Source organism: Macrobrachium nipponense, chromosome 49 (assembly GCF_015104395.2).
Source record: "Macrobrachium nipponense isolate FS-2020 chromosome 49, ASM1510439v2, whole genome shotgun sequence".
In the NCBI taxonomy this organism is placed as follows: domain Eukaryota; kingdom Metazoa; phylum Arthropoda; class Malacostraca; order Decapoda; family Palaemonidae; genus Macrobrachium; species Macrobrachium nipponense.
In genome coordinates this window covers 13,778,910-13,916,124 of record NC_087224.1, presented here as the reverse complement: position 1 = coordinate 13,916,124, position 137,215 = coordinate 13,778,910, and the positions used below count along the sequence as shown (strand labels likewise).

Genomic DNA, 137,215 nt, shown 5'->3' with positions numbered 1-137,215 from the left:
GTGAAGACCCACAAGGAAGGCAACCCCTTACGCCCGATCATCAGCCAAACCCCTGCCCCGACTTACGCTCTGGCCAAACGAATTAATAAAATTCTGACCCCCTATATCCCCTCCAGGTACTGCCTCACCTCATCGGTGGAATTTTTGGAGAAGATCCGCGACTCCCCCAGTGCAGGAACCATGGCGTCCTTAGACGTTGAGTCCCTATTCACCAACGTCCCAGTCGACGAGACGATAGGGATCATCATGGAGCGGGTATATAGGAATCCCGATATGAGACCCCCTAACATCCCAGAAGACTCCTTAAGAACCCTGCTGGATATCTGTACAAAGAGAGCCCCTTTCACCACCCACCGAGGACAGATGTACTGCCAAAAGGACGGCGTAGCGATGGGTCCCCTTAGGAGTCCTCTTCGCTAACTTCTACATGGGAGAAGTGGAAGAAAGGTTCTTCTCGCAACACAGATGTCCCCGCACATACGGACGCTATTTCGATGACATCTTCGTGCAAGCCGACTGCGAGGATGGGGTAGAAGCCCTTCGGCAGCAGTTCCTGCAGCACAGCGCACTCAACTTCACTGTCGAGCACAGCAGCAACGATCGGCTCCCTTTCCTCGACGTCCTTGTCACGAAGACGAATCAGAAGTTGGCGACTACAGTTTACACCAAAGCTATGAACCTTGGACTTTGTCTGAATGGTGATAGCGAGTGTCCTGCGCGGTTCAAGACCACCACCGTCAGAGCCTTCGTCAGGACGGCCCTCTCGCACTGTTCGACGTGGCAGGACACACACCTCGAACTCGACCGAGCATCCCAGATGCTAATTAACAATGGGTACTCGAATAAACTTGTTAACCGAGAAACTCGAGCGGCCCTTGACAAGTGGTACATGACGGAGGAAGAGAGAAGGAACATTCCGTTCCTTGAGGATATCAAACTTTTCTATAAAGCCTTCATGCACCACCAATACAAGGAGGAAGAAGCAGCCATGAAGAAAATAATAGAGGAACACGTCCACCCCATGGAGGAAGGAAAGAGAGTGTCCCTCATTATCTACTACAAGAATTGGCGTACGAAGGACCTCCTGATGAAGAACAACCCCTCCCCGCCGGTAGGAGACCCCCTGAAGCAGTCCAACGTCGTCTACCGATACGTATGCCCCGCCCAAGGATGCCCTGGGATTTACATCAGCATGACGACGATGCGCCTGTCAAAAAGAATTTCCTGCCACACCCAGGAGGGCGCCATTAGGCAGCACGCCCTTGTAGTACACAACAGAAACATCACGAGAGACGACATCGTCAGGAATATTAAGATCATCAGGAGAGCACCTGACCCACGACGTCTGCGTCTCCTAGAAGCGCTGCTCATTCTCGAAGAAAAGCCTCCCCTTAATACCACCCAAGAAGCGTTCCTGATACCGACGTGTGTGAGGAGGACCACACCCCTCCCCCCCAACGAAAGTACCAGCGCGCATGAAACGAACACCGGACATGAGAATAATACCAGGGGTGACGTCACTCAGGTAGAAGCCAATCAAGAGGCTCCCGGTGATACCCCCCACCTGAAAAGGTCTGTAAGACTCGTCAACGCCCGCCGTATGAGTCACCTTCCAGGGAACCAATGAAAACCCGACCTGCCAGAGAGGTGCTCTGACCGTACTCAAGAGCTCGCAACACCACGATAAAAGGAGATGGACTCGCCACACGCCATTACGGGCTGCTCTGTAGAACCCAGCCGTGCTGGCAAAAGCCAGCTTAATCTTAAAACAACACAACGCCATGAAAGAAAAAATCACCTCGCTAAGGCAGGGAGCCGTATACCATGCCCTCAGAATTTTCTACATACAGACAATAAGATCAACAGTAGAGTATGCTGCACCCGTCCTCACTGATCTCACAAGCACTGAACAAAAAAGTTTTGAGGTAATCCAAAACAATGCCTTAAGACTCATTACAGGAGCACCAATGTGGACCAACCTATGCATCCTGAGACATGAAACAAAACTACAATCTCTGACTCATAGGATAGATCAGAGAAACACATCCATCCTGCTAAAAACCTTAAAAAATGACAGAGACTGTCCACTCAAAAAGGAGATCAGGAAATGCATTAATCTCCATGAAGAGCTAGACCCTCCCAAAACATATGCTGGGGACCTTCTAGATACACTGAGAAGAGTAGGCATGCAAAATCATGCTGCAGCCATCAGGGAAGACACCCCCTTCAGTGAATACACAGAATCAGCACCCTGGGAACCAGAACCTTTTAACACAAACTACACAATTCTTCCAGCAAGCAAGGAAGCATGCACCACCCAACAGTTAAAGCAAGCAGCACAAGAAGCAATACAGTTGACAACCGCCACAAAATACACTTTACAGATGGATCAGTAGACCTCAGCGTCCCAGCGGCAGCAGCAGGGTCTACTCAACAACACTCAAAGGAAGCTGGAGGCTCTCCGACAATGCCTCCACACTACAGACAGAGCTGATAGCTATCGCCAAAGCACTAGAAGACTCCCAACACAGACTGGGCAACACTACAATACACACCGACTCGAAAGGAGCAATACAAGCCATCACAAAAGGCAAAGCAAAGGAAACATCAACTCCTAACGCGCATATGGGCACTGGCAAAACTCCATCAAAGCAGAAACAGACAAATAACTCTCAACTGGATCCCGAGCCATGTAGGAATACAAGGAAATGAGGAAGCTGATTCCCTGGCAAAAAAGCGGGCTACACATAAAACAATGTCAACATCAAAATAAACCTCTCACTAACCCAACTAAAAAGCAATAGCCGCAGCATACTGCCAAACACAGGAGGAAAGCAAAATCAGGAGAGCCATCTTCGGAGGCTCCAAGACTGCAAAATGGTATGCAGACACCACACAACTTCAACCACACACCATACCGAAGAACATGACACGAGCACTAGCGGTAATAATACACCGTCTAAGGTTCGGATACCAATGCACATGGCAAAAAATAGAAAACAACCCTAAACCATGTAAATACTGCGAAACAAATACAGAAGAACCACTGGAACACTATATATTACACTGCCCAGACAACAACTAAGACAAAGTCATGAAGGAGATCAACAATCAGTCACGTCTAATAACGACAGACATATCCTAACAAACACCCAACCCAGCTTACAGGCTTCCTATGCTCCTACCCACCACCAAGGTAGGTGCAAAAACACTCCTAAATAGCAGAATCTCGGGGACATCAGTCAAGACCCCTCACACCCCCTGCCATCTTATCCCACTCACAATACACATACAAACCACAAAACACAGAATAACAAACAATCCACCCAGTGCATGACTGACACAAAGACAGCCAACATCAACCTACATCACCCAACATCCAAAAGCAAAGCCCCGACTCTGACATCCTTCATCACTACCTCACCTCATGCACAGCATTCCTTCAGCCTCATGCATCAACAACACACACTACCTCCCACTCGGAATTGGAACGGAATAAGGAAATGTTTTGTGGACCTCACAAGCTAACTGACTAGCAATCTTTCTCTCAGACTCATACCCTTCCTTCTTCTCATCTGTTGGCCTCTCTGACTTGCCAACACTCACTACTATTGCACTTTTCCTACCACTGAAGGGCACCTTAGGGTTTAAAAAGGTTGGACAACCTTACCCATCAAAAGTTTCTTTCCAATATCACACTCATCAACTCACGCATTATCACCAAATAAAGGACCATATCCTACCATTACCACCTTCTCACCATCCTGAGTTACGGGCTGCTCTGTGAGCAAGAGCCCGTGCTGACACAAGGTCAGCTAAATCAAAAACAACAACAACAACACTGGAATTCAGTCCCTCAGTAGTTATCGCCTGATAATGTGCTGTCGATCAGGAGGAAACGTCGCGTTAGAGAGAGAGAGAGAGAGAGAGAGAGAGAGAGAGAGAGAGAGAGAGAGAGAGAGAGAATTGTATAAGTAATAATAAATCAAATGATTCAACCGAATTTTACCATGCCCTTTGGTGTGTTGCTCGCCAGTCTAAGCAACAACGAGAAAGCCGTCATCAGAAAGATAAAGAAGACTCTTTACGAGATTAATAGTGCTGAAGCAGCAGTCATTTTTAACAAAATATTATTATTTTTATTACTCTCTCTCTCTCTCTCCCCTTTACCTTGCCGTGAGCGTGTTGATCAAGAACAAGTATAATAGTTTTATCATTACACAAATGAGTTTGAAATCCCGATCAATCAGTCACGTTTCCATAATTAATGAAACACCGACGTCGTTAACCTTTTCAGTATTCAACCAAACGGTGCAATTATAGCCGCATACTTTACTATAATTAGGGCTCCGGAAATTAGTTATAAAATCTGCATTATGAGGGTTTGGCGATCAAGGCTGGAAAGAAAAAAACCAAAGCATATTTTAAAAAAGATTGGAAATTGTATTATGCAATGAAGTATTCTATACATGGACAAGCTCTCCAACAAAGTAACATATTGTTATTAATTTTTTTTATTTAGATGTGTTATCTTCAAAGAATATTCTTAACTCAGTAGGTTTCCGTGGATTGCTAATTGTGTACCGCCTAATTTGGTCTTTGGCCACCACTTGTCCAGGGTTTGGCAAAAAAAAAAAAAAAGGGGGGAGGGGGGCGTCGGTTGTTGGCGTTGGAGAAAATTGGTGAAAACAGAAAAACGCAAATACGAGCAACAAATTTTAGGGTCGTTCAAAAAGTTCTTGGCTTCCATCATTAGGAAAAAAGCAACTAAAGCATTGAGGAGTGACAACCTGTTGACTACCAAACATATTAACTATTCACAAGAACTCAACTGATTGACTAAATTATGATGCAGGCGAGTCCCATGCCAGTTATTGGATGCAAACAGAATCTCTGGATGGACAAAACGGAAGGCCGGACCGCCATAAAGTATAAGCAATAAAGTATGACCCCTTAAGACCTAATCCCCATAGGGGGTTAGTGCTGTCAGTGGACCTCATGCGGTACACTGTACGCATTACTTAAGGTTCTTTGCAGCGTGCCATCAGCCCCTAGCTGCAACCTCTTTCGTTCCTTTTACTGTACCTCCTATCGTATCTTTTCTTTATCTTACATTACCTTACTTTCCACCCTCTCCTAACACTTGACTGATAGTGCAACTGCTTTGAGGTTTTCCTCCTGTTACTCCTTTCAAACCTTTTACTGCCAATTTCCATTTCGGTTGTGAATGACCTCACAGGTCCCAGTGCTTGGCCTTTGGCCTAAATTCTATATCTCAATTCAACTCAAGACATAATGGAGGGCATGGTCTCCACAATAATGAGGAGGCTTCGTCCTGTTTCACCATTCATATAAAAGGGCTACTGAAATCAATCGGGTAGAGAGTTACAGTGCAGATGAGATTCCTAGGTTACAGCATCCGATAACATTTAACTACCAATGAGTGGATATACTTTCATAACAGTGCCGGTCGACGTACGTTCAACTAGTCGGCGAAGACCACCATGGCCTTCTGTTCTTGTTTAAAATGCATTAATTTACTGAGATTTCGAAAATGTGCAGTCTGGATGTTGATCCCAGAACAGAAGCTGACCATAACGGAAACTTTCAGGATTCTTCTCTGTTCCCAGGCTGAACCCGGCAATGTCTACAGGTTTCTGTAACTGGATGAGACATCGGTTCTCCACTTAGAACCCTAATTAAAGATTGAAATAAAGTTATAAACGTAACGTGGGTTTTCACTTACAAAAAAATTCTGTGAAGCGGCCTGTGTCGGCATGGCGATGACCTTTGTCTTTTGGAATTCTTAGGGTGATATCACGGCAGACATTTAGAAAGTGGCCTGACCATTTTTAGAGGACACATTTGAAACGGGACTGATGGAAAAAGTAATCGGGTTAACAGCGGAGGGAGTTGCATTCTAACGAGTTATTGCTCCATAACTACTCCCATGGAATTGGCTGAAACAGCCAGTAGTGTCTTGTCTCATTCCTGAACTGAAATTCCTCCTATTTTGGGATCAGTAACGAAGTCATCCATGTTGTGGAGGAGTGTATGGAGGCCCAGGATTCAACCATCTGTAGGGACGTGGTAGCGGAAATTGAAAATCGATGGACCAAATGCATCGAAGTTTGAGGAGAGTATGTTGGAAATTAACGCAGGAACCACCGTCCTCCTGTGACGCTCTGTGGGTGAGGCAGAGAACTTTGAAAATTAATTTGGCATATCCAACTCATCATAATGATTAGGAATTCAGTCAGTATTTTCGTGTTGTCATTTTCCTTGATTATATTATTGTGGTCGTAATCACGGAATTATGATTACTAAGTGGTCGTGTCTAAAAGGATTGTGTTCTCTGATCGATTTTAGTCTGCATTTTCCATACCCAATACTAACTCAATCTGCTTTTACTTGTATGTTTGTAGCAAAAACATTTTGATCGACGGATAAATAACCAGATAGTGAGAAAACGACAAACAGGAGTGATAAATAGAATCTATGAAAAGTGGAATGTAAGCGAGACTAGACGAGTAACGCTACTTTATGTAGTACCAGGCTAATTTCCCGCTTTATAAACAAGATGAATAATCTTTGCGAATCGTTCCTGACGAGGGAGGATAGGCTTCTTTTCTGGGGGGTGACGGATGCCGGGGGTGAGGGTGGGGGGCTGGGGTGGTGTGAGGGCTTGGGGGAGCCGGGTGTTTGAGGAGAAATGAATGTGGCTGTTTTCCGCTCTCTGTGCGAGGTCTGGGAATTCCTCTGTTGTGGCGTCAAGGATTGTTTTAACCATGTCCATAATTAACCCATAATTATGGGGTTCTTTGAGTTCCATAAAGTTTTGGGCACATTGTTTCTGGTTATTCCTCCCTTGCATTGCCTTTCATCCTAAACTTCGTAGTGGTTGGTGATGTTTAGTATTTTGATCTAAATGAGTTCTTACGAAGCAGGTTTAGTAGATATTCACATTTTTTCAGACGTTTAGTTTTTATGTATAGAATTTATCGTTAAGTTGGTCATTACCAAACTTTTTGTCTCCAATTTCTTTGTGTAAAAATCTTGTAATCATGACCGTAGGTGTTTAATGACTTTCAATTTTGTGTGGTTGGAGTAGGTCAGTGGAAAGTGAATACTACTACTATTCCAACTTTTTTCTTGCCACGTGCCCTTTCGTCTATTCTTAATATCAGTAATGTATCCCTTTGACTTTGTGTAAAGTGGAAAACAAAAGAGACTTGAGAAACAGCCAATTTTATAATATGCAAGTACTATACTGAAGGGAAGTAAGGTAACACAACTCTCCTGACAAACAATTTTATTGTAAATACAAAATTCCATAAGAAAATAATGTAAGCGAGAGACTATGAGTAACGCTACTTTATGTAGTACCAGGCTCATTTCCCGTTTTATAAACAAGATGAATTGTCTTTGCGAATCGTTTCTGACGAGGGAGGAGAGGCTTCTTTTCTGGGGGGGGAAGAAGGGGTGGGAGGTGAGGGGGTTTTGGGTGAGGGGGGGTGGGTGAGGGCTTAGGGGAGCCGGGTGTTTTGAGGAGAAATGTCACTTTACCAAGACCACATCGCCAACAATTAGATTTCTTCTTGGTTCATTCCACTTTTGTCTAGTCTGTAAAGTGCTCAAATACTCCTTTCTAAATCTGGACCAAAACTGGTTGGTCAGATATTGAACGCATCTCCACCTTCTCCTCATAAAAACATCATCCTTTTGAAACAAGCCAGGGGGAGGGATCACATAAGATTTTGGAATCAACAAATAGTTTGGAGTTAGTGGCTCAAGGTCATCTACGCTGTCACTTACAGTGGTTAACGGTCTTGAATTGACGATGCTCTCAACCTCACAAAGCAGAGTCCGTAAACTTTCATCATTTAGCCTTTCACCAAATTCCTTCACAAGTGCAGACAACACTTTTCTAACTGTTCTGATTTGGTGCTCCCAACAACCACCCATGTGGCTTGCTGCAGGTGTATTGAATTTCCATTCAATATGATGATGCGACAAATACTTCTCAATCTTCTTTTCCTCCATCTCATCAAGAGCTGCCTTAAGTTCTCTCTCAGCCCTATGGAAGTTGGTTCCATTATCACATCTGATAACCTTGGGATGACCCCTTCGAGAAACAAATCTTCGCAAAGCATTTATGAAAGAGTCAAGAATTGTGAAAGTGTTGCAGTTTCAATATGAATTGACCTACTAACCAAGCAGGTAAATATCACACCATACCTCTTTAACTCCTTTCTTCCTTCCTTGATGTAATAGGGTCCAAAGAGGTCAATACCAACATTACTGAATGGTGGTGAAGGTTCCAATCTGTCTGCTGGAAGATCAGCCATCTTTTGACTCAAAGCTGGTTCTTTCAACTTCCTGCAAGTAACACAATGAAATAACACATTCCTGACAGTTGCATTAGCATTGATGATCCAATACTTCTGCCTTAGATTTGAGAGAACATGGTTTCTACCTGAATGAGCTAATAATTCATTCTCATGTCGTATCAACAATGTAGTCACATGACGCTTCTTTGGTAACAGTATGGGATGTTTGGCAGACTGTGGAATGTCAGACCTTCTTATCCTACCTCCAACCTTCAATAAGCCATCCTCAGAATCAAGAAAGGGATCAAGCTTATATATTGGACTACTCTTGCCAACTGACAATTCCCTTGATAAAGCCTTCACTTCATCACCAAACACCTCCCGTTCAACATATATTATGATTGCCCTTTCAGCATCAGTGGTTACACAACCTTTCCTTTTACCACTAAGGATTGACTTCAGTTGTTGAAATACAGAAACTGCCTTTTGTAACCTTGACCATGAAGAGAAATATTCAATCAATCTTGTAAACCCATGATGTTCTTCAGAAATTGTGACCGCAGACACATGTTCACTCTTAGCATCAACACAATCTGCACACACATACTCCTGTGAAGGCAAATAATCAGATGCCAATAAATGATGGGCCCATGAAACCATTTGTCATACTGCAAAAACTGATGTACACTAATACCTCTTGATGCCATATCAGCAGGGTTATCACTGGAGTTTACATATCCCCATTGCTCCGGCTGGGAGTAGTCTCTTATAACCCTGACTCTGTTGGCTACAAAAACAGGGAACCTTTTAGTGTTGCTATGATATAGTGAAGGACTGTTGTTGAATCTGTGTAGTACACTACCTTGCCAACAGTAAACTCCAACTCCTTCAGGATGTGTTGAGCAACCTTGACAGACACAGTTGCAGCTGTAAGTTCTAACCTAGGTATAGTCACCACCTTTTTGGGAGATACTCTTGATTTTCCCATGACAAGATTTGACTGAACTTGGTTTCCATCGTGAAGAACAAGATATGCTGCAACACCATAACCAACTGTACTTGCATCGCTGAATAATACAAGACTTGAACCTGTCACATTACCAAAATCCCTTGACTTGAAGCATCTTGGTATTGAAAGCTGCTCCAGTAAATGAAGACCTTGTATCCAATGTTGCCACCTTTCAGCTGGCTCATCTGGAATCCTCTCATCCCAGTCCAACTCTCAACTTGACACAATTCTTGTAACAGCTTCTTGGCTGGTAAGATGATTGGAGAGAGCAACCCAAGGGGATCATATAATGATGAGATAGTTGACAACAATCCTCTTCTGGTGAATGGATTATCCTTGAGCTCAATTGAGAACTTGAATGAGTCTTCTTTAAGGTCCCATAACATTCCTAAGGCTCTTGTCATTAAACTCTCCATGTCAAGATTAAACTTGTCACTTTCAACCGAACAATCTTCAGCAGGCAAAGCTTTAAGGATATCACTTGAATTGCTGACAAATTTAGTTAACCTAAATCCTCCTTCACCAGTTGCAGATACCAAATCCTTCACCAACTTCACTGCTGTAGGAACATCAGCACATGACTTCAAAACAGTCGTCAAACATAGAAAACTTGTGCCTTATGGTGCTGCCAACAGTTGAATCATACTTCTCATCTGCTTTGTCTGCTGTGGCCTTCAATGCAGTATTTGCAATACTCGGTGATGAGATTGCTCCCGAAAATGTGAACAGCCATTCGGAATTCTTCAAGAGGTCGATTGATGTCACCATTAGGCCACCACAAGAATCTAACATAAGTCCCTGATTCTCAGGTGGAATCTTTATTTGAAAGAACATAGCTTCAATATCTCCAATGAATGCATAAACCTCCTGCCGGAATCTAATGAGTACTCCCGTCAATGAATTGGTGAGGTTTGGACCCTGTAGCAGAACATCATTTAATGACACACCTTCAAACTTGGCACTACAGTCAAAAACAATCCTAATCTTCCTTTCTTGGGATGAAAACTGCGTGATGAGGAAGATACCAAACAGGAATCTTATTGACCTCATCATCTGGGATCTTGTAAGCATAGCCTTTTTCAAACAACTTGTCCATAAATGCTGTGTACTGCTGTCTGTAATCTTCACTATTCTTCATCTTCCTCCTTTGCCACTTAGCTCTGCTAACAGCTTGCTTCTTATTGTTAGGAAGATTCACATTGAGATCTCTGAAAGCATGGTAGCTGAAAGTGACCATCTCTAAATTCAATGTCATCCTGGCACCTTTTTTCCATTTTCACAAATCTTATGTCCTCAAAAGATAAGCCACGCTCATCAGGAACTGACCCAAGATCCCTTTCTGAAAAAATCTAACTCAAAGTACTTCCTAATACTTTCAACAGTAATACAGTCAGTAACATGTTGAACATCAGATACAAGTAACCTGTGACATGAAACCCCCATTTGAACTAACCTTAACATGTACAGGCCCCATTAACTGTCCATCCATGCAAATATATCTTACTGCAAAGGGGCCATAAACCTGAAGTGGGTACAACCTCTAAAGGTTGTAAAGCTGTTGGAGAGTTACTACCTATCAAATTCCTATGTCTAACTCTGGCTGATACACTGGAATCTTATTAATAAACACTTGATAAATGAGGCCAATCCTTTAACATTTCATACCTTGGAATTTGATCATGATTAACAGGAATATCCTTTTGTGTGAATACCTTTGGCAATACAAACATCAATTATTACCACCATGTATATCAGCAACAACAAGACCATTTACAATAAAGGTTTTAACCATATCAGTCCCATGCATTGTTTGCAACTTGATAGCTGTTTCAATACCTTACAGTTTAATTGATCCTTGATACTATCTTAATGAAACAACCTGTACTGCCCGTATCATAAAAGGCATAAGTTTGTACTACTTTGTCCACTACCCTTTACACGTAATAGCACAGGCAAGATTGATTGCAACACTGTATCAGAAAATTGTACATGCAGAAGACCTCACATTACTTAGACTTTGAGTATTACCTTGACCTGGATGCGACCTTCACCTTGAGTACCATCTTGACCCTTAGCACAACCTTGACCTGTACTTTCAAACTGTGCACTAGCTTGTGACACAATTGCACTGTTGCTATCAAGCATCCTAAAGTTCTCAATGTGCAGAGTGGTAGGATGCCTTTTATTACAGTCTTGCACTGCCGTCGATTGAGACACTTTTTTGAAGTGTGGTTATTGCCCAAACAACTGAAGCAAAGACGGTTGTCTTTTAACAAATTTTCGTCTTTCATCTACACTCCTGTGCAGAAATTGAAGGCACTCCTCAATGTCATGATGACCACTACAGAGTTGGCATTTCTAGTATACTGGTTGGCAGACTTTGATGTTGCACTGTAACTGCAAACGATTTTTGCTTGTCTGACTTGAGCCATGATTTGCCTTTGCCTTTGAAAAAACACACACTTTACCCAAAGCTTCCCTGCTGAATACAGGATCCATTGCTGCCTCTGCTGCATTCTGCACAAACTAAACTACTAATGTGGTGAAACACACACAAACACCTTGCTTCCTGAGCTTTATCACATGATCCAACCACTTATTTTGAATATACACTGGCAGCTTTGAAATCACCCTCTGAAGGTTTGGCGAATCATTTAAAACCTGCATGTTTGACAATGACTGCAGGTATTGATTACATTTCACAAGATACAAAGCATATTCCTGCAAAGATTCACTGTTATCACCTCTCACTTGTGGCCACTTGGTTAGCTTGTCTATGTATGCCATGGAAACCTTGTATGATCTCCATACACTTTGTCCAGAAGTCTTTTTGCTTCAATGTATCCTTCAGATGCATTCCATAAACATGGCACCCAGCTATGAGTGACTTAGGCTTTCCTTCTAGATGCTGATTTAAGAATACAGCCTGTTGGAGTCTGATGTGGTGTGTGGCACGATGCGGTCATTAAATGCCGACATTTTGAATGATGCATATTCAAGAAGATCACCACAAAACTTGGTCACTTCAGCATGAGGCAGCATCATAGCTGCTGCTAATTGTTGCTGACTTTGGTAGAATGGCTCTGGGGCAGGTGCCATGGGTAGAAAGGCTGTGACATTGGGCTTATTTTGATGCACATTGTGGACTGGGAACAAATGCTGGTGTTTCAGGGTTTAAAACTTTGTCTGTTGATGGAATAACTTCTTCCTGGAACACCTTCTCCCTTGCCCTTGCTTGCTTCAATTTCACCATCCACTTTAACAAATCTTCCTTGGCTTTTAATTCTGCCTGTTGTTGAGCTATTTCTGTCTGTTTCTCAAGCAGTCCCCTCTGTGCAAGCAAACCAGCAAACTTTGCCTTCTCCTGTATTGAAAGCTGACTTTACACTTGATGCTGTGCTTTTAACTGACCTCCTGGATTTATGTGACCTGCTCCGCAGTGAAGATCCGTCCATAGAATCCTGCAAATTTGCTTCTGTTGTGGCTATCCCATTTATTCACTGAAATCTGAATCCTAAGGCAGACAATTCTTGATCTTCAAACCTTTTGATTTCTGGCTGGTGCTCGTTGACAGGTAGTTGAGACAAGTAATCACTGTGGCAGTCTTTGTACTTCTTTAACCCTTTCCTCAAACTCCTCTAAGCCTGTCTTTACTAAATGGAGATTATCAGGCTTCTCCATACACTTGCTGACTTTCATTCCGTTTCTTTGTGAGGCCAAGAGAGCAGCAGCAGTCTGGTTGTTCTTGAGGGTGCGTAACTTCTCCTTAGCGTCACCATTGTCTTCTACGTTGTCCTTCTGATCCGTATTCATGTTAAAGATGAATGACTGTTGTTATGGTCGACACAAACTCAGAAACTCAACTTTAACCTTATTCCGTTAACAGTAGTAGTGTAGTAGTATAGTAGTAGTAGTAGTAGTAGTTAGTAGTAGTTATAGTAGTAGTAGTAGTAGTAGTAGAAGTAGGTTCATTCCTGAAAGGAATTATTGCAAACTTTAAATACATTATTAAATAACCCATAATATTCAATAAGTCATAACGGTGACAATGCACCTTAATACATCTTGCAAATATAATTAAATATACTTTTCTAAACAAGACACTTTCATTGCCACTTTGGACCTCCTTTTGCTATATCACATTTTATCATATTTATAGGACAATCAAATGTTAAATGTCACAAATAAACCAATTTACGCCTTTTAACGCTTAAATGAATAAAACATACAAAGCAAATATATATACGTTCGTCAAAAAACTTACATCTGTGTGCCCAAAATGAATCCTTTGAATTACGAAATATATACAACCGTACTCCTTGAAGACCTTGCTTGAACTGCTAAAGAGACTTCATAATTTTAGGAAGTGAGATGAAATCGTAATTTGTTTACTCCTCTCAACTCTTTAACTACCACTTACAAAAGTAACGACATTGTTTTACCAACTAGATGGGTTTGTGTTTCTGCATTAACATACTCAGCCCCATAAACAGATTAAACCTGTTTATCAAAATATACACCTACTCATGCAGACACAATAAATAACCTTTAAGTTAAAATACAAACTTTGAATTCAAAACACTTTCATGATTCACATATTCACCTAAACAAAATTAAACATCTTCATAACTCAAATAATATATATCAAATGATAGGCGCCATAAGAACAACATAATATCACGTTACATTTAACATGAAAATCCTAGCCTTCAACTAATAACACTAGCTTCTGAATAGGACGGACAATAACCGAAGAAAGTGTCTTAATCTTGGCACTGCGAATTGTTCCTTTGTCATCAGGGTATACTTCTATTACTCGCCCCATTGGCCACTGATTCCTTGGCTCAATGTCACTCTTTACCAAGACCACATCGCCAACAATTAGATTTCTTCTTGGTTCATTCCACTTTTGTCTAGTCTGTAAAGTACTCAAATACTCCTTTCTAAATCTTGACCAAAACTGGTTGGTCAGATATTGAACGCATCTCCACCTTCTCCTCATAAAAACATCATCCTTTTGAAACAAGCCAGGGGGAGGGATCACATAAGATTTTGGAATCAACAAATAGTTTGGAGTTAGTGGCTCAAGGTCATCTACGCTGTCACTTACAGTGGTTAACGGTCTTGAATTGACGATGCTCTCAACCTCACAAAGCAGAGTCCGTAAACTTTCATCATTTAGCCTTTCACCAAATTCCTTCACAAGTGCAGACAACACTTTTCTAACTGTTCTGATTTGGCGCTCCCAACAACCACCCATGTGGCTTGCTGCAGGTGGATTGAATTTCCATTCAATATGATGATGCGACAAATACTTCTCAATCTTCTTTTCCTCCATCTCATCAAGAGCTGCCTTAAGTTCTCTCTCAGCCCATGGAAGTTGGTTCCATTATCACATCTGATAACCTTGGGATGACCCCTTCGAGAAACAAATCTTCGCAAAGCATTTATGAAAGAGTCAGATTGTAAAGTGTTTGCAGTTTCAATATGAATTGACCTACTAACCAAGCAGGTAAATATCACACCATACCTCTTTAACTCCTTTCTTCCTTCCTTGATGTAATAGGGTCCAAAGAGGTCAATACCAACATTACTGAATGGTGGTGAAGGTTCCAATCTGTCTGCTGGAAGATCAGCCATCTTTTGACTCAAAGCTGGTTCTTTCAACTTCCTGCAAGTAACACAATGAAATAACACATTCCTGACAGTTGCATTAGCATTGATGATCCAATACTTCTGCCTTTAGTTAGATTTGAGAGAACATGGTTTCTACCTGAATGAGCTAATTAATTCATTCTCATGTCGTATCAACATGTAGTCCACATGATGCTTCTTTTGGTAACAGTATGGGATGTTTGGCAGACTGTGGAATGTCAGACCTTCTTATCCTACCTCCAACCTTCAATAAGCCATCCTCAGAATCAAGAAAGGGATCAAGCTTATATATTGGACTACTCTTGCCAACTGACAATTCCCTTGATAAAGCCTTCACTTCATCACCAAACACCTCCCGTTCAACATATATTATGATTGCCCTTTCAGCATCAGTGGTTACACAACCTTTCCTTTTACCACTAAGGATTGACTTCAGTTGTTGAAATACAGAAACTGCCTTTTGTAACCTTGACCATGAAGAGAAATATTCAATCAATCTTGTAAACCCATGATGTTCTTCAGAAATTGTGACCGCAGACACATGTTCACTCTTAGCATCAACACAATCTGCACACACATACTCCTGTGAAGGCAAATAATCAGATGCAATAAATGATGGGCCATGAAACCATTTGTCATACTGCAAAAACTGATGTACACTAATACCTCTTGATGCCATATCAGCAGGGTTATCACTGGAGTTTACATATCCCCATTGCTCCGGCTGGGAGTAGTCTCTTATAACCCTGACTCTGTTGGCTACAAAAACAGGGAACCTTTTAGTGTTGCTATGAATATAGTGAAGGACTGTTGTTGAATCTGTGTAGTACACTACCTTGCCAACAGTAAACTCCAACTCCTTCAGGATGGGTTGAGCAACCTTGACAGACACAGTTGCAGCTGTAAGTTCTAACCTAGGTATAGTCACCACCTTTTTGGGAGATACTCTTGATTTTCCCATGACAAGATTTGACTGAACTTGGTTTCCATCGTGAAGAACAAGATATGCTGCAACACCATAACCAACTGTACTTGCATCGCTGAATAATACAAGACTTGAACCTGTCACATTACCAAAATCCCTTGACTTGAAGCATCTTGGTATTGAAAGCTGCTCCAGTAAATGAAGACCTTGTATCCAATGTTGCCACCTTTCAGCTGGCTCATCTGGAATCCTCTCATCCCAGTCCAAACTCTCAACTTGACACAATTCTTGTAACAGCTTCTTGGCTGGTAAGATGATTGGAGAGAGCAACCCAAAGGGGATCATATAATGATGAGATAGTTGACACAATCCTCTTCTGGTGAATGGATTATCCTTGAGCTCAATGAGAACTTGAATGAGTCTTCTTTAAGGTCCCATAACATTCCTAAGGCTCTGTCATTAAACTCTCCATGTCAAGATTAAACTTGTCACTTTCACCGAACAATCTTCAGCAGGCAAAGCTTTAAGGAATAATTCACTTGGAACTTGCTGACAAAAATTTTAGTTAACCTAAATCCTCCTTCACCAGTTGCAGATACCAAATCCTTCACCAACTTCACTGCTGTAGGAACATCAGCACATGACTTCAACAGCGTCAACATAGAAATTGTGCCTTATGGTGCTGCCAACAGTTGAATCATACTTCTCATCTGCTTTGTCTGCTGTGGCCTTCAATGCAGTATTTGCAATACTCGGTGATGAGATTGCTCTGAAAAGTGAACAGCCATTCGGAATTCTTCAAGAGGTCGATTGATGTCACCATTAGGCCACCACAAGAATCTAACATAGTCCTGATTCTCAGGTGGAATCTTTATTGAAAAGAACATAGCTTCAATATCTCCAATGAATGCATAAACCTCCTGCCGAATCTAATGAGTACTCCCGTCAATGAATTGGTGAGGTTTGGACCCTGTAGCAGAACATCATTTAATGACACACCTTCAAACTTGGAGCACTACAGTCAAAAACATCCTATCTTCCCTTTCTTGATGAAAAACTGCGTGATGAGGAAGATACCAAACAGGAATCTTATTGACCTCATCATCTGGGATCTTGTAAGCATAGCCTTTTCAAACAACTTGTCCATAAATGCTGTGTACTGCTGTCTGTAATCTTCACTATTCTTCATTCTTCCTCCTTTGCCACTTAGCTCTGCTAACAGCTTGCTTCTTATTGTTAGGAAGATTCACATTGAGATCTCTGAAAGGCATGGGTAGCTGAAAGTGACCATCTCTAAATTCAATGTCATCCTGGCACCTTTTCACAAATCTTATGTCCTCAAAAGATAAGCCACGCTCATCAGGAACTGACCCAAGATCCCTTTCTGAAAAATCTAACTCAAAGTACTTCCTAATACTTTCAACAGTAATACAGTCAGTAACATGTTGAACATCAGATACAAGTAACCTGTGACATGAAACCCCATTTGAACTAACCTTAACATGTACAGGCCCATTAACTGTCCATCCATGCAAATATCTTACTGCAAAGGGGCCATAACCTGAAGTGGGTACAACCTCTAAAGGTTGTAAAGCTGTTGGAGAGTTACTACCTATCAAAATTCCTATGTCTAACTCTGGCTGATACACTGGAATCTTATTAATAACACTTGATAAATGAGGCCAATCCTTTAACATTTCATACCTTGGAATTTGATCATGATTAACAGGAATATCCTTTTGTGTGAATACCTTTGGCAATACAACATCATTATTACCATGTATATCAGCAACAACAAGACCATTTACAATAAAGGTTTTAACCATATCAGTCCCATGCATTGTTTGCAACTTGATAGCTGTTTCAATACCTTTACAGTTTAATTGATCCTTGATACTATCTTTAATGAAACAACCTGTACTGCCCGTATCATAAAAGGCATAAGTTTGTACTACTTTGTCACTACCCTTTACACGTAATAGCACAGGCAAGATTGATTGCAACACTGTATCAGAAATTGTACATGCAGAAGACCTCACATTACTTAGACTTTGAGTATTACCTTGACCTGGAGTGCGACCTTCACCTTGAGTACCATCTTGACCCTTAGCACAACCTTGACCTGTACTTTCAAACTGTGCACTAGCTTGTGACACAATTGCACTGTTGCTATCAAGCATCCTAAAGTTCTCAATGTGCAGAGTGGTAGGATGCCTTTTATTACATGTCTTGCACTGCCGTCGATTGAGACACTTTTTTGAAGTGTGGTTATTGCCCAAACAACTGAAGCAAAGACGGTTGTCTTTAACAAATTTTCGTCTTTCATCTACACTCCTGTGCAGAAATTGAAGGCACTCCTCAATGTCATGATGACCACTACAGAGTTGGCATTTCCTAGTATACTGGTTGGCAGACTTTGATGGTTGCACTGTAACTGCAAACGATTTTTGCAGTTACAGCCATGATTTGCCTTTGCCTTTGAAAAAACACACACTTTACCCAAAGCTTCCCTGCTGAATACAGGATCCATTGCTGCCTCTGCTGCATTCTGCACAAACTCTACTAATGTGGTGAAACACACACAAACACCTTGCTTCCTGAGCTTTATCACATGATCCAACCACTTATTTTGAATATACACTGGCAGCTTTGAAATCACCCTCTGAAGGTTTGGCGAATCATTTAAAACCTGCATGTTTGACAATGACTGCATGGTATGATTACATTTCACAAGATACAAAAGCATATTCCTGCAACGATTCACTGTTATCACCTCTCACTTGTGGCCACTTGGTTAGCTTGTCTATGTATGCCATGGAAACCTTGTATGGATCTCCATACACTTTGTCCAGAAGTCTTTTTGCTTCAATGTATCCTTCAGATGCATTCATAAACATGCACCCAGCTATGAGTGACTTAGGCTTTCCTTCTAGATGCTGATTTAAGAAATACAGCCTGTTGGAGTCTGATGTGGTGTGTGGCACGATGCGGTCATTAAATGCCAACATGAATGATGCATATTCAAGAAGATCACCACAAAACTTGGTCACTTCAGCATGAGGCAGCATCATAGCCGCTGCTAATTGTTGCCGACTTTGGTAGAATGGCTCTGGGGCAGGTGCCATGGGTAGAAAAGGCACTGTGACATTGGGCTTATTTTGATGCACATTGTGACTGGGAACAAATGCTGGTGTTTCAGGGTTTAAAACTTTGTCTGTTGATGGAATAACTTCTTCCTGGAACACCTTCTCCCTTGCCCTTGCTGCTTCAATTTCACCATCCAACTTTAACAAATCTTCCTTGGCTTTTAATTCTGCCTGTTGTTGAGCTATTTCTGTCTGTTTCTCAAGCAGTGCCCTCTGTGCAAGCAAACCAGCCAACTTTGCCTTCTCCTGTATGAAAGCTGACTTTACACTTGATGCTGTGCTTTTAACTGACCTCCTGGATTTATGTGACCTGCTCCGCAGTGAAGATCCGTCCATAGAATCCTGCAAATTTGCTTCTGTTGTGGCTATCCATTTATTCACCTGAAATCTGAATCCTAAGGCAGACAATTCTTGATCTTCAAACCTTTTGATTTCTGGCTGGTGCTCGTTGACAGGTAGTTGAGACAAGTAATCACTGTGGCAGTCTTTGTACTTCTTTAACCCTTCCTCAAACTCCTCTAAGCCTGTCTTTACTAAATGGAGATTATCAGGCTTCTCCATACACTTGCTGACTTCATTCTGTTTCTTTGTGAGGCCAGAGAGAGCAGCAGTCTGGTTGTTCTTGAGGGTGCGTAACTTCTCCTTAGCGTCACCATTGTCTTCTATGTTGTCCTTCTGATCCGTATTCATGTTAAAGATGAATGAACTGTTGTTATGGGCGACACAAACTCAGAAACTCAACTTTAACCTTTATTCCGTTAACAGTAGTAGTAGTAGTAGTAGTAGTAGTAGTAGTAGTAGTAGTAGTAGTAGTAGTAGTAGTAGGTTCATTCCTGAAAGGAATTATTGCAAACTTTAAATACATTATTAAATAACACATAATATTCAATAAGTCATAACGGTGACATAATGCACCTTAATACATCTTGCAAATATAATTAAATATACTTTTCTAAACAAGACACTTTCATTGCCACTTTGGACCTCCTTTTGCTATATCACATTTTATCATATTTATAGGACAATCAAATGTTAAATGTCACAAATAAACCAATTTACGCCTTTTAACGCTTAAATGAATAAAACATACAAAGCAAATATATATACGTTCGTCAAAAAACTTACATCTGTGTGCCCAAAATGAATCCTTTGAATTACGAAATATATACAACCGTACTCCTTGAAGACCTTGCTTGAACTGCTAAAGAGACTTCATAATTTTAGGAAGTGAAAAATGAATCGTAATTTGTTTACTCCTCTCAACTCTTTAACTACCACTTACAAAAGTAACGACATTGTTTTTACCAACTATGTGTGTTTCTGCATTAACAATATAGATATATATATATATATATATATATATATATATATATATATATATATATATATATGAAAAACATGCACAGATTTTTTAAAATTATGTTTGAAAAATCGATTCTACATTTTATGAAAAGCTATTAAAAATTTTTTTGACGTTTCATAAAAATTATTTAAAGTTGTTTACGTTTGATAAAAGGCCATTGGATTTTTCTACAGGTTTTAAAAGGAAGTTGTAGTTATTTTATGAAATGCTATAAAATGCCAATGAAAATTAAAATTTTATAAAAGGCAAATGAAAAATCCTTAAATTTTATACCAGGACAATGAAAAAGTATTAAAATTTTTAAAAGGCCAACGAGAAATCCTTAAATTTTATTAAAGGTCCACGAGAAATTCTTAAAATTTTATAAGAGGCCAACGAGAAATTCTTAAATTTTATAAAAGGCCAACGAGAAATTCTTACATTTTTTAAAAGGCCAACGAGAAATTCTTAAATTTTTTAAAAGGCCAACGAGGTATTCTTTCATTTTTTTAAAAGGCCAACGAGAAATGCTTAAATTTTATAAAAGGCCAACGAGAAATTCTTAAATTTTTTAAAAGGCCAACGAGAAATTCTTAATTTTTTAAAAAGGCCAACGAGAAATTCTGAAATTTTATAAAAGGCCAACGAGAAATTCTTAAATTTTATTAAAGAACGAGAAATTCTTAAATTTTATAAAAGGCCAACGAGAAATGCTTAAATTTTATGAAAGGCCAACGAGAAATTCCTAAGTTTTATAAAAGGCCAACGAGAAATTCTAAAATTTTTATAAAAGGCCAACGAGAAATTCTTAAATTTTATAAAAGGCCAAACGAGAAATTCTTAAATTTTATTAAAGGCCAACGAAAAGTTCTTACAGTTTATAAAGGCCAATGAAAAATTTTCAAATTTTATAAATCATATATACAAACACACAAATATGAAACACCAACTAGCCATACTAAAAAACGAAGACCCAAAATAAAAGATAAATAACCATATAATATGAACGCAAAAGATATAAAAACATAATATTATATATAATTATATACATACACACACACATATATATATATATATATATATATATATATATATATATATATATCTATATATATATATAAAGATATATAGATGTAAAGATGAACTTTATAATATGAAGTAAAAACAACAAAATGCAATTTGTTCAAATAATATATAAATATATATGAGAACACCTTATATTTGGTCACAAAAGCAAACAATAAAACAACTTACATATAACACCATATAATAACAACCCATAACTTATACTTCAGTTCGTCTCCCTCTCTCTCTCTCTCTCTGTAAACCAACTCTACAATCTTCTCCTTTAGTGTGGGATTGGATCTGTCACGGCTAACGTGATGGATTAGAGAGAGAGAGAGAGAGAGAGAGAGAGAGAGAGAGAGAGGAGGAGGAATTTAGGGCATTGTGGTAAAGCGGCATTTAAGGCCTGTTATTCTTATTGTTATTATTAACGTAAAAAATAACGTAAATTCATAAGATGGTACCGCTAAAATGACGGCAACTCAAGAAAGGGTACCGTTCAAAATTGCGGTAGTACCGCAGGAAAAGGTACCGTCAGGTACCGTCATTTATCGAAAACATGACTGTTAAGATGCCGGCAATTCAGGACACGGTACCTCTTAGAGAGAGAGAGAGAGAGAGAGAGAGAGAGAGAGAGAGAGAGAGGTGGATAGTGAAAGTGACAGTGTAACATCCGTAGATTTTAAGCCTTGTCACATTAATATATTATAATCATTATAATCTTTATCAATGTTTACCTTTATTATATTATATTTTTAGACTCGACGTCGTCCAGCCCTGGGTAGGCATCTCTTCCCCAATCGCTTCGTGGACGGTAACACACACACACACACACACACAGAGAGAGAGAGAAGCGAGAGAGAGAGAGAGAGAGAGAGAGAGAGAGAGAGAGAAATCAAAACATTACCTGTATCGTACATATTCAATTATTAGGCCACCCACAGAAAAAATATCCGAGAGAGAGAGAGAGAGAGAGAGAGAGAGAGAGAGAGAGAGAGAGAGAGAGAAAACACATCCCATTATTGGGCCACCCACTGAAAACCTCGTAACAACAAATAAAGAAAATAATCGCCTCTACTTCCCTCCCGCCCCGCCCCCCCCAAAACAACATCCATTATTTATTGTCTCCATTCAATTCGTGTGTCCTCTGACCTAAGATTATCCCCACCCCCCACCCCCGGTGTCATAAAAGTCCCGAATTGACCGGAATCAGGATTGACCAAATGTCCGGAAGGGGTGGAAGGCATCGATTACTTCCTTCGTGATATTTATTACATGCCCATCCTTTTACGTGCTCATCATAATACGTGTCCATTTGTTTCCGTATCCATCTACTTACGTGCCACTACTTCATGGGCTCTTCTATTTACGTACCAATCTATTTACGGGAGCACCTATTTACGTACCAATCTATTTACGGGAGCATCTATTTTCGTACAATATACGTAACCAACTTTTTATGATCCAGTACTTTCACGTATCCATCTCTTTATGTAGCCATCTTTTTACGCGTCAGTAATTTTACGTATCCATCTCTTTTCGTGCACAACTGCTTACGTATCCGTCTATTTACTTACCCATCTGTTTACGTGCCCAGCTATTTTAGTGGCCATCTTTTTACGCGCCAATAATTTTACGTATCCATCTATTTACGTGCCCAGCGGTTTATGTATCCCCCTATTTACGCCCCCCATCTTTTACATACCCATCTTCTGACGAACGTACGCACGTACCCCCACAAAGAAAAAGCCACCTTCGAATACGCTACGACGCGTGCATCGACGAATGCACGCGGTGGGTACACACGCAAATGCGTACCCTGCCATCTACTCACGGAACCACGCAACATATGCGTAGAGAGCGGAAGGCGGGCCCCCATACGATAACTGGCCCGACAAACAGGCACCGCCGACGAGGGCAGTTCTCTCCGAGGCGCGAAGGAGACTAGTCGTTGCGTGAGTGCGCTGCTGAATCAGGTGTCGTCAGGAAGGAAGAGGGAGGATTGCCTGTCCTACTACAGGAAGGACTCGTTATTCTTTTGGGACCTCCTGAGAAGCGTGACCTGTCCTGAAGGAGAAGGGCTGTCTCCTGAAGGGAAGGAGCTTATCCTCAAGGGAAAAAGTTAAGTTTCTCGAAGGAGGTGGTTAGCTACCCTGAGGTATCAGGTGGTTTTAAGGAATTCCTTCAGGAGTTGAGTACAACCCTGAAGGTGTTGGATAGTATATATCCTGAAGGGAAAGATAGTAGTATCCTGAAGAAGGTGGTTCGCTTATCCTGAAGTACCGGGTGGTTTCAAGGTATCCTTCTTCGGGTGTTGAGTGCCCCAGAGGAAGGCGTCGGCGCTCCTGAGGGAGGAACTTGAGAAGTGAGGAAAATCAAACCTGAAGAAGGACCTCCCCGGAAGTGGCAAGAACACCCGAAAAAAAAAAAAGAGCCACTGAGCCACCCTGAAGGAACGCACACGACTTCAGAGGAACTAACAACTCTCCTGCAGAAGGCACCGAAGGCAAGCATCGAGCGACAATCAAAAAAAGTGTAAAAAAAAAAAGAGGATATTTTAAAAAAAATAAACCCGAAAAAAGAAGAAAAGTGCTACCGACCGTGAGGCGACATCGTGCTGAAATTGGTAGGTGGCCTCTCTCTCTCTCTCTCTCTCTCTCTCTCTCTCTCTCTTTAATTGGAATAGATAGGCAGAAAAGGGATTGTCACTCTTCGATATTAGATTGATTTAAAACGCTTCTTCCTCCCGCCAGAGGCGCCCTTCGCTTCGCTGTTTCTTGCCCTGAAAAGGCTTCGAAGACGTCCTCTTGAGATCTTGAGCGTCTGACTTACTTTTAAAAGTACGTTTAGGCATACTTCTAAAGTACGTTTGCATTGTTACTTCAGTCTACCTTTTTTTTCTTCACGACTGTCAAATCACTCTTATGAACGACTTCAGGAATCCAAATCCCTTTTGCGAATTAATCCAAACGCGTGACTTTGGAATAAGTTACTATTCGATACTGTGACGGAAACCGAATAAAAATCTAGAATTTAGGCCAAAGGCCGAGCGCTGGGACCTATGAGGTCATTCAGCGCTGAAAGGGAAACTCACGGTAGAAAGGTTCGAGAGGTGTAACAGGAGGAAAACCTCTTTAGTTGCGCTACGAATCAATTGTTAGGAGAGGGTGGAAAGTCAGATTGAAGAGAATATGAACGGAGGTACAGTAAAAGGAACGAAAGGGGTTGAAGCTACTAGGGGTGCCGAGGGACGCTGCAAAGAACCTCCAAGTCATGCCTACGGTCCACCGAACGAGGCGCACTGACGGCAGTAACACCCATGCTATAAAAAGTTACTTCATGCCATGTTGAAGGTCCTTCTTCTTCCCAGCTAGAAATTTGAGTATAACTTTATAAGTAGGATACTTTACTAAAGTTACTATAATCTCGAATTATATTCAAATTGGTTACTTGGACACGCTCAACATATCCATTTCCAAACCAAACACTGGAACCCTAATTCTATTCCGCTCCTCCTTGCATTGTCATACATTCTCATCTGTTTATTTATTTATTAAACTATTATTTTTTTAATAAGTGATATCTCTTCTCTCTGTATTTCCCTTAGCCTCCTCTTATCTCTTATTTCTTCTTCATGAAGATCATAATATTCTTTGGAAGCTTAAAGAATTTCAAGTCATTGGCCCCTGTGGTGGGCTTGTTCCATATGAATACGGTTCATCTTCTGAATAATATATCATAATAATCATACTAATAATAATAATAATAATCATAAATAATTATAATAATAATAATAATAATAATAATATACAGGCTATTTTGCAAATAGAATATATTTTGGAAATTATCCTACTAGCTAAAAATTTACTCGAAACAAATATTCGGAAAATTATTACAAAAAATGATTATAAATTAATTCGAAAGTTATAAAAAGATAATGAGAATCAAATCTTATTTTGCAAAGCAATTTACTTAGTTTATTTTAACTTTTTCACAACAACGTAATAATCGGAGTTCATACCTTGACGAAATAAGTGGCGGTACAAATAAAAACGACAGGCTGAATAACAACCTGAAGCAAGCAATGTATAATGTATAAAAAATCATTCACTGATGGCTCAGTGAATGTTAACTAAAAGTTCAACAGAAGGTTTACAAAAGATACTTCTAGAAATATCAAAATATAAAAACTAGTTTCATACGACTGAAAATCCAATATCATGTGGCATACAATAAACAAAATTCAAAATGCTTAGCGAATAAAAAGAATTTTTTTTTTATTTCAAAAACCCCAAGACTTGGAAATAGCAATGAAATCAATTTTAAAAGCTGGAAAAAAAAGTTGACAACTTTCCTGAATGAAAAGCCTTTCAAAATTATAAATTGGAATTATATAGAACTATTTTTTGAAAAATTAAAAATAAAACCTCGAGTAACTCATTTATAAAAAAAAAAAGACACTCTTAAGTCAGTTCTGCAAACCATTTACAAAAACTAATAAAATTACACATTACAAATATTTTAAAGACTTACTATTAAAAACTTAAAAAAAGCTACCATCTTACAGAACAGAAAAATAAAAACATTATTTAAATATCCATTCAATAAAATTTGAATTCTAATTGAATAAAAAATCAACAATCGCCATTTGACATAGAATAAAAAATCATTTGAAATATGTATAAAAATATCAAAACAATAACAAATAATGATATATATATATAAAATATATATATTTATATTATACATATATGTATGTATGTACTTGTAAATATACATTGTAACCGCCAAAGCGGAACCCATCCAACCACTGACCACTCCCACTGCTGTAAAGCCTGTGACCCACACAGACAAAAAACAAAGAAGCGCTCTGCGCAACGAGAGAGAAGAGAGAGAGAGAGAGAGAGAGAGAGAGAGAGGGCTTATCAAAAGGTGAATACAATATATTTGCCTTCCGTAAAAATTCCTAGTTTTCTACCTCATTACAATAACAGCTTGGTTTATATTTAGGAATTTGTGTGTGTGTGTGTGTGTGTGTGTGTGTTGCACACTAACTGGGTAAAAGGAGGTCTGTAAAATGATTTGGTAAAAGGGCGCTTTGTTATTCCTCGTCAAAATGAGTTTTTTTTTCTAGTTTGGTATAATCAGAGTTGAATAAGGGTTCTTTGTTTATCAGTTTAATATATACGTACATACAAACAAACACATACATGATATATACATAATATATATATATACACATACATATATAAATATATATAACTATACATACGAGGCTAAGCTATTTGAGCGTCGACACTTATATAAATGACGGCGATACGATAAAAACTTCATATGTATATGTGTGTATATATGTGAATGTCCCTTTACTGTAACAAAACAGTATAACATGAAGATGAAAGGCCCATAAAACACTCTGTTACCAGTGAACAGGGCACAGCAGGAAGTGTCCGAAATATATGGTTGCTACGATCAAATAAGTGTTATATAGGCCTTTTATATCATACACACACACACACACACACACACACACACACACACACACACACACACACATATATATATATATATAATATATATATATATATATTTAAATCTACTTCCACTGCCTCATTCATACTTGTAAACCCGAAACGAAAAACAAATCCCCAAAACTCTCCAGTCGCCTCATGACGACATCGCCCTTAAATAAATCACCGCTACTTAGAAAAAGTATCAACAATGCCGGTCAAGTAACGCACAGAGACATGATGGAAACAATGAACATTAATTCAACGTATAAAAAAAAAGATCATACTTCTCTATGTGCTTTTGGGACTCTCATATTTATGAATGAATAAACAAGATGAAATTCTGTATTAATCGTATTCAACGTTTTTCGAAAATCCATCTGAGCAGTTTAATTGATTAGGGATTAGAGGGACTTTGCCTCATAATACTTGACTCATGATTCACTCACCACATATGCGGCATTTCGCATAATGAGGAGATAAGCTCATTGATGAGGAGATAAGCTCATTGGTGAGGAGATAAGCTCATTGATGAGGTGAGGAGATAAACCAGGCAATGATTTACGCCACATACCCGTACTTGATAACCAATGATTAAATTCATGTGGCGATATGTGAGTTTTGATGAGCGCCATGAGGCTGATAGAGCAGAACAGGATATAGAATGCAGGCCAAAGGCCAAGCGCGCAGACCTATGAGGTCATTCAGCGCTGAAACTGAAACGGAGTAAAAAAAAAAAAAAAACGAAAAAAAAGTTTGAAAGGATTAATGGAGTAGGAAGGTTGGGAAGGAGAGGGCTGAGGAACGTAAGGAAGAGAATATGAAAGGAGGTACAGTAAAAGGAATGAAAGGGGTTGCAGCTAGGGGGCCTATAGCAGGGACGGTGCCAAAGATTCTTCTTGAACAATGCCTACAGTGCACCGTATGGGGCGCACTGACGTCACTATCCGACGCATTGAAACCAAACTGACCCTATTTATGACCCCCAAATAACAATTCTACCAGTCGGTCAGGTCACCCCCCCCCCATATAAAAATAAACAACCCCCCCCCCCCCCAACCCCCCCCCCCACCCCCCCCCCGTTAGAACCCTACCCACCCAAAACCCACCCACCCACAGAATGACAATTCGCAAAAGATATTTTTTCCCCTTTTTTCTTTTCTTTTGTTTCTTTGCCGACGACAAACAAGGACATAAAGAATTTTGGACACAAAGGATTTTTGGGGCATGATAAGGACCCCTGATCTATCGATACAGAGCAAGTGTTTTTTTTCGTGGTCGTATATATGGTAAATGTTACCCGATCTTTCTGAAAAGCGAAAAGGATGATGTAATGTATACACGCACAAACACACACACACACACACATATATATATATATATATATATATATATATATATATATAGAGAGAGAGAGGAGAGAGAGAGAGAGAGAGAGAGAGGAGAGAGAGAGAGAGAGAGAGAGATAAATTCTTCGTTACGAACAATGAATATTTTCATTATGTGTCTATCCTGAGTGTCATTATCATTATTATTATTACTATTATTATTATTATTATGAAACTTTAATTATTGGCGCTCTATGTTTTCACAGGCATGGTAATGAAAAAAAAAATATTTATATATCATAATCGGAAATATATCAAAAAGGGTGACTTGTTCAAGTAATCCGCGAGAGCCATCTTAAACAAAACGCGACTATAAAATCAATTAAAAAATGATAAAAAATCCATTATAAAATTATCAAAATAATCAGACTTGCTGTGTCATGTAACTGAGTGATCTTACTGCTGTAAAAAAAAAAGTAGTTTTCGAATAAAAAAAAAATAAAAAGGTAAATTATGAATTATACAGCTATACAAACAAGGCCACTAAAAACATATTTTTCGGTGGTCTCGGTATAAATCTGTATGAACTGCGGCCTATGAAACTCTCTTCCGGCCATGGTGGCCAGTGTCTAGCACGATCACGGCTAATTTGAACCTTAAATAGAATAAAAACTGCTGAGGCTAGAGGGCTGCAATCTGGTATGTTTGATGACTGGAGGGTGGATGATCAACATACCAATTTGCAGCACTCTAGCCTCAAGGGTTTTTAAGATCTGAGGGTTGACAGTTTTCTTTTTAGAAAAATAAAACTCAGAAGTTCATCATTTAAACTTGAAAAATTAGAATTGAAACTTATAATAATTCCAACCCGAAATTTTCATCGTGAGACCTTACCTTACCTTACCTTACAGACCTTACAGTTCGTTCGGGTTGCCCCAGGTCCCTCAGTGTGAGGCGCCTCTAATGTCTACCAGAGAGTTGCTAGTACATCTTCCGGTATATTTTGCATCTTCCAATCTTGGATGGTCTGGGATGCAGTTTAGATATTTGTCGAGCTTATTCTTAAACACATCTACGCTCACTCCTGATATATTCCTCAGATGAGCTGGCAACGCATTGAATAGACGCTGCATTATCGATGCTGGTGCGTAGTGGATTAATGTCCTGTGTGCTTTCCTTATTTTTCCTGGTATAGTTTTGGGCACTATTAATCTACCTCTGCTTGCTCTTTCTGATATTTTTAGTTCCATGATATTTTTTCTCTTTATTTCCTTCATCTGTTTCCATGCCTGAATTATCATGTAGCGTTCTCTTCTCCTTTCTAGACTATATAATTTTTTAAGGATTGTAGTTCTTTCCAGTAGTCTAGGTCCTTAACTTCTTCTATTCTAGCTTGTAAAGGACCTTTGTACACTTCTCTATTTGTGCAATATCCTTTTGATAGTGTGGGTACCATATCATATTGCAATATTCAAGTGGACTACGAACATATGTTTTATAAAGCATAATCATGTGTTCAGCTTTTCTTGTTTTGAAGTGCCGTAACAGCATTCCCATTTTTGCTTTACATTTGCCAACAGAATTGCTATTTGATTCATTGCATAACATGTTCTATTCATCATCACACCAAGGTCTTTAACTGCTTCCTTATTTGTGATTGTCTCATTATTAGGTCCCCTATATGCATATAGCTTTCCTTCTCTGTCTCCATAATTTATTGATTCAAAATTTATCAGAGTTAAATACCATCCCTATTTTACCTCTGCCCAATCATATACTTTGTTAAGGTCTCTTTGTAGGAGCGTCCTATCTTCATCACAAGTAATTTCTCTACTTATTCTTGTGTCATCAGCGAAACTACTCACTACCGAATCCTTAACATTACTGTCTATGTCTTCAATCATAATAACAAACAATATTGCAGCTAGCACCGTACCTTGTGGCACACCGGATATTACCTTGGTTTCATCCGATTTCTCATCGTTTGCAATAACTATCTGTTTTCTGTGTGTAAAAATTCTTTTAACCATCTTCCTACTTTATCTACGATATTGTGTTTTCTAATTTTCTTTGCTAATATATTATGGTCTACTTTGTCAAAAGCTTTTGCAAAGTCTAAATAAACCACATCTGTTCATTTCCGCTTTTCATATTTTTGAATATGTTCTCACGGTGGACTAACAGTTGGGTTTGTGTACTTTTTCCGGGTACGAAAAACCGTGTTGTCCTATATTAAACAAATTATTTTTTACTTAAAACTTGTTTCATAATATTTTTCTTCATTACCCTTTCATACACTTTCATAATATGTGATGTTAGACTCACAGGCCTATAATTACTTGCCTCTAGTCTTGATCCACTTTTGAAAGTAGGGGTGATATATGCTAATTTGTGCTCATCATAAATCTTGCCTGTATCTACACTTTGTCTTAATAATATTGCAAGTGCTTTGCGATAGAATGAACTACTTTCTTTAACAAAAAAGCAGGGACTCCATCCGGCCCTGCAGCAGCTCCATTTTTAATTTCATTAATTGCCTGCACAATATCAGCTTCATTAATTTCTATGTCAGCTAAATATTCACTATTTTCTTCCCTTACTTCTATATCATTATCTTCATTATCTATTCTAGGGGTGAATTCTCTCTTTATATCGTTCTGCCAGTATGTTTTTGCAATTTCCTTTTTTTTCAATTCGTTAATCTCCCTTCAATTCTCAGAGGGCCTATTTCTATTCTTCTTTTATTCATCTTCTTCGCATATGAGTATAATAGTTTGGGGTTTTGCTTGATATTTAATAGGTTTTTTCTTCCAAGTCCCGTTTTTTCATTTCTTTTGATTGTATAATCTTTTGTTTTTTCTGCATTTTCTATCTTACTTTTTAGTTCTATAAACTTTCCATGCATTTTTTTTCTTTTGCAAGACCTTTTTTTCCACTTTCTGATTTTTCTGGAACAAGATCCTTCTGTCTCTTGGTATGCATGAATGATGTTTACTTTTCTTCTTCGGTATATATATTTTTCCACTATTTTCTCCAATATATATAATATCTCCGTATTTACCCTTATGTCATCACTTACGAAAAATGTTATCCCAATCTTTGTTTAATTCTTCATTAATTTCTGACCACCATTTTATATTTTTACTGTAGAAGTTTGTATTTTCCATATCCTTCCCACTTTTTCATTTCTTGCTTATCTCTATTTTCACTTTGCTGTTTGGAATGAACTGTTAATTCTATGACATTATGTCTGAAATACTCGCATTATAAACTATTATTTCTTTAACATAATTCATCTCGTTCATAAATACTAGGTCTAAAGTATTTTCCTTTCTTGTTGGCAGGTGATTTATTTGTTGAATGTTGTATTCTAGTAGCATATCTAATAGCTTTTTCAAATTGCCTCTTATCTTCTGCACTACTATTACTCTTTTTTATATAAGTACAACCACAATCTCCTATTCGTTCTTTCCATTCTACGAAAGGAAAGTTGAAGTCACCAGATAGAGAATAGTCCAGTCCTTGTGATTTCTACATATATCATCCAATTTTTCAATTATTAAGTCAAACTTTCTTTTAGTATTAGGAGGGGGGGGGTTCTAATATAATTTTACTATTTGTCTTCCATCCAATTTTTCAGATTCAAATTGCTCACCGCTATTAGTTCACATTCTGAGTTACTATATTTTTCCTTGTTTTTTGTCTTTCCCATATATTGCGGTTCCCCCTTGATTCCTATTTTTTCTATCTGATCTATAAGTTTGGAACCCTTTTATTTGATCATCATTACCCAGTCTCTTGGAATACCAGGTTTCACTTATATTCATTATATCTATTTTCTTTCACTTTGGGTGGTTAGTTCTTCTAAGTACTCTATTTTTCTTTTTTGAGTTACTCGTAACTAAACCCTGCGCATTCATCACTATGATGGTTTGCGTGTTTTCTCCTTCATTTAATACTGGTAGTAATAAGGATTTCCATGTCTCTTCCTGTTCTGGTATGTTGTTCTTTTTTTCATTTCCAGAAATTCTGACATTAAAAAATCCAACTTTTGTTCCATAATATTTGATCTTCCTTCATCATAATTATTCATTTTGTGTCTGAATCTGCAATTTTAAAACCTTTTTTCTCCCGTTTCTGCAATATCCTCTTGCATAATAAATACAGTTATTATCTCTTGAGTAGAATTTCGGAGCTGATGCTTTGAAATTTTTTGCTGACACCTCTGCATATCTCATTGGTGGTTTGCTTTTCTCTTTTACCTGATATTCTTGATTTCTCTCTTTATTTGTTTCTTTCTTATTTTGGATTTTATTAGTTGGTTGGTTATTTATTTGATTATGATTCATGGCTACAGGGTGCATATATTTGCATTTTTTGTCGAACTTTACATCCTTTTCCTTCTTTTAGGTTTTACATATTTTTGGATGCAGATCTCTGCAATCAATCTCCCATATCCATCTAAGTATGCACATTTACCATATATTTCATAGTGTTTGACATATCTTAGGATGTTTGTAGTAACATCTTTCTCCAAATCTGCAATTCCCTCTTTTCAAAAGGTTGCAGATTTTGTCTTTCTTGTCTATTTTTTCCTCTTTCCCGTCATTGTGTAGATCTGGGTAGAGCCTCTTCGGGATTTGCTTTTCTGTTGTCATATCGTAATTTATTTCTTCGTAGGTATGCTGCTTTATTGCCTCATATGTAGTATCAATGAGTATCTCTGCATCCATACTTTTATCTTGAGAGAGAGAGAGAGAGAGAGAGAGAGAGAGAGAGAGAGAGAGAGAGAGGGGGGGACTGCCATCACCTGTAACTGCTCTCTAACATTTTAAGTCCAGGTGACTAATCGTGCCTGGGAGAACTGAATGCCAAAACCTCGTTCCTGATTGATGGCCCCCCACCCCCCACCTGTCATTTTTGGACAGGGGCTTTCTCAATTCGGAAGCTCCGCGTTCGGGGAAAACTCTGTCCCCTTCCTGGTACGAAGGACGCCTGCCATGCCACCCTCTCTCTCTCTCTCCGATTCGCAGACACTAATATAAACAAACCGTGAATATTATTATTATTATTATTATCATCATCATTATTATTACTATTATTATTATTATTATCATTATTATTTTTATTATTATTATTATAGTAATAGTAGAATATTCCCTTCTCTCTACAAGACACAAACTATGATTATTATTATTATTATTATTATTATTATTATTATTATTATTATTATTATTATTATTTACTTACTACTACTACTGAAGAATCTAACCAAGATTATATTGACACTTACTGGTTTCACAGATACCTTTTCTGTTTGTGAATAATAATAATAATAATAATAAAATAATAATAATAATAATAATAATAATAATAATAATAATAATAATAATAATAATAATAATCTCGTGAAAAAACAATGTACGTAATAAAAACCCTCAATTACATAGTAAACTATTACTTTACATAATAATGTAGTTACCTATATAATTGTGAATATTTATTACGCAAATAATAAAAAAAAAATAATAAAATTTGGAGATATTAACTATTATTAGATATTGTAAAATATTCATGTTAAGTAGAAGTAGTAGTAATAATAATAATGATAAAAATAATAATTCCCATTTCACAAAAACAAAAAGATACCTCTACAGTTGTCTAAAAAAAAAAAACCTAAAGCTAAAAAAAAAGAAAGAAAGAAAAAAAACTGTAGAATCATTCCGTACCCAACAATTAGAGTGAATGGCCAAGCTTATAGTTATGTTTGTCAGCTAGTGACGTCCACGGCTATTTAGACAAAACTATTTACGAGCGCAGTCTGGCGTATTTATAAACACGGAGGAATGCAAATACATTCATATATACATACATTTTAATTATTTGTAATTTGGGTTTCAAACATGCGCGACTATGTATGAGAGTATATGACTATGTATGGAAACTATTTACTGCGCAATTTGCGCATTTATAAACACGAAGGACTATGCAAACGTTAACCCGTACTAAGGTTGCTTGCAAGCTACGGTATATCGCTTGCTACTTGCCTTCTTTTGCAATCAAAATGTTGATGTGTTGTGTTTTATATTCATTTATTATAAAAAATACATATGCAAGGCTGTTGTGATGTGGTACAAACGCACACACATACACACATAATTATGTTTATTCATACATAAAATATATATATATACACACACACAAATATATATATATATATATATATATATATATATATATATATATATATATATATATATAAAGTTCCACGTACAATCACAATCTGCATTCACTTACAATGAACAATCATCTCGCGCATAGATCAGCGCCCACAATGAATGTCCATACAACATAATGCTTTTCATACGAAGTACAATGAGTACAAACAAAACTTACACCGAACGAACTTTCCTTCACTTGAAGAAGACGGATGAAAACGCAATAAGCATAAAAGTACAACCTTTCAGCATCCGGGGTTGGAAATAGGTCCCCCAATATAAAAAGTTATTTCCGCCGTGACTAAGACCCGGCTCTGAGACACAGAGAGAGAGAGAGAGAGAGAGAGAGAGAGAGAGAGAGAGAGAGAATAATGGCGGGTTTTTCAAGTCTTTGAATTTTACTTCATGTTTTCAAGTGTGGTAGTTTTTTTTTATATTTATTATTATAATTTTTATTTTTGGTTAAATTGGTTTGAAGTGAGGAAACAACTGCCTCTAAAAGGAAATAATGTAACTTAATGTTTTGTATATATATATATATATATATATATATATATATATATATATATATATATATATATATATATATATATAACATATATGTGAATGTGTGTGTACAAATCACACATGATATTTAAGCTTTAACCTATCTATATTCCCGCAACTATCTGAACACATGTAAATTCACAAATAACCGTGTGCTGTAGGTACAATCGTTTGCAAGTACAACCTACCAAACATAATAACGATTCTCGGCCATTCCATTGAGGAGTGAGAGATGTGTATTTCTGGTGATAGAAGCTCACTCTCGACGTGGTTCGGAAGTCACGTAAAGCCGTTGGTCCCGTTGCTGAATAACCACTGGTTCCATGCAACGTAAAAGCACCATACAAACAAACGAACAATAATTTTGCATATCCTAATAACAGTACGATCCTAATGCTTGAAGAAAATCGTGATTATTATTATTAAATAAATATAGTTTTTAATATTCAAGATATAATTCTTAATGTACGGATGTATGAACATAAATGGTAAAAAAAGTATTAACGGGCAATTGGGGAGATACTGACGAACTTGGGGTGGTTCACTGTATGCATATATATAGATTGTATATATGTATGTATGTGTGTGTATATATATATATATATATATATGAATTTTATCACATCATCATGATTCACATACACGCATTAAGCTACAAGTGTCCTGTAAAATTTAATTCACTCTACCTCGGAATGAATATACTTTCGTATATGTTATCCTAAGTGGAATTATTTAGCTGATAAGAAATTCGTCAGCTCATGGTGGGCTCAAAACACGGAACCAAGAATTCAGGACATACAGTGATGCTCTTTACCCATACTGTGCATATGTACATACATGTTTATGTGTGTGTAACTCCTGGCGTAATATGTGGTGTGTGTGTGTGTATATATATATATAATATATATATTAAATATATATATATATATATATATATATATATAATCACTAGTAAATTCAAAGGCTTTTTATTACATTCTGGTGAGAGATCGGGATATGCAACTAACACTACAGATATCAATCTACAAATCACCAAATACCGCCCTCCTGAAAACTGTGTTGACTGCAATTAAATGTATACAAGGATTTCCTCACAAAATGCTGTCGAGACCAATGCAAGGTCGTCTGCAACATAAAGGCGATAGTATGAGAGAGGCAAAATCACTTAATACCACAGATTTACTTCTACAGTGATAGAAAACAATAATGAAATCGATAATTCATAAACCGTCATATGAGGACTGCGTAAACTGGGAGTTACCTGTATATATATATATATATATAGATATATATATATATATATATATATATATATATATATATATATATATATACACACATATCAAAGGCAGAATAAAACTTTTACATTTAATGATACATACACACATATTTATATACATACATAACATACATATACAATATATATATATATATATATATATATATAGATATATATATATATATATATGTATATTATATTAATATATATATATATGCACAAAAATAATCGAATACAAAGATCTACAGCCAAACCTTGAAGGCCATGAGGAACTTACCCAGTCCAGCCCACTACACAAGAGCAACAACAAGAGCGAAATCTAACACACACACAGACACACACCATCGTAAATACCACCAGAGAACTTGTAGGGTGACATAATAAAATCAATACAAGCACAAAGTGATAATGGAATCGCCAGGGATGAAACATCAAAGGACTCGACCCCCGTGAAAGCGATCGCCACTCTTTTCGAAGCAGGACAAAAGATTATTTCTGTTCTGTGTTGTTCCGTAACCTGCACCCACCAGCAGCAACAGCAGCAGCAGCATCAGGGTTCACTGGCCATGAATGTGATGTGATGGGGTGTAGTAGTCCTCATCTCTCCATCCAATAGAGCTCTTGACTTTTTAATGAGGGGTTTGGGGATGTTATACCTTGAAGGTCGGTGACAGTTACTGACCCTCTAGGATGCTCACTGGCGATTTCCTCACTGACCCTCAGTGATTTCACAGGAGTTTTCCTTACTGACCCTCAGTGATGTCACAGCCATTTCAAATACTGACCCTCAGTGATGTCACAGCCATTTCAAATACTGACCCTCAGTGATGTCACAGCCATTTCAAATACTGACTCTCAGTGATATCACAGGCTTTTCAAATACTGACCCTCAGTGATGTCACAGCCATTTCAAATACTGACCCACAGAGTTGTCACAGGCATTTCAATTACTGACCCACAGAGATATCACAGGCATTTCAATTACTGACCCTCAGTGATGTCACAGGCATTTAAAATACTGACCCTCAGTGATGTCACAGGCCTTTTCACTCACTGACCCTCAGTGATGTCACAGGCATTTCACTCACTGACCCTCAGTGATTTCACAGGAGTTTTCCTTACTGACCCTCAGTAATGTCACAGGTCTTGTCCTCACTGACTTCTAATGTCTCTAGCAGGAGTTACTAACCCGTCAGTGATGTCACACGAGTTTTCCTCACAGAATTTTGACGTCACTCCTTGCCTCTGTTAGTGTGTCCGATGTAATATCAAGATTTATTTATTTATTTATTTTTTTTACACCAAACGATTTTACCCAGTTCCATCTTTAGATCCTTATACTTCAACTCCCCTACTTTCTGGATCTCTTTTTATCTTGCTGTCCAACCGCTCCAACTCCCTCTTTCTATCGTCTTAAGTGCTGAGTGGCTAAAAGTACCAAGGGTTGGGACCTATGAGGTCATTCAGAGATGGAACTGAACTTGAGAGTAAGAAGGTATGAAAGGTGAAACAGGAATCACAGAAAGGTTTGAAAACCTCAAAGCAGCTGCACTATGAATACATTGTTAGGAGAGGGTGGAAAGTAAGGCGAAATAGAGAATATGAAGGGAGGTAAAGCAAAAGGAATGAAATGGGTCACAGCTAGGAGCTTGAGGGACGCTGCAAAGAACATTAGGTAATGTCTACAGTGCACCACGTGAGGTGCACTAAATGCCACAAGGCTCCTTCCTGCTCACTTCACAAATGCTTAATTAGTGATATAACTAAACCCTGGAACTTTAACCTTGACCTTACCAGACACTGGAACGCTTGAACGCCTGGAACCTTACCAGCAACTGGAACCCTGGAACCTTACCAGCAACTGGAACCTTTGAACACCTAGAACCTTACCAGATACTGGCACCCTTGAACGCCTGGAACCTTACCAGATACTGGAACCCTTGAACGCCTGGAACCTTACCAGATACTGGAACCTTTGAACGCCTGGAACCTTACCAGCAACTGGAACCCTTGAGTAACTGGAACCTTACCAGCTACTGGAACCTTACCAGATACTGGAACCCTTGAGTACCTAGAACCTTACCAGCAACTGGAACCCTTGAGCGCCTGGAACCTTACCAGACACTGGAACCGAACGCAGTTTCCTGATAATGAGTGACAGACTGTGGCGTCCCAAATACAAGGGTCACTACCACATTCACATGGGATATTGAATGAAATAATAACCGGTTCATAGAGCAACGATAAAGATCACCCATTAAGCACATGGAGTATTGGAATGAATTATCTGGCGTCACAAAAACACAGGTCATCATTACTTTCATACAGCTGTGGGAAATGATTGATTAGACAATCTGGCTTTAAATACTGAAGGTCACGTGTTATAAATGTTGTATATTGAATGACACAGTTTTCTGGGGTCACGAAACTTATCATAATAATACAATAATATGTAAATGGGTCAGTGGCTCATTAATATATATGCCTCCTTTATAACGTGTGGCCTGAACATCTGTTAATTGAGCGATTGACATTCCTTCTGGCCTTGCAACTACAGCTAGTGACCAAAGAGATTCCCTTTGGGCCTCTGTCGAGCTAAATAGTGATTCGCGGTACCAGTGGTTAGTTGGCTGTAGTGGGTCGCATCCAAGAAGTCAGCAACGTTATACATATATATTATATATATATATATATATATATATCTATATATATATATATATATATATATATATATATATATTATATATATAATACAGAGAGAGAGAGAGAGAGAGAGAGAGAGAGAGAGAGAGAGAGAGAGAGAATGAATCTTAACAACTTCTCTAAAATGAGAGATGTAATTGTGGGTTAACAAAACCCTCAGTACTAAAGACCAATAGGAAGAGAGAGAAGAGACCAGGATGAGAGAGGAGGCGAGAGAGAGAGTGGAAGAGAGAGAGAGAGAGAGAGAGAGATTCCTAGCAGTTGTAACACCCAATTTTTTTTTTTCCTCCAACAATTTGTGTTCATATCAAGTGTCTTAGTCAACAAAGTGTTAACACTCGCACGCACTTTCTTATGCCACTGCTACTACTGAAAGTGTTACTACAACCACCACAGCTTGTCATTCAACTTGACCAAGTGGTGGCTCAAGTTCGCTTTTTTCATTTTTCATTTTTTTAAAAATTTATTATTTTTTTTGTTGGCTAAACGTTCCCAAGAAGACAAAGAATGAATGAACTGTGAAGGATATGGTTAATTAGTTGATCTCTCTCTCTCTCTCTTTAATTTAAAAAACAGTTACTGAACCTAATATATTCTGAAACAGTTACTGAGCATGGTGTATTCTGAAACTGTTACTAAGCATAGTATGTTCTGAAACAGTTACTGAGCATAATATGTTCTGAAACAGTTACTGAGCAGTAGTAGAATATCTAGGACAATTACTGAGCATAGTACATTCTGAAACAGTTACTGAGCATGGTGTATTCTGAAACATTTACTGAGCCTAGTATAATCTGAAACAGTTACTGAGCAGTTTAGGCCAATTACTGAGCAGTGGTACATTCTGAAACAGTTACTGAGCATAGTATATTCTGAAATAGTTTCTGAGAAGTAGAATACTGAAGGCAGTTACTGAGCAGTGGATTCATAGCAGTTACTGAGCATTAACTCAAAAAACAAATATGCTGAGACGCAGATTAAAAACAATAGTTGATTTTATTAAAAAAAAAACAATAAATGAAAACTATTTCGTCTCCTGACAAATTAAAAAATAAAGTTCTTAATTAGGTGAATTTTTTTCGACAAAAAATTCTGGGCGCCATCTTAAGATGTTTTTGGTTTGGTAAACTTTTGAAAATATGGTCTTCAAATCTATTTAACCTTCAGCTTTGAGACAAAATTTTTAGGTCAATTTTTGTTTGGTTTTATCTTCTCCATCGAAAACTACCAAGTCCAATTGGAGAAGCCTTCGGTTTAAAGTGGTTTTGTAAGCATTTTTCGGTGTTTTTGATTTTTGGTTTTAATGTATTACAAATACTTTTGTGAAAATCTTCAGATTTCATGGACAGGGTAGCTACTCTCTCTCTCTCTCTCTCTCAAAAAGAAATAAGGATAAATACCGAGAGAGAGAGAGAGAGAGATCCCCCTTGCAATACGCAAAACAAAAAACAAGGCACATGAACATGTAAAACCATCTCTTACGCTCTCTTTAGAGAAGAAACTGTTTTCATTCATTTGAGTCTCTCTCTCTCTCTCCTCTCTCTCTCTGCCCTAGTGCGAAGCTGCTCACTTGTATTAGCGTGAATTGGCGCGTGGATAAAGGTTAACTCTGGTCGAAAGGTTATGCTCGTAATGACACGTGTGTGTGTGTGAGTGTGTGTGTGTGTGTGTGTGTGTCACTCTACTTAACTTTTTATGCTCACTCTACAACTGCTTATTATTATTATTATTATTATTATTATTATTATTATTATTATTATTGTTATTATTATTATTATCCTACAGCATAAGACAAAGAAAATGGAAAACATTTTAATATTTAAATATATCTATATTTAATCCATTGTATTTCAACTGCATTCTACACGTGGCAGTTACTAAACCACAGCGGGTGAGGTCGAAGACCAAAAATTCGAGAAAGACTATATACTTCCGCGGTGTGGCTACTGAGCAAGAGCCCGCGCTGGCATGAGGGCATCTATAACTCCCGAAACATAATATATATATACCACCCCTTCACGCCCTACAAAAAAAAAAAAAAGAACATCTATCTATCTATTTAGCCACCCATTCATCCACCTACTCCCTACTTCCTCCTCTCTCTCTCTCTCTCTCTCTCTCGATTGGCCCTAATGATCCTGGCCTCTTCAGTTAGGGAGGGGCTTTTGAGATGCCACATATCTCAATACACGACGTTTGTCGCTCGTTGTGTTCAACGGATGAGGAGCAGTGTGGCGTTTTGAGGAGGAGGAGGAGGAGGAGGAGGAGGAAGGGTGGGTGGGTGTAGATGGACGTTTGTGGTTATGAATGAAAATGGAGAGGACGATTTGTGAATGGACTGTTCGCGGATGCTCGTAAATAAACAGAAGGTGTGATATATAAAATATAAGAGAAATTAAATAATCAAACCAACAATTAAATAAATATGTAAATAAACAAATAGATAAATAGCCCGTGAAAGCACACGGAAGAATATATATATATATATATATATATATATATATATATATATATATATATAATATATATATATATACAAGTGGTTCTGTCGCCTGCAGGTATATGAGGATATGAGCCCTGCAACCCCATCCCAAAATGACTGTCCCTATACGGGTTTGGGGGGCGACTATCATATTCCCAAACCACCTCCATTACTGGAAAATTATACATACATAATATATATATATATATATATATATATATATATAATATATATATATATGTATAAAAATATATATATACTTAATACTGATCTTAAATATACTCTTTATCACGTTTTATTGAACAGCAGCTCTCCCAAGTTTTAATAATTTTTACGCCAATTACCAAATAATTCATTAGTTCGAATACTTATGGAAAAACAATTCTTTGCAGCCATCACTCAGCTTCATCTTAGACCTTCATCTGATCTGCCATTTCCAGTGTGTACTACCATTTCATTCAATTTATGATCTTGTGATGGTAATTCATTTTTGATTTCCAAATCCAACTCACTTCCAATCCGGTGGGCTTTTTTTTTAATTTACTTATTTATTTTTACGTAATCAGCCTATTTCCAAGTTGCGTTAATTGCGCAATGAAACTTGTTTTCAAGTTGCAAATAACTTTTTTACTCCCTTTTTCGAATGTGGTTCATTTGAAACAATGTCTTTTTTATGTGTCTTGCTACTTCGATTCAAAAGCTCTCTCTCTCTCTCTCTCTCTGACAGAATATATCAAATATTAGCTTTCTTCTGATAGAATATATTTCATTTCTCTCTCGCTCTCTCTCTCTGATTGAATATACTAACTCTCTCTTTCTCTCTCTCACTGATTAAAATAATAAGATCTTTCACTCTCTCTCTCTCTCTCAGATGGAATATAATAAATATCTCTCTCTGATAGAATATATCAAATATTAACACTCTCTCTCGTACTAAAATTCATCTAAATATGACTAATTTTTATTCGAAATGGATTTTTCAATTCGCAATCCACGTCATCCTGTAGGCTAGGCAATTTCCATACAAATGTTCTATTTCCTCCGACCCTGCTGATTACGCCATAGGTTGACGCGTACCATTAAAGTTACGCTCGATGGAGCCATTCATAATGTTATGGAGTTGATTTCTATTAACTGCACCTATCCCATGCTTCGTTATTTTATCATTTCATAAGGTCTGGTGGTCTGTGCTTGGATGGGTGACCCTTTCTCACTTAAATTTCGGCTCCTTTGAAGAGGGAAGGTTATAGATGGCTGTTTCGGTGACCGAAAAATATTATATACCAGCAGGAGGCTAAAGTCTTCACGCCAGATTGATGTAAACCGCTCAAATCAGTTACCGAAGCAAACAGGAGGCTAACCCCACCGCTTCCTATAAGAGTGAAGGTTATGGTAGGAGAGTATAATACAGAATTTAGGCCAAAGGCCAAGCGCTGGGGCCTATAAGATCATTCAGAGCTGAAAATCGACAGTAAAAAAGTTCGAGAGGTGTAACAGGAGGAAAACCTCAAAGCAGTTGCACTATAGAACAATTGTTAGAGAGGGTGGACAGTAACCCGGAAGAAAGCGAATATGAACGGAGGTACAGTCAAAGGATTGAAAGAGGTTGCAGCTAGGGTACCTTAGGGAGTGACGTTGCAAAGACCCTAAGTCATGCCTACAGTGCGACACGTGAGGTGCACTGTCGGCCCTAACCGCTTACGGAAATGAAGTTCATGGTGCTATGCATAAGAGAAGTGGCTGTGTGACGACAAATGATCGTCCCCGAAGAGCAGAATAGCGACAAGGGGAAGGCGTCATTGGCAGAAGTCGTCCCCAATGGGCTAATGGTTTCTCTCTCTCTCTCTCTCTCTCTCTCTCTCCCTGAAGGGGAACGCGTGCTGCCGACCCATTTTTGGCTTTAATGTTTATATCAGAGTGATTACAGTATTTGACGTCGTTTTGTAATGGCATATTTTTTATGATGATGTTTCTATTTATGGGAAGAGGTGGCGGCGGGGAGGAGGAGGAGGGTGTTTGCTATAACCTTCTGCATTCCGCGAGGTGAGGCGGGGTTTCTTACTGGGGGCTAGGACCCCTTTCAACCCCTCCCAGTTTTTCCTCCAGTAGGCCTGGGCTAAATGAGCAACGATACGATAGGCCTACACAATAAATCATTCACAAAGTGCCAATAGCCGCCTCTATAGCCTTCTGAATTCCACGAGGCTGGGTGGGGTTTCTTTCCCCAACAGGCCTATAGACCTCCACACCAAAGAAATCAATCCTTAAACACCCAAACTCTTGTGTATAAGAAGGACGTACAAACCTCAAAACCTTACAGCCACTTAAGCATGACAACAGTACACTTGTATTAAAGTGCAAATAAGCGCCCCTTCTACTTGCGCACTTAAGAATGTCACGCCAGTCATCTTCGAGCACTTAACTCCTCGTAAGTGCATCTGGATGGGGGGGGACCTTATATGAACGCCAATCTGTCATTAGAAGTAATGATATTGTTTTGATGTTCGTTCGAGAGGGCAATTCTTGAGATTAGCTTTCTACCGAGTTCCTTCTTTCCTTGTTTCCTCAATTATTGGCTCCTTTCTCTGTTCCTTCATTCGTTTACGCTCTTTTTTTTTAATTCGATGTTTAGTTTATACCTTTTTTATCAGCCGTTTTCCCAGTTCCCTCTTTCGTTCATGCATCCGGGTTCCGATTTTCTGATTGAATTATCCATGTTTTCTCTCTCTCTCTCTTCTCTTCTTCTTCTTCTTCAATAATCCTCAACAGGTGTTTATCAACCGCGTCGTTTTTTTTCAATGTGCGTATATTATTCCTTCCTGTTTACTGTTTACTCATACGTATTAACCGAATGTTTTATCAATTCTACAGTTTATCAATTTCCTTATTTCTTTGTTCCGGCATTTGAATGTTTTTTTTTTCTTTTTTTTTATCGTTCGTTATTTATACTCAATGTTTTAAATGTTTTTTATATTTTTTTTATCGTTCGTAATTTTTGTTTTTTGTTTTTATTGTTCGCTATTTATACTTCACTGTTTTAAATGTTTTTCACATATATTTTTTTATCGTTCGTTATTTCTTATATTTTTTTCGTTCATTATTTACACTCAATGTTTTGAATGGTTTTATATATATATATATTTTACCGTTCGTTAGTTATACTCAGAGTTTTAAATGTTTTATATATATTCATATTTTTTTATCGTTCGTTATTTATGATCAGTTTTAAATATTTTTTTTAATAAGTTCCGTCTTCCGTCTAATCGTTCCTTGTAGAAAAAAAGGAAATAAATTGAGATAAAACAGAATAGATTATACAATTTATGTCAAAGGCCAAGCGCTGGGATCTATGAGGTCATTCGGCGCGGAAAGGGGAAGCTGAAACTTTGGAGGGCGTAACAGGAGGAAAACCTCAATCGTCCGAAGAAGGTTTAAAGTAAGATGGGAGAAAGAATAAGAACGGGGGTACAGTAAAAGGAACTAAAGGGGTTGCAGCTCAGGGCCGAAAGGACGCTGCGAAGAACCCCGAGTAATGCCTACAGTGCACCGCGCGTGATGTACGCTTGACGGGGACGGAGCAAATGCAAGACACGAGCAAAAAGAAAATAAAAAATAATGGGCTCCCTCTGACTCTGAAGTCGAACACAAACATAAGGACACCAAGAGAGAGAGAGAGAGAGAGAGAGAGAGAGAGAAGAGAGAGAGAGAGAGAGGGGGGGGGGGGGGGAGGGGGGGGGGGGGGGGGGGGGGGGGGGGGGGGGGAGGGGCACTTCCTGATGATCTCTCGTGACAGACGCGAACCGCTGATCTTTCAAGTGTTGTCATATCACACTCACACGCGGGGGCATTTTTGGCGATCCTTCGCGGCACAAAAGGGCCTGCCGCTGGCCTTCGCGCCCAATTTAGACAAAACATGGGCGTCGAGAACTGGAAGTCACGCGACCCTGGTTCCATCTTCGGCGTCAGTTAGTTTTTGCATTGGTGCGTACACACACACACACACACATGCACACATTACCCATATACACATGTATATTACAGTATATATATAAAAACTGTGTAAATATATATACATGTAATTGCGTGTGTGTGTAATTGTAATTGAATGGAGTCTTATATATATAATATATATATATATATATATATATATATATATATATATATATAGAGAAGAGAGAGATGAGAGAGAGAGAGAGAGAGAGAGAGAGAGAGAGAGAGAGAGAGAGAGAGAGATTACCCCTGAAATATGCAAGACAAACATGACACATACGAATTATATATATATATATATATATACTATATAGATAATATATTATATATTATATAATATAAAAAATAAATAAGACTCCATTCAATTACAATTACACACACACACAAAATGACAAATAAATGCCCTCCTGTGCAACCTTCCCAATTCAAATTTGGTCTAATAGAAAAAAACGCAAAATATTCAGTGTAACTGGTGAGACCAATAAATTTTTTTTTCTTAGATTCTTGCTGACATATTCACTTGACCCCCAAAAAGTTTATCTGTGCTTCCGGTCACTGAAATCCTGCATCGTTAATGGCTGGTTGGATTAGGTCAGTGGAGGTCAAATGTCTCTCTCTCTCTCCTACAGTCTCTCTCTCTCTCTCTCTCTCTCTCTCTCTCTCATTACATTATTACGGCAATTGCCACCTATTTAAATTAATAAAAAATGAGACACGAACCAACTAGTTATAAGATAAACATCACGCCTGGTCAGATACCGTCCGGGATAAGACATGGCTACGACATCCTAAGACATATTAGTGTCACGAAAGAGCCAACAACGCCTCTGGACACATTTACGACTTGCCAAGACATCTATGTAGTTCTAGGACGTAGCTAAGATATGCTAGGATAGAGCGCCTTCACTAGGATATATGACATGCCAAGACATCTATGGAATAGTAGGATATATCACCTTCACTAGGACATATAACATGCAAAGATATCAAGACAACCTACGGAATTCTAGGACATAACAATTATATGCAAGGATATATCTCCTTCACTAGGACATATCTATGACATTAACAGAATCTATGACACCATACAACATCACCAGCAAGGCACATAGAGAATTATGACATACATACGACAAAAATTCAAGAAAACCTTCAATAACACATCCATCACTGACATGACATATTATCTACCCTTTCAAGACAAGGATCTCCTACAATTATCATTAAAACCAATTCAGTTTTATTCAGCGTTGAATTCTTATATCTACTCAGGGACAGAAATGGCTGCCAGCTATCTAGTTAACGCAGAGGAGAGGGTTAATTTATTTTTTGGTAAAAATTTCAGCTATTCAGGAAAGATGTAAGAAAGGGTTAATTTATTTTTCGGTAATAATTCCAGCTATTCGGTAAATGTAGAGGAGAGTTAATTTATTTTTTTGTAATAATTCCTGCTATTTGGATATATGACTTCACGATTTGTATTAAGGCAAATATTTAGCTGTTCTATGTTTTGCAAGAAGTGTTTTCGATTTTAGTATAAATGTTCACTTCCGGATTCTTTCTGAACATGTTGGAATAAATCAATAAATCAATCTATCATTCCGTTCTTTTTGTCTGTTTCAAATAATAATAATAATAATAATAATAATAATAAATAATAATAATAATAATAATAATAATAATAATAATAATAACCCCTTGTTAAGTAGATTTAAAACTACTTTGACATTTTCATGTAATACTTTGAAAGTCAAAGCCCTTCTACAGCATCAATTTTTTTTCCAAAGGAAAATTAAATGTAATATCCTACTCATTAATCTTCGAATTAAACTCACTTTCAACTGCAGAGAGAGAGAGAGAGAGAGAGAGAGAGAGAGAGAGAGAGAGAGAGAGAGAGAGAGAGAGAGAGAGACTAAGTCTTCAAGAAGCAATGAACATCTTTCACCACTGCACACACTAAACACCAGACGGTTGAGAGAGAGAGAGAGAGAGAGAGAGAGAGAGAGCGAGGAGAGAGAGAGAGAGAGAGAGAAAGAGAGAGAGTGCAGCATTCCTACCATACACGAGAGCAATTACCCATTCACGCTCATATTATCAAGGCACATAAAAACAAGGTTCATCTCAGCCAAGTTAACTGGAAGGAGAGACTCTCGACATCTAGAATTTTGACTCATAAGTTGACCTGTGACCCCGAAAAATAGGTCAAGACCTCAATCGAGCCTCTAATTTACAAGAAATCGACCAACTTTTTTTTATTGAATATAAGAAAAATTTCACCACAGTCGTGCAACGACCAGGTACACGATTCATTGGTAATGTCAACAGACATAATGACATTCAATAGAGACCCAAAGTCGATCCCACGGGGAAGGAATGGGCGGGGAAGATGTCTGGTGCACGCTTCCTCAAAATCCTATTGTTTCAATTGATCTAAGCAGTTTATCCGGCACCTAGTTGTTAGTCGACTACGATGGGTCATGATAGTGGTGAAGAATATATAATAGTATATATATAATATATATATATATATATATATATATACACACATATATAGTATATATATAAATGTAGATATAAAACGCCACATATTATGTGAGATTACATCAATCATATCTAACCGTTCCAAAGAGCATCCCAAGACCCCCCCCCCCCTCCCTCTCTCTCTCTCTTCGTCTCTCGTTCATCGTATCATCGTATTATTGAAACACCTGTCGTTGCCTCTCCTACTATACTGCTATGTACTACTGCTGGCTAAATAACGCTCTTGATCTCTTAAATGCTTCTCTCTCTCTCTCTCTCTCTCTCTCTCTCTCTCTCTCTCTCTGTTCTGTTCAAAGTCGGGTAAGTGTTCAAATCTTCCTCGTTATTCATCAAGGATAATCGAGTAAGTTTGAACAGCGGAAGTGGCAGTCAAATTGCAGTGCGTATATTCTGAATGAACGCGCGTGCGCTCTTGTGTGTACGTATGTGTTAGCATGCGTGTACTTCTCACCAATCCTCCCCCTCTCCTCCCCTATCCCCCTCCCAACAGAAAGTGACATTTCCTACGTCTCCCAAATACAAAAAGTTACATTCCTGTGTCTCCCAAATACCAAAAGTGACATTCCTATACGTTTCCCAAATACCAAAAGTTACATTCCTGTCTCTCCCAAATACCAAAAGTGACATTCCTACGTTTCCCAAATACCAAAAGTTACATTCCTGTCTCTCCCAAATACCAAAAGTGACATTCCTACGTCTCCCAAATACCAAAAGTGACATTCCTACGCTTCCCAAATTCCAAGATTATCATTCCTACGTCTCCCAAATTTCAAATCAATGAGCGAGTTTTGGCCAAATCAGCCTCCCTTGTGAGACCGAGAATGGGATCGAGATAAACAATACCACTGGACCACAATAAACTGGAACCCGGCCCCTTATTGTTTGGGGGGGAGGGGGGGGGGGCTATTCTTCACACGCACGTAATCGCGAGAGAGAGAGAGAGAGAGAGAGAGAGATTAAGTGATCAACCTGAGTATTTGGACATTACAATAAACTTATGCAGCTAACGAATTATCCTCTCTCTCTCTCTATATATATATATATAATATATATATACATATACACGAGAGAGAGAGAGAGACAGAGAGATATCAAATTGATTACGCTGGCTGTTTTGACACATTAAACTGATGTGTCACAGAGAGAGAGAGAGAAGAGAGAGAGAGAGAGAGAGAGAGAGAAGAGAGAGAAAAACCCACACCTCATCTAAATATAATGGTGGGCGTAAACCGCTCGCTTTCAATACTAGGCCCCCCCCCAAAAAAAATGCCCTTTTAATTACCACTATTGATGGGTTGGTAGCTGTCAACTGCTTCCTCATTCGATAACTCGTAAAAAAAAAAAAAACCCCCAAAAAAAAAAAAAAAAAAAACAAAAAAAAAAAAAAAAAAAAAGACAGTGCTAAAGGCAGGATATTCGGCCAGGCAGGACTGACCTCAATACAACTGGAAAAAACAGTCCTGGAAAAAACAAAGTCCTGGAATAAAAAAAAACTTGGGTCATTTCCTTTCGCCTTTTTTTTTCCAGCGAGTCTCCTAGATTGTGATTCTGATATTACGATCATAGCATTATTGTTTACCTTTAGGATGCAAACATATTCTCTCTCTCTCTCTCTGCTTTGTTTCTGTCACGATTACCTTGCTATTTATGCAACAGAAAACTTAATTCTCATTCAATGAAAACTAACCCATAAGACTGGAATAAGATTATAATACCACAACACTCACATTTAAATAATTGTCATAAAATGAACTAATTATACAATAATCCAACAACTGAATTATTTAAATATATCTTCTTAAACTACTCTAAGAAAAAATTACAACACTTCCAATTTGCAAATTGCATAACAAGTTTAAATTCATTATATAGTTTCATCAGGAAAACACATTCCACCAACAGGTTTTATTGGCCTTCCTCCTTTTAATGCCAACAATGAAACCACCTGCCAACACCTGCCAACATGCAAATTACACCAGTGAACTAAATCCCATAATAATATTTCAGCAAGACTATACCATATGTTCCGGTAAACATTGCAAATAAGACACCTGGCTCTTCTCCACGTGGATGTCATGAATACACCTGCAAGCAAGCAGACAAACGTACACACCTGTTGCAGCGCTCTTGCAAAAGCAAACACCTGTTTACACACGCCAAACGAGACACGTGAATTTCACGAATAAACTTGCAAGCAAACAGGGAAACGCACACCCGTTTGTGCAGCATTCTTGCAAAAGCAAACGTCTGTCACGATGAGTTTACAGAAACAAACAAAACATTAAGCCAATGAAACTCACAAACACGACCAAACAAACCTCCACTAACCGCAAACGAAGCGGAAAAGAGACCATCTCTAACAAACGCCCATTTTATACAAGATAATTGCTCGGCGCCGGAAAAAAAAAATAAGCAAGCATGCAAGCACGGGCCACCATCATTCGGTCCGGAATCGCGTGCCCGGGCACAATTACCCCCGAAAAAATACCCCAAAGAGTCCCCGAATGCGTTGTTTCATGCCACCCACGCAACACGAACTTCCTTATTAAGGAGGGCCAGATGCTTGGGTCCTCATGCCCCCGTCCGCCAATCCTCGGACCTCTGATGAAAAATATATTCTCCCCCTTGGGGGGACCGAGCTTAGATCATTCCTAGGACGCACCAATCCCTCCATCCAAAAACCCAAGGAGCCCCTACCCCGCTTAAAAACCACCTAGGAAACCCCCCTTTCCCAAAAAAAAATAAATATTCTCGGCCTTCCTCTGGGGACACCACGTTACATGATGCACAAGACACCCTTATCCCACAAAAAATAAATACCTAGGACCCCCAAAAATATTCTCTCCTTGGGGGGCACCAGTTCAGATAGATTCCTAGGACGCAATAACAACCCACTCCCCCCACAACCAAACAAATATTCACCCCCCTGTGGGACACCACCTTCAGATAATGACAACGAAAGGACACTCGGAATTTGGACGTAGTGTCATCAGAGGGTATAGCAAAGGAACCGCTTTTTTGGGGTGGGTGGGACGGGGGACATGAATAATGTTTTAGTTTTTATTTTGGGGTTTAATTATACATTGGTGTTTTCTTACCGATTTATTTACTGTTGGAATATGGACGTCCTGTTTAGTATATGAAGATCAGTCACTTATATTGTCATAATAACAACAATGATGGGTAGAAATCTCAATTACGAGGGCACAAGTAATGTTCTTTGAGGTCCACAATAATATACTATTGGTAGCAGTAGTGAAATTTGATAAAACTATATAAAATCTTTCGAACCCTACCCTGGGTTCATCTTCAGTCGACTGAAGATGAACCCAGGGTAAGGTTCGACAGCTTGTACATAAGTTTTAACAATCTCTTCTCCCTTCAGTATGGCCCCTTCGAACCACCGTGACTCCATTTCCCCATCATTCTCTCCTTCCTGCAGGGTGACCATGAGACTCATCATGGCGATCCTCATCCTGATGGTGGCGTGGACGATGATGATGATGATGACGGCGATGGTGGGCGTGAGGGCTGACCCAACCTGCGCCAGGCCGGAGAAGCTGACGCCCTCCAAGAGGAACGTCTGCAACGGTGAGTCTCTGGATGGGTCGTCAGAATGGGGCTGGATTGGGTTATGGGATCTAAGCCGAAGGCCAAGTGCTAGAACCTATGAGGTCATTCGGCAATGGACAGTAAGGAGGTTTGAAAGACGTTAGGGGAAGAAAACCTCCCAGGTGCACTATGAAACAATCGTTAGAGAGGGTGGAAAGTCAGATGGAAGAGAGAATATGAACGAAGGTACAGCAAAAGAATGAAAGGGGTTGCAGCTAGGGGAACTGCAAAGAGCCTTAAGAAATGCCTACAGTGCACCGCGTGATGTGCACTGACAGCACTACCCCTCAGTAGACTCGTAGCGTTTAGTTAGACGATCTGGGGCTGTGAGTGAGGGCTATATGAGCCTCAGAATATGGTTTGGACGTGTAGCTGGCCCATCTTCTCCAACTCCTGTTGTAATCTGATAAAAGAAAAACTCTTTGCTTTACAGAGATAAAAAAGACCTCAGTATCTCACGTTGTTTTCCTCCCTCAGGACAAAAGCTGCTGAGGAAAACCATGCAGGGAAAGTACGTCGCGATCCAGAAGATCCTGAAGCAGCCCAACACAGCGTATCTCGTCACGTTCACCGACTCCACGGGTGAGTGAAACTCGCAGGATGCAACTTTCCACATAGATCTCTAATACTTTCCCTTTACTGCAAGGATCTAGAATGCTTCAAGTCCTGGCCCCTTCCCGCCCCCACCCCCCTCATCCAGACTTTTCTAAAAGCCTCCTATCTTTCAGTCTACCCTAAGGGTTCATGTCCTAGCAGGAAAGGTGTAGTGTTTCTTAATGTGTTTATACTGGTTGGATTTAATGCTTACTGTATTGAGTGTGTATGAATATATGAAACACAAAGGACAACATATTTGAATGATCTCAGCGATGAATTATATGTACTTGAAAAATTAGCTGACTTTGGCAGGTCCCAACCATGGTGGTGGGGGGCAAGCCTTTTCCCTTGGTGCGTGTGCTAAAAATCTACGGTCAAATAGAGCATTATTTCACCAACGAAAATTAAAAGAAATACGCTATAATTTAATCGAAATAACTGGTCTGTCCTGTTCAACATGCACATTATTATTTTATACATTTTCCTTCAACAAAATAAATAAAAAATATCGTAACCTAAAATTCCTGTGACTTTGACTCGAAGCAAAACACCTTTTTCAGACCTTTTTAGGCTTTCCTAACCCACCACCACCAACAACAAAAGCAAAGTAGTGTGTAGGCTTACTCTCCGAGTAAGCAAAAATACAACTGGGGCCTTATGTCTGCATGGGGCCTTTGCACACATGATGCCCATAAGTGTGGAAAGGGTGAAGAGACCTTGTATGACCATCTGGGTTAGACCACCCATCCAAACCCTAGGCAATATGAGCCAAATTGGGTCTTCTGAGCGACCCATACCTACTCAAGGGCCTTTGAACATAGGACGCCCATAAGCATGGGAAGGTGTGGAAAGGGTTAAGAGACCTAACATGATCATCTGGATTAAGACCAACCACCAAGGATTAAGGTGATACGAGCTAAACTAGACTTTTGAGTAACCCAATACTTTCCCATCTCTTTTCTAGTCTGGAAACGAGGTTACACCGCCCTGCTGTTCGCCGCCGAGAAGAACAACTGCTTCAAGTGCTTCAAGATGCTGCTGGACGCCGGCTCGGTCATCAACCACAAGAGCGACGCCCGTAAGTCCAGAGACGCACGCCACTGGTGGCTGCAACGTCACACACGAGGTTTCTATCCGTCAGTGTGACGTCAAGGTCTTTTGTACGAACTTCTTTGTAGTATTCTCTGATGTCAAAGTTATCTCCCATTTTTCCATCAAGGCAGTCCCCGGTTTACGACAGGTGTTCCGTTCTTGAGACACTTCGTAAGCTGAAAATCGTTGTAAGCCGGAAGACCATCGAAAATCGTCAAAAATCCTAAGATAACCTTACTTTTAATGCTTTGGGTGTATTAAAAACTATGTAAACTGCATTTTTTATGGCATTTTTTATAAAAAAAATTTCAAATATTGATATTTTGCCTTTTTGGAGTCATATTCTTCTCTCAGATCGGTTTCGTAAACCTGGAAATAATTCCTGATGATATAATGGAAAAGCGTCGTAACCTCGGAACTTCGTAAGCCGGGGACTGCTTGTACTGTGGCTGTTTCATGGTACCATTGTCTTACAAATGTCTGTTTTAACTTCTCCACCTTTCTAGGACACATTCTACTAGTAGGTTGACAGGGTATGATAATGGAACCTCTGTGCGTGTTCAAACTTTGCACTTCTAGATATATTCTACGAGATCATACTCTGTTTTACATTCATTACTATAGCGTGATGTATCTAGGTATCAGTGGTCACTTAAATGTCAGTTTTTACGTCATCAATATTCTGACACACTGCTGACTGTTAAGTTAACAGGGCGTGATAATGAAAAATAAATAAATAATGAGTAGATTGAGACAATGCATTTTGAATAATGAGTTTCTTCAGTCTGACTTCAGTCTTCGACGCCACAAGTTTGATCTGATGTCGTCTACGAGGTCTTTGACATCATAGTCTTTAATGAAATCATTATTTTTTTTAGATCATTACATGACAAGACAAATTCTTTGGCGGAGAAATTCTCTCTTTCTCTCTCTCTCTTTCACGGCACACTGTCATCAGATTTGCCGCCAATCAGAATCATTCCTTTAGACAGTCTTTTTGGGCCATAGACAAATTACTTTGCATCGTTGCAATGAAGATGCAACTGGATTAATGCAATGCAACAACCATTATTTGGTCACTTGAGAATCACGTCCATTGCACAACGTCGCGACAAAGTTAAAAACATTAATCCCTATTTAAAGAAAAGTAAAAAAAATACTTCGAAATCTCTTCGGCGCAATCGAGTTTTCTTAGAACTATATTTCGATGGTCTCGGTATAATGCTGAATGAGCCCTGGACCATGACACTTTAACCACGTCCCGGTGGTGGCTGGAGGGCTGCAATTTAGCACGTTTGATGACTGGAGGATGGATGATCAACATACCAATTTGCAGCCCTGTAGCCTCAGCAGTTTTTAAGATCTGGGGACGGATAGAAAAAATTAGTTTTCTTATACAGAGAAATAATAGATAACTTCGTCCTGTTAATTATTATACTCTCTATTTTTATTGTCTCTCTGTTGCAGAAATAACGGCACTGTACTTATTCGCCGAGAACGGAAATGAGAAGGCCATAGACATCCTGCTGGAGAAAGGAGCTAACCCAAACATCAGGACACGAAAAGGTGAGGTTCTCTCTCTCTCTCTCTCTCTCTCTCTCTTACCTGCAAAGCTTCGAAGACGGCTGATAGGGATTTGGGTCAAACTCGAGTTAGGGATTTGGGTCAAAATTGGGATTTAGGGATTCAGATCAACCTTGGGGATTAGGGATTTGGGTCAAATTAGAGATTAGGGATTCAGGTCAACCTTGGGGTTTAGGGAATTGGGTCAAACTTGGGATTTAGGGATTCAAATCAACCTTGGGGATTAGGGATTTGGGTCAAACTTTGGATTTAGGAATTCAGAACCTTGGGGATTAGGGATTTGGGTCAAACTTGGGACTAGGGATTTGGGCCAAACTAGAGATTAGGAATTTGGGTCGAATTTGGAATTAGGGATTCGAGCCAAATTTGGGATTAGGGATTTGGGTCAAACTAGAGATTAAGGGATTCAGGTCTAACTTGGGATTAGTTATTTGGGTCAAACTAGAGATTAGGGATTTCGGTGAAACTAGAGATTAGGGATAAACTTGGGATTAGGGATTTGGGTCAAACTAGAGATTAAGGGATTCAGGTCAAACTTGGGGTTTAGGGACAGGGTCAAACTTGTGATGGGTTGAGGTCAAAATTTAAAGGGTGTCGGGTCACGAAAAAAAAAGGGTCAAACTTAGTAACGGCTATCGATACATATGCATTAAGGATGAATATATATCTGTCAAATTTACTTAAGTATTATTATTATTATTATTAACATTATTATTATTCAAAGAAAACTCATAATCACATGAGTCAATAAATTAAAATGGAAAAGTAAATCCTCAATAATATGTCTGTTTGATCTTGTCATTTAAAATACAAAGCGGAATGCTTTCGATGACCTGCACGGAGGACCGTGCAGGTCATCGAAAGCTTTCTGCTTTGTATTTTAAATAACAAGATCAAAATGACATATTATTGTGGATTTACTTTTCCATTATTGTTATTATTCTAATAAACAGTAATATTCATCATAAACGTGACTTAACCCTTGGTGAACAAACCAAATGTTATGAAAAAATACGAACAGAAAAAGTTCTCAAAATGTAACTTAATTTAAGGAATAAAAAAATATAAAAAAAAACTATCACATAAAAAAACAATACAACTGCTTCATAGAGACAAATTACCCCACAACGAGTTGTCTCATTACACTGTTATTAAACTAAAATTAGCTCCCCCTCTCCCCCCTCACAACAAAAAAAAAAAAACAACTTACATCATTACAGCAAATTACGGAAGCTGTCATTTAATACTTTAAAGAATCGTTATGGCATCTGTAACTTCTTCTTTTTTTTTTTTAAATATCTCTTTCAATGATAAGGTACTCTTCTCTTCAAGGGGAGGGGGGGGGGGATCTGGGTTTTTTTTTTAGAGAGAGAGAGAGAGAGAGAGAGAGAGAGAGAGAGAGAGAGAGGGATGCCAAATATGAAAAATAAAGTGTCTACGTATATATAGCAAAATTTATTGACAAAAATAATAGGCAACTATTCAGTTTACAAGAGAGAGAGAGAGAGAGAGAGAGAGAGAGAGAGAGAGAGAGAGAGAGAGAGAGAGAGAGAGAGAGAGAGAGAGATGATATAACAGATGTAATCAAGATCGGACCAATTACATCCACTTTCTGAGCCTCAAGCAACCAATCAACCACAATCACCTAAAAGAGAGAGAGAGAGAGAGAGAGAGAGAGAGAGAGAGAGAGAGAGATCATACCAAAACAAAAGAGACTTCTGTCACACGACACCAAGGGCTTACGAAGACTGACGGAGACGATAAGAAAGAGACAATTAGATAGATAGAAATAGATAGAGACAGGCAGACAGATTGTGGGAGGGTCACCAGTCCAAGCACAGGCCAGACTCGATTCCTGTCAGCTTGTTGTTGCTCGTTGTGGTCCACTGCCGCTGGCATTGATGTCCTAAAGGTCTGTCAAGGGAGTTAAGGTGCCCTCTGTGACGTCTACCACTCACTGACGGTCAACTACCCAACCAATGAACTTGGCCGACATTGGGGTCCGTCAGTTTTTGGAAGGGTGGCCAAGAAACACAGTGAAAACTGTGGTTGGACAGCAAACATCCTTAAGTAGTGCCTACAGTGCTCCATGCATGTGACCCCCAGGGCAAGTAAGCCGAAGTTAAGTGAACATTACGAAAAAATGAAGATGAATAGGAAAGTCACCGTTAGTAATGCTTACAGTGCACCATGCATGTGATCCACAGTGCAATTAAGCCAAATTTGAGTGAAATATTGCTACAAAAATGAAGGTTAGAGGCCAAACGCCCTTTTAGTAATGCCTACAGTGCACCACGCATATGACCCGCAGTGTAATTCAGTCGAAGTTCAGTGAAGAGTTGCGACAAAAATGAACATTACAGGGGGGTGGGGGGGTTGTGTAAATTAGCAGGTGGGGCATAGGGTATTATGCCAAGACACACACGAAACACCTGGGCAAGTGCATTCAGGGGGCAATGCAGGAATGCAGGAGGGGAATTAGGTCCTACGAATGCAGGGGGAACAAAAAATTCGACTTATTCCAAGCTTAAATGAAAGGGACGGGTTAAGTCCCAACACCTGTGTGGGTATATTTACATGATTACAGAGAGAGAGAGAGAGAGAGAGAGAGAGAGAGAGAGAGAGAGAGAGAGAGAGAGAGAGAGAGAGAGGATAAATACCTCCTAATGAGCAGGAACGATAATTTGGGAGTAAAGGCAATAATGTTAGCAGGGACGGGAGAGCCACCTTCAGATGCCACGTGTGCAACTTTTCATTCCTACTGTGCAATGGCACTTTATATATATATATATATATATATATATATATATATATATATATATATATATATATATATATATATATTCATACATTATCCGTAAATCGACGGTAGAAAGGTGAGTGAAACTAGAGGTTGGAACAAGTACTTTCGTAGTCTATTCTACATTTTCATATATACATATATATGTGCATATATTTTATACAGGCCAAGCACTGGGACCTATGAGGTCATTCAACGCTGAAATGGAAATTGACAGTACAAGGTTTGAAAGGTGTCAAAAGAGGAAAACCTCAAAGCAGTTACACTATGAATCAAGAAAGAGAATATGAAAGGAGGTACAGTAAAAGGAACGAAAGGGATTGCAGCTAGGGGCCTAAGAAAGGCACACTGCAAAGAACCTCAAGTAATGCCTACAGTGCACCGCATGAGGTCCACTGACGGCATACCCTCCTATACGGGGGTCACGTAATGATGTGTTACGCACATATACATTCGTTCTACTTTCTCACTGGACCGTCATAATCACAAACGAATAAACTACCACATAAAAAGGACACTTATAACACGCTCCACTTTCCTGTTTATTCCTCAACAAACAAACTCCACAAACAAACAAACAACGGCCTGAAATCTCCGCAAACGACTAAGCAGTCGATCAATCAGCCCCTTCTCAGAAGAGATATAGATCGCCTTAACAAAAACTCCCACCCTCCAGGAACCTCGTCACAAATCGAGGTATTTCCTCCTGATAGGGTCATAAACGTGCCCCCCCGCAAGTGCCCAGCTGAGTCCTATGGCAATCTAAGGATCTCTCTCTCTCTCTCTCTCTAGCTTTCTAACAAACAGCCAAATATCAAATCTCCACAAAGTGATTCTTCAAAACATGATTACCATTTGTAGAGAGGCTTCGGGAAAGGACGACCTTAATCCTCCTCTCTCTCTCTCTCTCTCTCTCTCTCTCTCTCTCTCTCTCATATATATTATATATATATATATATATATATATATAGATATATAATATATATATATATATAGAGAGAGAGAGAGAGAGGAGAGAGAGAGAGAGAATATGAAGTCTTCCTTACCTAATACCTCAAAATGTTTGAATAGCTTTCGTAGAAAACTGCACTCTCTCTCTCTCTCTCTAACAACCAGATTTAATCTTCAAAACTCTCTCCTCTCTCCTCTCTCTCTCGTAACCAAACCAGATAGAGAGAGAGAGGAGGGGGAGAGGGAGAGAGAGAGAGGGGAGAGAGAGAGGAGACAGAGAGAGAGAGAATATAATAAAGAATATTTCCGAGCACACGACGCCACAGTTCCGTAGAGGACACATCACCAGCAGGCTGACTGACTCACACGGTGAGTTCAGTCGTCGCTCTGGGAATCCATTCACGAGAGGAAGAAGAAGAAGAAGAAGAAGGAGAAGAAGAAGAAGAAGAAGAAGGCAATAATGAATTAGACATCATCAAGAGCAACTCGTCACACAATCATCACCGTCACCGAAGCCACGTGACATACACGCACACGCACACGCGAACACACACACACATACATTAAACCAGAACTTTTGCACACGGTGGGGAAATACTAATATGACTTACCACAGTCTCTTTTTTTTCTTAAGTGTTGCTAATTGCTCGAGAGAGAGGAGAGAGAGAGAGAGAGAGAGAGAGAGAGAGAGAGAGAGAGAGAGGGGGGGGGGGGGGGGGGGGGGGGGGGGGGGGGGGCGCAGGGTGAATACAGTGGAAATTACGGGAATGAATTACACCATAAACATAATAATACTATTGTTATTATTATTATTACTATTATTATTATAATCAAATAAACAGGTATACCAGACTGAGTAAATGAAAAACATTTGAAATAAAAAAATTAAAAAAATACAATTAAATACGTTAAGAAACAAAGGTAGTATTTCGGAATTAAGCTAAAAAAATGCAATTAAAACTAGGCTCGTCACCCCTTAAAATGCAAGATATTTGTGAGTAAAAAAAAATAAAAAGAAATTTGAAGTAAAAATGAAACAAAAAATTCGTTTTACAAAATGACAATTAAGAATACACTCGTAACCCCCCAACAACTTATTAGACCGGGAACACAACAATACACATACACATTCACACACACATATATACACACACAAAACTAGGCTCGTTACCCCTTAGAACCTAAAATGTTTCTGAGCAAAAAAAAAAAAAAAAAAAAAAAACAAACAAACAAACAAACAAAAGGCATTTGAAGTAAAAAAAAAAAAAAAAAAACAACAATTCCAGTTTTAAAAAAGGCCAATTAATCATACGCTCGTAACCCCTTACAACTTATTAGACGGGCAACACAACAATACACAAACACACACATACACACAAACATATTAGACAGCGGCAACACCTGTCACCTGTCATTGTACAAGATGCTGCTCCCACTTATCACCGGCACACCCTTGTTTCACATTCTTGCCTTTAATTACTCGCGTGATCCCCGAGAGAGAGAGAGAGAGAGAGAGAGAGAGAGAGAGAGAGAGAGAGAGAGAGAGGAGAGTCATACAAATATAAAAGATAAGAGAGAGAGAGAGAGAGAGGAAAGAGAATTACAAGGGAGTTTCAGACTTATTAGCCCAACCGAGGGGAGAGAGAGAGATTAGAGAGAGAGAGAGAGAGAGAGAGAGAGAGAGAGAGAGAGGAAAGACAGTTACAAGGATTAGGGTTTCAAAGACTTATTAGCCCATCCGAGGAGAGAGAAGAGAGAGAGAGAGAGAGGGAAAGAGAAGTACAAGGATTAGGGTTTCAAAGACTTATTAGCCCAACCGAGGAAGAGAGAGAGAGAGAGAGAGAGAGAGAGAGAGAGACCTTTTACTTCTTCAAAAAAAAAATACTGTATGTTCATAAAACACACGCCTATAAACATACGCAGTATGACCTAAGAAACTAACGGTGGACGTGGTAGTTAGCTAGCTTTGGTGGGTCATAACCCAGGGGTGGGAGGGGGGACTAGAAAGGTATGGGTCAGCAACCTCATTGCCAAAAAATTCTATCCGTAAGTCATAGTTGTATCAGATAATGATTGTAGCAGTGAAATTTGTATTTTTTTCCTAGGCCCAGTTGTTTTACACACACACACACATATATATATATATATATATATATATATATATATATATATATATATATATATATATATAGATATATATATATATATATATTGTTGCGTCATCATCATCATTGGCAAATGCGTACGACACATTATTCTTCCCAGAACTCGCGGCGTTGATTGAGACAACGAGGCCTAATGAGCATTGACTCACCATTATGGTAAATTGAGATCAATTAGGAACCATGGAGTAATACCTTGGCTTTCGAAATATACCTTCATTTACTCAAATGCCCTAATTGGGCATCTTGGACTGCCTACCCTCTGCTGGTTTCCTTCGGTTAAGACTACCTGGTGAGAGACTGGTTAAGGAGAGATCTTCACCATATTTCTGAGAGTACTGACGGCAGTGAATCTAATAATGATGGAGTGCTTACATTCCCAACCAGACAATGACAAATAAGAGGAAATTATAGAGAATTACGGGGAGACGAGTAATACTCTGCTTGAATGACTCCATAATTAAATGCTTCATGTAACTGTATCCTTAGGTCGAACAAGGGGAGTAATTATGTAATCGTGAATAAGAAAATGTTTTGATAATATTTTTATCATATAAAGTTTGCTTTTCTTGGCAGACTGGAGATACTTCTTGGACGCCTCAGAGCTATATCTCTTTTAGCAATTTACTTTATTTCTATTCCATTTTGCCCTGTACCACTTAGCTGTACAACTCCTTCACCTTGACTTCACTCCAATCTTCGCAAACCCAATTTCTCTTTGCTTCTCAATTTCCTCACACTTTTTGGGGTAATGTTTCTCACTGAATGCCTTGAATTCATAGAGGGAAATAAGGTGAAGCTGTCCCTCTTTGCTACTACCGCTTAAGTTCGAACCCCTCCACGGAAGGCGGAGCCTCCCCACCTGATTCCCCCATCAGATTCGAGGGCTGCAGTAACAAGAATGTCTCCAAAACGGCGACAATCTAACGTCTTTCTTTCTACATTCCTTTAGGCTACACTCCTCTGCTCATAGCGACGTGGAACAGATACCACAGCATTGTGAAGAAGCTGTTGACCCACAAGGCGAACCCAAATGTCTTCACGCCCAGCACAAGTAAGCCTGGTTCTGTGGTGCTGCTGTACTCAAAAATACTGTGACCTAATGTGGCTCATATCTACCAGAATAATTACACAGCGCTGTCATTACTGATGACTAAAGATTTTTTTTTTTTTGTTTTTTTTTTTTTCACTTAACGCAGGATATTCCCCGCTGTACCTGGCTGCAAAGTACGGAGACCTGGAAATCGTCAGGTGGCTGCTGGATTACAAGGCGAACTTCAACGTCCAAACGTCTTGGGGTAAGGTCTTCTTGTGCTCCACTTATCATGAGAATATTGCATTTCGTAACTTGTAACATACAAATGAAAAACCCTCTAAAAATGCTTATACTTGAATACATATTTTAATTGTTTTATCACAAAAAGTGCATTTAGTCATGAAATTGATATGAAAATAGTTATTTGTGAATATTTCTGTGTAAAATGCCGCAAATAGGCAAATTTCCCACGAATAATGGGTGGATATCATCCAATGATAAATCCGTGAATAGGCGAGTCCGCGATTATGGGGATCGAATGCATATTGCGTGAAAGAAGTGCTTGACAGTATTAATATAAGTAGCAGCATTCATATCAATATCATTGTAAGGTGGAAACAAGACACTTTTGTATATTTTTTAAGTATCTTTTTATAATTCTTTAGCTTTCATGAGCTGGTGTCCCGCTTTGTCAGACTGTGATTGTTTCATTGCTGTTTCTTTGTTGCTATTTTGATTAACTTCATATTCCTACCACCATCAATGTTATATGAATACATTTGCCGTAAATCACATCTGCACTCATTAATACATAACGTGAAAAAGTGGTTTAGAGTGGACTCCTCATCTATTCGTGGTTCTGGATTCGCGGCTTTACCCATTCGCTGCTTTTTCTGTGGAACGTACATCCATGTTATGCACAGAAAATTCGCCTATTCGCAGAATTTATTTAGAGAGCAATATTATCTAGTTACTGTATTTTCATCTCATTTTCATGAATACATAAACACATTTTTCATGCAGAAAAACAAATAGTACATATAACAAAACATTGATCTTGGACAGCGGGATATTAACGAGGACTATTTCATTTAAAAGCCAAATAGCTTAATCTGTCGCCCAAATACATTTTCGCTTCTCACCTCTTCTCGCCAGGCGTGACACCTGCCCACGTTGCCACCTGCTGGGGCCACAAGGAAGTAGTAATGACGCTGCTGGAGGCTGGAGCCAACCCAAACATTAAGGAAAAGGATGGTGAGTCTTAAGTCTTTGGTCCGGATGAGTTTGCGTCAGCAATCCTTCGATGAAGCTGAGAACAGGCACATTTTTGGAGGTTTTACTGTACAGGCAGTCCCCGGGTTACGACGGGGGTTCCGTTCTTGAGACGCGTCATAAGCCGAAAATCGTCGTAAGACGGAACATTGTTCAAAATCCTAAGAAAACCTTACTTTTAATGCTTTGGGTGCATTGAAAACTATGTAAACTGCATTCTTATTACATTTTTCATCAAAAAACCTTCAACTATTGATTATTTTGCATTTTTGGTGTCAAATTTCTTCTGCCAGATCAGCGTTGTAGGCGTCGTAACCCTGGAAATAATGTCTGATGAATATAATTGAGAAGCGCCTTAACCTCTAAACGTCGTAAGCCGAACCCGTCGTAACCCGGGGACTGCCTGTATATGCATATTATGTATAAATAAACTCTTATTCTTAGATTACGGAAATGTGGGTTAATTTTTAACTCAAAGGAGCTTTTATGGACTAGATATATCCAGACTGTTTGGCTAAGTATGGGAAATTATGCTGTAAGAATGTGCATAAAGGAAAAGACCACATACATCTATTCTTCAAAGAGATGTTGATAGCACAGACACTTTCAACAGCTGAGGCACAAAAAATAAAAAATAAATAATAAAAAGAAAGCCCTATGCCTTAAAAAATCATATTCATAACTATTCTCCTAAGCCTGCTGAATTATGTTGATTACATTACTTTCAAGACTAAAGAATTAGGTTTACATTATTCCTAATGCTCACATCACAACAGTCAGTCTATATGAGGTCTACGTTATGAATATAGCCAAAGAATCAGAAGGCTTCATTTCAAGTTCTAGCAATCTACTGGTCATAAGTGCGTCCGGTTTCAATGGCATATTGTCAGGCAGCGAACATTAAATCTTCTCGCTGGCCACGGGTACAAAAGCAAGCACCTAGTCATCCAGTGTAAAATCTACAATCCAGAACTAACAAATTATTTTTCGTCCTCCCTCTAAGGCTACACTGTTCTGCACAAGGCTGCTTACTATGGCTATGAGGACATCCTTGAGGAACTGATCAAGGCTGGAGCCGACGTCAATTCTCGGGATAAATCTGGTAAGACCTGAACTCGGTAGCTAACGGCTCCAAAGCTGTGGAAACCAAGACTCTCTGGAACTAAATAGTTGGCAAATTCCATTCAGTCATAAACAGGAACTACAACCCTTTATTGCATGCCTGTCTGATCTTACAAAATACATAAACTTTAATTCATTTCATTGGGAATTGTAGCTTGCATCTTAGGTCCCCTCAAACTCTGCCAGATGTTGACTGCTTTAAACTTATATTTTAGATGAACTGAAAGGTTGTCACCAATTATACATCAGAAACTACTGCTGTAACTTCTGAAACCTATTTTTTCCATCAAATAAACACCCAACTTCATGAAGATAATCAGGTTTTCCACTACATTTGCATTAACTGATAGGCCATTTTTCCATGAATGTCTATGACCTACTTTAAAAAAATCATAGACAACTTGAAATTAAAACAAAAAGTAAAGCTTCTTTTGTTCACTTTCAGGATCTTCGCCACTCATCCACGCAGCCTCCATGGGGAGAGAGAACCTGATCATCAAACTTGTAGCAGCGAAAGCCAACCCAGATTTTCAGGATGAAGCTGGTAAATATCCTTTTTTTCCCCAGGACTTAGTATTCCACAACATTGAATCTATAGATCATAGGCATGGCTAGAAGTCAGTTCAGAAGTTGACCCATACCCCCAGGGAGTCTTCTCTCACATCTAATCCACAAAATGCCTTATCCTGCTTATGAGTTCATTCACATCTTTCCTTATTCAGGCAAGACAGCACTCCACTGTGCAGTAGAAGAAGGACACTTCAATGCAACGAGGGAAATCATGAAAGCTTGCCCTAACCTGCAACTCAGAGACAGATTCGGTGAGTAGTGATGCAACAGCCATCATCTCTTACCCGCTTTGATTTTCCATGACTCTGTAACCCTGTAACCACGGGTAACCCCGTAACCACGGGTAACCCTGTAACCACGGTAACCTTGTAACCACGGGTAACCCTGTAACCACACCATTCACTGGCAACCAACCCCATAGCTAATTGTCTCTCTCTTTCTCCCTTCCCTCTTCTCCAGGACTCACTGCAATGGATATAGCTAGTGAAAGAAATCAAGAAGACATCATAGAACTTATAAAAGGTAAGTGACTTACCACTTTAGTCTACACAGTTCTTTCCATCTATTTTCAGATGAAATAAGTATTTCACAATAAATTCATAAGCAAACAGGCTATAAGTTTACATTAAATATTTAGCATAAATAAATACGACAATCAAAGTCACTTTATATCCTTAATTCTGAATTCTCCAAGCTCAGTTAAATAAAAAAAAAAATTCTGCTGATCAAACAATATTTACAACTCGGCTACTCAGCTCAGTTTTAACTAAGACAATCAATTCAGCTAAACCTTGAACGGACTGTAATATTTAATCTTAAAATAACCGTTGTAGATTTTATCCATATAGCTATATCTATGACGACAGTAGAACTTAAAATCTGAATGAACTTTTAAAATTATGTTAATCGTTCTAATGTATCTAAGTGTTGGCATTAGCGAACGATACTTATGGTAATTCCAAATCAATTTTGGATTTTTTCCTATTTACATAGTAATTCTTGATATTATAAAACTACAGTTCCCATAAGAACGGTCCGTCTCTAATGTTTGCCTAAGCAATTTATTAATTTTTATCCCATTCAAGTATAAACGTACTCAAGTAATCAAACACGTATGTTGCAAACAAACATACATTAAAATTTTCAGGTCCCTAGTTTCTTAAAACTCTTAACTAGAAACCTGCTTACTATATTCAGCCTATTACTATTAAATGTACTGAAGTATCTCATTATTGCTCTATTATAATAAACTGCTATATATTTACTGCATGTCTCTTCTCTTAGCTGTAGTTGTAACGTAGATTTTGATGTACCAAAGAATTATTAAGGTTGCTTTTAACAAGAGTAGGTCCACTTATAAATGAACAATAAAATAAAGCAAATACTTAAATGGTAGTTTACATTTACTTCAGACTGAAGTGGCTTTAAATATAATGTATTTTCCATATCAGCTACAGTACTTTTCTTTCACAAAACATGTACTAAAGTTTCAGTATTCTAAATCATTCACTACAACATTAGGATCTAAAATCACTAAATACAAGTAAACTTTAATTTATGATTAACTTTTCACATTGCTAAATATTTGTTTCAGCTTACGACATCATAGTTTCAAGTACTTTATTAAAAAATTAAGGAACAATTACGATACTTTTAAATCATCTAAATAATTTTTGGATACTCTTCAGTGTATAATTAAACTGACTGGTTCACTTTCGTTATGTTGTATTCCTTGTTTTGGCCCCCTCCCCACGACAGGTTAAGTTAGTACTATGTCAGGTTGCAAACAGGTCAAATGACAAAAGTCCCCTGTGACAAACTGGGTTAGTGTACTGCCAAGGTTAGGGCAATCCTTTAACAGAATAGTTCACAGAACTTTTGTTATGAGAATAACTCATTTTCATCACTTCTGTAAGAAGTTAGGTTACAGCAGTCTTGTTTGAAGTTTAACTAGACTATTTAATTGACATATTAGACTACTCTGATTGTGTGCAAGGTTACAGCAGTCCAGTAGCAGATGAGGCTGTCAATCTAATGCCAGAATGCCAGCTTAGGTTTAGCTAATGCCCCACAAGGCCAAATACATCCAACTTTATTAGTTTTTACATCAGGATTTTCAAGACAGCATCAGATGTCTAATGAGTTAGCTGCAATTTCTTCCATCTTGTGCATTCCCGCACGAATTCCCATCCGGTCCCAACTATTTCTTGAAAGGCTACAACAATGCTGCATTTATCATTACCCTAAAAGTTTCAGGGACAAGGAACTCTTCAGTATGGCAACAACTGTACTACAAAATCTACAGCTTTGTAGTATGTAAAGCTATGTCCACAATGAAGAGGATTCATGAGGTTCAGAAACTACTTGAGATAATGATAAATAAATGTTGTTTAGTCACCTAAGATGTGATTTTGTTATATTTACCAAGATCTAGTACTACTTCATCTTCATTCCATTTTCCCAGCATCTCTTGAGCCTTCTTTCCTCACCACAAGCTCAAACCATCTAGATAGAATACTTGTGATCCCACTCTATTTTCCAAAGACCCCTACAAGAGCAAAAGCAAAATGTAGGAAAACCCTGATAAATGAGGAATGCAACATAACGAGAATATGCCAACTACATAAAACTGCCTTTAAAACCACACTTTTATATTCTAAGGTTACAACCCTCGAACCTGCGTCTATTGAGTCTGGTCACCCAGTAATGGAGGCTCTTCAGACTACACAACCCACACAACCTCTGGATTCCAAACAGTGCCTTGTAAACAACAGCCTTCCCGAAGACCCACACCTACTAAGCCTGGGGGTCTTTACGCTGAGACATTTCTAAGCGCCACACTCTAGATTAGAGTTTTTGACTGAGCAAATTCTCTCGTAATCCTACTCTAGCTTATCCACACCATTAGATCACACTTCTAGACTTTCACTAGGCTGGCCCGTAAGATTAAGCGAGGGGTGAGATTTGGAGCGAGGTAAGGTTAGAGTTAGGGAAGGTGGGCGGCAGCCCAAAGGTGGGAAGAGTTGGCCTCTTCCCAACTTTGAACCTCAAAAGACAGAATTTAGGAAGCAATACATTCAGGTACTGTGTACGTACGCACCATCCCTCATTTGCACACAGTGGCAAACCACTTCCACCTCCCATCCACCCTGTTTTCATATTGGTTCCATTGGAGAGACAAATCCACAGTTAAATGTACATATACTTCAATTTAAAGTTTTAAATTTAAATGTATGTACATTTACATAACTGTGGATTTTTCTCCATTTGAAGACTCATGCTACTATGAGTATTTTTTAATTAATTGGTTCCATTATTCATAATTGCTGACAATGCAAAATTATGCAGCCTGAAATAAAAAAACCACTACGCCCAAATCCTTTCCCCCACCCCACCCCCCTCTGCAGTTAAGTTACTCAATATTCCAACCATATACCAATAAAAATAATGGTCAAACAACCCCATCTGCCACTCTGAAACCATGTTGGCTCTGTCAATCATTATTCCTGATGATGATAAATTTTGCATCCTAATAAGTGGTTTTCCTTATTAAATAAGGAAAGCCACTGCACCAAATCCCCCCCCACCCCCCCTTTGCAGTTAAATGACTGAATACTCCAACCGCACCAATATCACAATTGGTCTAATTCTGCATTCCAAGTCTTTTTCATATGCAAAGCAACCATTATTAATTTCCAGATGTGTCAAGACAAACTACAGTTGGGCAATTAGACAAACAATCTGAAAAATAAGTCAATATAAACAATCTCCAAGATAAAAACAAAAAATTTTGAGAAGCTGGGGGCCCATCTCAAAACCACTATCTAATTTATAGAGTACCACACCCAACAATGTTTTTATATGACTCCTTTCTTTCAAAAATAATTAGGAAAATATTCATGTTCTTACACTAATCATTCTCGATGCCGTGTATAAAAAGTGAAATAACTCCAGTAATTACTTTTAAATCACAAATGAATAATGCTTCTATTTTCTAGAAATTAGCCTACCTTCCTTAGTTAAACCTGTAAGTGTAAAGCTACTATTAAATACAGATTAAACTTTGACTTCACTCTGAAAAAATACGTGTAAATATTTTCTAAAAGCGAATATCATTACAATGTTCAAGTTGTCAGACACACAAATGGATGAACTGAAAACATTTACGTTTATTTCAACCAAATAAGATTAGCTTAGTTGCCCACATGCTCATATCGTAAAGAAAACGGCTCTAAAATTGTAACCATTAAGGGAGAACTGATGTAAAAATCACCTCCCTCCAAAATCACCAGGAACCCCTTTAACAACTTTTCAACAGACTACTGCATAATCAATATAGTTACAGATGTACAGAGAAGTGATTTGTAAGATAAGACTCCTAAACTGTAACTGCAAACCCTCATAAAACCAGAGTTATAGTGAAGTTAATAAAGGCGCTTTTATCTCGTTTAATCCGAGTTGGGCTTTGTCAAAACAATCATTCTTTAATCTTTATGAAAAGGACACCTCTCACTACTGATCTATATATATAGATATATATATATATATATATATATATATATATATATATATATATATACACACTATATAGCACTGGCTCTTTTATCAAGCGAATATATTACCATTGTAAACATACAGCCTACTGATTAGCGTGGAATCTAAAACTTACCCCATCTGACTATGCTAACTCTATACTAAGTATGATTTCAAACACCAACATGGCAAAATGGGTTCTCAACAATTACCTGGCAGAGAATTGTCTCTTGAACTATCAAGCCTTCTCTGAGGGTTGAGCACACGCAAACTGTGGTGTTTCTGGTAACACTGTCAAAACTGACACTGTAAACATAGAACTACTCCTATTTACCCTAAGTGATTCCCACTAGCTGTTTTATGCAATATATTGTAAAACCAAATCAAGTTATTTTAGGGAATTCTGGTAATGCCAGCATTTCCGTAATACTGCACTTCCCCCATACGCATTTATTATAAACCCATGCTTGCAATACACACAGCTGAGAATAATCCAACAAGATAATAGTACAACCTTTTAAAGGAAAGCCCTTTTTCTGTTAAATTTACAAGTTTGATTTAGTTCAAAGGACACATTTCAATACAAACAACTGAGGGTAATCCCACAAGTATTGCAACACTGTGCTACATTTTGAAGTCCCGTTTTCCAGTTTAAATCCATAAGATAAAGCTTGATTTTAGTTAAAGCAGCACATCTGTAACATTACACTACCTAATTAATTTATAGATATCTTTTCAATATTTCATTAAGTTCAACATACCAAAGGATTAGTATTCTTAAAGTCAATACAAATTTTTCTGCTGCAGATAACTTCAACAAGTTCAGGGGAAATAATTTTAGAATGGCTGCACTTGCACAAACATATGTACCTTATTTCAAAGGAAATAGTACAGTATACCCTTCTTTCAGAATATTGGTACCTTTAGCTCATCTTGAAAAACATCTCCACTCAAAACCAAATCAAAACAATTTATTTGCCAGGTATTTGCCAAGAGTGGTTTAGAAAGATACATTTACTTTTACAGCACATTTGAAAAATACTAAGTACGGTCCAGAACAAAGACAAAATATCCTGATTTCACGTCAATCAAGGAAAGGACAGGATATGTAATACACTCTTCTCAGATACCATCCAGTGTCAACAAATCCTTTAGACATGTAAGTGCTCAAGCAGCACTTGAAACAAGCAAAGATCTAACCTGGAAAGACTAAAATGCTTCCAGTCCAAAAAACCTGAACAAACACGAACCTAATCTTCCTGACTCTCATTTCTTCACTGCACAGGCAACAAGTTTTCAGCCATTCACACGATCAAGTTGTGTAAAAGTAAAACTATTTTAGCAGTGTATAAAATCAAAACTGTCTATTTTAGTGTGAGTTTGCTCATGCAGACAACCAGATTTACTAATTACTCAAAGGTCGTAGGTTGACTTCACATGGCTAATGCTCAGTAAATATTTTATTGATTCATTCTTGTTTTTCCCACAAACTTATTCAAATGATTGTCTTGTTTTTTACTAATTAATTCAATAAGTATTATCCATGTGACAACAACCTAAAACAAGTATACTGCTCCAACTATCTAATGCTATGATTTTACAAAAAAAACAAAAAACAAAATAAACATCAATACTCTACTCTGGTTGGTTAAGAAAATTTTAAGTATTCTATATTACGTTCAAAGGATATTTTTCAAGTTCAACCAGCTACCAAACACCTCTGGAAATAATAAGAATAACTTAACAAGTGTTGTCTAGTAATTGCTGTGTTTCCTTTCAATATGATAATATACTGTACTGTAACATGGTCTACATATACTACTCTATACTATCTCAATAAAACAGGACATTAAGACTAGTGATTTTGTTTTACGTCACACCACCAGTAACAAGCATAATTACCTCACGTACCTACACAGAGTATGTATCTCCCAGTGGGTTTTAGACAGATTTTACTGGTGCAAAAATTACATAAACTGTAAATAGTCCATGACGATAGAATGTGACAATTTCCTAGCTTTAACAGATAGCACCAACAGCTTTCGAATCTGTTATGTGGCCTTTGGTTACCCAACAAACGTCAAATTAATAACAGTCATTTCTGTGATGATAAGAAGCAAACATGCCTTTCAAGAATGATTTTAAGTAAGTTTTTAAAGAAGTCATTTAACAAAATATAAGTAAACTTAGAGAAAATGAGCTCAAAACCAATGAGCCTAAGCTCTGAACATCAAACTTATGAATACCTGGGGTTTGTTACAAACAGTGTGCTGTGTATACTGATTGCACAGTATATACATACTGTATACATTATTAGCACTAAGACCTTGCACCGTATACTAATTAAATGTGTTGAAATACTGTATTCTGCTGATTTATTTCAGAATTTGCTAAGATTCACAAAATGTAAAACAACTTATACACTTACTAAAGGGAACAATTTTTATCAATAATCACAAGACTTCAATCAATATTTAGGTACTAAATTCAGTCCAAAGCTCAGTAAAATCAAGCCTTAATTCACTCCAAGATGAATAAGCATCATTAATAAACTTATCAAGTAAATAGAATTATATATTTTCTTTTTAAATAGTACACAGTTGTAGCAGCTGTGAAATTAACCATCAACGTCACTCATTTCAAACCAAGGTAAGTGTTCTTCTTAAACTATATATTTTCTTTCAGTGGTACCTTCCACAGTCAATTCTACCCAACATTTTACAACCATGCCATTCAAGTATTCTTTTGTAATTCCTTTCATTCATGCTGTAAAAATTGCATATTACTCCCATGTTTCTCTTTCAAATGTTGCTGCATATAGCACTTCCACTTCTAAATGAGCCTTTCTAAATCTTTCCTAAGTAGTATGTAGTACAATTTTCATGATTATCTCCTAAATCCCTTTTGAAGAGCAGTGCAGGTGTTCCTCACTTCCCTGAAAGTGGGTGGGGCTAGTTACCTACACCAAAAACAAAAGAATCGCTATGGCGAATTTCAAAATTTTTTAGCTGCCAATACTAGACACTTTTAGCTATGTAATTATTTGGTAAGTTACATATATAATATTTTCCTTTTTTAAATTGCTCATATTCACATGGTACCTGAAAGGACACCTTCCAGAATCCTCAATCCAAAGAGACTTCCTTGGTACCTTAAATATCGGTATACTAAATGAATTCCGTTTGCATTTTTTAGGGAAATCTTAATTACTGTACTACCTTTATTTCAAGTTGCACCTTTAAATATTCCTTAATGCTCTATCTCATTCCCACTTCAAGTGGCATCCTTGATGTATTTCAATCGGTACCTTTACATATTGATGGACCAGGAATTAAAATCAGGTCAAACTTTTGGGATAAAGTTTCCTAAGAGCTTCTCTGATAGACAGCATTCCCATCTTGACAAATCTAAGTTTCTGAACATCTGAGTAAAAGATTATTATGTAAAATTACTTCAATACTGCAAAGTTACCGGAGCAATGCGTAATTCCCATTTGTATTGATGCTGTGATCCATTATAGTAGTGCTTATAGTAGTTCCGCTCAAAAAGTTATCTGTTGAACATTCAAAAAACTTATTAGTAGTATTTTGTCAAATCTCAACTTAATTTTATAGAATAGCAAACAATAGATAATTAACTACTAAGCAAATTAGAACATTAATCCTACAAAGACAATCTTTGCACTACCAACTACCAAAAAGCTGTAATCTTCATATAAAATTCATAATTTAGAGCCAAAGATGATTAATATTAAAAAATATACTAACTGGCATAAAGCACCCATCATTATTTAATCCATGTTTTTCACAACGAACTCTCATGATCTATAACCACTAATAAAGTTTTAGAGCAGTATGTATCACAGAATTATTGTGTCAACATTCAACTGCCCAATTTCAACAATCAGTCAGTAATCGAAGTGACATAAAACCGTCCTTTTCTCTCCACAGCTGAAGAGTTCCAGATACTGTGTGCAGAGCCGGAGACGTCCACCCCATTCATCAAGCCAAACTACGACTGCCCAAACTCGGCCTCAACGGGTACGGGCACGTGCCCACCCAACGAGATCACACCACTCACCACTACCCCTCCCCCTACTTCCACCACAACTACCACAACTACTACTACATCTACTACTACCTCTACAACCACAACGACAACACCCAAACCAACGCCTGCACCCACCACCACTACGACTACTACCACAACAACCCCAGCACCAACAACCACCCCAAAACCAAAGAGTACAACGTTGCCACCGGCCATCATCACCCTCGAAACGAGGACGACAACCCTGCCACCCGCAATCGTCACCCTCGCACCCCCGACCTCGACGGAGGAACCGAGGGAGGTCGAGACGACGACCGTCACCGTGCCCGTTCTCGTCACTCCACCCAACAGGGGGAGAGTCCCGAAACCCAGACCCAGACCCAGGCCCAAGCCGACCGTGCCTTCGACTCCAATCAAACCCGTGCTCGTTGCGCCCCCAACCACAACCACCACCACCACTCCGGAACCGACCACAACGCCCACGCCCCCAACCACGACGCAAGTGCCCACGACCACACAGAGCACGCTCAGCAACTTCCTGCAGCCGGGTCTGACGAGCATTCTGACCCTGCTGGACAAGACCAGGAAGACGTCCCTCGCACCGACAATCCCCAACAACATCACGCAGAACGTGTTGGACGACCCAGACAAATCCCAAGTTGTGGACAGCTTCTTCAGCCTCTTCAAGAAGGTGTTCCTGCCTGCGTGAGAAAGCACCGCGCAATCCACGTGCTTTCCAATTCCTTCCATTCTGGGGCCAAAGTGTAGCAATGATCTTCTAGATGGTAACAAGATAGACATTTGCTTTAGTGACTAGAATTTTTCTTCCAGTTTAATTTTCATGAATTTAGGGGCAGTTTCTTTCAAAGAAAGTGATTTCGTTTTACAGATGTAAGTAGGTGTTTTTCTATCTCCACAAAAGATGACACATATGCTACCATAAAAACATACTGAAAATAGTCTCCTATGAGCCAATTCCATATTCCATATTCTATGGTTATTTTTCACTCTTAAGCTTTTTACCATTCATTCAATATTTATTTCATACAAGTCATAAGGCAACACTTCATCAAAGACAACAACAATCTTCACTGAAGATACCAATACTCTCATCAAATAACATTTGGCTTCACAAAATCTCTCATCTTTGCAGGTCTGTTAACCATAAGTCAGCAAGTTGATCATACATAAGTAGTACATACAAATATCAATGATTTGGGGAACTAAAGGTAGAGTTGAAGGTAAAGTACATCCAAAAGAAGTCAACAGATTATCTACTGGTCTCTGCTGACTGGAGGTATTCTGTATAATATACTGTAATGCTCTCAACAATACCCAGTTCAAGATCCAAAGATTCTGAGATAATAATTACTTGCTACTACAGTTTTTTTTTATAATTCCCATAGCATGGAGACTAGTCCTCCTACACATTTCTTAAATGCTACCACAAAAGTGTAGTTATGGCCCAGCTAATAACCAAACAGAGAACATTATGTACATTCATCAAAACTCATGTGCCAAAGAACTTTGTACCACATCACAAATACATAGCATTCCTTTTCAATTATTACTCAAATTATCATGTACTGCCTGCATGTTTTGCCAGTTAAATATATGATGGATGAAAAAGCTCTACACAATGTCAAGCAAAGTACTCTATCAATATTCCTGAGACAGTCATTACTAATGTACAAGCTTTCAGTTGCACAAATCCACCTAGTTCCTCAGTCTGCCCAATGAAAATGATAGTATACCCCTTTTGCATTCTTCAATTTTCAAATTGTTCTAACACAGAATCAATTCTTAGTATGATTACTAAATTCCCTACACATGCAGCAAACATTTCTAGAGCCACTATTTACATATGCCACACCAATAGCATGAATATCAGATTGGTACTATACTGGTACCGTTTGCTCTGCGCTCCTTTCAAGTTCTGTAGAATAATTTAATATCTTACCGAGTATTTTTCTCTCTTCAAGGAACCCAGCTGGTACACTGTACACTACCAGCTGCTTATTCATTCCTATCACAAAACGAGGGTAACCACTTTGACCAATTAAGATATACAGGATATGAACTGTAGTGATTTACTGTTGAATATGAGGAGAGCTCCAGTTCCAAATGACCAATGAAAGTATGAAATGTATTTGGAACTACTCTCACAGACCACATGAAATTCCTTTAAAGGTAAATGAAATTCCTTTAATAATAATACAGAAGCAAAAATGTTCAAGGTTGGTTCTCTCATACTAAATGCAAATAATAGGTGCCTTAATAGTACTCAAGGAGTAAGGTAACATTGTAAATACAACATATAGAAAGTCTTCGTCAAGTTGCAAATTACTCAAGTGATGGAAAAGATTTTTGTGTTCTTATACTATTGCTGTACCCGTTTCTTGCACTGTATCCACAGTGATCACCTTGAAAACTAAGTGAAGAGTTGATTGAAAATTCAAAACTTGAGTTACCAAAAGACAGCAAAAACAAAGAATTTAGACTTAAATTAGTGCAAAGAAACTGAAAATTCCTTTGTCAAACAATTCAATCCCTTGAATGAATATTGAAATGAAAATAAGACCAACTTAAAAAGTATAGAAATCTTAGGCATGAAGCCATAAGTTCTAATGGATAAACATTAGGACCACAAACCCAGAGAGCCAGAGGCTGACAAAGTAAATTAACTACCTTTAGCATACATACAGTAATACGATAAACCCTCGGATTAATATTGTGCCAAAATATATATCTTAAACCCAGCCTCTTCAATTCTCCTTGTATCAGAACATGATAAGACATTTTTCCATCAAGAATATTTATAGGTCTCACAAAACACAACTCATCTCACAAGCTTCATGCAACAAATTACTGTATCATGTAAATAAGAATTTCACACCTCAACGTGACAGGAACTACGTTACATACCTATATGTATATCGTATATGAATGTTAGGGCAATCATTTCGTCTTTGAAAGGTTTATGATAAAAAAAGGTGTCCTATGGATACCTTAGTCTTAAGGTTAAGTGACTCCGGTCACCAATAAAATGTCTTCAAAGCTGGGAGGAATGATTCAAGTATTCAAGACAAAAGTGACAACACTTACATTCTTGTTTAAATGGCAAACTTCAATCTTGTTATAAATGGACAAATAAGTAATTGCATTGTAAGCTATCAATATACCAACTACTAATTCCTAGACACAACTGTGAAATACAGCACTTGTATTAAACATGTACAAGTATCCCTTAAATATCATGAATTGTGTTTAGTTCTACTACTAACATTTCCAAATTTACTCAACTGCTAAATTTCCCACTTAATTCCTGTTCAGTAATCGTAAAAATTTATTCCGCAATTATTCCGAGCCCACTCAAGCTAACCCCACATGAATCTACCCCAGTCCAGATTTTAAATCAAGTTGAAGACCTTTCTCAGTGTACGTACTCATAAATTTTACTGAGCAATGACTAATATTACTCTTTACAACTAAGAATTACCTCAATCTTTTCTAGTCTCATCTTACTTTGACTGAAAAATATTAGTCAATGGTTTCGGTATTCCTGCTGCAATGTTAAGTTCTGGCCGGCAATCATTTCCTCCCGTGTGTCAAAAAATATAAAGAAAAACCCTCTTGGATGCACAAGAATATCACTTAAACTATTTTTGACACTAAATTTGGTTTTATTGTCCTTAAATATTTTACGATTTGTTTGACTCAATACTTCTTGTAAAGGCCTGTCCACACGAGCGGGCCTGATCGGCGTGCTCCGGGGTTGACGGGCAAATCTTGGCGGGCTTATCCGTGAATGTTGTCTACACGGGCGAGGCGATGGAGAGGTGGGCGTGCCCGACGATGCCAGTAGTGTATTCAGTGCGGTACAATAAACATGGTGCCTACCGCAAAGATGATATGTAGCATGATAATTGCTCTGTGTGATTAAAAAAAAGAGAAAGAAGAGAATAAGGTGCAAAGAATGGCTCAGTAAAAGAAAGGTATATGTATGTGGTTAACGTACGTGTGCCAGGGTCGAAGCTCAAGCCATCGGGCACCACCATGGTGATTTTGCTAAAAGACCCATTGGGCAATTTGATGGTTTGCCCGTCAAGTGTGCCCGTAAGAGGGGAGGTCCGCCGATCAGGCCCGGTCGAGTGGACAGGCCTAAAGAATTTCTAGATAAAAGTGGTCCACTCTTGCCTTTGTACTTAGGTAGTAAAAAATATCACTTTGGATGTTAATACTAGTGAACAAAATTTCAAACACCTAGGATAGCAAATAATTAGCCATCTCTCATGCACTCAGTGTCACTATTTATATGCTTATTTTAATTCTAAAATGAGTACCAATTCTGTCGAACAACCAAAAATTTCATCTACCCATGTGCTTAAGAAAAACAAAATATACTTGGAAAGCCATAAAAACTACTTAAAAGATAGTTTAAAAACTTCCTGCAACTAGCATTAGTGCATATAAGCAGGAGTCACTCAGATTTAGTATTACCAACACTAAATCCATCCTGAAATAGTCTAGTGCATGAGACTGTACAGGACATACTCGTGGCAAAACGAACAATGGCCTCTCGTTTTTGTCCTCATGATGGCATGAAACTTGATTATAAGTACGTATATAGAAGCAAGCCTCATTAGACCACCTTTAATACCATCTCCTAATAGTGTTGAAGCAGAAGGGTGGATCAATTTGAGTTGCGTTGCACAAGAACACTACTTCCAGAGCCATAATAAATACTCACTTGTTTGTAACTCATTGTTTCTTTCACTGTCGGTGAAGCTTAATACTCAAGCACTCTGACCCATAAGAGAAGATAAGGCAAAACAGAAGGATGAACACCACTTCCGGATGCATATTGAGTTTTATCATCAGAGGCTCAGCAATAGCAAAATAAGACTTAATTCCTCAAAAAACTGATCAAATACTTATATCAAAAATAAAAATGAGTAAAATATCTACCTACATGTGTACGATCTGATTACGGACAAGGACCACCACAAAAACAAAAGGTTATATATCTAAATATTTATTATAAACATCCCAAAACACCGTAACAGACTAAAAAAACAAGGAACAAAAACAACCACCTTAAGAAAATAATTCTACATCTAAATGTACATATAATAAAGGTCTATTTACACTTCAAGAACATATGTACAAAGATGACCCTTGTTTAATAAAACCATAAATAATTGTAAGCTTCTAACATTCATAAAAAATATACTGTACTCGTACCAAGGAAAAACAACAAAATATTTGAGCATTTCAGTGCACCTTATTGTTAAAACTTAAGAGCTAATGACCACGGCAAGAAAATAATGAAATTGCACTCTCCTGCAAGGAAGTAATAAAACGACACTCCTGCAGGTCAAAACTGATACAGAATTCTGAAACTACTTAGTGTCAACATTTTATACCTACCGTGAAAAATAGTTTATGAATTCCTATTTTCACATTGCATTTAGAGGCCATTTTCAATAAAAGATCAAATCAGCTTTGGTCAAGAACCAACAATGAAATACAATACTGACATGGACAAATGATACCGTAAACTTTTTGAACACCTATGTGTCAATTTAAATCAAAACTTCATTTTGCAGAGATGGGAGCAAACATCACCTAAAACTTGGGATTAAGCTTTGTTTAAACAGCTCCTGTACAGATTATGCAAATACTAACAAATTTCTGTGGGAAAGCAAAGATTGCATACCACTATGACATTCTAGGGCATAACATTCTAATGGCTCTGTATGCCTTAGTGTCATGGAGAAGAGGACTATAAAGAAAAACTGCATAAAGCAAAATAGCCCACATTAAATGCAATAAATGCAAATTTGTTCTGCACATGGAACGGGAGGAATTTTAATAGATTTGCACAGAACGTTGACCTGTACCTTCCAAAATAATAGATAATGCTGAAATGTACCTTCCAAAACAATACTCTTAATTGCTTGAACAAAAATTGAGAAAAATCCACATGCTGAAAAGTAAAATTTACTTAACCAGAGGCCACATTAGTAACTATTTGCCAGTTTCAAACAATGAGTAGATCTAGAAGTTATTCCAAAATTATAAGAGTATCCTATAGATGCAATCTATCATATGAGTTATTGCAGAAATGAGGAGTTTTGTACTGATGATATTAAAGAGTACAGTACCAATTATAAGTGAATAGCATTATACCATAACTATATACAATCATTCAGCCTCTGTTAGGTGAGATTAGCAGCAAAGCAAAATATACAACCAATACAAGCACATCAATTGGACGGATTGAAAAACCAGACCGACACTTGGTAAGTTTTGAGTCTCTCTTAACAAACATCAAACTTCACCCAAATGGCAAATTCAATCTCTCAATGCCTACTGCCTCTGGTACAACTTCCTTAAGTTTAATCACTTAAAACTAAAGGGAAATGTAATTTCTTACTGACCTTTAAACTTCACATTTTACAGCATCCCCATAAAATGACTACATTGCACTCTGCGTAAAGTTTGCCCTATTTTTGACACTACTCGAGGTAAAATTGAAGGTTCATTGCATCTAACACAATGCACCATAACTCTTGATCCTTACAACTTGACATTATAGCCTGATACTACACTGTTACTTCAGGTAATGTAAGACTATGCTGCCTTTCCCCTTAACTACACTTCTGGAGTATTCGGATTACAACAGATTATTCTTAATGAACTCTGTGGGGCAAAACTCTGTTAGCAAACCTAAATGCATTTATCATCCTGGAAGCAATTTCTAACGGATGGGAAAAAAAATTCCATGTCCTTTGAATAACAAATTTCAGAGAATCCTGAAATCTCCGATCTTAGGTCATCGTAATTAAAAATGTTAATTCATGAATTTTTATAAAAAAAAAATGACTTAGCATCTTATGCAACATCATCAATACATTATATGAAAGTGACCAAATAATGAATGGAAATTCAATAGATAATATAGCACAGAGGTTAGTTTTGATTATAGTGAAGACAGATTCAAAACCTCAAGGCCTTAACATAAAAAGGAAATTACTTTAAAACTTCTCTATTGTGATTGAATTATCACTTCATTGCATGCCATCCTGCTCTGTAATCTGTTAGATATCGTTACATGGTACATAAAATACAGTGGGAGACTATAAACAAGAATGAGCGTGTGCCCCAAACTTGTAACTTTACAAGTGGCCCTCTATACAGTTTATTTGGGACAAACTTTCACAACCTAATCGAATTAAATGCACTTTCAGCTCTTAGAAATCCCCCCCACCCCTTCCGCTCTACATTGTTAATATATATTAGTACAAATAACAACAATACTGATGACAATTAAAACAAGGCTGACGACCGTCAGCAAGCACTAGATCACACAACTGCGAGAACCTCTTCCTCTGCCCTCCTCTAATCGATGCGAAGGGCATGGATGATGTTCCCCAGCGCAGTGCGAGCATCCGAAGGTTCGAAACTTTCGTGCAGAACTTTGAGAGCAGCTTCAGAATGTCTTTGGCACAAGTCTTTGGCTTTCTGAACTCCATTGCCACTCATAACGATTTTGTGGATCTGCGACAGAAAGTTTATTGTTCATCTCTCTCATTATCAAAACTGCTTGGTACGAATCAGTTAGCATTAAAATCTACAAATGGGATAAAATTCTTCGTGTACTTCAATGAATCAACAAAAGTACAGACAACAATTTTCACCGTCCTAAATTATAAACATAAAAGCACAAAGACAGTCACATTCTACGTTAGTTAAACAAATTCACATGTACTTTACTTCAAATTATAACAAACATTCAAGTCTCTAAAGCCAACTGCCTTTTTGAATTTCAGTGCCAATCATGAAAAATTGTAGATTGAAGAATTAAAAACTGGAATGGTACTGTATACCAAAGGTTAATTTGCTAAAAACCTACACTAGAACTTAATATAAAGATACAGCTACGTATGAATGACTGCAAACGTAATCTACTTTCCATGGGAACAAACTTTCCATTGGAACAAACATATGGAAACTTTGAAGCCAACTTACTTTCTTGAAATCATGCTCATCCCAAACGTCTCCAACTTTCAGGATCTCTTCCCTGAGACTAGGATCTTCAGTCAGGTGCATAACCACTGGGGATGACGTCAGGTCAAAAGGCGACCCAGGCGGGTGGCGATAAAAATCTAAGAAGGGTTGAAGGTCTGTATAGGCCTGAAATTCATGAAATATCTGGTCAATAACTTAGAGATGCATGTTCATAAAAATGGTCTTTATTCTATTTGGAAAGCTTCAACTTAAATGTGTATTGATACTGTATGAATGGATGGATATAGAGTTTAGGCCAAATATCAAGAGCTGGAACATACGAGGTCATCCAACACTGGAAGAGAAATTGAGAGTAAAAGGCTACAAAGGTCAGGAGGAAAACCTTCCAGTTGCACCAAGAAATAATTGTTAGGAGAGGGTGGATAGCAAGATGAAAGACACATACTATGAATGAAGGTACAGTAAAAGGAATGAAAGTGGTTGCAGCTAGGGGGTAAAGGGACGCTGCAAACAACCTTTGCTAGTGCCTAGTGTACCTTTTGAGGTACACTGACAAGAATAGGCAGCCCCTACCCCTCCCAACAGGAGCAATGATACTGGTGACTCACCTGCCAAGCCAAGCCCAGCTCTTTGCCAAATTCAAACCCTTTATTCTGCATTTCTTCGCCATGACCCGCAAGTACCATTGTACTGCGACACGATTTAGCCAGGAGGCTCCCTGCAAAAGATATAAATGAACTAAGAGATCTGAAAATACCATTGTGAAGTCTATCAACTGTAGCTATGCACATTCCTTTGAGAGACTATTCCCTAATCTATACATACTGGTGTATATACACTAGGGAGGGGTGCTTAAGAACATTCTTTACAAAAACAAATCCAATATCTCCAATTAAAATCTTAAACTAGACCAAGAAATAAAAATATGGCTGGCTTGATGAGAGGAAAATTCTTTTTGAGTGCAATTTTTTTTTTTTTTGCATATGACTGACTATTTTAAAATGAAGTTTTTATGATAAAACAAAGTTTAATGTATACTTACCTGGCAGGTATATATATAGCTATATTCTCTGTTCCACCTGGCAGAAATTTTCAAAACTCGCGGCAATCGCTAGTAACCTATTAGTAGTTGCAGCAACCACCACCCCGTTTACCGTGTCGGCGCTAGCGCTAGGAACCGTTCCCAATTGGGCCAGATTTTCTCTGAACCCTGTCCCCTGAGGCCGGAGGCGGGTGGGAATTAAATTATATATACCTGCCAGGTAAGTATACATTAAACTTTGTTTTATCATAAAAAACTTCATTTTAATGTATGACACTTACCTGGCAGGTATATATATAGCTGATTGACACATTTGGAGGTGGGTCAAGGACAGCAACATTCTTAGAGTATAAAATATTATTAAAATAGTTATTAAAACTCCAGGTTCCTTACCTGCTAAGGTAGCTGACTTCATAGGTCCTGCCGCTAGCCTGCTTAAACCTTAGTAGCTCTCAACAAGGAAGTGTCCTGTATGTTGAAGAAGCTAAGACTGGAACTGACAACTGGACGTGACCCAATGTGTTGACAGATCCTTAACAGCCCTCTTATGCCACGGCATTCAAGCTAGTAAACAGATTATTTACCTGAACTACACACACACCTCAACCAGATAATACCAACACGACTGAGGAAAGTACCGCACCCTTTTCTCAGACGACCAAAAACACAAACACCATCACCTATAAAAACAACTAGCTTACAAGAAGGTTATGGGGTAGTAACTCCTTTGCCCAATACTGTACCCGAGGACACGTATGGACCTAGCGTCTGACAATTATCGAAGGTTGTCCTGAACGTCCCTAAGATAATGAGACGCAAATATTGAATTAGTTCTCCAATAGTTGATTCAATAATCTCCTTGAGGGCTAAATTCTTTTAAACCAAACGCTAATGAAAGTCCGCCACTAGCCCTGACTTCATGAAGCCTTGCACTTTTAAAATACCAAAGCTCTGCTCTTCACACAACATATGAGCCCTCTTTAATTAACTCTCTCATGAAGAAGGCTAGAGCGTTCTTCGTCATGGGTCTAGTGGGGTCTTTAACTGAACACCACAGAGCATCAGACCTCCCTCTGATAACTCTTGTTCTTTCCATATAACATCTCAACGCTCTCACTGGGCAGAGGAACTCTTTCTGCTCGTTACCGACCAATTCAGCTAGACACAAAACTTCAAAGGATCTTGGCCAAGGATTAGCTGAATCCTCATTCTTGGCCAAGAAACCTTCTTAGGCCAATGAATGAACACACTGCATTGCCGTGTCTCCATCCCACCTTCTTCGATATGGCCTGAAGCTCATAACTCTTTAGCAGTTGCTAATGCTACTAAAAAGATAGTCTTCTTAGGCAAGATCTCTCAAGAGAGGATTCCTCTAACGGTTCGAATTTGCTAGAAGTTAAATACTTCAAGACCCACATCCAGGTTCCACGGAGGTGGCCTGCCTTCTGATTGTTTCTTCGTCCCAAACGACCTACATCAAGATCTCTCAGATCTAAGTTATTCGAGATGTCCTAGATCCCTGTGTCTAAACACTGAGGTTAGCATACTCTTATAACCTTTAATTGTCGAAACTGACAAGTGTAAATCCTTCCTCAAGTAAAGAAGGAAATCTGCGATTTGGGGTCACAGAGGTACTGGATGAAGACACTTTCCTGTTTTTACACCACTTCCGGAAATTGTCCCCACTTCGACTGATACACCGTGATTGTGGAGGTTCTTCTGGCTCTAGCCACTGCACTGGCCACCTCTCTAGAATATCCCCTCGCTCTGACCAGACGTTCGATAGTCTGAACGCAGTCAGACCCAGAGCGAGGGTATTCTTGTGAAACCTGTCGAAGTGGGGTTGTTTGAGTAAATCTACTCTTAGAGGAAGCGTCCTTGGCGTATCTACCGTCCATTCCAGTACCTCTGTGAACCAACTTTGGGCCGGCCAAAACGGGGCTATTAAGGTCATCCTCGTTCCTTTGCTCTCCCTGAACTTCTTCAGCACTTTCCCCAGCACCTTGAACGGAGGAAAAGCGTACAGATCTAAGTTTGACCAATCCATCAGGATGCATTGAATTGCATCTACCGCCGACTGCTTCCTGGATCTGGAATCGGAGACAGCAATATGTTGGAAATAACTCTCTTTGTTCTGGCTTGTCGCAAACAGATGCCACTACCGGCCGGCCCCGACTAACTCCACAGGCTCTGGCGGAAACCTCCATGTGCAACGTCCACTCCGTCGAGAGAAGTTGCTCTCTCCTGCTCAACAGGTCCGCACCACGTTTCTTCTCTCCTTGTATAAACCTGGTGAGTATCACGACCTTTTCCTCTTCTGCCAAAGCAGAATTTCTTTTGCCAGATTGTAAAGAAAGGGGGAAAAGAATGAGTTCGCCCTTGCTGTTCCGAATATATGCCAGAGCCGTGGTGTTTGTCCGAGTTGACCTGCACTGTCTTGTTTCGAATCAACTCTCTGAAGTGCTTCAAAGCCAAGAAAATTGCCAACAGTTCCTTCCTGTTTATGTGCCACTTTGTTTCGTCCTTGTTCCAAAGTCCCGACACCTCTTGAGGGCCTAATGTCGCTCCCCAACCCGCGTCCGACGCGTCGGAAAAACAAGACGAGGTCTGGGTTCTTCTGCTGAAGGGCGACATCCCTCTTGCTAACCTGCCTGGCGTTAGCCACCACTTTAATTCCTCCTTTACTTCGGTCGGAATTAGAAACTGGAAGGAATCCGTTGCGATTTTCTTGGCCATGAATCCTTCAGGAAAAACTGAAGAGGTCTCATGTGCAGTCTTCCTAAAGAAATGAACCTCTCTAGTGAAGAGAGTGTGTGCCCCAGTAGACTCATCCACTCTCCTTGCAGAGCATCGTCTTTCTTTAGAAAATCCTGCACCTTCTGACTGCATTGGGCTTGCCTTTCGGGGACGGAAAAAGCCCGAAAAGTCACTGCCGATATCTGAATCCCCAAATAACTATCTGTTGTTGGGGCTAGCAAACGGGACTTTCCCATATTCACTACCAGACCTAGGTCTTTTGCTAAGTCCAATGTTTGACTTACGTCCTCCAGTACATTGAATTCTCGACTGGGATCTTATCAACCAGTCTTCCAGATACAAAGACACTCTGATCCCTCTTAAATGTAGCCATCTCGCCACATTGGACATCATCCTCGTGAATACTTGAGGGGCTGTGCAAAGGCCGAAGCATAGGGCCTTGAACTGAAAGACCCTGTCCTGATCCACAAACCTTAGATACTTCCTGCTTCCTGGATGAATCGGAATATGAAAAGTATGCGTCTTGTAAGTCCAGAGTCGCCATCCAGTCCCCTGGACGTACCGCTGCCAGTACTGAATCGTTCGTCTCCATAGTGAACTTGGTTCTTTTCTACGAAAAGATTCAGTTGACTTACGTCCAGCACTGGCCTCCAACCTCCCGAGGACTTTGCAACCAGGAACAGACGGTTGTAAAATCCCGGAGATTCGTGATCCAGAACAGGTTCTATTGCTCCTTTCTCTAGCATGGAAGCTACTTGCTCCCACAGAGCCGCTTTCTTCTCTAAATCGTTGTAATTTGCCCCGAGGGCTCTTGGAGATGTTGCGAGAGGGGGTCTTTTCACAGAAAGGAATCTTGTATCCTTCCCGAGCTACGTTGACAGCCCAGGGATCTGCCTTCATTTGTTGCCAGACTTCCCAAAAACCTTGAAGTCTGGCTCCCACTGTCGTCTGGAGGACCGAGTTCTCATTCTTTAGAGGGGTTCTTGGCTCCTCTTTTCGCTGGTACTCTCTTACCCCTACCCCAAAGGCGGGTCGAGCGAATGTTCTTCCTCGAAAGGGCTGTTGCGACGGTCTAGTCTCCTTTGGCGTCTTCTTCACCAACTTGGTTGGTAAGAACTTCTTAACCGAAGAAGAAAGAAGATCTTGAGTGGCTTTCTGCGAAAGGGATAGAGCTATATCCCTAATCACCTCTGAAGGAAACAGCTGTTTCGAAAGGGGAGAGAACAGTAACTCCGATTTCTGAGAGTTAGAAACTCCTTTTGAGGCGAACGAACACAAGAGCGATCTCTTCTTAAGCACTCCTGCTGTGAATAACGAAGCCAGCTCGTTCGTTCCGTCTCTAAGAGCCTTATCCATGCAGGACATAATGCTCTTAGCTGTTTCTAAGTCCTGCGAATCCTCTTCTCCTATGGAATTCGCTAGCGCTCCCAAAGACCAATCCAAGAAATTAAAGACTTCGAAAGTCCTAAAATCCTTTAAATAGATGGTCAAATTCGAGGACGTCCACCAGAACCTTGGCCGACTGTAACGCCGTCTGCGTGAGCTGTCCACTATAACTGGAGAAGTCCCCCTGGGAGGAGGCAGGTACCCCCAGGCCTAGACTTTCCCCAGTAGCGTACCATACTCCTGATTTAGAAGCTAACTTAGCTGGAGGAAAAACAAAAGAGTATTTCCCGCTTCTTTCTTGTCCTTCATCCAGTCATTCAACCCGTTGAAGGGCCTTCTTTGCCGAAATTGACATCGTCATTTTCAGGAAGGAGGACTTCTTTGGAGTCCTAGTCTTGGAAAACTGTGATAAGGGGGATAACGGAGCTGTCGGGTTGGTTTAAATTCCCCCTCAAAAACAGCAATAAGACGTGAAGTCAGAACCTTATAATCTGAAGAAGGTTCTGTATTCTTTTCTTCAATTACTTCCAACTCTTCTTCTGTTGAAGAAATATCTTGCAAGTCGTCGTCGTATTTACGCTTCGTTGACGGACTAGCGTCCTGCCGCCTGCGTCCTGCGGCTAGCGAAGCATCGGCGTCCTGCCGCCTCTCGATGTCTTGCCGCCTGCGTCCTGCGGCTACCGATGCGTCTGCGTCCTGCCGCCTTCTCGATGTCCTGCGCCTGCGTCCTGCGTCCATCGTAGACACGCCTGCTTCCTGCCGCCTGCGTCCTGCGTCCACCATTGGTCCCGCGTCCTGACGTTTGCGTCCTGCTTCTTCCGACACTATTTTCCTGCCTAGCGCCAGTGCGCCCTGCGTCCTCGGCGAACGCGTCCTTGTCTTCCCTTTTCGAAGACTTAATGGGAAGGAAATCGTCCTTACGCCTCGAAGATGCTTGTTCAGGAGCATCCCAAGACTTCACCAACACTGCCAACTTGGACTGCATTCCCGTAAGAAATGCTTCGTACCATCCTCCTGAATGGTAGACGACGAAGGATGAGGATTACGAGCTGGACTGCGACCTAAAGGAGAGCGATCTTGTACTCTACCCGACGGGAGGAGAAAATACGAGGGGAGGATCCATAAGAAGATGGAGGCGATTCTCCCAAGGCAATACCATGCCGAGACGGACGTATATCGCCCAGTGCGATTTGCGTCCTCTCTAGTACGAAAAAATCCTTTCCTCTTGATCGGTACTGCTCACCCGTCTTCCGAGGATGACAACACCTCAGGACTACTCCAAGCCTCACTATCTTGCACCTGTCTCTCGAGAGCGAGTTGATGTCCTCCCGAACGTCCTCTTGAGTGGGCGAGACACCACTGCATACCGACGTTCTCGTCGGAAGTCGAACCTTCCGAGGACGCACACTTCCCCAGTTAACGCCTTTTCTGCGGCGAACTGCCAAACAGCCTGGGAATTTGCAACAGGACTGTTCGAAGGGACGCCTGACCGTGTCAAAACCTCTCTCGCCTCCCTTCGACTGTCGACATGCCTTCTCCTTGGGTCTGGGAGCTTGACAGAGGTCTAGGTCTAGGAGCACGAGAGAGACGATCAGACAACCCCCTCCACTACACTTTCACTGACATCGAAAGTACTAACTTTGTCTGTAAGTCGCTGTATCTGGTCGCCCATGGACGCAAGGGCAGCGACACTTTCACAATATTTGTATCGTTCGTGTCCTCCGATACAGCAGCGGGCGCAGGAGATACCTGGGGAGAAGGAACTACCAATTCTACATTAGAAGGAGCTGGAGAGGAATACAATCACTCCGTTTTACTCGAAGAATTTGATTTCTCACTACGAGAAACAGATCTCCTTACACGATCTTTCTCCAGTCTCTCAACGTATTTCATAAAGACCCTTCCATTCCTTCCTTCTGATAAATTCTCACATTCAATGCATCTATTCTCCCAAGTACACACATTCTCCCTACATTTATTACAAACGGTAATGAGGGTCGACCGAAGCTTTGCTTTCGGCAGTCTTACCTTAAACCCCACACCCCTCTTTTACACACACTCTAAACATACTTCCCGAGTCAGACATCTTAAAGAACAATCCAAAGCGAATGCCAAGCTAACGGTTTCGAAGTACAATACCAAAATCCAAGATCAGTCAGCAACGAGAATGAAAATTCTAGCAGGGAACCACCAACAATGTTTGCCGGTTCGGCTGGCAGAGAAAAATCTGGCCCAATTGGGAACGGTTCCCTAGCGCTAGCGCCCGGTAACGGGGTGGTGGTTGCTGAACTACTAATAGGTTACTAGCGATTGCCGCGAGTTTTGAAAATTTCTGCCAGGTGGAACAGAGAATATAGCTATATATATACCTGCCAGGTAAGTGTCATACATTAAAAATATTTTTTTCAAATATTTTTTTCAAATGCAAAATTGACGAACATAGGTCAAATTTCTTTATTTCCAGTATTAATTATATAATAAATGGTAAAAAATGTAAGCAAATCCTTCAGTCTCAAGGTAGCTAAGGTCACCTACTTTACAATCGGGCCTTATGCCGTCAGTGTGCCCCTCAAAGAAAGCTAAGCAGCTGCTTAGGGAAAGGGGCACTGAAAAGGAATTTCAGATATCCTAAACCTTACCAGCAGATAAGAAGTTCCTCTGTTCCCAGTCCTTAATATTAATGTCAGTGTCAGGAATGGGGTTTCCATGGCTATCTCTGGTTCCGATAAATTCGGCTTGCATGAAATCACTAATGGCTGTGCTAATCAGTTCTACAACCTGAAAGAAAGAAAACTCATAATAATCACTAAGAATATTATTTAGTTAGCCTAATTATACATACAACTACATATTCTAAAATCAAGCAGTTAATGACTGATGGGCTCACACAGAACAACAATGTTCTCATTTAAAATTAAGATAATTTATTCCAAACTAATGAAAAACCTTACCAACAGTTGATAGCCTTTTTAATAGCTCATTTAACATCCAATATTCAATACATTAGTAAAGACCTGTTTCTATAAACCTGCCCTGGTAGATGAATTAATTTAAAATGACAAAAATGAAAACACTTTCATGCATTACTACATAAAATACCTCAGTGTTGCGCAGAGCAGCCAAACCAGTGCAAGCGTTTGCTAACAGGTAATCTCCTGCCAAAACTGCAATCTTGTTTCCAAACTTCATGTCCTCCATGGTGGTGCCATCAAACATATCCTTAGATATGTTAACGACGCCTTTGTGGAGCAAATGGGAGGTGTGAATCATCTCTGTAATTTCAGCTAAACTTCTTTGCCTGTAAATCAGGAGAGTAAACAGTGTTTAAAATTGAATAAACCTGGCTTAATTACTCACCAGGTAACAAAATTTATTTTAGTTGCACAAAAAATTAAGATGAGTGAAAAAGTCTTACAATATTCAAATCACCTTTTAACTTATCAATGCTCAACATTTTGCTGGTCTCACTACTTTTTACAGCATATACTTAAACTTAAATCCACGTACAAATTGACATAGTAGGGAATTAATATATATATAAATTATAATAAGGCATTTACAACCATTAATTTATACAGGCTGACCCTTTAAATCCAGCACTGTGGTCTGGCAACGCCCCATGATCTTGCACTTTTTGAATCAGCCGCCATTAGTTCTTGAGCAGCTATGAAAAAGGAGCCACAAGCAGTTTCAGTTTTTGGATTTTGGTTTTTTTGCATTTCTGAACTGAAGCTTGCTCCGTAAATACACAAGCACAGTTTACCTCCAGCAAAAAACCTTCTGCAACTCAAAAATATACAACATACAAAAGAACTATAATTTGTGTATACATACACTTGTGACCATCCGATTTCGTGTATCACGCGATCATTGAAATCTTATTCATTAACAATATCAACATATACATCAATATATTACAGGTGTATTTATGGTAGATTACACTAGGCTAGGCTTTTTATGCCTGTCTCAGTTTTAGTAGATACCACTCATAATGCATATTACTACATCCAAGTTAGTTTTTAACCAATAAATAGGCCTAAAAGCTCAAGTTTGTTAGGTTAAATGTGAATCTTCTTGCAACAAATCAGCCTTACCAACCTTGTGACTCGTCTAAGAACACATTAAAAGGTGCCCGGAGATCAGAATTCAACAGTAAGCGGATAGGGTGGTTTATGCTCCGATGCAGTGAAGGTTCAAGCATTTACAGAGATTCTTATGGAGCATACCAGAATTTTCAAAAGGAACTAAACCTAATGAATGATGAATGACAAAGATCACAAGACTGTTCTACTTTTGATAACAACAATATATATGTGGAATGAGCTGACAAGACTATTTACATTATGGTATTTTTAGGGGTGGTTTCTGTCATCCCGCATTGTCTATGTTCTAGCAGTGACATGGTCCCAAGGGTGTCGTGTTAAAGAGGTCAGCCGATTTATTCTGGAGGTAAGCATGTATCCCAGACCAAAATGTCAAAGCAAACAAAAACAAAAATCTGCTATGAAATTACTCATTCAGAAATTATCAAAATCAAATCAAAATAAAAGATCAGATTGTGTCTACCAAATACTGTATTGTACCGAATGTTAACCTTTGCCCCTTTATAAAAGTTGTTTTATACTTAAAATCTTTCCCATTAGCTTTCCCAAAATTTTATTTTTCAGTTATGGAGCAATCAACTGCAGACAAACTTAGTATGAATAACATCACTACTGCAACCTTTTCCCACTCGACAAATAACAATATGACCACTGAGGATCCCAAGACATCTGAACAATAATGAAGCTTCCACAATACAAAGACTACTGAAGCACCAACCTATGGGAAACTCCTGCCGATTGGTCTTTATCCATTTCATCGGGATCAACATGGCCAGCAGCTTTTGACAAGAGCAGTACAATAAGGCCCCTGGTCTGCATGTTGTTTCGTCCATTGTAGATTAGCCTCCTGTGTAATAAAACAGGAGAATTGTACATAAAGAACTTATACAACAATCCATGTAATATTCTGATAATAAAAACTGAGCAAATGCAGATTTTAATAATTTGTAATCTGGATAATTTCAAGACTAGTAAAATATTAAAACCTGATCCAGTTAAAAAGGACTGGTACTAGTCTCTGAGAAGGACTAACAGATTATGTCTACTTGATGCAGACGAAAATTAGTTCTTGTAACAATATGGCTTGAAAGAAGCATGTTGATGTGAAATAAAATTAAATTTTCAGTATGATATTCTGCGATAAGTCATCACACATCTTAGTAAACTGAACATAGAACAAACATTCCCAGCTATTTGTTCATTCTGATACCACAATCAACAGTTTCATTAAAAAAAAAATTCCCAACTCAAACTATAATGCATATTGCACATTTATACACCTATAAATTAGGGTAAAGTACTGAAAATCTTGAATAAAAATTTACAAACTATTTTATTGAAAAAAATTTAACTTGAAAAATACCACAGCACTTGAAAACTACTACGTATTATACAGCAAGAAGCAGATTAACAGGAAAGCAATGTTTCAACGGTACGCACAAGTTCTTACTTGGCCGTCTTGAGTAATGGATGAGAAGATCCGACCAACTTCCTGATGTGGACAGCAATGTTTGACATTTCATCCGACAGCAACGATCTCAAGGTGAGATATGATGTAGGGTACCCTACAATCTTCTCTGCATCACTGACAGCTCGATTCCAGTCGGGTGCTCTTTGAGGCACTGTGCTGTATGGCTTCTTGTCCTTGCTGAAAATTAACAGAGGTTCATTAATTGTTTGAATAACTTCCCTTAGACACAAAAATCATGAAGGTTAAATTTCCAACGATGCAGTATCTCTTGAATTAACCCAAAAAGTAGCCTTATACAAACTAAAAGACTTGTTACTGGAATATAAAATTCAGGCCAAAGGCAAAGAGCTGGAACCTATCAGGTCATGAAGCGCTGAAAGGGAAATAGAGTAAAAGAGGTGTTAAAGATGTATAATAGGAGGAAAACAAAAGAGAGAGAGAGAGAGAGAGAGAGAGAGAGAATGTATGTAAACAGGACAAGGATAATCCAGAATTATTACTGGTTTACCTCTCCTGCCTGAGTGTATATTTCATTTATTATTGTTTTAGGTTTTTGGAAATGTGTCTAAACAGAATGCAATCTTCAAGGGAAAATAAAAACATTTTGGCAAGATAAATTCAGAGTTAGAGCATCTCATAGCAGACTGGTTTGAATAAAGTAAGCAACATCATGATTGCATTTCCTTTGCTGAACATAGCACTGCAGGCCTTTAACATCATGATGTCTCCTACTTCTAAGCACTGATGAAAAAGAAAAGTACCCCAATGCTGAAGAAATTTTCAAATTATATAAAACGAGAGAACGAACAATTGTAAAACTAAACACTACTAAAGTGGGGAATACAAATAACACTGGACCAATTTCCTTCACACACTTTGTTAAACTAACACCTTGATCTAACAAACAAAACCTATGCATGACCAAGAACTAATCCTACTGAACTGTTTTAAAGCATTAATTTTATATTACATATAGAATAAATTTATAATAGCATAAAGAACAAAAATGCATAAAAGTAATCCAATGCAACAAATGACAACACTTAAGCCTGGATGTACATCAATCAACAGACCACAAAGAGCAAAAGCAAAGTATGTACTGAACTGTAATGAGCATAATTCTTGAATAAAACCATTCACTAACCTTGATGAAATTTAATAAATAAACAACAGTTACCTATGTTATTTTATACTCTGAGTAGTTTAAAGTTGTGATAAAAACATTCTACAATGCACAATCAGAGGGCAATGAACTAATTTCCTCATTAAAGAGCATTGTAATTTATACAACTCCAAACAAATTATAACTTTAGGTAAAAAAATAAAAATTAAAATAAAAAATATTAAAATACTAACATCATGGTGAAAAAGTAAAATGAAAACTATATAATTATGGTGAAAGTAAAATGAAAATTTTAACTGCACGGTCAAAAAAGTAAACTTGGCTATCTACTCAGATCTTAGCCTAGAGTACTTTTAATTACTTTCGACAACCGACAAGAAGTGAAATAATTTTCCAATATACCATAAACAGCTCTACCTGTGACAATACCACTTCTCCATAAGCTTACACTCACAATTAGCCTAGCTCCCTATTCACTAGGCTATGCAGTCCCCACAGCATATCAGCACAAACCCTCTTGATAGGCTAGCATAATTTTATCTACACAATACGCACGGTAACTGGAATTTCAACATACCCCACTGCCATGAGCACAATTATGGCAGACAAGCTGATGGCCAAGATGTTTCCACTCAAACAAAAGGTAGCAAACTAACAAGAAACTGTCTAAAAGCTAGACCAGACAACTTATTGTGGCTCCCCAGGATAAAACAGAACATAGCATTTAGGCCAAAGGTCAAACGGTGGGACCTTTGAGGTCAATCAGAGCTGAAATGGAAACTGACAGTATGCATAGGGTTTACAGTGTTTGTAACAAACTGACAGTACAGTGGCCCTCCTGTATTCGCATTCTCCAGATTCGCGGACTAACGCATACACTGATTTCTCTCGGGAACATTTCCCCATTATTCGTGGAAAATTTGCCTATTCACGGTATTTTTCTAAGAAATATCCAAAAATTCCTTTATTTTTCTTTCTTTTTTAATTTCATCATATATAATGCACTTTTGTGAGAAAACTATTAAGAAAACCAAGTATAAAAATTTTAGTTTGTTTTTTCTGAGTTTAAACTGACAAAATAGGCAGTTTTCAACATTTTTACAGGGTTTCCAACTATTCGCGGATTCTAACTATTCGTGGCGTGGGGGGGAGGGGGGGGGGCTGGTACACATCCCGAGAGAATACAGGAGGACCACTGTATATAGGTTGATAAGTGTGTAACAGGAGGAAAACCTCAGTGACATTATCAATCATTATGTTGGAAGATAGACAGTAAGATGGAAGAAAGAATATGAATGGAGGTACAGTAAATGGAATGAAAGGAGTTTAATTCAGTCTCACCCAACATTTAAGCCACCAGAGCCACGGGCCAGGTAGGAGAAACTTCTCAAAATAGCTTAAGGCATAGCCTGCTGCTTTCATTACCATACCAACATGTGACTTCTCCACATTCCAACGTGACTTCTCCACTACAAGCAGTTTACTTAAGACACACACAAGCAATTCATAAGTAAATTTGTACTAAGTTCAAGTTTAAGTGCCAGTCAGCACTAAGCCTAATTGCATTTGTGTATGGTTCTGAGTAAAAAAATTCATTTGAACAATTTTCTTCGGGGCCACACTAATTTCACTAGTAAAAACGGAGAGAAATGACCGAGCCGCGACATAGCGGCCACCTCTCCCAGAACTAGGCCACCTTCCCAAAATAGTACTGGAACTCGCTGCCATGAGCATCAGCCAGGAGTTGTGGCCCATCCAAGAAGAACAACGAGACACCTCTACGCTCCTCTCGAAGTAAGTGGTTTCTTTTCAATTATAAAATAATGGCACAATTCAAGCACTTTTTCGGGAAATGGCCGCGTTCCGAGATAAGTGGCCGACATGTAGCCGTTTGGTCATTTACCCAAATCCATTTATTTCTAGTCGTGCGCAATTTAACGCACCACAAAGAAAGACGCATTTACGAAAATACCCTAGGGCTATACTCTAACACACCCTTCCTTAACCTAACCTAACACTAGATGAAGCCTCCAACCTGACTGAGGGGGGCCAGGGAAGGGTTTGTAAATGCAATGTTTGAAACCAAGGTTAAAATAAATTTTCAATTAGGCCTAAGAGATGGAAAATATATGTGGAGTGCCAAATAATAGGCTAGGCCTATCCAAAAATTCATAGGTATGGACGACTAACCTATTTCACCCAAAATGAATCTATACCTTTTTCATTACCTTTGATGGTTTATGTCTGTGGCATAATAGGTTTGCACCTGCCATTTACATTTAGCGAGCGAATCACACAGGCCTAAGTAGCCTGGCCTAGCCTGTTGGCCCCAAACCAATTAGGTATTTACTCTTCTACATGACCCTTTTAGATTAATAAAACTGTACATAGGTCGCGCGGCCTCATTCCCACTACTATAGTAGTCGCCGACCATGACAGGTTCCTCATGCATAAATGAACCTAGCATTCCTGATCTGGCCTAACCTACCCTAGACCTGCCCTAGGGGGTAGGGGGCAAACCCCCCCCCCCCCCGAAAAGGCGGTAACCTGTCTGGGATGGCGACTGACGGGACTCGGGCCGTGCAACTAAGAGTTTTACCCTACCATTCTTCATTTATACCCTTTTAGGTTTATACCCATGCCATAGGCCTATAGTAGTTATGCCTACCAGTAGAATACGCTACACTAAGCCTAAGCCTGCCTCGTAAAACAGGCCTACTAAAGCCTTAAATTTGCCACAAGCAGAAGAGATGCCCAAGGCAATACATCCAGGCAAAGATAAGGCATATAGGCCTACTCTATCCCTCACGCCCTAGGCCACGCCCCCCAGTCCATCTTTAGGCCTATAGAAATTCGCCTTAAGAGTACTAGGTAGGCCTACCGACTACTCCGTGACATTCTACCAGTAAAGGTAAACAAAAAATGGTAGTTTTTAGTTTGTTTTTGATGGAATTACCGATTATATTTGATTCGTAAAGGAGTTTGGTCATTATCATTGCCTAGGCCTAAATTTATATGGGTTTATAGGACCATATATATCTTAGGCCTATGTAGTCTGAGATTCTACCGGTAAAGGTAAACAAAAAATGGTCGGTTAAATCTAATTTATTTTCGTAGAATTACTATGCATATTTTCTAGACATTTAGACTAAAGTATTATAAATGTCTAGGCCTAAATTATATATACGCCCATAAGCCTACGTAATTAGACCTATACTACGAAACGTTAAATAACGGGTTATCTAACAACAGGCGAGTTACGTATCAACCCAAATCGATGACAAATGTTAAAAAAAAAATAAACTAAAACGCCCCAAAATTTGGCTCCAACCCACCTGAGAGTGGCGGAGGAGGTGGAGACGAGCCTGAAGTGGCTCCCCCCGAATAGTAACTGTTGGTGCAGCCCACCCACGCCCCCGCCCGCGACGGACGCCCATCTCACCCCACGCCCCTGGGAGCTCTGCACCAATAGCCGTCCGCATCTCGCCACGTGCCTTAGGTTCCGACTCGTCATCTCGATTTATTTTTTTATATTAAATTTTCTACACTTTTTTTTTTTTCACGAAGGGCGAACACACTCGTAAGGGAGATGGAGGAGCAACGCGAAGTCGGTCTTCACAACTAGACGTCAGACGGTGAACTGACGATGACTTGAGAACATTTTCCGAACGTATCTCTCTCTCTCTCTCTCACCGAGTTCCCTGACCCGGCTTCCAAGTCGCCGGTTTGCCTTTTATTTATTGATTTTTCATGCCGTAAATCGCCATTAAAGAGCCTTTAAAACAGAAAAATAATTAAAATTATGGTATATACATTAATCAGCATATACTATTTAAGACGGTATGGCCATAAAATGCAGAATAAATCACAAAACTGACGACGTGTTAACTCAATCATGAAGGCCTTTGGCTCAAATCCTTTGTCCGAAACTATTTACAGTGATCTTCCTTTGCAATAATTCGCTGAATGGACTGTCTCAGCAAGTTATGATCACTTTTCAATATGAAGTAAAAATGCCATGAAACTTCATGCCACGACAGCGAGTTCGAACACCTCTCGTCACACGGTGCCAAAACAAACAAATATGGCGCCTACTTCGAAAAACCAATCAAAGGCGAAGCGTTTCGGACTCGTTGAGGCGGAATGAATGAAGCTGAAACTTCTTTTCGGAGGTCGGTCGTAAATTACCCTGACCAGCTTATTACCGAAGTACATAGGTACCGGTGTGTACTCTGAAATGGATGCTTGCCTAAACTGTCATCTCGTCCCAGTCATGGGTGAATAACTGATGCCGTTTAGTTAGAGAAAATAATAATAAAAAAAATAATAATCTTCAAACTGGACCCAAAATAATCGAGGTTTCGATACGTCCACAAGAGCAATGCTTAATCTTAACGCCTTGTCTTATCTTTTACTTATCTTATCATTTGCAAATTGGATTTGTATTCTAATCAGTTTACAACTCTCCATACGACAATAAATGAATGCATTTACCAATGCCGTTATCACATCTTTAAGATATCACGGTATATTCATCATTTTTATACAAACGGTCAACTTTCAGATAGTACGATCAGTCTCTTACGGGCGTATTTTAACACACAAGCGAGGATATTCTCTCTCTCTCTCTCTCTCTCTCTCTCTCTCTCTCTCTCTCTCTCTCTCTCTCTCTCTCAGTCTTCCTAGCGTGAAGGAATGCTCCAAAGGCTCGTCAGAGCAAAAATGACTCCAGCCATTGGCCTAAGCATCATTTGATCCCTTGCTAATGAAGTGTAGGTTGACATAAACATATTATTATTATTATTATTATTATTATTATTATTATTATTATTGATTAGATCTTGTGACTAAAAATACACAGGTTAGGGACGTGGAGGTCACTTGGACTGGGAGATGGACAGGGCGGGGGGGGGGGGGGGGGAGGCAAGCTTGGTAAAAAAATTCCTCTTTAGTAACAGGTATCCCTGTGCATGCGTTAGGTAAAAATGTAAAGATTACGTTGAATACCATTTGCCTTTTACTATTATTATTATTATTATTATTATTATATTATTATTATTATTATTATTATTATTATTTTATTATTATTATAAGCTATGATTCCCGTTTCAAAAAAGGTATTAAGAATGAGATTACTAGGCTTATGTCATTCGTTACAACAAAGGCGCAATGGGATTTAAAGCATTTTGGCTCGCTTGTGACTGTAGGAGTGTGTGTGTGTGTGTGTGTGTGTGTGTGTGTGTGTGTGTGTGTGTGTATGTCGGTGTGTGTGCGCGCGCGCACGCAAAAGCACGAGGCATAATGCAACCTACAAACACCAAAGATACCGGTGCTTAATAATATCTTCATCTGGTTGGGTAACACCTGACTGCGTCTAGACCATATGACTGACTTTTGCAAATCCTTCCATAGGATGCTCATGTGTGCGTGTATTTGTGTGTGTAATTGTTTGTGTGTGTGTGTGTGTGTGTGTGTGTGTACTGCTTCTATTTGTCGCATGTGTGTATATGGTTCTATTAAAGTGGCTTGCGTGAGTTCTGATCACATAAAGGTCTGTCCACCCTAAGAAATATTGTTTGCAATGTTTCCTAGTGTGGACAGGCCTTAAGGGTGTAACCACGATTTTTTGCAAATAATATTTCGAAATGAAGGAAAAGGTAATCTGGGCAGAAAATGTTCTACAAAGATTTTGGATTTTGAGGCTTCGTTTGTCGGCGAGGCGAATTCCTAAAATAACCGTTCGTCATCAACAGGAAGTTCTGCAGAGGATAATAGAAGCTTCAAAAAGCCCAATAAAAAACAATTCTGAGGAAAAGTACGAATTCCATATTGCAAAGAACAACATTGTGTATCAATGCCACTGGAGGCCACTTTAAAAATTTAATGTGATAAGGATATAAATGTCCCAAACTTACTTCAGTAGTAGTCCAATTAACCAAAAACTGGTTGAATCTCCCGTCCATCGAAGATAGCTAGGCCTATTTTCAAAAAGCTCTCCCTTTCCATCAAAAACATTCACAAAGCACCAGTCAAAGGTGGAAAAGCTTCAATGAAAAGCTTTTGTCTCCATCCAATGCAAAAACGAATGGGAATGCTGACAATTTCTTTCTCGTTAAAGGTAGCCTACTGAACCCTATTCGGGCAGTAATCGAAAGAGCTAATGAAAAAAGCTGACATTATTCAAAATACAGCATCTTCTCACACTGCTTTACCTTATTGTCATGTCTGGTGTCAGAATTACTCATTCATAGGCATCGTAGGCCTAGTCCTGACCCGTGAGCCAAGCAACATTCGAAATACATTCGTGATAGAATATTATAAAGTGACGTCATCAGGAGATTAACTAAATGGTGGGACTGGAATGTTACATTGTTCAGCAGCTTGCGAGAAAGGAAAATGATTAAAAGACTAGAAATGTATATACATATAGATGTTGGCCTAAGCTGTGGATTGAGTACCCGATGGTAGTACTAGACTGCTCTGGGTCGTAGCCAGGGACATGAAAAACCAGGGGCCAACGACCCTATCCTGAGAGAGAGAGAGAGAGAGAGAGAGAGAGAGAGAGAGAGAGAGAGAGCATAACCATTTCCGCAGATCTTTACGAATGCTCATGCACCCATATATTTCGAAATGAAACCAAATCAGACGAAGAAACACACTCAAAAACACCAACAAAAACACACGGCAGCGTTAACCTTCCCTGGAGTGTTGGGTGTAGGTGGGGGTGGGTGTAGGACTAGGGAGGGAAGGGGGATACTGGGGGTGGGGGATTAAAGAACTTATGCTAACTGTTGTACGTGACGCTGTGTTGAACAAGATAATTCCTCCATATTCCTACAGAAACCGTTCGCTTCTGACATTCATCTCGTGCTTGAGAGAGAGAGAGAGAGAGAGAGAGAGAAGAGAGAGAGAGAGAGAGAGAGAGAGAGATTATACCTCCTGTTAGATATGGTCCCTTGCGAACATCCTCATCTCTCTCTTTTTCTCTCTACGAAATCAGTAAATACTCAAGATCAACATGACATCCCATAATATATAAAGTAACAAATGCATTCACATTACTCCTATCTCTTCCAGAATCTAACCAAAGGTTGCCAACGACGAGGCCCACCTATGGTAGAATTTTCGTCGGAATACCCACGTCACATCATGCCCAATCCTGCAAAGAAACATACAAACAAAGACACATAGTACCATCCTCCAGCTCCAGCACATCCAAACCGAACCGGTATAAGAAAATCTTGAGTAATACCCAGGTATACATACCCTGGGCATGACTTTCACCTCATTTCCTATCCTTCGTGGCCCAGAATACCCAAGCGTTTCCTTTGCCCGATGCCATTTTAACCTGCCCACACATACACCAGGGGAAATCACACACACACTTGTAAAATCATTCACTAATATTAAGTAAAAAAATCACTTAAATACATTATTTCTTAAATATATTATTCTCCTTGCATTTAAATACATTTTATCTACCTATTAAGTTATTACACTTTTTTCTATTTTAATAAGGGAGAGAGATCTCTTCTTTCCTGAAGTGTGGTTGTTCCATAAGACTAGGATTCATCTTCTGAGTAATAATAAATATATAATAATAATAATAATAAAAACTAATTAATAATAATAATAATAAGAATAATAATATAATATAATAATAAAAATAATATAATAATAATAATAATAATACGACTTAAGGATAACTTACCCCCAAGAGGAATAATATAATATATAGCAATCTGATTCAGGCTATAGTCTACAAATTACTTTATTATTATTATTATTATTATTATTATTATTATTATTATTATTATTATTATTATTATTATTATTATTATATTATTATTATTATTATTATTAGGTGAATTGTAATAAGAATAAATTAAACAATCATGAAACAATGATGGTAAAAATATATAGTGGAGATAATAAAAGTGTCTGAATAATAAGAGAGAGAGAGAGAGAGAGAGAGAGAGAGAGAGAGAGAGAGAGAGAGAGAGAGAGAGAGAGAGAGAGAGACTTTCATCGTTGCAGACAGGAAGTATATTTGCAAATATGCAGATAAGGGCCGCCATTAAAACGCGTAACTGCGTCTAATAATTTCACAAACAGCGGAAACAAAACCGTCAGTCATAATGTAAAATGCGTCAAATTCCTCACGTTGTCGGAAACCCCGGATGTAAACAATGGTCACGAACGTCCGGTGGAAAATCACGAACGCCCCCTCTACCCCAGTCTGATGTAAACAATGATTTGGTCGCGAACGCCAGATATATGATCACGTCAGTGATATATCCCAGGAATGGGGAATATCAAGGAATGTTCCCACAAGGTATCTCAGGCTTTGATTGTTTCTTCAGCTCAATAATAACTAAAATAACAATAATGATTATGGTTTAATAAAGAATGGCAATGATAATATTTATAACTACGATAATAAATAAATACATTTGATCATGGTATTATTATCAAAACTATAACAACGATAAATACAATGAAACAGATAATATTTTATACAATTTTCAAAGAAAATAAATCAAATGATCACAAGAAAACAACGTAAAAACAAGGCGTGATCCGGCCTCCGGCTTACTCAGGGCACGTGCTAAAATCTATGGTCAAATAGCGTGTTGTTTCACCAACGAAAAATTAAAATAAATACGCTATATTTTATATTATAAATAATGGTTCTGTGCTGTTTAACAAGCACATTATATTAATTTTTACATTTTCATTGTAATAAATAAAGCACAAATGTCCTATCCTGAAATTCCTGTATCTTTAACTCAACGCAAAACACCTTTTTCAGACCTTTCTAGGCCTTCTTACCCAATCAACAAGAACAACAACATTTACAACAACAACAACAACAACAAAATAGTTTGTAACCTTACTCCACGTGTAAGCGATAAACAAACTTAGCTCTATTTTTATTTTCTCCAAAACTGATTCTCCAAATTTGTATTCCAGAGACGGAGGTATGTGGGCCACCACCGCCAGTCACGTAGGAAAATGGAGACGGTTTTTATTCTTCTCCTTTTTTGAAAAAGAATTATTTCTTTTGCCCCATTGTTCTGGTGAGCATGACATCGCTCTTCGTGGGATCTGGGATTGGTGGCATATCTGGGATTTTATGGGCTTTTCTCTCTCTCTTGCCTTGTGTCAATAACGTTCCAGTTGAAGGGAATATTTTCTCTCTCTCTCTCTTTTGCCTTGTATCAATAATGTGTTCCAGTTGAAGGGAATATTCTCTCTCTCTCTCTTTCTCCCTAGCCTTGTATCAATGTGTTCCAGTCGAATGGAAAATTCTTTCTATCTCTGCCTTGTATGAGTAATGTTTTGGCTGAAGGGAACTCTCTCTCTCTCTCTCTCTCTCTCTCTCTCTCTCTCTCTCTCTCTCTCTCTCTCTCTCTCTCTCTCTCCACAAACAAAACATACATATATAAAATTTTACACTGGAAAACACATCTCCAGTCCTTGGGAACTAAAAAAAAAATTATATATACATATATAACCTTTGGACTTTAGTGCACGAAAAGCACATTAAAAAAAAACCATTAAAAATAAGTGGGTTGAGTTTATTTTTCGAAGCTGCAAAAAATGGCCAGTCACAGTAAACCGACAAAGTATGACATTTTAATGAGACTGTTCTTCCAAGGTAAGACCGAATAACGTCATGCATGACGTCATACAGGATACGATAAAAAAACTTTTTCTCTTTATTCTAAGTTTTTCAATGAAGCGAAAAGAATTTTTTTTTTATCAGGGAATATTTCTAAATATTAGGATTTTCATTCAACTTCATCAGGAAGTTAAATTACGTAAATTTCTGAATAAAAAGAAAATTATTTTTTTAAAGGAAAATATTTTAAAAAATTAAGATTTTCATTCAACTTAATCAGGAAGTTAAAAAATCTTGCGTAATTTTCTGAATAAAAATGATTTTTTTTATCAGAAAAATATATAAAAACATTGAAATGTTAATTGCGTCATCAAGAAGTTTAAAAAAAAATTCTCCTAAAAAATGACATTAAAATCCATCCTTAACTATTGTCTAGATATTTAGAAAAAAAGGTAAGTTTTATTTTAATATGTGCTCATGGAACCATACCAAATCTTAGCCAGATCTACCTCGGCCTCTGGCCCCACCCGGACGCAAAATTTCACGAAATTCCATAAATAAATCTTAAAAAGAGACGCACAAACTGACATATATAGCTGAGTTTAGTAGCATTTTTTATATATATATATATATATATATATAATATATATATATATATATATCTATATATATAAAGCAAACAATACCACAATAAAATGACTGGCAAAAAGTGATTATCAGGCACTTTATCCTTTTTATGTTTTTATCTATTTTTTTATTTTATTTTATTTGGGTGTCGTGACGATGCCTGAATACACAGGAAAAAGCCCTTGGTACTGACTGACCTTCTACCTGTCATTTTCCTGTGGTATTCTATAAAAAATTAAGCTTGAGAAATGACCGTCACCAACATAAAAAACTTAAACAAAAACCATGAATACTGACTAATCAGTTTGCATAAACAGTCATTTAGACCTTACATAGACAAACCTATGTGTGGTTTGAGTACTCATTGCAAAACAAAACAGAGGAAAAAAAAAGCAATAACCTTAAATAATTATTTGGGGTCGGTTACAGTAAAGCTACTTCATTTACAAAAAGAAGATGCTGATTCAGCATCTGTCATTCGAACCTCTAGTTCTTGGGACTAGGAGATTGCGATCTGGAATCTGGAAAATGAGGATTTCTATTATTCTTCCTCGTTAAGACGGGAGATAGGAATCAGTCATCTTGCTCTCTCTCTCTCTCTCTCTCTCTTTCTGCCTGTCTATCTATCTAACCACACACACACACACACACACACACACATATATATATATATATATATATATATATATATATATATATATATTTTATATATATATATATATAATATATATATAAAAGGAACTCATTTTAACAAAACAATGTCTAATAGCAATTTTTATTTAAAAAAAGTTGCAAGCTTCCAAGGACTACTGGACGATGAAGACAGACTAGTCCTTGAAAGCTCTTAAAATCTTGCGAATGTATATATATAATATATATATATATATATATATATTATATAACAACAGTTTCATCAGTTGTTATCACTAGCTGTAAGTGATTGCTTTTTTATGTTTAACAAGGAGGTATATAAACAGGTAGACGGCGTAGCAATGGGTAACCCATTAGCACCAACACTAGCCAATGCTTTCCTCGCTCATTATGAGGAGGAGTGGTTGAATGAATGTCCCGAAGATTTCAAACCTCTGATGTACAGGCGATATGTCGATGACACATTCTTAATCTTTAGATCTAGTAACCACATTTCACTGTTTTTAGAATATTTGAACTCAAAGCACAGCAATATCGAATTCACTTCAGAAACCGAGGCAGAAGGAAAGCTGGCCTTTCTTGATATACTAATCAGCCACAGTGAAAACGGGTTTATCACATCTGTTTATAGGAAACCGACTTTCACGGGTTTGACCACCAAAATGTCCTCATTTATTCCTGTTCAGTTCAAGAGAAATTTGATTACGACCTTAACATCGAGGGCTTTTAATATATGTTCAAATTATGTTAATATGAACCTAGAGTTTGACTTCATCAAGCGGTGCTTATTTTTGAACGGTTTTAGCAAAATTTTTACTGATACGTATATAGGAAAGGAGCTTCAAAAATTATTACTTCCAAAACCTACAACTGTCACTGTCAACAGAGCAGTTATGTATTTTCCCATCACGTTTCTTGGAAATAGGTCCTTTAATGTTAAAATAAAAAAAAGATTAACCAAAATTTTGCATGAATTCTACCCACAAGTAAACATTCGAGTAATATTTAAGCCTAAATCTACATTACAAAAATTCTTCAGGTTCAAGGATGTGATACCAACTGGACTGCAGTCAGCTATTGTGTATAAGTATAAGTGTCATTGCTGTAGTGCAATGTACATTGGAAAATCTAAACGACAGTTCAGGGTTCGCATCTTCGAACATCTCGGAAGATCTGTTAGGACAAATAGGCCATTAAGCAAACCACCATTTAGTGCTATTCGTCAACACTCTGAAGAATATGACCATCCTATCAATGTAGATTCCTTTTCAGTCCTTACTTGCAGAACCAACGCAATGGAGCTCGGAGTGGTTGAGTCTCTATATACCATAAGATATAAACCCTCTCTTTGTAATAATGAAAGGTCTGTTGAATTGCTGTGTTTTTAGATTTTTAGATTTTTTTCTGCTCTCTTTGACAACAAACAATGTATTCCTCTATATTTTAAGATTTTGCTGCGAGTTTAGGTTATTATGTCTTGTAATTGTGTAATTTTATATTTTATTTTACTTCGTTAATTTTTATGTAACTTATAGTAATTATGTAATTTTATCTTATTTTGCTTTGTTTTAATGTAACTTATATTACGTCATTGATTTTAATTGTAAATAATATTTCATTATAGATTGCCCGATGACGGAGGAAAGTAAATCTCCGAAAATAGTTGCAAATAAAGATGCTCTTCATTCAAGTCCTGGTTTTAATATTATATATATATATTATATATATATATATATATATATATATATATATATATATATATATACGTACTACATATATATGAGCCTGTTATAGACATGGGAGGCTGGAATACAAGAAATGAATACTTTTACATGGGATTAAAACAGAAACAGAAGGGATGAATTACACTGGGTTAGAAGACGACCAGAAAATATATAGATTAAAATAAAAACAGGAGGGATGACTTACATAGGATTTAAAAGACGACCAGAAAATATATGATCTCCAGTCACATACATCTGTGACTGATGTGTGACAGGCTCCAGATAACGGCCAATTCTGAAGGATGACTGCGCATTGCTTCTGCGCACGTGAGATTTCGGTCACTGGAAGAAGAAGAAGAAGAAGAAGAAGAAGTACGAGAGAGAGAGATAGAGACTAACTACACACTGCTGTGTTGACGTTCGAGATGCATTTTGCATTTGTGTGCATATACGGATACAACTATATCTTGCAATTTTTTTTTTCATTTACCACTTTTTATGTTTATGTGTAGTGTTAGGACTCTGGAGTAGTACTTGTTTATGCTTCTAATTTATCTACACCTCGCATGTTTGTGTACAAAGTTGAATTATACCCTGTATGTTTATATTTATATACAGTTGCATAACACCTCACATGTTTCCATACACTTTTGAATTGTACAACCTGCGTGTTTATATATATGTCTATATATATATATATATATATATATATATATATATATATATATATATATATATATGTGTGTGTGTGTGTGTGTGTGTGTGTGTGTATGTGTGTATACATATATACGTATGTAAATATATGCATGTATATACATATATGAATATCCATCACATCACCGTGATTCATATATACATGCATTAAGCTACAAATGTCCTTTAATTAATATCCAGTTTGCTCTACCTCACTTGTTGGCCAGGTCGGTTTAGGCGTCACTGGAGTCCTGATTTCTCCCCTGTCTGTGCGCGCTGGTTCGAATCCACGAGAAGACGAAATTATCATCAAACAGAAAATTCCCCTTCGGTTAATATTATATGTAAATATATTAATTCCGAGGTAGAGCGATTTGGATATTAAAGGACATTAGAAGCTTATATTCGCATTTGCTGACCAATTTGCATCGATCCCAACACGAGAATCATTACCAAATCTTCCAATCTATCCACCTGGATATAAAAATGTACCTGCACAGGTAACAGGTACCCATTGTTGGTACCTGTTACCTGTGCACACAGACAGAAACTACGTAAATTGCCTTCTCTCTCACCTGTGATTAGTTGTAATGGGTCCCCCCATTGTCTGGTTAGGAAATTACCTCAAGATGAGAATCACTACAATTAGCTGCTGCTGCTGTCGTGTGTGGCTTGGGGATAGGTCAGGTGTGTGTGTGTATGTGTATGTATATACAAATACATGTGTATATATATATATATATATATATTAATATAGATGTCTTTTTGGTTATAATAAGAGTTATTATAGCAGTGATAGTACAACCTTGCGCCAGAATGAAGAACAGAGAGAGAAGAGAGAGAGAGAGAGACGAGAGAGAGGGAGGAAGAGGAGAGAGAGAGAGAGATAGATTCTAACACTGTAGGAAACAGTAACAAATTTATGTAAAAAAAATGAATTCACCTTTTGTAATATATCTCTTTTAATAAATATTTTGAGTTAGAGCTTCTTCTGTATATATATATATATATACTATAATATATATAATATATAACATATATATATTTCACACCTGGTGTTATGATAAGTATAATGTGATTTATCATCCCCTTCTTATCTCAGTCATTGTGGCATTCATAGCCTGCCATTACGGTCATTACATTCATTAAATTCATTATTCTCATTTCCCAAGAAGATAGTATAATGATGATCACCTGATGTGTAAACCATATGGTTTGGGATAGAACAAAGCCAGTCTACCTGCCAGAAGAGAGTGGGATAATACTAGTACATTAAAGTCGAATGTATGAGCATTTAGAGAGAGAGAGAGAGAGAGAGAGAGAGAGAGAGAGAGAGAGAGAGAGAGAGAGAATTATCATTATTTTCACCTCTGATTTGAAAAACAAAAACCGACTCAACTAAACACAAAATAAAAAAAATAAAAAGATTAAAAAATGAGAAAAAACAGACCAAAAAAAAAAAAACAGAATAAAAAAAGGTAAAAATAAAGAAAAAGCAAATAAAATTGAAAATGAACGATGCCATTTGGACTCGAATCATTAAAAGGACTTTGGCCAGGTTACGTAACTCCAAAGATTCTCTCTCTCTCTCTCTCTCTCTCTCTCTCTCTCTCTCTCTCTCTCTCTCTCTCTCTCTCTCTCTCTCCGCCTCTTGGCTCTAGTATGCAGTCTGCAGTTCAACCTTTCTGTATAAACACTATGATGTAATTAAGCTGTGTACATACACATTCAGGGTGTAGGTCAATTGTGTACAGAAACATGCTTATTCATATTCGTATACGTGAATTGTGTAGTTTAATTGTTTACACAAATATGCAGGGTGTAGATCAACATTATACATGAAACGCGGAATGTATATGGAATGCATACATAAACATGTAGGGTGTCATTTTAAGCTGTGTACATAAACACACAGGGTGTAGGTCAATTGATATTTTATAAATGCACTTTGTAGGTTTATTTTTATTCATAAAAATGTAGGGTGTAGATCAATTGTATACATAAAAATACAGGGTGTATATCAATTGTATACATAAACATGCAGGGTGTATATCAGTTGTATACATAAACATGCAGGGTGTAGATCAACTGTATACATAAACATGCAGGGTGTAAATCAATAGGATACACAAACATGAAGGGTGTAGATCAACTGTATGCATAAACATGCAGGGTGTAAATCAATCGTATACATAAACATGCAGGGTGTAAATCAATCGTATACACAAACATGCAGGGTGTAAATCATCGATACACAAACATGCAGGGGTAAATCAGATAGGATACACAAACATGCAGGGTGTAAATCAATCGTATACATAAACATGCAGTGTGGGGGCTTAATCTAACGTATAAAGTGTTATATAAATATTTTTTATTCTGTTCATAAACCCACACAGACAGACACAGACGCACAGACACGCAAACACTAAAAAATTAACCTCCCCCCCCTCTGCCCCCCACCCCCCCCCCCCCTATTTCGTTCCCTCTCCCCACCCCACCCAAAATATCTCGGTCACGACATCGTTATTTTCGGAGACCCGCTGAAGCTGGAACATCGTAGCAGTGCATTGTGGGATGATTCCATCTTCATGGAGATGCTCAACATCTCGTCTTCTTCTGTGCTCTAGATTCCACGGTCGAGGGATCAAGAAGAATTTGTTGTTGTTGTTCTTCTTTTTAGTATTGTCTCTCGTGAGTGGATTTTTTTTTAGTGGTTCTCGTTTTTATTGATGCTCATTTTTTTTAGGACGTGGGTGGAATTTTTTTTTCGTGTTTTGTTTTGTACTGGATTTGTGTTTTTTGAGAAGATACAACAACAACAACAACAACAACAATAATAATAATAATAATAATAATAATAATAATCAAGATGTTGCAACATTCTTGGCTAGTTCGATAATAATAATAATAATAATAATAATAATAATAATAATAATAATAATAATAATAATAATAATAATAATAATAATAATAATAACAATAATAATAATAATAATAATAATAATAATAATAATAATAATAATAATAATAAGTGGTATTAAGATGTTGCAACATTCTTGGCTACTTCTGAATAATTATAATAATAATTGAAAAAGAAACCCAAAAATAACTGTGTAATGTGTTTACTTCTAAGTATTTACATTCAATTTTACTCCACACTCGAGTACTTCCAGGCCCTATCTGTGGCCCATTTTAATAATAATAACTCTAGAAATTATATCAGCAATCTCCACAAGGCTCCAAATTACAAATGCCTCATAGATGCTTAATTACAGAAAAACAAGACGTGATCCGACCTCCAGCTTGCCCGGGACACGTTCTAAATTCTACGGTCAAATAGCGCATTGTCTGGCCAACGAAAATCAAGATAAATACGCTATATCTTGTTAGAAATAATTGTTCTGTACAGCTTAACACTCAATTTATTTATTTGTTAAAATTTTCATTCTAATAAATAAATCATAAATATCCTATCCAAAAATTCCTGTATCTTTAACTCAACGCGAAACCTTTTTCAGACCTTTTTAGGCTCTTCAATAGACCTTTCCTACCCCCAAACAAGACCAACAACAACAACAACAACAACAATAATTCTATTTCTCTCAGTGCCTCTAACAATACAGTGAAACTGCAGTGACCTAGACCCAGATAAGAGAGAGGGGCTGACCCCCGAAAAAGGTTAAATGACCTTTATTGACCTTTGCAACAACCCTGAGAGGTCAAGGGTCACACTGAGACCTGAGGCGTGTGCATACATGATTAGACGACTTTTTCTTAAAAGTTAGTGGCTCTTGGGAATCAGTGAACTATACTGTATCTGATAGTTAATCAATTGAGAGAGAGAGAGAGAGAGAGAGAGAGAGAGAGAGAGAGAGAGAATAACGGTAGGTAGACGTCATAGCGGGACTGTAGGTATTACTATACACGAGAGAGAGAGAGAGAGAGAGAGAGAGAGAGAGAGAGAGAGAGAGAGAGGTCCCGCCTGTTACAAAGTTGGACTCAACTTGAACCGTTTTATAGTCGTATTTGGGATAAATCTGTTTGTTTACAATTTGGTATATCTTGCATTGTCTCTCTCTCTCACTCTATACACACACACACACACACACACACACACACACGTATATAATATAGATATATATATATATATATATAATATATATATATATTAATATCTATATATAGTAATAATATATATATCATATATATATATAGTCACAATAAGGCCTTGAATCACAATAAAAGACATGGAAAAAAGTATTAATATCTGTATTTTGAATTTGTAAATTGTCATATATAATAATAATAATAATAATAATAATAATACAGGAAGCCTCGCACGCATTGCACAGTTAGACAAGAAGAAGAAGAAACAGAAGAAAAAGAAGAAGAAGAAGAAGACGAGCAACTGAACAAGATGGCGAGCATAACGCCATGCAGGCAGCAGAGACATTGTCAGCTACTTATACGTTTAAACGTCGTCCATCTCCTAACCGCCAAGAACGGCTCGGGTTCCCTGCCCCTAGGAGGCCCCTAAGAGAAACTACTCGTGCTTCCGCTACTTCAGGAGGAAAATAAAAGGAGCTGTTGTTGGATTTAGCCTTTCGTCGTCAGCGCGGCTTTTGCTTTTCTCAGGGCACATAGGCCTTGTAATTTACAAGAGGAGGCTGCGATGATGCGCCGTTGTATAGGTCTGATGCTGTTGGCTTTAGTATTCAGAGAGAGAGAGAGAGAGAGAGAGATTAACCTACAAACAATTGACGCTACAGCTAAAAATGAAGAGAAAATGGTCCGAAATCGAGATAAAAAAAAAAGCGTAAATATCGCTGACTGATCTCGCTATGATAGATGAGCTCCATATGGCAATATCATCACTCCCCTTCCCCCACCCCCTCCCCCACAACACGCCCGTTTCAGCATCAGAATGAGCCGTTACAAAGGCGTATTCGTTTACCTTCACACCCCGTTCCATTCTACTACTACTACTACTGCTGCTGCTGCTCATGACACTTGCTACAAGCCCCATTATCGAACTGAAGCGCTAATTCATAAGGATAACCGATGGTAGTTTTGACAACTAAGCGAGTTATGAACCTCATACGAACCATATTCAAAGCGTCAACGTTAAATATAACGAAAACCCATCCATTTTTCCACCAGGAACCTCCATAAAAAGCGACGTGTCTCCATCACTACGTATCTTAACAGTGCCTCGGAGAACTGCAGACGCAACCAATGTGGCGGCTGCACCAACCAGCCACCAGATAGATGTTAGGATGGTTGAGGTTTAGACCATTTTCATTCGTTATATCTCCGGCCCCGGTAGGGAGGGGGGGGAGGGGTGACCAGATGTTCGGAATATTTACAGGTATGAGTCTCTGGTGGTGGTCCTGCTACTCATTACCTGCGGGGGGGGGGGGGTAAGGGGGGATTTGGTTAGTGTTTGCGCTAGGTTAATCAATTTAGGATAGGACGAGTTTACCAGGATCATTCATGAAGACTAGTCTGTGAAGGATAAACCCCTGCTTATAAATAGTTACACATTTGATTATCTATATGTTAAATTCGGCTAAACTTGGGAACATTTCTTCAAAATGTTTGAACTGTCTGTTCCATTTTAATAACCGACACTGAAATCCTCATAGTACATCAGACAGTCTGTCTGATAAGTCCTTGACCAGTCAAAATAGATTGCAACACAAAACCCAAAATGTTAGAGATGTCTCTAATGACTGCCAATTGTATTGTCAATGAATTTCTACTTTATATACGTTTAACCCTCCACCTTTCATTTCATTTCAACTCTGTTTTCCAGTTCCATTGTGTACGTAGGTACTCAATACTACTCACTTTCCCCAAACTTTTCTCTGAACCTCAGCTTCTTCATTCCCTTCCTCTTCTCTTCCAGAGGGTCTTGCTCAATTTTTATCTTTATTCCCATTTTCAGTGCCTTTTTTTGACATTCCCAGTCACTTGTTTAAGTACTTACATGAAAGGTTGACACCTACTTGAGAAAGACGGTATTGAGGAGTTCTGTGGCCAAGCAGAATATATAACACTTCATATATTTTATTTGTGTAAACGAGTTAAAAATATTTTTCAGTAATTTTGGAGTAAATTTGTGGTTTTACGTTCTGCAGAAGCAATGGATCAAATTATTAACGCTTCGACACTAAAAGCTTTGCTGGAAACGAAACCTCTTTTATTTTCTTTGGGAGAGTATTTAAGTGAGATGGTATGCATTCAATTTGTTTGGGGGAAAAAAATTTGACAAAATTGTTAAAATAAGATTCTTGTGTTCAACATTTTAATTGGTAAAACAACGTAGATATTGTATTTTTGAATAAAATTAAAATGGCTGCCTTTGTACTGCTGACTTGACTCATTCCTGGAGGGATATTGGTTTTTGAAAGATTAACAATTACGTGACATTTTTTTTTTTTTATAAAGAAACAGCAAAAGGGCAGTGTTGCCAGATGGTGCCGAGGAAATTTCAGGAGAAGTTCAATAAAAAATTCAGTATGTAGGTAAAAATTCGGTAGACGCAGGCAGACACACATGTATATAAACATGTACAGTAGTGCCTCAGGATACGAAATTAATCCGTTCCAAAGTGACCTTCGTAACCTGATTTTTTCGTATCTCGAACCAGGTTTTACATGTAAATTTCCTAATTCGTTCCAAGCCCTACAAAAACACCACAGTAAATTTTATAATAAAGCTAAATTGACCAATAAACAATGAAATACAGCAATTTGGACCATTCAATGACTAACATAACCATGACTGTGTACCTGGAAATAAAGTGTATTAGTGTACAGGGTACAAGAAATACTGTACGTACATACGTACGTATGTAGTAAAATGTGGAACCTTACCTTTCAAGTGAGGCAATCTCTGAAAGTGGTGACAGAGGAGGAGGACAAATGGCAGAAAACATGAACACTTAACTTTACGAAATACAGTAAAAAATGGCAGAAAACATTAACACTAAACTGTATGAAATACATTAACAAGAACTTAAAGTTAAATTTCTTTTTTTTGTCTTTTTTTTTATTTTTGCATTTTTTTTTTTACTTTTTTATACTTTACATTTTTTTCTTTTACAAAATTTCAATTTCTTCACCACATTCAACTTCTGTTTTTTTGTATCACTTGGATCTTCCCATTTGCTTGCTACTACTAAAGGCCTCTTTAAAAAATAACTATCCAAGGAATATTGCTTCTTCCTGCTTTTCACAATGTTTCTGAAACGACTCGGGCAAACGTCATCGAACTGCGCAAGTATACGACCTGTGTAAGCCTTTTTGGGGTGTCTCTTTTCTACAAATGATTGCACCTTATGAAAAGCAGCTAGAGCATCCTTAATTTCTGCCGTTTTCATAGGGTCCTCCTCCTCCTCGCTGATGCTAGAGAACTCTTCATGAACGACGCTATGTTGCATGGCCTCCAACTCCTTCAGGTCATCCATCGTAAGCTCCTCTTGGTGCTCCTCGAGAAGGTCACTGATGTCGCCCTCGCCGATGCCCAGCCCCATGGACTTGCCGAGTGCAATGATCTAGTCAAGATCTGGTTGCGAAACAGTTTCAGGATCGTCAACTGTTTCTGAATCTGCATCAACTTTGCCCACGTTGAATCCTTCGAAGTCTCGGGCGGATACGGCATCAGGCCAGAGTTTCCTCCACGAAGAATTCAAGGTTCACCCTGAAACCTCCTGCCAAGCTTGATTGATGAGTCGGATGCATATAACGATATCGAAATGCTCTTTCCAAAATTCATGCAAGGTGAGGTTTGTGGTATCGATGATGTTGAAACATCTTTTGAAAAGATTTTTCGTTTACAGCTTCTTGGAGTTTGATATCACTTACTGGTCCATGGGCTGGAGGAGAGGGGTGGTGTTAGGCGGAAGATAAAGAACCTTGATAAAAGAATATGCCACTAGGAGATCTTCCTCGAGGCCAGGAGGGTGAGCAGGGGCATTGTCCAACAACAGCAGACATTTCAGAGGGAGGTGCTTCTCTTTCAAGAATTTCTTCACTGTCAGGCTGAAACACAGATTTACCCACTCGGTGAACAAAAGTCTCATTACCCAGGCTTTCGCATTAGCCCTCCACATCACCAGAAGCTTCTCCTTTAGCACTTTGTGGGCCTTGAAGGCTCGAGGAGTCTCGGAATGATACACAAGTAGGAGCTTGACCTTACAATCCCCACTGGCATTGGACCAAAGTGTGAGCGTAAGGCTGTCTTTCATAGGCTTATGTCCGGGTAGCTTCTTCTCTTCCTCCATAATGGACGTCCGACGAGGCATTTTTTCCAAAAAAGGCTAGTCTCGTCACAGTTGAAGACTTGCTGAGAACTGTAGCCTTCATTGATCATCATCTTGTCGAACGTCTCAATAAAGGCTTCGCCCACTTTCGTGTCCGAGCTAACAGCCTCCACACGCCGCACCACTGAATGGATGCCAGTCCATTTACGGAATTTATCAAACCACCCATGAGAAGCCTTGAAGTCTGGGGTTGCCGTCGATGTCCCTTCTCCTCCGTCGTCTTCGGCCTGGGCAATCAGATCACCGAAAATAGTGCTGGCCTCGTGGCAGATTGCCGTCTCGATTATCGTATCACCAGTGATTTCTTTGTCTTTAATCCATACAAGAAGCAGCCTCTCCATCCCATCATGCACGTGGCTCCTCTTGTTTGACAAAATAGTCACGCCCTTGGAAGGTGTAGCTGCTTTGATGGCTTCCTTCTGCTTAAGGATGGTGCCTATTATCGACGGATTCCGGCCGTATTCCTTAGAGATCACAGTCAACCGCATGCCAGCTTCATACTTCTTAATTATCTCCATCTTCGTCTCCATAGAAAGCATTCTTTTCTTTCCGTGAACTTCAGCAACATTCTTGGGACCCATGGCTAATTAAGTTAATTAAGTTCACACACAACACGATAAAGTGTACAAGTAGAAAGTGAAATCACTAACACGAATTTACGCTAACTAATGAAATACGTATATGTGAATGAACGAATTCCACGTGCGTACGATAATGCTGATGCGACAAAGTGGCTGAAGGACGCCTTTACATAGAGGCATGATGGGATAGATGCTTACCAATAGGATAGCAGGATCTTACAGCAGTGACTAGCATCAGGAACCAATGGGAGAGCGGGAGGATGGTGGTGAGTCTACTGAGTTAGCGGCGCACAAGTTTTAAAATTGTTCTCGGCGGTCCGGGCGAATCTCGGACTTTACAGTACACCCTTTCGTAACCTGAATTATTTTCGTATACAGAAGCAAAAAAATCATCGTCTTTGCTTTCGTAACTTGGATTTTTCGTAAGTTGGGACTTTCGTATGTCGAGGTTCCACTGTATATATATATATATATATATATATATATATATATATATATATATATATATATATATATATATATATATATATATGATATGATAAAAGGAGGCCATAAAAACACCAAAATAGGTTATTAGATGGAATTATGTAACACTTTTTAGTCAGATATATAATATATATATAAGTATATACCTATATATATATATAGTATATATATATATGTATATATATATATATATATATATATGTATATATATTATATATATCTATATATACAGAGAGAGAGAGAGAGAGAGAGAGAGAGAGAGAGAGAGAGAGAGAGAGAGAGAGAGAGAGAGAGATACTACTTCAATGGTTGGTGAAAAAAATATACAATCTTTTTCTCTAAATAAAACTTCCAATACTATTGGGATATAACTTCTAGAATTATTGATTGTAATGTTGCTCACACAAAACTTAACTAGAAATGAATCACATTAGCTATCAGCTGTTGCATTCTGTTGAGAATTTTTCTTGGAAATGTCACTATTCATTCGTTTATGGATTTTCAACTGCCGGGAAGCATCATTTCTGTAGATCCTTTCAATATTCAGTAGATTACAGCAGTAATTCGGGATTCCATGAGATCTATGAAAATTCCAGTAGATGAGATCTCAAGATATGTTGTAGTTCTGATAACGGCAGGATTAAAACTATTAAGAAAATGTAAGCTCGTATAAGCTAACCAAAGAGAGATTGCAATTAATACAATTTAATTTCACCATTATTAGAAACACTTGCACTCCACGATCAGGCATATTTTTGTTATTGGAATTTCCTTATGAGGGATTTTTATGTCAAATTTAGCTAAACTTGGAAGATATTGAGTTAGTTTACATTCGCTTCTCCTTTCATTTGAGAAAAAAAAATCGTGCAAATAAATTGTTAAAAAGCGAGAAATAGGAGTCGTTCCACGAACATAGGTAGTTACGGGCACAACACTGCGTACACTAGTCTCATGAGGTTGAAAAGCTTCATTTCCCAATTGTTTACAACTTTACTTCGAAATGTTTATCTTAAGTCTTGTTCTTTATACTTTTCAGCAACCTTAACCATATCCCACCCCTCCCCCCAAATTACAGATGCTTCTAAAAAACTTCGATATTACAAAATATTTACACTTTAACCCAACACCCTTTCATTTCCAATTTGGTTTGAACTTTCTTAAACTTTAAGGCCTAGCCTTCGTTTTTCTCCCCACTCCTCCTCCTCCTCCTCAACCTAGAGTGAGGAGTGAGGAAAGTAAGTAGAAAGGAATTTCCTCTCGAAAGAGAAAGCAGCGGACACACGCAAGGTCACTTTCTAAAACAGGAACAGATCGAGGCGTCTCATGATTAGTATTATAACCTTGAGGCGCCGAAGGTGAACTTGAGTGCGCTCGCGCGCGTCTCACCGGGTTTGTGTGTTTTGTATATGTTTGATATATTGATTACTCAAACATTTTTAAGCTTACATGATGACCACATCCAGGATTATTATTACGTAAAAATAGCCTGTATTGATTATTCACAAGCTTTCAATAATTCATATTTGGTGTCTTTCCTCACTTCTCTCTCTAGATTGAGAAGGAGGAGTAGAGAGAGAAACAAAAGATAGCCCGGAAAATTAAGAATGTTGTTAACCTGGAAAGTTAAAAAGAATAGGTTAATCTAAATAATGTGGAAGTATTTTGTAAAATGTAGTTTAGAAGCATCTGTAATTTGTTTTTGTTGGGGCCGGGGGATGGTTAAGGTTGCTGAAAAGTATAAAGAACAAGAACAGGACTTAAGATAAGCATTTTGAAGTGCGATAAAGTAAAAGTAAATAGGTACGCGTAAAGTTGTAAACAACAATTAGGGAATAAAGCTTTGCACCTCATGAGACTACCTATAAGTATATATTTTGTAACTGAAAAGTGTTTTAATAATTTACTGTATGCGAATTATACCGTTAAAATTCGAAATGGGGTATTGTTATTATTGTTGAATACAAGCTGCCTTTTCGGGGTGGCGAATGGAACAGCCAGACGCAGTGGCGGGAAGATTGCTTCTCTCGGATGCAGGCTTATTTGGACCTTGGCTGATTCGGACCAGATACGGACCTTCATCTTGGCTGATTCGGACCCATACTAATATATTTATATTATAGCAATGGATATTTCTATATAAGCATTCCGTATCGTTCGTCCCCGCGAATACGAAAGCCACCCGGAATTTCACCGTGTTTAGTACGAGCCCCTGGGGGTTAATTACAGTCGTCCGAATAAATATTACTTAAAATTCTTGTTCAGGAGGTAAAACTGCATAGAAAAATCGGCCAATCATATGAAGGTCCAAATAAGCCTGGATAAAGGTCCGAATAAGCCAGTACATGGTCCGTATCAGCCAAGGTCCGAATAAGCCTGTTCCCCTTCTCTCGCTGTTCACTACGGCAAGATGTCGACTATATTGGACCACACCTACTCTGCTACTATGCTACGTGTTACTTCATTACACGTAAGTATATCAGTGTATACTTTTAATCTTATATAAAGTGCGTTTTAGCCAGATACGATAATTTGGTTTAACGTTTAATGGAATTTGCGTCTGGCTGTTCCATTCGCCACCCCGAAAAAGGCCCGCAATTGTGCTTGTGGAGTCACCCGCTTAGCAAGAAAGACTTCTTTTTGAATATATATATTATTTTAATTTTTTTGTTTATTAAATCAAACAAGTAAAAATTGTAAACTAACAATTATCTTTCAATTTCAGCTGAATTTTACATAAAAATCCCTTACACGGAAAATCCAATAACAGAAATATGGCTCGTTGTAGAGTACAGCTTTCGCCCTGAGATCGGGAACAACAATTTCTCTTGCCATTTCTAACTATCTTTGATAGGCTTAAACGAGCTTAAAAAATATATTAAAGATAACTGCAATTATGTCTTTATTCCAGTTCACTAAGACAACTAATCGCTATTCTTCTGTTAATTTCTGTAAAACATCCATTTAGTCGTGTGAATTTGTAAGTATACAATATATGTGTAGGGGTTAATATCTTCCACAAAATTAATTACCCTTTGTTCATTTATTTCTATTATTGGGATAAATCTTGCCTACTAAAAAGAATTTAGAGCTTAATATATATATATATATATATTGCTATGTTTATTGATCTCTTCATCTACCCAGCATTTAAGTAATTATTTTGATTTGTAAAACGGCAGCCATATTCCTCCAAATATCAGCTGATTTTTAGGCGGGAGTTCCTGTTGGAAGGGGGAAAATAGACTTGTCAGCTTTAGGGACGTATCCCAAAGGGAAGGATGTAGGCAGACTGGTTCTTATTAGGCCTATGTCTTAAGCTCTTTTTCCTGTGAACCCTCTGCTGGCTGTATGTTCTGTTTCCAGGATTGCCCTGCTCGTGGGGGGTTAAGCTGACCCCCAACACCCAGGAAACAGACCTGCGATCTCTCTCAGTCGACTGCAGTCGTGACCTCGGACGGATGTCCCCAAAGATCCTTCCCACTTAGGCCTAACGGCGTTACTGGCGCACCCAGATCTGAGACAAAGCCGGACGCCGCATTTCTACAAAGATCCACTGATCATGGCATCCAGGTACGTCTTGTGAAACAGCATATTGCCAGTTCCTTACCTCCTAATTTCCACAAATCAAACTTCTAAATCATCCCTTTGTTCCTCACTGCCTCATGGCCGCATGCTTCCCCTTGTGTGATCGTCCCAGACAAATGAAGTCATTGCATACCTCAGTGAAACATTAGAGTTCCTTTTCCCCAGTGTTAGAGAACTGAATAATCGTAACTTGTGCAAGAAGTCCTTTTTCTTTTTATCTTGTCTAATCTGGGATCTTTTTCCAGATTCCCTGAGTCACGTGTCAAAGTCTGTCCGCCCGCAAGTGTTGCATTACCGCAAGATTTCGAAACCAGCTTTATTACGTGAATCACATTTTTAGCCAGCTATCCCCTTGTGAGAGATATACGTGTGGACACGCTGCATTTACTTTTTCTCCAGGCCAGTAGACGGCCTCTTGTAAATAAATAGATGTAAAGTAATTAGCTGAGTTTCTGGCGACCTTTTCCTCTAGAGTAAATGTTCACTTTAAATCCTTTTTTACGGTAAGTTCAAGTAATTTACTTTTTTCCCTCAACTATTCCTGTTTACGTATTGGAGCCTCTTTCAAGGCCAGGCCCATACGTAACAATGTCGACCTCGCCGAAGATTCGAACCTAGCTTGCTTAAAAAGCTTGTAAATCGCGTTGTCCCTTGTAAAACGTAGTGTAAATGTCTTTACAGAGCGCAAATCAAAGCACACTTGCAGCGGAAGACACACACTGACTCACGGTAAGGTATACCATTCATATAATATGATTATTTATAACCAATGTTAGCTTAAGGTACGTTTAAGTATTTATTTTAGAAGTGGTTTAAATAAGTGTTAAGTGAGAAATATTATTGTAACGCCAGAGCGCCGAGTGAATTCTGTTATTTTGTAAATTGCATTGTCCTCGCCTGATGAGACACGAGCACGTGTTAGATAGATGCCAGAAAGTACCAGATCAAACTAGGAAGTGCTTTGCAAGGGTTTATTGCTGTGTTAGAAAGCCTAGCTAGTTAGGAGTGTTCTACTAATAGTTACAGCAAAAGAAGTGTACAACTCCTTTGTCTGCGATATGTTAGGGGAATTCATTTTAACTTAGTTTTCATTCCAAGTGTTGGTAACCGCTTGGCCAGCCAGCTCTCGTCAGCAGGACGCAGGCGCACTCTCAGGCCTGCAAGCCAACCTTCGGTCTCGCACAACGCAGCCATGTTTTTTATCCCTTTAAGCATTATCTCAACAATTTAAGCAAAGTAACGTAAGTCTTGAAGCTTTAACGTAAATAAAATCAATCTCGGTACTAGTATCTATCATTCTGCCAGAGAAATTAACGTAATTCGCCTTGAATAAGAGATTAGAATTTCATGTGTGTAAGTCGCGTTCGCATTTACAGATCAGCTGTTTGAACGACACGCTGTCCACCGCTCTGCTAACCCGCTCACACGTTTCACCTAGCATCGCTCACTCGCTCGCTGAGCGAAAGTTCCATTTCATTTCGTACTAAACATAACCTTTTCCACTTACAAATGTTTGCTAACATTTCATCTTAAAATCCTTACCGCCATTTTCACTTGTCACAGGGACCTAGTATCCTTATGTAAAGTTAACGTAAATCTTAAAAGTAGAGTAAATTTCAAGAATTGTTAACGTAAAACGCGTCTTTGTGGAATTCATATTGAAACGCAAATCATTTCATATAAGCGCAAGCCGCTACCATTAACGTAAACTTCGTTCACCGCGAGAGCGTTATCATTTTCATAAAACGTATTCCAAAGCAATTCTTTCATTAAACGTTAACGTGAGTAGATAATCTAACGCAAGTGCGTCATATTAAAACTAAAAGTATTAGTTCAATTACATACAAGGGAGTTCATCATATATCATTTTCACCCTCTCAGAGAGAGATAGAGAGAGAGAAAGAGAGAACCAGAACCTATTATTCACGAAGCCAAGAGTACTACGTCCAGTACCATTACCCATACATTAACATTATTTTAGTCTCTTGTGTTTTTCATTTACACTGAGCGTGATACGTACGCGCCTGTGTCCCTTGTAGTTTAGCAAGCATTTATCTCATTTATCAAGTACTTCAGCAAAGGACTGAGCATTTCCAAATTACCATTACCTGTCGTTGCCCGAGTGGTCTTTTCATTTCTGTATCACACAAGACTTGCGTATACCGCAAGCACAAACCGCACAGTGTGCCACGCAAATTCATTACTTCCATCAAGGAAGTCGTTCCCAGTCTAGGACTGGCCGCCACCAGTGCACGTCAGGTCTTACCATTTTACAGTGCCACTAATTCTTGACACTGTCCATCGACTGGCTGCTGAAGTACTCCCACCTTTTACTTTCTCTCCTCCACCATTACACTCTGCCCCGAACAGAGTACCATTTCTCTTCAGTATACTTGAGTATACTGCATTTAGTGTCGTCCGACGGGACACACCAGCACGCTACCAGTGCTAAAGGAACGCCTCCATAAGTGCCATTGCACCTGTACAGACGTACAGGTAGCCCTTTACCTGTGTGTCCGTCCTTACGGAACGCCCAATTGATTAGTGTGTCCGTGTACAAGGGTCAGTGATCCTTCGGAACACTCAACAAGGGAACGCCTCCCGAAAGTGCCGCAATACCAGCCATAAGTGCTGTCAAACCTGGCCATGTTCGGCCTTACGGAACGCCCAATTCATTAGTGTCCATGTAAAATGGATCAGTGATCCTTCGGAACACTCCAAGGGAACGCCTCCCCAAAGGGCCGCAATACCAGCACTACTAGTGCTGTCCAAAAGGAACGCCTCCTGAAGCGCCGTGCACCTGTACAGACATACAGGTAGCCCTATACCTGTGTGTCCGTCCTACGGAATGCCCAATCCATTAGTGTATCCGCTATCCCGGATCACTCAACCAAGGAACGCCTCCATAAGTGCCGTGCACCTGTATTGGACCTACAGGTCGCTTATTCCAGTGTCTCCCAAGTGAGGAACGCCCTTAAGTGTGACGTACGCCGCACACTATTTGATTTTCCGCCTCATCAGAAGGTGCCATTCCCAAGTGCCACAGAGCACCCAGTCTTTTAAGACTTTTTTCATTACCATTATTGCAGAACCCATTTCCGTGAGAGTGCCACTTTACACAGTGGGCACTCCTATTCCATCCCGAACTGTCCCTGGCTATTATTATCATTTTCATCCAAGCCTCTGCTGCAGCCTAAGGGAAATGTCTTCTCTTTGCCATAGAGCTAGAGAAGCTCCGAACCCTCATAACTCTGGGCAAGGAGGCCGGTTACACTGGGCCAGCACTTGACCAGTGGGTGAAGGCGCAGCAGGATGCCGCGCGCCTGCAAGAAAGGGAAGAAAAAGAAAACCAGAGAAAAGCCAGAGAAGCAGAGAGAAAACAAAGAGAAGAGAGGAAGCATGAGCTAGCTCTCAGAGGTGAAGAAATCACGTAGCAAGCTTCCAAGCCCCAGACCATGAGCTGGACTCCCGGTAAGAGGTGGTTGCGGAGGTTCTGCACCACTTGCTGTGTGCGTGGGCATGCTGTGGATTCAGACCAGTGCCCAAGTCGATCTCTACCTTGGGATGAGAGCTTCCAGGGTGAACTTCTCCAAGGCTACCATGTAGCTCTGCCTGATGAACAGTCTCCTATGGCCTATCAGTGGGTACAAGTCATGGCCAACACCGAAGCCCAGGTCTCCCTCATTGCAAGAAAGGCATTGCCTAGGGGTGCCAAAATCCAGACGGACGAAGAAATTCAGTTTGAATGGATTGACAGTAACCTCTATTCTGTTCCTTCGGTCCTTCTGAATGTGGAAATGCCCTTTCTGGACCAGGAGACCAGGGAAACCACATTGTGCCGCCTGGGCGTAGTTGACCAATTTCATGATGTTTATCAGGTGATATTGGGCCGAGATCTACTAAAGCCGTATCTCCCCTGGACGCAGCTCCCACTACCAGATGCACTGGATCCCTGCAGCATACCTCATAATCAAACCTCAATTTTAGGTTCAGAGGCTAGTGCCTCCGATGTCCCCAACATCCTTTCTATTTGCGAACCTGGCCCTGACCCAGTGTCAGAGCCCAAAGTTTCTTCCGCACCATCTCAGCCTCTTACCATTTTACCGCCTACCTCCTCCACTTTGGAAGAGGTAAGCCCACCAGTTAACCCCGGACTTGTTTCCGAGGGTGATTCAACAGAGGACTCTTCACCTGTGCCAGAGCACACTGCCAGCCTTGGTGACTCCACAGATTCGCAACCTGTGGGGCCATCTCGGCCTTACCGTCCAGTGCCACGGAAGAGGTTCTGGAACACGTTCTGTCGCGACTGTGGCCACAAGGGTCACATGTCTGCCAACTATGGAGGGTGCGCAAATCAAAATATTCCCACCATCGCAATGGCAATCACCAATCCTTCTTTGCTAGGACCCCCGGCTAAGGGCCCTATAACCATTGCACCCCTCCAAGGTCACTATCCGCCAAGCCACGTCAGAGCCTACGACGACTCTGGCGCTCAAATCTCCCTGATACGGGAAGATCGAATCCCCCGAGGGGCTAACGTCGATAGACGTCACTTAATAACCATTGAAGGTATCAACCATATCAAGCTGATCCTTCCGACCGTCCAATTGAGGGTCACCAGACCTAATTTCTCCAAAGTATGTACTCTTGCAGTTGCAAGCTACATCCCAGGAGGTTACGACCTCCTCCTAGGGAAAGACATGAAGTCTCCCTCGCATTCCAAAAAGCCTAGGGGTCCTAACCCCACGACAAATAACTCCAAAGCAAGGAGTCATCGGAATTCTATGTCCTCCAGGAAGTATGTCTACCAACAGTCTCCCCCATTACCAAGGAGGGAGATTGATCATTCACAGTTCCGTTGCAAAACCTGCAACATACTAGGGCACTCCACGAATTGGCCTAGGTGCCCTAGCAGACTTCCAGCAGCGGACACTGACCATATTCCACAAGGCTTAGCCTTCAACAAGAGACAGGAGCCTCTGTCTCCCATTTCCAAGGGCACGCTGAGAGGTATTGCACCTCCGGTACCCGTCACAGGTCCAGTCGACCTCAACTCTCTGCCAGTGCCACTTGGTAGCACTGAGCAGTGCCAAGCTCCGTCAAGCCTGGACGTAGAGCCATCACAGAACTTGACCTCTGCGCCTGGCCCTGAGCTAGCGCCGGCGCCTAACCTAATCAAGGATCCTCCGACAGGAGATCCTCCAACAGGCATGGAGCTTACCGCAGCCCATGGCCAATCTCCAGCCCATCATTCCTCTTCACCCTTACCTCTGTCGCCCGAGGATGAACCTCCGGCAGGCCTTACCTTCACACCTCTGGACGACCAGGAACTGCCCGACCAGGAGTCAGCCTGGAGTTTTCCCCTTACGACGGTTGTCGCAGCAGCCAAAGTGAGGGCCTCCCCTGCAGTAAGTTCCACCTCTACGACGGTTGCTGCAGAGACCGAAGTAGGGTGTTCTCCATAAATCCCTCAGGCTACCGCTGCCTCTGCTGCTGACGGCGTTTCTGGCCTTACCCCAGAGTCGGTGCCTCCGTCTACTCCTAGGATTGGTATAGCCAGGGCCTGGAGGAATAAGAAGAAGAAGAAGGGACGTAACAAATCATTAACCCACTAACCAAAGAGCCACATGCTCTCCTTGACACCTGTGCTGAGGTACAGTGTCACATTCATTTGCAGAGTGATCCTGGCACCTACCCAGAGAAGGTAGCCAGCCTGATCTCTGCCAGTAAAACTAACCCTCTAACCCCTAGACATGATAATACTAACCCTCACTTAAATATAATTACCTCATTACATTTCCATCCTGGTCCACTAACCACTCATCATCCTCGCGTATCATTACCTCATCTAATGTATTTTAACAATTCAGTCGCCGAACCGCTGCTGCGCGTACCACACTCTGGAATGATTGCGTCTCTAATTAACTGTATTGAAGTCGCTTAGGCTAAATGATTTAGGTACAGGGCATTAGGGTAGTAGCAAAAAGAATTTTCAAGTAACCTTATCTAGGGGATAGCGTAGATTGCGTTCACAGGGCGACCCGTTAGTATCACTTAGCTAGACCTACATTAACCCATAGTTAGTACACTTAGCATCCTGACCTATAAGTTAGGTAGGTCACTGTAGTTAGCTGTATTGCTGCTCTAAAAACTTCAAGTTAGAGTAGGAGAACTGGGTAGTCGAGACGATCAACTTATTTAAGCAAAGGCCTTCACGCCCGAAAGGGAGTGAATGCCTTCTTAACAGGGGGAGCTGCTACGTTTATTGATCTTTCGTCTACCCAGCATTTAAGTAATTATTTTGATTTGTAAAACGGCGCAGCCATTATTCTCCCCAAATATCAGCTGATTTTTAGGCGGGAGGAAACCAAAACACGCCAGCCAGAGATAGGGAGTTCCTGTTGGAAGGGGGAAAATAGACTTGTCAGCTTTAGGGACGTATCCAAAGGGAACGGATGTAGGCAGACTGGTTCTTATTAGGCCTATGTCTTAAGCTCTTTTTCCTGTGAACCCTCTGCTGGCTGTAGGTTCTGTTTCCAGGATTACCATGCTCGTGTGGGGGGTAAGCTGATCCCTAACACCCAGGAAACAGACCTGCGATCTCTCTCAGTCGACTGCAGTCGTGACCTCGGACGGATGTCCCCAAAAAGCCTTCCCACATAGGCTAACGGCGTTACTGGCGCGCCTAGATTCTGAGACAAAGCCGGACGCCGCATTTCTACAAAGAGTTCCACTGCATCATTGGCATCCATGGTACGTCTTGGTGGAAACAGCATATTACCAGTTCCTTACCTCCTAATTTCCACAAATCAAACTTCTAAATCTCCCTTTGTTCCTCACTGCCTCATTGGCCGCATGCTTCCCCTTGTGTGATTCGTCCCTAGACAAATGAAGTCATTGCATACCTCAGTGAAACATTAGAGTTCCTTTTCCCCGAGGTGTTAGAGAACTGAATAATCATAACTTGTGCAAGAAGTCCTTTTTCTTTTTATCTTGTCTAATCTGGATCTTTTTCCAGATTCCCTGAGTCACGTGTCAAAGTCTGTCCGCCCGCAAGTGTTGCATTACCGCAAGATTTCGAAACCAGCTTTATTACGGTGAATCACATTTTAGCCAGCTATCACCTTGTGAGAGATATACGCGTGGACACGCTGCATTTACTTTTCTCCAGGCCAGTAGACGGCCTCTTGTAAATAAATAGATGTAAAGTAATTAGCTGAGTTTCTGGCGACCTTTTCCTCTAGAGTAAAATGCACTTTAAATCCTTTTTACGGTAAGTTCAAGTAATTTACTTTTTTTCCCTCAACTATTCCTGTTTTACGTATTGGAGCCTCTTTCAAGGCCAGGCCTATACGAAACAATATATATATATATATATATATATATATATATATATATATATATATATATATATATATATATATATATATATATATATATATATTTGTATATTTGAGCTCTAAATTCTCTTCAGTTGGCAAGATTTATCCCACAAGTAAAAAAAAAAAAAAACTTAGTATTCCAATTTCTAAAAGAAAAAATCCGACGCACGGCTTATCCTACTAAGTGGCACTTGCCAGAAAAACAAAATGAGTTGCCAGATACCACAACCAGGACGAGAACTGACGAATTTCCTTATTTATATTATCCTATAATCCATTTTCAGTCACCCAAATCTACGTTTATTTGAGGTCACCAAAGGCGTGTCCCAATATTCCCCATCGGGAAATCGGCAGAAGAAAAATAAGAAAAGGATAAACAAAAATCGTTGCGCTTTGCAAATGGTGTTGACACCCAGATCGGGTCACGTGACTATGCCTTAACTATGTTGCGTGTTGGGTTCTGTATGCTCTTGTAAAAAGAAATGTTTAGTATTATTTCAATCATCATTAATACCCAGTTATTGAAAGCTGTGGAATTTTTATCATTCTTTTGTGTTCCCACGGTAATTTTACCTTTTATTTAAAACGTAATTAAGATATAAACAAGGAATTATGATAAGTATGTCGCTATTAAATTCTGACAGGTATTAATCTTTTTAGACTCTGTCTGGTACAAAACATGTTTAATAGATCCTGTCAGGTATAAAACACATTACATCTTGTCAGCAGAAGTTCTGTTATATTCTGCCACATGAAAAGTTTGATCAGTTCTGTACTCATTCAAGAAACAAGATGTGATCCGACCTCCTGCTTATGCAGGGCATGTGCTAAAATCTGTGTTCACATAGAGCATTGTTTCACCCGAAGTCTAAGTCTAATCGATGATCAGTCTGTTCACTTGGTGCGAAATAGTAGTACCAGCCGTGCAGTGATGTCATCTAGCCCCACAAATGCTGGGTCTGTTCAGCCCCGTACACACTATGCATCATGATGCTCGCAGTGTTAGATGGATGCGTTGAAAAACGACTTTTTCAACACGAAGCCGCATCACCAATGTGTTGATTGGGGCAGAGCCATTTCATTACTCAGTTCAGTGATGCACGAACATTCTGAGGGGGAGGATGTCCACTCGCCACCACCCGCCAAACCCCTTGAGTGGACAAGGACTAACACTACATATTATTGAATTACTGAAGGACTTTCCATCTGTTTGGAACAACAAATACAAGCATTACATGATGAGAAACATCAGGAGTGCAAGCTTGGAATCCATAAAATCAGATTTATTGAGTTTTGTAAACTGTTCATTGCAGAATGAAGACATTACTAAAAAGCTGCACACCCTGAAGACAATTCTACAGGGAAATGTCTGCAATCAAAGCATCACAGAAGTCTGGAGCTGGCACAGAACTTCTCTACACTCCAAAGTTATGGTGTTTTGATGAGCTGCGTTTCATGTAATAAATATTTGTGTACTTTGTACCTATATTTGAACCTTACTTTCAAATAATCCTCCCTAAGGACATTATAGATGGCTTCACAGGTTTCGGGGATGATTAGACAGAGGCTCTGTTTTGAAATCCTGGTTGAATATTGGAGGCTTGCATGAGATCCTCCAATTGCAAGAACGAGCTCCTGGTGATATGTTGTCTCGAAAGCTGGTGTCCTGCTTACAGATATATGGTTCAATTTTTTTTTTTTCCAACAATTTATAAAATGCAAGGATTGGCATTCTTGTGTAATTTTCAAAGTCTGTTGGATTTTCGACTTGTAGCTCCAAAAATATTCCATTAAAGCTTCCCTTCAGAGGTCGCCGAGAAAGCCATTGCTTACACCACAAGGTTCTACGTTTCTTCCTAAAAAGTTTCTTTTTTGCAGCACACAGAACAACTACACCCCACAGTAGAGTCTCCTGGCAAAGTACATCATCGGCAGACATCCTGCCGTTGAAAGTTGAACTGCGAGAACAAGTGAGCAGTGTTGCAGTACAGTTTGGCCGCTATTAATTTTTTTCAACACCACTACTGCATCACGTAGCTGATACATGATGGCATAGTGTGTACCATACTTTACGTGGAGCCCAGTCAGTCAGCAACGGTACGTTAGGATAGAAGCTCACATTTCAAAGGTTAATTATCTAATTAAATGCCAAATTAAATTATAATGTGTAAGATGCTTTGTTCATTTCTCTCTCTCATTTCTACTCATTTACTGCAGTAACTTCTCATAAATTACTAAGTCATTTTTTCAGTCTAAACACAATGATAATATTACACAGTAATAAACTGATGGAGTACAGTATTGGCCACTCATCCAATATTATTAACTTTAAGTAAGGTATATAATTAGAATAGACAGAAACATTACGTAAATATTCTAATCATAGTATTTATATTAATTTTTCTTTAGATACGAATGATATACTTGAAATTAATAGCTAAAAAGTGAGAAGTGGGAAAAATAAGAGATAATAAAAGTCTCCCATTAATCACTTCATTTTCTATAATTTGGGATACTTGGGCTAGGTGACGTCATCACCTGTGCGTGAATAGACTTATTCTGTATTAGATTTTGGTTTCACCAACGAAAATTATAATAAATACACAATATTTTATTAACATACACATTATTGATTTTCTACATTTACATTCTAATCAATAAATCATATGTATCCTATCCTATTATTCCTGTATGTTTAACTCAAATCAAAACATCTTTTTCAGGCCTTCTAGGCTCCTTCGTAGTTTCTAGATTTACTCCCCAAGTAAGCGAAAAGTCCAGATTTTGTTTGTTTGTTTGTTTGTTAAACAGAGCTTGGTTTGGTGACAAAATCTTATATATAAATAAATGTATAACCTTTTTATTTTATTTAGCTTTTCAGTAGACATTATGCTTGCGCATGAAAGCAAAGATTCAGCCTGATGAACTAAAACGAGAGAGAGAGAGAGAGAGAACATTTTTTCCTAGTGAGCAAAAAGTAGAGAGAGAAAGAGAGATAAACTCGTTCCAACATCCTGGTTGGTCTTTTTGCAAAAGGGTGAGAATTCCTTATGCACACAACTGCAAGCCATTTTTTTCCTACTGTGGTTTTTATTTCGCTTGTAAGGATGAGATCAGGGTTATATATTATTACAATTAATAAATCATTCATCTACGGATTAATCTGCATCTTACTTTCTTATCTGCAGCACAGAATCCCCCACCCAGCCTTTTCTTTTGTTTCCCAATGCATAGAGACTTATTCTGGACCTACGTATTTACATCTCAGAGAGACAGATTAACCTTGAGTGTCTCCTTCCTGCTACGCAGCAAATTACCTGTAATCTACCTGGGAAGGGGGGTGGGGGGACTTTACTAAGAGCACCGCAGATATGCATACCTGGACGATGCGTCTGCGTTAGCTTGTTACTGCTTTGATCACAAAGGAAAAACTAAAATCAGAGAATTCTAGCTATTTTTGAAGGTCACCTGGACTTTTAGCTGCTGGGCTTCAGACAGAAGGTTTTCACTTCCTCTGGGAGTAAGTCTACAAATACGTTGTTATTGCTCTTGCTGTAGTTCTTCTTGATGTTGTTCTTGTTGGGGGTAGGAAAGCCAGCCCCGTGGAAGAGCCTAAAAAGGTGCTTTGCTTTGAGTTAAAGATACAGGAATTTCAGAATAGGATACTTTAGATTTATTTATCTTATTTATCAGAATGAAAATGTAAAATATAAATAATGTGCATGTCAGACACTAAAGAAAAATTATTTCTAATAAAATATAGCGTATTTAATTTAATTTTCGTTGGTGAAACAATGCGCTATTTGACTGTAGATTTTAGCACGCGCTCCGATTAAGCTGGAGGTCGGTTCACGCCTTGTATAGTGACTGATGATGTTGTTTTCTTACTAAAGTCAAAGAATCTTAGTTTCTGTAGAAGATTCTAAGGAGTTTTAGTTACTATATTTGAGTGTAAGATTTCCTAGTCACTGAGCATGTCATAATTATCAATCTAAAGTCAACGGAATTTTAGTTATTTCTCAAGTATTCAAGGAGTTTTGGCGCAGAGACTATAGTAGAAAGACTTACAGTCACTGCTGATGTAATGATCCAACTTTAGTCAAAATTTATAGTTATTGTAGAAGGTTGAATGGAGTTTTAGATACTACACTACAGTCAAAATACCTAGAGTAATTTTTGCTGCCTTAATTATCGAACTAAAGTGAAGAACACTATAGTTACTATGAAGAGACCAAGATGGTTTAGTGACAAGACTATAGGAACAAGAAGTAATCCGACCTCCAGCTTACTTGGGTCGCATGCTGAAATCTATGGTAAGATAAAGCCTTGTTTCACCAATAAAAATTAAAATAAATACGAAAATTAAAATACGAAAATCAAAATAAATATGCTACATTTTATTAGAAATCATTTTTCTGTATTGTTTAACATTCACATTATTTATTTTTTTTTACATTTTCATTCCAATAAACTAATCATAAATATCCTATCCTAAAGTTCCTGTATCTTTAACGCAATGCGAAACACGTTTTTCAGACCTTTTTAGGCTCTTCAATAGTCCTTTCCCATCTCTCCCAACAAGAGCAACAACAACAACAGCAACAAAATATATTGTAGACTTACTCCCCGAGTGAGCGAAAAACATTCTTTAGTCATTGCTAAAAAAATAGAGAGTTACAAAAGAAACCTATAATTGTTTAGATCAACAATGAGATTTTCTGTCAGTGATGAAAACTTAGAAAGTCTGAGATAAAAACTTAGTGATAAAAAATTCAAAAAAGTAACTGGAAAAAGAGCATTAAATAAAGCATTCCTGAAACCGCTGGAAATCGCAAGAACATAAATTTGAAAATAGATTATCGTCTATACACATACAAGAAATGTGCTTGAGCCCAAGACCTTTACAAACACACGCTTGCTTACCGCACCCGACAAGCAAGGCCCTGATCTCGGAGTCACGGGCAAGAGGTAACGAAGTCGGCCCCAAAACTGAAATGAGTTAAAAATATAGAACTAAAAAATCATAAAAAAAAGAGAGGTTAAATTTACAAAGATGGCGTGGGAAAGTGGAGAGGATAAATAAAGATAAAATATGGAAATTGTTGGTAAGACCTTGAGTCGGGCTACACACACACGCACACACATATATAGTGTGAGACTTTAAGTACAGAAAGAGAGTCTCTCTCTCTCTCTCTCCTCTCTCTCTCTCTCAGTAGCCAGAAATAGACACTAGCATATTGGGAACACAGACTACTGGTAAGTGGAAGACTTTCTCCATTTGCTTAATACTTTCTGAATCTTCATCTTAATAACTTTATTTCTTTTATTTTCTTACTCACTTATGATGTATATACACACAATTATATATATATATATATATATATATATATATATATAATTTTTTTATGATTGTAATATAAAGACAGGTCAACACTAGTTTATTACACACAAAACGTGAAAATAAACATCATGTTTTATCCTATTAAGAAACTATACTGTATGATAATAATAATAATAATAATAATAATAATAATATTGATTCAGTGGCAAAAGCCCTCCACTGGAGCCTGTGCAAGAAAAATCAGCTACCTTGCAGTAATAAGTGGAACGAGCACCAACCTGAGGGAGTGATAGAAAACGATCAGGCAAAGATCCTCTGGGACTATGGTACCAGAACTGATAGGGTGATACGTGCAAATAAACCAGAAGTGACGTTGATTGACAGAAGCAAGAAGAAAGTATCACTCATTGATGTCGCAATACCATGGGACAACAGAGTTGAAGAGAAAGAGAGGGAAAAAATGGATAAGTATCAAGATCTGAAAATAGAAATAAGAAGGATATGGGATATGCCAGTGGAAATCGTACCCATAATCATAGGAGCACTAGGCACGATCCCAAGATCCCTGAAAAGGAACCTGGAAAAACTAGAGGCTGAAGTAGCTCCAGGACTCATGCAGAAGAGTGTGATCCTAGAAACAGCACACATAGTAAGAAAAGTGATGGACTCCTAAGGAGGCAGGATGCAACCCGGAACCCCACACTATAAAAACCGCCCAGTCGAATAGGATGACTGTGATAGACGAAATAATAATAATAATAATAATAATAATAATAAAAAGCTTAACCAGTAACTGATTTGGATAATCACGAATAATACCTGTTTATTCAGACACAAATAAACAGCCTGACGACGATCATCTAAAATATTAAATCTATTATGAATATTGATTTCAATAACAGGTTATTCACCCGGGTATGTCTGTCTGTCTGTATTCCTGTTTCCTCACAAGACATATCAAGAACTTATGGTTGAATTTCAGTCAAATTTGCGTGGCGGGTCGGCCATTAAATATGACATATTTGGTTGCATTTCGAAATGGTTTCAGGTGTTAAATCTAGATTAATTTTTTTCTTATAACTCGAAATGTTTCCTGGGGAATAGAGTTAAATTTCGAGGGAAACTTGTCAATGAACTAAAGAATGTGTGTGTGAATTTTGAAATGATTCCAAGGAAATATAAGTTTTTTTATAATAGGAAAAAATGAAAACATGACCAGCAGAAGACTTTGAGATAAAAAAAAAAAAAATAGGTCGCAATATTCTTTTAAAAATCTTTTGGAAGAATTATACTGAGAAACATGAAACGCAGAATATATGAGACAAAACTCTCTCTCTCTCATCTATTTTTGTCGAAGGTTCTTTAACTGTCAAACGCTGGAAGCATGATATGAAGGCCTAACAAAAAAGTGGTTTTATTATCTCGTAATTTCTCTCTCTCTCTCTCTCTGTTTTCACAATTTTTTTCAGTTTAAGCAAAAGTCGACAGGATAAGAAAAACATTTGAAAAAAAACTAGTTTCTCGTCATTCTCTCTCTCTCTACACACACACACACATCCATCCCTTCCTTTATCTTTCTCTCTTCCTGTCACATCTATCCCGACCTAACGCAAACCCAAACTCCTTTAATTAATTTTTTTTTTTTTTACAAACAACCCGAAACCAGGCAAAGCGCTTTGTACCCCAACTAATAACTCACACAGGCGTTCTTTAAAGGGCACGTTCCTTCGTGTCTACTCATTGGCTGGGCACGGGGTATATATATATATATATAAGAATTCTTACTGGGCATTTTAAGTGCAAGACACATGACGTTGGGTATTTTTTTGTTTTTGTGGGTGAGATATGGATGGTACAAGTCGTGCATGAGAGAGAGAGAGAGAGAGTCTGAACTGGGTCACAGATGAAGCGCCATCTGGCATCTACTAACTGTTACGATGTTGCCATAAGTAGGGCATTTGTATTTTTGGTATTTTAGTATTTTAATGTTCGTTTATACGCTTTACTAAGAGCGGTCGGTGCCCATTTGTAGCCCAGACCCGAAAAGGCACCGAAAAGCGGTAGAAATGAAGAGGCTTAACCACGAAGAAGTGATGGACACGCCTCTCAGAGCAAAGACGGTTATATAGAGTCATAGACGATCTTAACACTCATACTGTAGTAGTTAGTGTAGCCCGTCATTTTCAAGTTATCCAGCTGATAAAGACGGCTCTTGAGCCCGATCTGGGAGCACAGAAACGGAAAGGGAATTCCAGAAAACCAGTGGGTATTCTGATGAATGAATTGGCACTGATCGCTGCTTGGATGGGTGCCCAGCAAAGTAAGCCGTGCGGTATTACGTTGATACACAGCTGGTTTCTCAAAAATCAAATCTAAAAAATTTGGTTTGGTCATTATCCGGATGGGTGACCATCAAAAGCCATTAACGCATTAAATGACCAATCCCAAACCTCTCCACAAACGTTGGGAGTCCGACGGGGCGGGGGGTTGGGGTTGGGGGCGGGGGGGGGGGGCAGAAGAACGCCAACAGTTTTGCGTGAAATCAGTGCAACATTTTAAGGACGGGATTCACATACGTGACCTTTGACCTCGGGCGGTGACCTCCTCTCCCTCCCCGACCCCCAGCCCCTCAGGGAGACAAAATGGAAGGGGTCACAGACACCTAACGGGATAGAAGACTGGGTCATAGGTCAGCTATGCCATAGCATTGGCTGCTTGCGCAAACGTACCCAGGACTTCCTCCCTCTCCTCTCTCTCTCTCTCTCTCTCTCTCAGACCCACGAATAGTATTACATGTTCCGAAGCATAAACAAAACATTTCTCACGTAAAAATATTTACTATTAAAATGTAAAGATGAAAATAATCAAATTAATTTACATTAAAAACAATATAAAAACTTGCACAGAAAAACAAAAAACAAACAGACACACGCATACAAAGCCCAAAAATCATCATGCAAGGCACGGATGTCCTATCCGGGCACGAAGGGTAAACAAAAAAAAAGAAAGAAAAAAACAAACAAACAACAAAACACAAATACGTCCAGCAGCGCCAAACCTGTCTTTGTTTTGCGCCAAAACATAAACGATAATGATCTCCTCATTACTCACGCAGTCCCTAGCTCATCTTAATGCAATGGCCAAGGAAATGCCTGCTCGATCCTCTAAATACGTACCCACTAGACGCTTCGTCGAATGGCCTGGCTGGCTGCATGCTGCTGCTGGCCAGGGGCACAAAAGCTTGATACCCCAGGGTCCAAAGAAAGGATGGTCAGCCCCACAGGAGGCACAAAATTTGTCGTAATGAGCATCCCGGATTATAGCGTTAGAATAGACCCACCTGACGCTGTTTTTGTAACTTACAGACAATCCAGCTACGGGCTGCTCCAGGAGCAAGAGCCCGTGCCAGCACAAGGCTGGTTTAATCTTCAACAACAACAACAAACAGGACGTACTATGAATTCGTCGGTAAAGTAGGATTATAGTGACTGTCTGTAAAACGTCATACTTCACTATTTTATTTTATCAATTTTTTTTTTTTTTGTAAATCTGTAAGTCTTGTCTTGTGGCTCTGTCGTCATTCAACCAAAAGTTAAAATGCTGCAGTATTATACGCGGTTGTTCGTCAAATTTCAACTAATGGAGTGATCATGATTTTAGTTTCCACTGCTTCCCTCAGAATGAAGACTCAGAAGCATTTCGTCCTTCGAAAGCTTGGTAACATCTCCCCCCACCCCCCACAGCCACAATTCTAGACGCGGCCACAGCTAGAGGAATGGGCAGGAAAAGGACCCACGGGGCATATCCCAAAGTGACCTCTACATCTCCTTGACTAACCAGAAGGAGGATGAAAGCAAAAAAAAAAAAAAAAAAAAAAAAAAAAAAAAAAAAAAAAAAAAAATAACATAATAAAATAGAATAATAATTCTGGGGTTTCCAGCACTTTTTCCCCGAGAGACCTTGGAATTTCCAGCCCAAGGTGCCTCCGCTGGAAATATCTGGAACCGGTGGCCTTCGCATATAGCTTTCGGCTATAGATGGGTTTTACCAGTCACCGTTTGAGTGAGTTACATCATCTTGACATCACATAAACTTAGACGACGTCACATAAACTTAGGTTATGGACGTTTAAGATCTATTGGGATGAGGTTGTCAGCCACTACGCTTCTACGCTTCTCCGCCATAGCGAGGTCCCACTACAGCTGATTAACTGTCAGGTATTCTTATGATTCACAGCACAGGTAAACAGCTCTCACTCACATTCATGAGAAAACCAAACCCTGGAACATCTTACCATTAAGGAGTGCCCTAACCACTAGGGCATTAGGTCCCATTCATGGGTAATGCCTCTCTCTCTCGCTCTCTCTCTCTCTCAATGTATGCATGTATACCTGTCTCTTGTGTTGGCTAACAATTGTCGAAAAAAAACAATGTTTCTGCATAACAAGCAAGAGTGCAGACATTGGTCGAATAGCGTTTAAGTATGAGTAATACGTTCGACCCCAAAACCTTCCCGTGGACCGTGTTCGCATACACATACAGGTGTGTATGTATGTACTATGTTCGTATGTATGTATGTGTGAAAGTAAATATGTATGTAATGTATATTGCGCGAAACTAAACGAACACAATGAAAAATATATAGAAATATAAAATGTGCAATGAATTCCCCGTGATACGAAGACATATACCAGCTTTTGAGTGCATCAGCGTGAGAGAGAGAGAGAGAGAGAGAGAGAGAGAGTTACGAGGATTAGGATGTCTCAAAGATTTGTTAGTCCATCCGAGGAGACATCGTGTGCTCACTTATCTGTAGAAGCAGGTT

The 137,215-nt window shown here is 38.8% G+C and overlaps 2 protein-coding genes across 5 annotated transcripts; one reads left to right on the top strand and one right to left on the bottom strand.

Annotated features, from left to right (window-relative positions):
• Positions 1–19,766: 19,766 nt before the first annotated feature.
• LOC135205350 (all trans-polyprenyl-diphosphate synthase PDSS2-like) lies at positions 19,767–97,020 on the bottom strand. 3 transcript variants are annotated; one of them, XM_064235816.1, is made up of 8 exons: positions 96,702–97,020; positions 92,223–92,420; positions 91,491–91,619; positions 89,769–89,967; positions 89,309–89,447; positions 82,093–82,202; positions 81,485–81,649; positions 19,767–19,898 (listed from the first exon to the last, which is right to left on the bottom strand). In XM_064235816.1, the coding sequence occupies exons 1-8, from the start codon at positions 96,878–96,880 to the stop codon at positions 19,893–19,895; spliced, it is 1,125 nt and encodes a 374-aa protein (XP_064091886.1). In that variant the 5' UTR covers positions 96,881–97,020; the 3' UTR covers positions 19,767–19,892. The 3 variants fall into 3 exon arrangements, with proteins under 3 accessions (XP_064091886.1, XP_064091884.1, XP_064091883.1); XM_064235814.1 differs by lacking the exon at positions 19,767–19,898 and adding an exon at positions 72,689–72,953; XM_064235813.1 differs by lacking the exon at positions 19,767–19,898 and adding an exon at positions 78,470–81,013 and having other exon boundaries at positions 96,702–97,019.
• On the top strand, positions 23,384–77,126 carry LOC135205349 (ankyrin-1-like). Of its 2 annotated transcripts, none has more exons than XM_064235811.1 (13): positions 23,384–24,098; positions 51,512–51,660; positions 52,159–52,263; positions 53,243–53,356; positions 54,838–54,936; positions 61,820–61,921; positions 62,067–62,165; positions 63,059–63,157; positions 64,179–64,277; positions 64,743–64,841; positions 65,020–65,118; positions 65,327–65,389; positions 73,351–77,126. In XM_064235811.1, exons 2-13 carry the CDS (start codon positions 51,519–51,521, stop codon positions 74,157–74,159), a joined length of 1,929 nt encoding a protein of 642 aa, XP_064091881.1. In that variant the 5' UTR covers positions 23,384–24,098; positions 51,512–51,518; the 3' UTR covers positions 74,160–77,126. The 2 variants fall into 2 exon arrangements, with proteins under 2 accessions (XP_064091881.1, XP_064091882.1); XM_064235812.1 differs by lacking the exon at positions 73,351–77,126 and adding an exon at positions 67,529–68,320.
• Positions 97,021–137,215: the final 40,195 nt, after the last annotated feature.

Coding starts and splice junctions, on each gene's coding strand:
- LOC135205349 (XM_064235811.1), top strand. CDS start 51,519: ATGAGACTCATCATGGCGATCCTCATCCTGATGGTGGCGTGGACGATG. Junction 53,357..54,837: donor CAACCACAAGAGCGACGCCC/GTAAGTCCAGAG, acceptor TCTCTGTTGCAG/AAATAACGGCACTGTACTTA. Junction 65,119..65,326: donor GCAACTCAGAGACAGATTCG/GTGAGTAGTGAT, acceptor CCTCTTCTCCAG/GACTCACTGCAATGGATATA.
- LOC135205350 (XM_064235813.1), bottom strand. CDS start 96,880: ATGACGAGTCGGAACCTAAGGCACGTGGCGAGATGCGGACGGCTATTG. Junction 92,421..96,701: donor ACCTCCTCCGCCACTCTCAG/GTGGGTTGGAGC, acceptor GTTAATTTTCAG/CAAGGACAAGAAGCCATACA. Junction 89,968..91,490: donor TCGGCAGGAGTTTCCCATAG/GTTGGTGCTTCA, acceptor CCTGATTTACAG/GCAAAGAAGTTTAGCTGAAA.